Genomic DNA, 139,920 nt, shown 5'->3' with positions numbered 1-139,920 from the left:
GTCTGTCTTCGGTCCTCTCTCTCATACCAGGCTGCTGCGCTGGAACAAAGAGGCCTTTCACATTGACCTTGACACACGGCCACCCCCCCATCACCACAGGAACCAACGCAGAGGAATCCACTCCAGCTCTCTGATATCAATCTCTGTACCCCTGGCAGACAGTCCCAGCTCAAGGCTGAGGTGAATCTCAGAGAGGAGGCTAATGCACATCATACGAGTGTGGCTTTATTTTTTTAAACGGAGAATATGGAAATGTCAAAAATAGTAACAAGCACGCAGTCATCAGTTTCCCACAGCCTGGAGATGTCAAGCAAACAGTCCAAACCCCTCAAAAATAAGGTTACTATGATATAAAACAGAGAAAAGTATTTTTTTTAATTTTTTTGTCTAAATCAATTAACCGATGAACTTTTTTTCTGTTATTATAGAATTTACCCAATGCAGATTTTGTCAATTATTTATTTTACATGTAAACACCACAGACAGTAACATCCAGGGAATAAAAGGTTTTATTCTCAATGGCAAAAATACTTTTGCTTTTTTTTTTGGTCTGTTTTTCTACAATTGTACAGCCTGAAAAAACAAAACATGAATTCAGGCATTAAAATTGCGAATCGTTTTTTTAAAACAAAATAAAAATAACAGGCTTTCACTTTATACATTTCTTTCATAAGTAATAACTTCAAAACTGTACATCAAGCTGTTTTTACAAAGCACGCAGAGCTTCAAAATATACAATGTCCATTCACATTTTATACAAAAGAAAAACCAAATGGGGGTTTGCTACATTTAAAAACTGGGAGTTACTCGTCTGCGAGAAAAGCAGTCCGAACACATTCCACGTTGCATCACGTTCGACTTTGAGAGCCGAGACCATCCAGCATGCTGCTTGGCAACATTCAGGAGCTCCGGTCTTTGTCTCCAAAAGAGTCACGAGACAGCAGGAGAGGAGAGAGAATCTGCCACTGGAACAGTCTGTCAGCCTCTTTCTCTCCACAGCATGAACTCTATTTTCAGCTCTCCTCCCCACACAGTGAGGACTTGTCATTTGTCAAAGCGAGGGTAGGCAACGCACTCAGTCTGTGTCCATGTGACAGGGGTTGGTCCCCTGCTGCTGCGCCTCGCCGTACAGCCGCAGGAAGTCTTTGTAGCGCGGGGCGCAACCCATCCAGGCCTCTCCAAACCTCACCGTCCCGGTGAAGAGGAACTCACCCTCCCCTGACCTCACCCCACACTGCAGGGGCATCTTGATGTGGCCAGTCCACCTCCGTACCCTCACACCCCCAGATACAAAGACCTGGGTTTTCTGTCTGTAGAGGCGCTTGAGCTCCACGGTGACAGACGAGTGCTCCTCCTCCAACTCCACCTTCTTAATGCTGCCTCGTGCCACTGAAAAACACCAAGATGGAAGACAGGATTTAGGTTCTGGTCCTGGCCGTGTTTCATGCTACACAGAGTGGTGTGTTTATTGGACATTTATGTACATACAGCAGCCTATAATTCTCCCAAACAGCGTTTGGACTTACCAAAGTCATTGGTGCAGATGGCTAGAAGCATCTCGGCGTCGCTGCAGGGCTGACAGGGTGCTGAATGAAAACAGAGAGGAGGCGGATGAGTTTGGTAGAGCACTACAAACAGAAAACATCCACTATGTCTTTGGCACTCCCAGTCCTGCTGCATGATAAAAATCTTCATTGGGTCCACGACGTTCCAGTTAAGTACCACATTGACACAAACACAACCGTGGGCCAGCCATGTAGGAGTGTGTGTCTCACACACACACACACACACACACACACACACACACACACACACACACACACACACACACACACACACACACACACACACACACACACACACACACACACACACACACACACACACACACAGGGTGTAACCCTAACCCAAGGGGTGAGGAGAGTACAGACACGAGGAAAGGCTTCCTCTCTGACCTGAGCAATGTTAGCGCTTCAGCGGGCCTGCTGGGACTGAAACAGTGAGCATTGTCTCAACCATAACATCCAAGTAGAGATTTTTTTTAACAGCCTTAAAAAGTGAAATCACTTCAGAGAGGAGGCCAATAAGAAGGACAAAGCCTCCCACATTAACATATCTGGTTTTGAACAATAAAAAGGCAAGCCAAGAGAGGACATGCTCTCATGACTTCAGAGCAAATAATTGGGTCTTAAAAAAAAAAAAAAAAAAAAAAAAAAAAAAGTAGTAGGCAGTAGTTTAAAAGCCTGACCCCAGGCTACCTTTTACTGGAGGTTGTAGAGCAGCAACACAGACTGCCCGCCTCCAGAGTGTTTTATAGCAGGAGAAAGGGCCCTAAATGAGAGCAGTCAAGTCGATGATTAGTTGACTCAGGTGGTCCTGCGGCCGGCCTTACCAGAATGCCTTTATTAGCCCGAGATCTGCTGTGGTTTTACTTTGCAGCAGATTGGCACACAGGGGCAGGTGGGGAGGAGAGGTGGGGGCCGAGGGAAGGGTGTCGGGTCAGCAATGAGCTGAGGGTTGGGCAGCAGTAGGTGTCTATCAATTCAAATTGGAGAAAGAATTCTTAAAAACTGTAAACTCAGGTGGATTTGGTGGAATGGAGACCACCATAGATACATAGTCCTATGAATCCTGATATGAGGACCAATACCCTGAATTAAGTCCACATCTAACCAGAGATGTGCGCCCTCAGCTGGAGCTTACTTTTAGCTGAGAGTTTCGGGGTGAGCATGTCTCAGGTCAGCTTGTGAGGCAACACGAGGCACTGCTGCATCACCAGAAAGATCAAAAAGGTCAAACAGCCACAAGCTCGGACGGCTTAAGAACAGCTGGAGCGCCGGGAGACTTCAGAGCGGCCGACCTCGCCCAGAGCAGAGTGCAAAGGGCCCTTTGAAGTGAGCCTACGTGCTGCTATAGCATTAGGCAGAGCGGCCCAAAGCCGAGGCCTAAACCCAGGCATGTTTTTTCTTCCCTCCGAAAGCAGAGCCGAGCAAGGCTCACATGTCAGACATGAAACAGAACCACAGGAATGGACTGAGAGCAGAGTCAGCATCTCGCTCTCTCTCTCTCTGGCCCATGCACATGAAGCAGCACTCCGATCAGAACCACTTCACAGGAGCAGAGAGGGATGAGGGATGAGGAGAGTGGTAAAAGGAGGGGTGGCGGGGCACCATCCAGTGTCCATGCAACATCTGGGCCATGGTGCATTCCACTGTAATGGAGCACAACTTCGCTAATACCACTCAGCACCGACAAAAAAAAACAAAACACTTCAAAACAGCAGAGGGGAGATATATGAAGGGGAGAGGAACAAAAAAGGAAAATACTAGAATGATAAATAGACGTTAAGGAGGTAGGAAATAGTGAGACAGAGAGGAGGAAAACAAATAATTTAAGTGAGCTGAAAGGGAGGCCGAGGGAGTGACGAATAAGCCTATATGCTCCTTGAAGGTCCTCTCAACATCTGGTTGGAGACGCATTCCAGCTCGACACTGAGCAACTCAATCCCAGCACAGCGGGTCACGGAGAAGAGGAAAGATGGAAGAGACAGAAAAAAAAAAAAAAAAAAAGATGAGAAGAAGCGAAGCAGCAATCAATCCACCAGTCCAGGCTTCAGATGACACGAGACCGCTGTCTTTGTGAATCATCTCAGCGCTATCTCAGGCCACATCACACAACCAGATTATACTGCAGAGCGGAGCAGAGCACCCTAAATGTGGCCAGAACAAGTCCACGCTCACTGCTCTCCACAATTAACCCTCGCTGTGCCAGAGAATGACGCAGGATGTGGATATGTGAACCCAGAGAGCCCCTAAAAACAGATGTTGGCCTGTCTGATAGTGCTCATATTTTGGCTTTAGGTGGGAAAAAAAACACTGTTGCGCAGCTTGAAACTGTGCAGGTTTCGCAGGTACTCGGCGTGAAAATAAACGGTTATTTTTCCAACAGAGGCCCTCCTGTTTGGCTGTGCGCGCGCGCACACACACACACACACACACACACACACACACACACACACACACACACACACACACACACACACACACACACACACACCTTGATAATCACAGCACGAGTTGGATTTTGACAAGAAATATATTTCCCCCAAAAACCAAAATGTACAGACAATGCTAGCAGAGGAATGGACTTTGGCTTCAGTATTAGCAGTCTGCTGGAGCGAATGTTCAGTTTCCTACTGTTAGGGTCCAACTGAATAAAAGTTTCCACCAGTAGATGGCTGCATTTAGTGCTCAGCACACACCACAGAGACAAAGCATAAAGGAAGCCAGACCTTGAGAGGAATTAATCAAAGCTAGTTTGCAGACCTTTATAATGGTTAACTACAGGTTGACCACTAATATTGAGCTGTAAAAGCATCATAATGGAGGTATATCTTACCTTCCACTGAGTGTGCCTCTGGCCCCTGCCGGTCGCTGACCAGCTCGTACTGGAACGCCGTGATCCGGCGGCTGATGTCCGTGTGCGGGACGGCCTCGATGAAGAGAGCGCCCTCCTGGATGCTGAAGCACTGCACCTTGCCCCGAGCCTGGTCCCGATCGCGCAGCAGCAACCGCAGCTTGCCTTTGCGGTCCAGGTAGACGTTGGTGCCGCTGGATTCCGCCGAGGGCTTGATGCAGACGGAGAGGCGGGCGGCGGCGGGGGAGCCCGTGTTGGGTCGGAGGTTGACGATGATGGCCCCCGTGGGATACAGCCACTCCAGGGAGCCCTGGGAGCAACGCAGGTACACCTGCTCCACATCCCGGGTGTGGCCTTCGTGAGTCAGACCACTGGGAAGAAAAAGGTAAAAGGGAAAGAGGTCAGCAGACATCTACGACTCAGACCTCAAAGCGCCAGGCATTGTCACAGAAACTCAAGAATGTGAAAGCTTTCTTTGTGGAGTTTATCAAACTTCCCTAATTCAGCGTAAAAGGGAGGTTTTTTTACATCCTGAGTTATCTGACCACGGTGAAGACCTCTGGCAGACTCTAAGGACATTAGACCACATTCCTCCTGAAGCATTATGGCCGTCGTCTGTGCGCAAGACTGGCTGCGTGACCAGTCACGAGCCGGAGCAGCCACAGTGACCTCAGCTCCAACACCCCCCACCCTCTCCCATACCACATTGTTCTTCCCAGAGCTTTTGGCGAAACACACCACTGGCAGGCTGCCTTTGGGAAGAGCTTGGAAGCAGAAAAAGGATGAATGGAGGGACACAGGGGCTTCTGGGCAGACAACGGCAGCAACAGTAGCCGGGCCCGCTGCATGCAAGTGCAAATGCAGGTCACGCACCGAGCCCTCCCCTTTGCTTTCAAGCCACCAAAGAGACTGGAAGAGACTTGTCCGGGCAGCACTTCGGACTCTGGCGCCAGCGTGACCAAACGACTCCCTCCAGAACTTAATGCCTGGTCAGGGTTTGAAAAACTCCAGTCAGTCAGTCAGTCAGTCAGTCAGTCAGTGGCAAAGCCAAAGGCAGGAAGCCATCAGCAGTCCACCAGCATGCGCATGCCAAGCTAGCGGTCTGACTCTGGGGGGAGAAACGCCCAGCTTCCTGAAAATGAGATGCTGAAAATTCTAATTTGCCATAGATCTGAAGTAACCCACGGCACATGCTGAGCATATGCAGCCCAAGCCCCCATAACCAGGCTCTCTCCCCTCAGCACGCCTCTAATTAAGTACTTTCTAACTCCATCACTTCTGCATGCAATTAGAGGAGATTAGTCAAGAGTCTGACTAATGAGCAACAGATCACTGGTGAAGGGCTCAAAGTGCTGCACATCGCCTCCTGACTGGAGGATGAAAAACAAAACCACACTACATTTGAGGCACAGCCTCTCAAGTGCAAAGCAGAATTCAGCAGATGTTTGATGGGAGGTTAAAATTTTCCAGTATATGCTGCCTGAGGTTTTGGAAATTGGTTGAAACCCAAAATACTTAAAAGCTCTTGGGAGATCTGTGTAATCCAGAGACTATTTCAGTATTGTTTGTGGGGGATATTAACCCTTAGACAAAAGTATGAGTAGATATTTCAATGTAGAATTCAGCACCATTTTATACTCCCAAGTTCACAATAGAAAGCACCTTTTTTATTGGGAGTTATATCTTGTTCTGATTAAATAACGTCGTCACAGTCATTCATAAATTCAGCACCACCCAGACCAAAACTCACGTGTCTGTAAAACATCTATACAACTTTTAATTTCCTTTCACATCGTATAATTAATTGTTGAACATACAGTACACATGTGTTCTATATATCTATATACAGTACTTAACCTATGGCTCTTTTCTCGTTAAACTCAGCCGCCTGATTTCACATCACCGCGCTCTGAGTTTCGGTCGCAGTCATTTTTGTTTAGCTCGCTGCAGCTCACTTACTTTCAGACTTCGTTACATTTTTAAGCAACATTTTCACATTTAGTGAACGGGGGACGGTAAGCCTCACCTGCCCTTCCAGCTGCACTGGTCACTTGAATATTGGCAGAAAGAAATCCGACAGAGGAGGAGAAGAGGCAGCAGCAGGGAGGCCAGCATCGCGGTGAGCATGTTTTTATCTCACTGCGCCTCTTCGTGAGCGAAACCGTGAAGAAGTCCACCGCCGTATCTCCAGCTACATGGCGTGTCCATGTGTCCCCGGTCCGTCCGGCCGCTGGTCCCCCCCGGGGTAGTCTGCTCTGATTCCCGGGAGGTTCTGGTGAGTAAACGGCGCTTGTTTTCAGACTCGGTCCAGTGCGTCCCCAGTTGCTGACAGTAAAAAGTGCGGAGAGTGAAGCTCAACTTCGTCTCGAGTCCTGATTGCTCTTCTACGTCACAGTCCATCCACAGCGGTTTATCACGAATGCTGCCTTCAGGTGCTAGGCTGAGAGTCCGATCTCCGAGCTTCACAGTATAAAACTGTGAAGTGGGTTTAGTGTCTTAAAAAAATAGGTTAATGTTGTAGTTTTTTATTTTACAAACATTAAATGACACCGGGGAAATGTACAGGGTTATAGTAGCATACAATATAGTGCAAACAAGAGACATAGTACAATAAAAACAAGATCAAAACAATTATTATAAATAAGTAATTAAACAGTAAAGAATATTAAATAAGTAAAAAAGTAAATAATCCACAATAACTAAAAACATTATATATATATATATATATATATATATATATATATATATATATATATATATATATGTATATATATATATATATACAGACAGAATAATTGTTGTATATACTTAAATAAATATATTATATGTGACAAAAATTATAGTTGCAGATCAAACACAAAATATGCCAAATGATGATATGATTATTAACCTAATTATCAACAGAGTTTAGGGGAAAGAGTTGTTGTTTTTTGTTTGTAATCATCGCAGTTATTTACCAACTGCATCAACTGTTAACTGCTTATTTGAAATACAAACACCTTCTTTGTGAAGAATTACTTTTTTGTTGTGAACATTGAGTGTAGCCTATAATTATTTTGTGAGTACGAAAAATATACATATGAAGAAATGTGCATTATTACATGTGTTGCGTTACATCTAAGTAATTTGGTTATGATGGAAAATGTGGAAAGTTCCGACAGCACTTGAAATAAGCATACAAGTCAAGTATTTTGTTTGCAAAGGATTACAACAGCCCTGCGTGTTCGCCTTTTTATATTTCGACAAAACTAAATTATGCAGTTTTTCATTTTAAGCAGGCCAATCAGCACTATTTCTAAATGGATCGAGGCTATATGAAGTTGACACTGTACTTAAGTAAATCAGGGATTTTGCAGAATTGTCCTCAAAGAGCCTTTACACCCAATCATGTCTGCCCTGAAGTTAGTGAAGTCAGGCTAAATGGTTTGAGATGACAAGAGAGAAAAGTGAGGCCATCTGTTAAAAAATGCCTTCAGCAGAGAGGTGACTGAATACAATTTGACTAAACCAGTTCATTATTGGTACGTGGATTGGATTTAGTTACTATCATGATAACAGCTGGCTTCCTGTTAAATTAAGGATCTGATTAAAACTTTCATGAACTGTCGCAAGAATTAAGTCATATTATATTTAGCTGCAGCGTTACTGAAATCAAACTGCATTATTGCTCAGTTTTGCTGCAAGTTTTCAGCAATTGTATGTTGATATTTAAGAACTGAAAATTGTGTTTGTGTCTTAAAGAATACATTAGCAGCTACCCTAACAACCACCATATATTTGTTCAGTTATTAATTCAGATATTTATATGTAAGAAAACCACACCATGCATCCCAGACAGCTCCACGGTCAAAGAGTCATTTCAGAACATCAAATAAGAATAGTAATGCCTATTAATACTTTGACATTTGATCGATAATGTTATGACACAAAACTTGAAGACAAACACTCCCGAGCGTTACAGTTCAGCTCTGTTTCCAAGTGCAACAAGAGCTGCAGGGACTTGTAGAGTGGCGGGGTCCGTTAACCACTGAGTGCATCTGTAAACATAAATTACTCATTACTCAAGACCTTTTCTTTTCAAACAAGATGTTTTATGCTTGTAGGGAGTTTGGCATGGGAAAGAAACCTGTTTGACAAGGAAAACCAGAGCAGTTTCTAACTGCTACTTTTCCTCTCTGGTTTCTTAGTATTTGTTTGTGGCTGGTTGGTGATCGACGTCTCTATATGACCCGACATGCAGGGTACATGTCCCAGCCTGGGCCGCATGCCACCAAAGAGCCCCACAAACTTCAGGTGCATAGTGCAGAACGGTTTTTAATTTGACAATAGTCTCTCTCTCTTTGATAAAACTGTTCAAATTCTAAGCCATCATCCAGACTTAAAATTGAGCAATGTTGTCGTATCGCTTGTGTAATTTAGTCATTGTATCAGTTTGTCTGGTTTCTGTAGTCCTTGCATTGCACGCTGTCTGGCATAAGACCTCAGGATGATGTCAAAGAACCATGAGGCGTGTCTGAGCATGAAGTCTGAGGAGCCATCACAATGACACCTGCACTGTTACACCAAAGCTACCTGTAAGAGTTTCTCAATCATTTTATCATAATTAAATGATTAAAGGAGAACTCTGCCGATTATTAAAAAAAAGGTTGTATAAAGCGATTGTAACTTGAGTCAGCTGAAGACTACCAGTTTGAAAATGAAAAAGAATCTGGGGGTTTGGAGCAATCAGTTAGAGGCATAGCGGTGCAAGGTTACGTTAGCCGCTACTGGCATAACACACTTGAATATCTGATCGAACTGTTGGATGTTAAGTTGCATTGTAGGTAATGTAGGCTTTTTTTGTTTGAGTTTAACAGTGTTGAAGAAGTCCAAAAAGTATATATTAATATTGACAATGCATCATTTTAACAGACAGTTTACAATAAAACGACTTTACTTAACTGTATTGTACGACGTGTGCAACAAATATTTCACTTTTTACCATCTTTGAGTATTTAACACATTATTTTAGCACTTAGTAGGCACACTGACCTTTTTTGATGTGACTTCAATGTCACAGCTAAAGCATAAAGAATTAGTTGATTGACAAAAAAATAATCAACAACAGTTTTGACAATCATTTAAGTCAATGCCAAACATTGAGATTTGCTGTTTTTGAACATTGTAAATGGAATATTTGGGCTTTTGAAATGTCTGCCAGACAAAACAAGTCATTTGAAAACATCACCTTGGGCCCCTTGGAAATAGTGATGGGCATTTTCACAATTTTTTGACATTTTATAGACTAAACGATTAATCAAGAGATATAATTAAGAATGAGTCTGTCATGAAAATAATACGTTGTTGCAGCCCTATACTCAAATCCTGGTTAAATGACTATATATTATACACACACATACTTAATCTCTTCCAAGAAGAGGGTGTTTGCCCTTTTCTTGTTATTCCAGTTGCTTGATCACTTGCTCTTAGTGTTTGTTATTTTCTTAAAGGAAGCAGGTTTAGCTCTCTCACCCTCCACCTGTCAGAAGTTTCACTGGTGGTGGGAGCGGAAAGTGGGAAACGAAGGCGGGAAAAAACCCAAATCGATGACAGATAGCAGGAGACTGTGACAGTTAATCGTACAGTGTGCTCCCATTTTAGATTGAAACTTGGCAGCGAAACCATCACATTCAACAGATATAGAGTGAGGTGCAGATTTAATAAGAGGATTAGGTGGTAAATATGTGTTACGTAGCCTGGGATGGTGGAGTTTATTGGGAGTCAAGGAGGCTGTTGAACTTTGAGGGGGAGGGGCAGGATTGTTTTTTTTTGTCGAGCCTGTTGTCCCAAACTCTTGCTGAGTGTGACTCACTTTCATGCCCGGAGCTAGCCTCCAGGTGAAAAAGCAGTCATAAAGTAGATTAGGCTGCTGACAGGATGTGATGTTTATGTGTGTTTGCATGTGTGTGTGTCCTCACGGTCCCCTCTTTCTTTGACTCTGTTTTTTTCTTTAATCCTCTCACTGTGGGAAAACAAGAAACTAAGCTTGTCAATAATTAAACAAGAGAACTGTTTTTTCTTTTTTTTTTTTGTAAAACATCAGACCGTGAACAAACCCATTGTTTGCACTTTCTCCTCTGGGTTCTAAAAGGTCCAGTTTATTCATCTGTTTGGCCGCGATCTTTGGTGTTGATGGCTGAAAGCTTGTCTGGAGTTGATTTTTAACAACCTTTCCCTCTGAACCGGTGGGATGAACACCTAAACCACTGCTCTGTTACAGAGCCAGTCTCAACCTGTTTCTTTAAGTCTGCTATCTTGGACAGATAAACTGTAAAGTCACACAAGCATGTCCGATATCTTGTGGTATGCAAAGGCAGAGGCTGATATCATCGAGAGGCCGTCTGCCTGTCATCATCCCTCTCTGGCTGCTTTCCAGACTGTCAGACATGCAGCTGAGCTCAAACCTGCATGAACATTTCTCTTAGTAAACAGGAACTAGCCGTATCTGAAGAGAGACATGGCGTTTGTCTCTTCCAACACCTTGCATTACTTTTTCTTGCTTAAACAACATGGTACCACACATTCCAGCTGTCAATCAGCAGCGCTGGTTAGTGGTTTTATTGCCAATAGTGAAGTCCATACATCCATTGAGTGTGGAAAACATGTGGGAGGAAGTGACATATTTGAAGTATGCAGCAACTGGCCCATCTCACTCAAAATTCCCCGAAGTTTTTGCAAGCCAGGGAAGACAAAGCCTGTCTTTTGTTTCAGCCCTGTAATGGTGATGTATAGCTAACGTGCTTGTAGGGGGGAGAAAAAAAACCATGTTGAAATACGGAGAAAAGAGAGGCCAAAGACGAGAAAGACAGAAAATGTCACGGTGGTGTTCCTTGGTGTTACTATTGTAAGCAATGTGAGGGGTGGCAGAGGAGATTAGCTGTTGCCAAGGCCTCCACACAGCGACATGCTCAAGTCCATGCTGAATTAGCCCTTGATGCCTTCAAGCTGTTTCCAACACCATGCTATCAGCTCCTTCATATCCCTCACTCAGCAGAAGAAACCTGAGGAACTACAGCGCTGGGTGCTCATAAGAGGAATTTGGGTCAGAGCTCATTTTGTCAGGGCAGGTGGGCAACTCTTATGAAAGCAACATAATAACAGTGAACCCAACTGCGCTCTGCTTTCAAATTTCACAGAGATCAGATATGGATTAGGCCTGCAGGTCCAGGTGGCTCTGAGGCTCCAGGATTAGCCAATCAAACACAACTTTGCAGGGGAGGAGGAGGAAGACAGGGACCAGCACTGAAGGTAAAATTTGGCTCACTCAGGAAAAGCAGTTCTGTGTCTTTACAGCAGCCTTTCTCCAGGACGACTTCCGCTCGACAGATTAGCCTCGCTGATCTGATTCTCATGGCTTCTTGTGGAGAAAGAGCTCACGGCCCTCTTTTTTTTTCCATGGCCCTGTGACATGAGAGCTTCCTTGATGTGTACACTCATTCTTCGATTCACTCGATCAGTCCAGGATGCTGTACACAAAAAGCCTCAGCCATTAGGCTCCCTGATGCTGGGTGACAGCCATGATAGACCCAGAGACTGTGGGGGGAGAGAGAAGCAGGAGCGCCTTCTTTTGTTAATGCCCAAGTTCTCTGGCTCACACAGGGAGCTCCCTCTATCTACCCAAAGACTCTGGCATCATTCCTGTGCAACGCTTTGGCTCTCTCTTGAACACTGCAGGAGAACATTTAAACATCTGACTATCCAAATAATATTTATTTCACAAAGGCCGTGCCGATTTCTCTGTGTCTGAAACAAAGCAAAACAGATTTTTTTTATGGAGCTTCAACATTGCAGGAGATGTCGTCTGTCTTCAATCAGAGATGCAGTAATTTGCCAGTGAAGATGAGGCTTAGCCAGACTCCCTGCACATTTTCAACTGTTCATTAAAGTTGTGTTATTTGGTCTTCATACTTCTAGGATGAGATCTTTCAGGAGATATCTCCTAGCTTTCCCCCCGTGTGGTTTTGAGGGTTGAAAAGTGAACAAAGAACACTTACCTATACACACTTGAAGCCTTGAAGCCTTATTTTAAAAGCGTTGTTTACGAGATTGGAAGCATTTCTATTGCATCTCAACATGGTGATGGCTGAGGTGGCATCTCAAAGCTAACGGTGCATAGAGCTAACAGTGCTGACAGAACCCCGCTGGCCTGACTATGACAATAAAGTAAAGAAATGCTTGGATAACAAAACACACACACAAAGAGTGACTTCATTATTTTGTTAGCACTTACCCTGCAAATAGAAGACTTTTAGGACTCAATGACTAGTAGATAATTACTTAGCAAGATGGAGGGATTAAAATCAGCTTCACCAGCATTAACATGTTATTCCAATAGTGTGTTTTGTGTGTGTATAATGAGTTATTTTACTTTTGATACTTAAATCACATTTATCTTATACCCTTTCTACACTTACTTAAGTAAAGCTTGGATGCAGGACGTTTGCTAGTATTTTCCCACTGTGGTATTGATATTTCTACTTCAGCAAAGGACCTGAGTCTTTCTTCCAACAATGCACAGCTGACACAGCCAACAAGCACATTAATTTATATTACAAGCTCATGTGTTTACACAATGAGAGAACAAGAAAAGGAAACGCAGGAGAGGAGAACAGTTGGCCTATTGTGTCCATCCACACGCAATGTTGTATATTAGCACATGGTTTGCCTGGAGAAACAACCAACAAACTATTAAGAACATAACAATCATTAAACTAAGCACGATGGCTCTTTATGGAAATTCTGACCTAATGATCTGGTTCTTGGAGCGCTGATACAGAGGGGTCTTTAAGATCCTCTGGCACCCGTCTGAATGCATCTCATTCTGCCCGTAATGAGAGCTGGATTTCGGAGTTCTGTCGGTTGTGTGGTCTGCTCTGAAGGCGATACTCGCCTCATCTCCTGATTCACAAGCTGGTGATAGCCGTGGTCACAGGTGACAGGAGGTGGCAGGTTGATGGTAAAGGTAGGTTCAGGGAAAACCATATGAGGGTCAATGAGGAAGACAAAGAGTTCATGTTTGGGGTTACTCACAGATACAAACACTCACTCACTCCTGAGGTTTTCAGACCCTGAAATCAGGAGTTTTTACGGTTTATTGAGCTTGATCCCACTGCACAGCAAATCCTTGAAACTTGCATCTAATTGTTTTACATGTACCGCTCCAGTGCAATTAGGTTAGGTTTTTATGAGCCTATCAAGATTCTGCAAGTGACGAACCAACTGTTTAATAGCTCACTGTAAAGCAATAATGAAAAAGAAGCAAAGCTTAATAGATACATGTCTTATTTTGAATATTGAAGATAAGCCTGTTGCACAAATATAATTGTTATAATAATGCTTAATCTACTTCATCTCAAATGTGTATAATTGCAGTTAGACAAACTCCAAAAACATACCAGGATGTCAGAGTTGTTTCTTATTCCCATGCCTTATGTGAAGTATGTTCTCTGTTACCTAAAATCATCGTTTGTCAGCTTTGAGCCAACTTTATGTGTAGGATATTAAATTAGGTTCCAGTGCCTTATTGAATTTGTTCTTCCTGAATAGTGGCGCAGATGTTCCATCAGCTCACCACTGCAAAGCTGAAACTTTCAGACATGTTTTAAAGGAAGTGCCACTTACCAAACATATCAGAGTGAAATGGAAATACACACTCAGCAGATTTTCTGGGGAACATTTGTTCAAGCTTTTGTTTTTGAGACTTTACTACAGCTTTTCTGGCAGAGAGCATGCTGCCAGAACACATATAAAATGAACACATTTCATCATCATCTTGTCCCTCGGTACGCTGTAAAGTGCCCGTCTCACTGATGAGGAACAAAATATTTAGAGCTCAGTGCCAAGTCATTGCTAAATATTCAAATCCCTCCTTTGTTTTGTGGTCTCACATAAGAAAAAAACAATGCGGACATGCTGAGACACGAAGCATTAGTAAACAGCATAACACAACACACAAATAACCTGTTAGGTCTGTATCTTCCTGTATTCATTCTGAAGTTATGTCAGGCAGTCCGCCAACAGAGCCTGTGGTGAAATGAAGAGCCATTTTAGGTCGAACAGGTATCCAGTAAACAATGATGACAATGGCCTCCTGGTGACTAACTAACCTCTGACGTATATACCTAGTCACCATTCAGATTAATACTGTTAGTGAGCAATGAGCCTTTGGAGGGTTGGTAGAAACACCTTAGATGAAACCACCTGCATTATTACACTTCCACTGAGTGACTATATGCTGAAAGGCCACGTCCACATCAGGAGATTATTTCAGGGCTTAAGCAGGTGGCGCTGAATGCAGAGCTAGTCTTAATATTCAGTAACCTGGATGAGGTTGAAAGCGGCTGATGTGCTGACTGAGTGGAATATGGAGGCCAGATCAGCTGCGGGATCAGCTGAGGGATCATGCAAGCTGGGCATTGAGGCCGTGCTCTGTGATCTTATTATTGTGCTTTGTGTTGCTCGGCACTCTACTCCACTCTTCGCCTGCCCGGCTTAGCCAGGCTAAGTAGCTCAGCGTCTAACACACACACACACGCACGCACGCACGCACGCACACGCACACGCACACGCACACGCACACACACACACACCTTTAGCACTGTGGTGTTGAATCAGCAAGTTGTCTGGCCGGTTTGTGTATCTGACACACACACACACACACACACACATCTAGATCCTCCCATATACTCAAGGCTAGCACACTCCGCACGCACCCCCAGGGTCATATGTCCCCAGTACACAGACACGCTTCAGCGGGTCAAAAGTCGTGTGGAGCCACATGTGGAAACATATCAGATATGCTCACAGCAAAGCACAGAAAGTTCACAATGTGAGGACAAATGTATGATAGAAGTTACACTGATGGCATGTCACATTCTGGTGATGGATACAACCTCAACAACACATATTGTTGAATTAAATTAGATTCAATGTGTATAGATTTAGGAAAACAACTAAATCATACTATGTATTTTAGTTAGCGTGTACCTTAATTAAGAGAAAACTTTAGTTTAGCATATTTTTTTTAATACACACACACTTTTGTTTGTGTATCCCTTTGCTGAATATGCCCTCATGTGAAGGAGTTCATGTTATTGTGCCGCCTGACACCTGTTGAAACACAGGAGACTCTGTCATGATGAGACATGCAGGTGAAGAGCTGCAGCAGGTGACACAGCCACAAGCACACACACAAGCACACACTCTCACAAAGGAGGCACGAGCAGAGTGCTTAGTGCAGTGTACATGCAGCGTCCAATATAAAGCTACAACTCAATCAAAACCATGGCTGAAATCCGGCTAATCATGATCAGAAATCAAAAATAGCACACATTCACACAACCTACACAACTGTTTAACACTGTGTAACATTATTAAATGCATCATGTGTGCCTAAAACTAAACCCAGATGGATTTGGAAACTGATAAGATTTCCACAAAGCATGATTAAATGTGCCTTCACATGTGTCTGACAATGTGCAGCTCAGACAACAAGCAAAGCTAAGCAGCTTTGAGCCCCAGCCATTTCGACCGTATGATCAAAATCCTAGGATATGTCTGCAAACAAAGCCAGCGATTCAGCGGTGGGCTCGCGCTGCACCTCCACCCGGTCCCGCTCTCCTCTCGCCAAGCCTCAGATCCACCAGGAGCCTGGGGAGTTGTACGTCGCACAATGGGCCCATTGTACGTGCTGAGGTAACACCATAATTGTTACAATCTTCCCATTCAGGTGAAAACCACACCCACTTTTGACTCCCAGTGACATCTTGAGAGGTTTGTGGCTTTCAGCGATGTAGCATTAATCAGATATAATGGGGGGGGGGGAACGTGGGTGGCTCGCGCACCTGAGGTTGTGGCTTGAGCCCTAACTACAGTAAGCTCCTGTTTGTATCTTCATGTGTGTCTATGTGAGCCGAGGTCCAGACCACAAGCTCTGTAGAGCCGGAGTGACAGATTTAATAACAGGCTGATATTTCCACAAGGTGGATCGGTGATCTGTGACGAATGAACAGTCCACTGGAGAAGTTTAATAATCCCTCGCTGCCAATGTTAAACCCCAAATGAGAAATAATTTTTCCACAAGCAGGCCATTCTGACGAAACATAAACAGATGTGCTGAAAAGAGAACATCTATATTCTCCAAGATTGGGTTTCTCTTTTTGGTTTTATTTATTTATTCTATTAATTTCCCTGGACTGCCTCTTATCATGGAGCTTTGCATTTAACGATAGGGATGTCAGCCCCGGCCTCCTCCCCACGCGCCTTACACATCCTGGGGACATAAATCACAACTATGGGTCTGTGTCTGGGAGGGGCCAGTGAGGAGGAAACAGTATGGAGGCCTGGGTGGTTCCAGCTGGTCTGCTTCCAACTCTTAGTTGAGCCTAATGCAGCCTTGTGAGGAGCTTCCTTTCATCCGTTTAGGAAACATCTGGAATCATCTGACGGTTGAATGAAAGCATGCACGTGCATGTGTGTGTATTTCAGGAGGTTTGCCAGGAATGTTATCACTGTGTAAAAGATTAACCTCACTGTCCAGCAAATAAATTAAGGAAACTCACTGGTGAATTGCCAACAGATGTTTGGGCTTTGACATCATCTCCAGTGAGCAAATTCCTGCTGCGCATCAACAAGTAGTTTACAATCAGTCCCCTCCTCATTACTCATGGAAGGACGGCCCACCGTGTATAACTGTGCCATTATCTGCTGCACTGAGAGGAAAACTGAAATATCTACACGCTTTATGTTCAACCACCGCATAATTCTATGGCTTTTAACTTGTCAAAGACTTTCTTACAAGAGCTGAATAGTCAAAACCAGGTACAAGCGCATACTGTTGCTGTTCAGCAGAGTGGTTATTGTATCCAGGTGAGCAGACAAAGCTTGTGGTGGCGCAACGTGTCTCTCCACGCCCGAGCCCCGGCATCAGGCCTGTATGTGTTGACAGAGGTCAGAAGTCACACCTGTCGGCAAAACACCTCTTTCTCCGCGCACGAGGCGTCGTCACCTCAAACACTAGACACTCAGAGCTGCCTCTGCACGTGAAAACATCTTTTGTGAAGAATAACAAGTTAAAAAACATCATCAGTTCTTGCTGTGTCACTGTGTGGTGGAAAACCTCAAAAACGTCAGCTTTTAAGAAAATAAGAATAATGGCCCTGTTTTTCAGTTTTTGAGGACATTCACTTTGTACTTAAAGCTCATAGTATTCTCTGCATTTAAAGTTAAAACATGAAATATCCCAAAGCGGTTGAGATAAGTGGCTTTCACACCACCACCGCAACAACAACAAAAAATATCATGCAAACATCTCTTCCTCTTTTGCCCCCTCTATTTCATGTAAACACTGCGTAAACACCCTAAAAGATAACAGACGGCCCTCACAGACATCACAATCTGAACAGTTTTTACAGCTGAATTTCCCGTAGCAGACTAGGTGTGTAGGGAAGAGAGTTGCTGTGTTTGGACCGGGGAGAGGATGCTTAGGTCTGGCTGCAGCGACACCAGGGGATGTGATTTTTGAGAGTATTGCGGAGGATGTTTTGCCTCCTGTGTGGTGACTCCTGACCCCCACCATCCTCTCCCAACCTGCTTCACCTCTGTCCCATTGTAGCTCTTCTCAAAAAGCTGCATGTTGTGCATACATTCAGTCCACTGGCCCGTACAGGAGATAACACTGGCTCTGTCTGACATCAGAGCAGCCGCCTCTATTCTCATTATTGTTTTGTGAGTCATGTAACCCCCCATGTACAGTATCTATTCCATAAGCATAAATGTATATTTATATATATCGTGTCCTGTACAGATTTGTTGGCCAGCACTCCGCCTCATCTCAGCTCCTGTGCATGGGTGTTTTGTCAGTCCTGCGTGACTTTCTCGCCTGCTAAGACAACATGGTGTCGTCCTGAGGGTGCAACGTGGCCCCTGCTGATCACACTCCGCTGACCTGCGCTCGTACCGCTTCTCATCTTCTCTAACACGCACTGACATGGCCCTTTGAAGTCATGGGGAGCAGCGTGGACCTGGGACCGGTCCCAACAAAAGCAATCTGATCCTCGGCTGATGTGTCCAAGCATGCCTGTGGCCCCCCCGACAATGGACTAGGACAGCAGGGGCCCCTTTTGCAACTTCTGTGTGTACCTTGGAGTGGACCTGCATGTTGTTCATGGGGGAACTGGACATGTGAAAGATCTCATGAGAGAAGGTGCTGTTACACGCAACTCTTTATATATAGTAGTGATTAAATGTTATCTCCACTGATAGTCGATTCCTCCTTCACTTTAGTTCGTATCATAACAGAAAGTTTCAAAATAGTTAAATTCAAATTATTTACTCATTCAAGTAATTGGCAGGTGCATTTCAGCAACTACACAGCCTACTAATGGTTTTGATTTTCATTCTCACCTAGTTTCATTTCACAGATTAGAGCTTATTTTGTCTGCAGGCAGAGGCTTCAAGCATGACACTTTTTGTTTTTAGAACAATGTGTTTTTGTTTAGGAGACTCCGGTATGGTAACCACCACAGCGATCCACGTCTGACCTGTAAACCCAAACCTCTAAACACACATTTGGAAACGTTAAATATGCAAAGCTCACCTTAAACAGTATTTGCATACAGAGAAGGAGGAACCTTGAGTCGCAAGACAGACGTGCTTTTTGTTATCTTGACATTGCGGTCTTTGTTGTGTGTGCTTTGTGTTTACATGTGCAGATATATAAGCATCAGGCAAGTTAGAACAGCTCAAACCCAGCTGGAGGGCCTGTTCTGGACTCAAGGTCTCTCCTCCCTCCTGGAGAGTATGAGTGAATAAAACCTTGTCTCCTACCCACAGCAGGTCCTATCTATGTCTGGGACCATTATGGACACAAGGACATATAAGAACTTGTTTATCTAACAAGTGGAAAAACTTGTAATCTGGCCTTCGATGCCTCTAGAAAAAAATATTTGCCAAGAGAAGCTCCAAGTCAATTACTTGGTATTTGATAGGAATCCATATTCCAGAATGGTAAAAGACCAGTGGAAAAAACAGAACAAAATAGAAGGAAAAAAAACAGACATAGTTGAGGAAGAATTTCTCAACCATAATCAGCCAACACCAGAGTCTCACTCTGCAATCTATCATCATTGCCCAATAACCATTTTTTTGCGCACAAGTGACACTGCAGTCTTTATAAATAAGCTGTCTTTATTCACTTCACATTCAGTAAACCAAAGGCTCTGGCTGGAAGGACGGTATCTACTCTTACCATGAATTAATCCTCAGGATATGGAGCACAAACCTGCTCGACTCTGCCAAAAGAAGACTATATAGAGCAACCACGGCTGTGCTCAATTCAATCCCACTTTTCCGCTTTGGGATCACTCAACACGCTGACAGGAAGGGCAACACCTCATTCACACCCGCCCATAAACACTTCCTTGTTTGTCTTCAAAGTTAACACCAATACGAGCGTGCAAATTATGTACTATCGGCAAAACTGAGCCCAAGAGTGACCTCAGCGCAGAGCAACGCAGCAAATTCATCCACTACATCTGGTTCACTTTAGCTTCAGCATCAACAAGTGCTTCCACTTCCACAGTGCATGCATTTTTATCACTCTTGCAGAGCACATAGGAACCATGGAGGATGATGTGCTGTAAAGCTTGAGAGCGTAGCACCCAATGTATATTTCATGAGGCATTAGACGCCGTTTTATTCATGCTGGTCTGTTTTGTTTGGGAGACAGAGAGCAGAACAATAGATTCATGGCATAGTGATGGAGGATTAGAAAACCTACAGTCCACAAAAGCCCACAAGCACTCTTTATTCACTGGAGGGGCCCATTCATAATTGTATTAGGTGATTTTCTGTGGAGGAATTCTTGTAAATCACTCAGAGGAATTTCTTTACATAAAAAAATGAGTCATGTTATGGAGGCCGGATGAGAGAGGCGGCTAAAAACGGAGGGTTTAGTTGTGGACTAGAAGATACTGTATACTGTAGCATGATGAAATGTTGTATGGCGGGAAACCATGAGGATCAAACTTCCTCAAGAGACCGTAATGTGTCAGATAATCATCTTTCAACATCAAAACCATGTCTGGAACTGTGCATGTTCAGAAGAAAATTAAACATTCACTGAACCACCTTAACATTGACCTAACCCCATCTATAAAGCTGCTTCTATACGGTCTCTGCATCCCAAACAACGCTCCCTTTGTTCCCCCGGTGAGGAGTGGAAAATGAAGGAGACCATGGTCCTATGCTGTAAATCATTTGAAACAGACGGGTTCACAGGTTTTGGTTGTAGTTTATAACAGCTAAGCTTGCTGAGTATCAGTCCCATGAGCTCTTTTCTCTCCGCCAGCTGCTTTGTGCAGAGCTGACTGCAGGTAGCTCAGCAGAAAGCAGGCGCTCGCTCCTGTGGTATTTATTTGAACACATGAAATAGTTCTCTACGGAGGACTCAGAGCTGCCATACATCTCCTGATGCATTCCAGTGGATGAGTGGTCCATGACGAATAGTGCCTGGGGCAGATTATAGGGGGGGAATGTTTACACCTTCAAAAAACATTTCCTTTGGTTGCGTTCATATGCACATTTAAATGACACTGATTGTCCTTAAAGCAGCTTTTTATTATTGTATAAAGGATGTTTAAAGCACTTATGTTAATTAACATGCACTTGGTCATTTTAAGGCAATCGGTTTGCATGTTTTTTTTAAGTAAGGTTAACTAATTAGAATTTAAATAGAGTCTTTCATGTTATGGCCTGTAACTTTGCTTTGTCTCATCGCTGTCATAGCGTTGTATTCAATCACAGCAGGCAGCTGTTTTCAGTGAACGGCTTAAAAAAACATTTTTCAATACCTGCTGAGCAAACAGACAAAGTTAGGGACTGGCAGGTGAAAACTAGAGCTAAAGAACACTGAATAGTTATATTCGGAAACAGGAATCAAAATAAATGCTTATGTAGCTGGATGAGTAACTAGATAAAAAGTTAAATATCAACTTAAAAGGTGATACAATGTTAGATTTGGTTTAACAGCTTGTTTATGCTACTACCCCAGTCATATTCTTACTGGTTTCACAAATGTGTCATGTTTTAACAGTTGAGAGGAAATAATCGCAAAAAGTGTGTCTTTACTGCGGAGACGGCCAGAGAGCATTTACCTTTACACTAGTAAAGATATGCTCTCATAAATATATATAATATGTTGAAAAAAATATATAACATATTCATAAAAACATATGCACATCAACCATCTGCATGTACCTGATTATCACTTTACGTAGTAAAGCCATACAGATCTTGTTTTAAACAAAATACAGCCTCTGATTTTAATTTATTAGTTAATTAATTAATTTGTAGGCCTTACTTCTAAAGAAGAGTATTACACATAAGAGATGTTGAGGATCCACAGAAAACCATGTTTCTATACATCTCTTAATACATTCCAGTGAATCAGTGGTTGGTGACAAATAGTGCTTGGGGCAGATTTTTTCCACAGCGTTTACATCATCGTTTAAAAATACTTTCTTTGTTCCCTTCAAATTAATTATTTAAGTGTCACTTGTGTTTTTGTTAGATACAATACTTTATCACTATAACTTGTGTAACCCATTCATAATTTTTATAGGTACACACCAGAAAGGTTAGCATGTACTGGCAGTAGAGCAGAGAGGGGGGAAAAAAGCAACATTGAGAAGAGCAAGAGGCAGGGACACCGAGCAAAATAATAAAAAAGGAGCGGAGACGACAAAGTGAGCAAATCCAATTTAGCAATATGTGATCCTATCGCCACAGCAACTCTTTGTGTTTGGAGCGAGCAGTTTGTGAGCTTTGGCACCAATCAACTCTTCTCCCCGCTTTAGCCCCTTCCCTCCTAACTGTCATCCCTGAAAAGACGAGCAGGCAGATAGAAAAAGGCAAAATGTGATGTGGTACGACGTGGAGAAAGAGAGAGAGAGACTGAGGAAAAAGAGGAAAAATAAAGAGCGAGCGGGGGATAGGGATGTGATGAAGTGAGTGGAGACTTGAGAGGGGAGTCAAAAGGACATTCCTGAGCCAGCTGTGGGTTGGAGGGGGAATTCTCACTGAATGCCTGACAAATAAAACAAGACACAGGCTATTTCAGTATTCCAGGCAAAAGACCCACTGGCACATCGCAGCGGAATGAGGGGGAAAGAGAGATTTTGGAAGGAAAAAGAGGCAGCTAATGAGAGAACCAGTAGGCTGCGTGGTCCTGTAAGGCTGGCCTGAAACCGCAGCAGTCCAGCGGTTAACCTTTCGCTGCCTCTCCCTCTCCTGTCTCCTCCAAAATGGAGGCAGAAACTGGCAGCAGTGATTCTCCTGCACCCTGACAGCACACAACACATTCCTCTTGCACAGACAGGTGGTGGGGCTGTTTAATAAATACAGGATTTGATGGAGGGAGTCAGCATAAGAGGGAGGTGGGGAGTCAAAGGCCATCACAGACTGTAAACAGCAGAGTTGAGCAGCCATAATATGGCTACTGCTCTTCAGGGGATGCAAAACCCCGGACTCCACTCATAACTCCTTGTCAATGACTGACCCATTCAGAACGACTGACTACAGATGGCTCACTATATTAAGTGGTGCTCAACTATACAGCTATGAGGTTCAAGAGTGAGCAGTTTAAATAGTGAAGTATAATAATTCTGGTGGAGTGGCTCAAAGGCTGAAAATTATAATTTATTTCCTCTAAACCACTCGGACCACACAAGCTAGACCGGTGTTTCCCAACCTATTCTGTCTGTCTGTCGATCCAAGATGTTCAGTTTTCAATTGATTTTAAAGTGCACGTTATCTAACACACTATTACTTAAACGTGGATATGGTTACAAAACGTTTTTTCGTACAATTTATTATGTCTTTTTGGTTTGCATTTGTACAGGAAGTGGTATAACTGGACATTTTAACCATTTATCTGTTACTTTTAGCTAACTGTATCAATTTCTGTCCATTACTTTTAGCTATTAGGCTAACTGTTTGTACTTTTAGCTAATTATTTTAACTGCTTATTCATTAACTTTTTTAAGTTATCCGTTTGCTACTTTTAGCTGACAATTTCATGTTTGTTTTTTTACTTTTAGCTCAATAATGACAGCTTTAACAATTTTCTTTGTCCAATACTTTAACCAGACTATTTTAGCCTTTTTTTCAATGACTTTTAGTAACTGTAACTGTTTATCTAGTTTGACTTAGTTTCTAGTTTTACTAAGTTAGTTGTATACATTTGGTTCTTGATATCAACAGGCTATGAAATACTTATAGTTAAAATTGACCGTCATTATTTATCCAGTAGTTTAAGATAACAATTTCAAATTCTCTGCTCACTTGCTGTCTATACGATCTCAATGACAACAGGTAGTGTTTAGGTGTTACTGAGTCAAAGATGTGGGAGGGTAGGAAGCCACTTTTTTATGTGACTTCTTTTTTCAACAATTGTCCTTAAAAGCCTTTACTTGATTTATTAAGTAAACGTGTGCAATCTAATACAAATCCAACAGCCCTTCAATAAATAAATCCAATCTTAAAAAGTGTAGATGTTGCTGCACTTTATCAGAGAAATTGATTTGACTCCACTGTCTCTCTCACAGGTGTTTATAATTCAAACAAATGTTGCTTAGAGGCACAGATAACCTTCAGATAAAAGCAGTCATTTCCTATGAAAAGCCTCGTCATGGGTGGAATCACTTGTAACTGCCTAGAGCTCAGAATAGAAATAAAAATTCCCTCCTTTGTTTCAATGTATGTTTTTTTTCACACTTACTCACTTCATTTCACACTTTGTGATGTGAACGTCATTAGGTTCACCCACATTCATGAGACTAGTGAACTCATGGTGAACTTAAACTGCTGTCAGGATGTCAGTTGGCTCACCTGGATGTCAAGAGTTTCTTCAAGATGACTTAAAGTGATAAATAATACAAATTAAAAAGAAATAAAACAAATATCAGAAAGGACCACACAGTAGAAGAAAGGACCTTTTAGCAAGCCATAAAGGACTGATGGTTTATAGTGTTGCATTATGTTTATCTTCATGGATTTCTTGCCACCATGACAAACACTTACTATTGTTCCATCTGCATGCAGAGACTTGCCTTTTCACCAAAACCAAGTTAGGCGGGGTTGAGCTGACAGCCGGTAATAAGACATGACAGACTGATTCACTTGGACAAATGCCACAACAGCATGTAATGGGCCGACTGCACCACCTGCATGACAGCAACGACTAATATGTAAACTGGACTGTATTGCGTCACCAGTTGTCCCGTACCAGATTCAGGGCCCTGCAGGGAGAGGAAACACATCCACTGCTGTCTTTGAAGTACTTTTTGTATCATGCAGCAGAAGACTGGGGCTTTCCGATGAGCAGCACTCCACTGTTGCCACCCAGGGACAGAATTGGTGGCCATGTGTGTCAGCGGGCTGCCACATAACAGAAACCCTCCCGCCAAAGTCTTTGTGATCTTCCCTGCAGCGTGCGAGCTGGCCTGCGCCCCTGCACGCGCTTTTTCCTTCCTCTGCCTCCCCCTTAACCACATAGATGAGAGGGGAAGAGGGATACTCATTTCACAGGGGGAATCCCACATCCTGCAATTTTATCTTCTTGTCTGTCTGAGGAACCTCAGAAAAATATGATAAGGTTACTTAAGGGGCGAAGAAAAAAAAAAGGCATGGCATAAAGTAGACATCAGTGACAATACTGCTGCTACTTTGACACTGGGCACATTCATTTCAATGTGGAGAATAAGTACAGAACAGTTCAGTTTAGAGCAATGTGCGTACTTCCTTTACTCGAGACTGTATGTCAAAAGCCACTTCCTAGAGTTGAGTCAGTCATTTGGGATGACAGCTGCTGGTAGACCGCTGCAACCGCATCCAATGTCCTTTCTTTCTCCATATACTCATCCCCAAATCTCTTCTCTCTCTTTCTCCTCAGCACTAGAATTAGTATGCACACGCTGCACCACTCTTGCTGGGTCAAAGCATGAGATCCAAATCATGGATCGTTCCAAAGGCTCCTCAACAAATGGCAGTTGTGCGGTGATCTTCTCTAAACCGGTTGAGGACGTTAATGTGGATGGTGAACGTGCCTCATGGAAACAGTCCCGTAGCTGCAGAAGAGTTCAGTCCCTGCTCCGTATCCCACATCACTGATGGAAATGATTAAGTATATTGGAGTGTAATTCCACCCCCCTCGGTCTGGCTCTTAAAATAGAGAAATAGAGAGAGTAGGGCGGCTGGCCCAGGCGGATGTCTGAATTCCTCTGATTGGAGCAGAGCAGCAACTTGTTATTAGTCTGATGTCGACCCATGACCACGCCAGCAGGCCTGCCATGTGGGGGAGAGGGGCATGGCATCACTCACTCAGAAACCCCTCTCCCCTTGCCAAAACTCCCCCTGCCTCTTGCATTGCCAGCCCGTGGTTTTTTGTGTGTATTATTCATTTCCAGAGACATTCCTTACATTTGAATGGAAACACAAACATGTGCTCGCAGTGCACCCAGATCACGAGGAGATTCCAACCAAAGAGGACGGGCTTTGGGAGCCATGAGTTGGTTGGTTCATTATCTCTAAACATCTAATTTTTGCATGAAACATGTATTTGAGTACTTTATCAGAAGTGTGAGTGAATAGCAGCTCTGTAACTAGTGTGATATTTATCATGTTAATAACCCACACGCGTCTGGCACAGTGTAACCGCTCTGGTCATTGTGTTCACTGGAGGCTGGAGGGAAATGAGGCATGAACAGCTGAAAGATTTCAAAGGAAGCGGAGGTTATGCTGAGTATGTATACTCCAACCACCTGAAAGGCACAGCTTCCAGCCCTGTAATTTGGACCGCTGCTAAAAGACAAGGCGATAAAATAACAGCAGAAATAAAAAAAGAAGGAAAAAATAGTAAAGAACTGGCGCTCTGTCGTGCTAACAGAGACAGGCAGCTTTTGAACACAAGATGTTGATTCGTTCCGCTGAGGTTAACCAGACTAAACCACATTTCAGATGTTACAACTCTCGATACACAGACAAACAAATAGGATTATTGAACTGAGGGAAGGTGTCGAAAACGTACCAAAAATCTAATTTCAATCATTGCAACCTTGTCCTTCCCAAATATAGTTCACAATCCTGATTACTTGACTTGAACTCTTCTGAACTAAACAACCCTAAAGCCCTGAAAACAAATATATATATATATATAGATATAGATATAGATATATATATATATATATCTATATCTATATCTATATATATATATATCACACTACATAACACAGCACATATTCAACATTATGGCCCCGCAGAAATACGGTGGCAGCCTCTTGCATCACATGACAGGAGAACATAACTGTGAAGAAGCTGTCAACACAACAAGACAAAAAGACTTTAACAGCGACCGTATCATCTGATTTGAGAGTCCTGTGATGATCTTTGGGTCCCGCAGTCGTGAAGTATCCGTCTGTTTGCACGTCACAAGTTCAAGACCAGCCATGGTTAATACTCTGCCCTGGAGAGACCAACTTTGGCTCATCAGATACACTCTGATGCTGCAGCCTCATCACATGCTCCAACCACACACTAGTGACTGTCTATGACCCAGTTCACGCTGCTAATTGGTAGCCTTTAGATTTGCAAGGAAAAATTAGTGCAAACTCTGCGCAAACTGAAAATAATCATGGCTGAGACCTGCAGATCTGCACACAGATATGGAGGATGTGTGAGTGGGAAATGACTCATACAACTAGAACTGATGCTATCCAATAATCTAATAATAACTAATAAAAAGTCATCATCACTATTTTACTTTTGCTCAATACATATTATGTTTCGTCAGACAAAGTCCTCTCCACCACAACGTTTCCACTTCCACTTCATTTGACATTATTTATGAATTAATTTAACTGAATAAATGTATTTGGACAGAGTTTTTATGTTACTTCTGGCTGGCATCAGAGCCGTTGATTTTTATTCTCGTATAACATGGACATTGGAATAATGGGTAACATTTTTTTTTTTTTATCGAAATGGAAAGCATATACCCGTTTAAGCCAAGATCTAATAATAAAAAAAGTCAATGCTGTCAAACACAATTTCAGAGACGTGGGATGAACTCAACCTGACCACGTGCACTTCTGCTGGGATGGTTTTATGATATTGTAGCAATGAGCTGCAATCACAGTGTTTCTGACCTCTGCCAAACACTGCAAGGAGATCCAACTGGGTCCAAAGTTGACCCACGGATAGAACTACCCAGAACAGGACCTAAACTGAGCGACAGATGTTTTTGATAGATTTTTTTTTTAGCAAACCACAGCTCTGGCCTACTCCACGTTGTACCCCAGAAGAACATCTCTCCTCCAGCCCTCTCAAAGACCCTCCTTGAATCCTAAATCCTAGCAACTTAAGACAACTTGTCCAACTCATGGACTTGGCTCACCACCATAAGCCTACACCCCCCACCCCCACCCCAAGGCCCTTTTCTTCCAGCCCTGTAGTCTCCAGAGCACCCACCTTCCCACTGCATCAGCCCTCCCACGGGCCGATCCCAGGGAACGGCCGTTAATCTGAGGGAGAACGTTGGAGAACGTCTCCTTTTAATTATCAGAAAACTCAGAGCCGGGTTGGAATAATGGTTTCCAAATGGTGAGCTCGGGCAGGGGCGGGTGCAGGGTTGGAGGAGGTGGCCACGGAGAAGGCACAAGATCAGGAGGAGGAGCAAAAAGATATGACTCCGTCTCAGGTCCTGACCTTTGGCTGCCCCCACGCTCAGGCGCTTTGCCACAGATTGAGACCAGATTGACTGTGTTAGCCCAGGAGATGACTGAGTGACAGAATAATCTCACTACCAGTATCGCACACAGCCCAGTGGAGCTATCTTCCCCACAGGGGCTATCTTTGTGGGCTGTGGATACCTCATATGCTCCAGAGATCTTTAACTCAGGCTGATATTACATGATAGAGCTGCACCTCTCCACTCAGACTGTTAATGTTGCATGGGTTTCTGGGGCTGGCGACTCTCTCTGCCTTTTAACTAACACAACTCTTCCTCAGCACCAGAAGCCCATCAGCATTTATCTTCGCCGAAAAGTTGAATGAGTTAGAACCATAATCTTTTATGCGCTGTCCTCCTCCCTATTCCCAAGACACACAGGGGGGCTTGACAAAGACGGAGAGATCTTGCAGCCCGAAGGCTTAGCGCTGAAGCAAAAATAATAGAATCACACAAAAACAAAACACAAGCTAATCATTGTGGCTCCAAACACATCACACATGCACACACATTCGCACACACACAGACTACAAGACCACCCCTGAGAGCTGACCTGGCCATGCCCCCTGCCGCTCAGTGCTGGCGTGTGTCCAGAACAAACTGGGCCTCTCCGTAGGGAACAGCAGAGGCCTGAGGCCGTGCTGCTTAGCAGGCGCCGAGGGGGCGGCAGGCTGCCAGTGGTCAGTCGCTGCCGGAGCTTCTGGGAACGGTGTCACACTCGCTCTAACCCTCATCCTCACACCAGCCGGCTCCTGGGTTCAGGGCCGGGTGCAGAGGTCAAGAGAGAGAGAACCCCGCGCTCCTACGACCGAGCAGCTGGATTCGCTGACATGGATGAGCTCATTTTGGTCACCCTCCAAACTAGAGGCAATCCAGACCCCCTGACGTCTGAGCGGTCTCCATGAAGTCACTCTCCGACCATAGATCAAAACAGAGCAGCAGCACACGGTCTGAGCAGACAGGACCACAAAACATAGTCTTGAGACTTAGTTCAACCGAGGCCAGAGTGATGACAGAAAGAGGAGGTACATCTTAAAAAAAACATGCCTTCAAGGCTAAATTTAGTCTTATCACACCCATAACCAGGGTAATGTGAAATAATAACAACAAATCGTAACTGCAAGAAAGACCATGACAACTCCAAGTGTTGCCAAGTAAGCAGCCCCTAGCGCCTTTCATCAAACAGACGCAGCACAAAGGAAGACAACTCCCAGAAGTCTGCAAGATGCTCAACAGGCCTCTTGATATAATTTTAACCCCAACAGACCAGCTGGCCGATAGACAACCTCCTCTCCTGCTCTCTTACTCAGCGATAACGCAAGAGCATCTGTCCCTCACTGGTCAGACACACATAGTTCTCACACACACACACACACACACACACACACACACACACACACACACACACACACACACACACACACACACACACACACACACACACACACACACACACACACGTTACAAATATAGTAAACGTGAATGGTGAGTGTGGAATCTGTGAGGAGGTGGAGCTGATGATGGCTGTCTGACTCCTCCAGGACAGCAGCAGTAAGGAAGGAAGGCTCATTGGAAGCAACCTGCTCTCCGACAAAGCCAGCACGAGCCAAGGAAACTGTTTATCAGGTCTAAACCACATTTTATTTTGCAAAGACCACACAACTGCTGGGATAAGGTGGTCAGAGCATATACAGAGTGCCCATTGTTAAAAAAAACAAAAACGGAATGGAAGAAACCTTTAAGGCTATGAGACATTGTCATGCTTGCCCAATCCAGTTTGGTAAACTTTTAGCAGACAAGTGGCTTTCTGTCCCACATGGAATCAAGTGGAACAGCAAAGAAACAGAGGTCAGCAGCTGAATATGTCATTTCTATTCAATTAGCCAAAGTATTTATAAAACAATCTGTGTGTGCCGTTGGTATCAAAACACTCTGCCCATTAACCTGTGGTCCATAAAAGGACAGATTCTTAGCAATTAACCCACATTCCCAAACTTAGCCAGCTGCCTTCATTTCCAAATGACTATAATTCTAAACAACGTGGTAATTTATAAGGCAGAGAGCGCATGCCTGGCGCAGGCTGATTATGGCTTTTTGGAAACTTTTTAAGAGCGTGGTTTCCTGGAGGGAGACCGCATCAGCTGTCATATTCATAATTATAGCATTTCTGCTATTTCTAACAATCATGTCATTTTTGTATCTCTGCTATGTCATATAATTATCATATTCAGTCAGTTCTACTAGAAACTTTGTTTTCTGCTCTTTCCTGAGGTTGATGTCATTACATTCAGAACATTGTATGCAAATGTTCTTTTCCACCTCATTTTCAGCACAAGCTTTGCTTTGAGTGCTTGACTCCATATTTGTATGGCTAAGCCACTGCAGACTATGATCATATGATTGTAGACAAAGACATGCTGCAGTCTTTACACGGTATCACATACAGGTCTGACTTTTCTGTCGACAGCTCCCTTCACATACTTGGTATGAGTAAAATTTAAATGACTGTCTCTCAAAACTATGACAAGTCAACCCTAATATGTTTAAACTTCATTTGGAGGGCTGTAAAGAGTCCTGAACTCAAAGCCAATCTAGTTGTAACAGCTGCTCCACAGTACCCTCACTCCATAAATTTAGGGCAATTAAGGCCTGAGCTCCACTAATGAACCTGACCAACGCGCTGGAGGATGGTTGTTGCTCCTACACCAGGTGTTGAGGCCATACACAGGAAGTCTCAGCAGGAGTAACACCTGGGAGTAATAAACTCTCTCAGCAGACAACAGCTCCATCTCAGGGCTGTGCCACAACGGAAATACGATAAAAGCTTCAGTGTTTAGAACCTATAGTGAAGCTAAACACCATGACTAAAACAGTTTAACCATAATTAAGTGCACTTCAGAAGTACCTCTAAACTGTTATCAGGAACAACTTAAATAGGATTGGCATAATAGGCAATCCTATATATATATATATATATATATATATATATATATATATATATATATATATATATATATATATATATATATATATATATATATATATATATATATATATATATATATATATATATATATATATATATATATATGAGTTTCTAATTTCCCTCATGGTCCTCTGATTGGTATCAACATCACAGGAGCATGTATAATTTTTATCATTTCCCCTTTTAACAAACAATGACTCAACTTGTGGTCGACACACAGGCAAATGTTAGACTAATTGCTATCCAGATAACCTCTTTATTCATTCATTTTCTATATCCGAATATTTTTCTGGAACTACTAATACTACTTTACTTTTCTATTCATATATATATATATATATATATATATATATATATATATATATATATATATATATATACTGTATATATGAATAGAATATATATAATATATGTGTATTTTCTATTCATATATATATATATATATATATATATATATACTGTATATATGAATAGAATATATATAATATACTGTATATATATATATATATATATATATATATATATATATAGATATGAATAGAAAAGCAAAGTAGTATTAGTAGTTCCAGAAAAATATTCGGATATAGAAAATGAATGAATAAAGAGGTTATCTGGATAGCAATTAGTCTAACATTTGCCTGTGTGTCGACCACAAGTTGAGTCATTGTTTGTTAAAAGGGGAAATGATAAAAATTATACATGCTCCTGTGATGTTGATACCAATCAGAGGACCATGAGGGAAATTAGAAACACACAGTTTTTCTCTGAGCAATAACAGCAACATGTCTTTCAATTACTGTAAAATTTGCACAAGTACTCACATTGTCCACCGGCGCAAAAAAAACAAGGTTGAACCATAATAAAAAGCATGAGCTCTGAAGGTCTATAATCTGCTGTATTATTTATTTTCAGAAGGAATTCAGTATGGGGACATAAAAGTATAGATAAAATATGAATGCAGTGTCAATATTAACAATGCTGTAGACAGTTGGACCATGTTCTGTGTGGACAGATCTCAGAACATGACTGCCCTCTCCACTCCATGGTTGTTCACTATGGGTACCACTTAATCTCCTAATAACCAGAACAGTGGAAAGTAAAAAAAGAGGTCTTTCCTAATATCTCACCAAACTGAGTGAATGAGGGAGCGGTGCCCTCCCTTCCCCACTCCTCTAAAAGGCCACCATTGTATGTGAAGAATTGCCATGGCTACTGCCTGCGAACTGTAAGCCTTTTAGAATTATTAGCATTCCTCTCTACCCCAAGCACTGTAGCAAAAACTGCTCTCTTTACCATCAATCCGCCTCGAGAGCAACACACCATTTCTTTTATTAGAAACTACAGGAATTTCCATCTGGCTGGGAATTAATTAAAGTCGAATTATGGGCTGCAGCAATATTGAACTAGCCAGACAAATTCAACAACACCCATGGAGGCTAAGAGTGAATGTGGCCTTGTTAATGAGCACAGTAAGAGGCTAGCAAAGCCACTCGTCAGAGGCACTAGCTCAGCAGTTATGGGGCAAGAGAGCAATGAGACAGATAACAATGTGACCATTGATATATCCATGTTCCCCAAACAGAAATCCTTGAAATTATGTTTTTAACATAAGACCAAACTTGTTTTGCAGAAGTGTGCACATACATATATATATATATATATATATATATATATATATATATATATATATATGTGTATATGTATATGTATATATATATATATATATATATATACACATACATATATATATATATATATATATATATATATATATATATATATACATATATATATATAATTATATATACATACATACATACATATAAATATATATATATATATATATATATATATATATATATATATAAAAATAAGATTATGGGTAACAGCTAAAACATACAAAGTGTGGTTTTAAATTTGAATGACCTCAAAGTTAGTGCCATTTCCTGATTCTTTTAGTACAATTACATCATGTTAAGATATTATATTTATCACCACAAAAGTAAATTAGCAGTTATATTATGGTGCAGAGATACTAATCCAATAAAGTGATTATTATTATTTGGATTATTTGATTTGATTGGAAATGAGAAAGTAAATCCACATGTTAGTGAAGACACATTTTAACAGTGTTTGGAATCAAAGTCAACACACTAAAATCATGCACAGCTGAGCTGACTGTGTTAACAAGGCAAAGCGGCATCGTTCTCTGCTCCGGACGATATATCTTTACGTAGAATATAATTGTTGTGATGCTACATTAATGTTCTGAATGTCTTATAGAGAACCTTTAAAGAATAACCGGGATAATCACCAGATGTTACAAATGATTTGGCAGCACACGCACAATTACAAGAGCTGCTGAAATACAGAAAGTGAAAACGCATGGGAAAACCCCCCCCAAAAAATCATTTTTTCGTTTTATGAGACTCAAAATATACGTCAGCTTCCATGGGAATGGACAAACCTAGTTAAATTAATCATATTACAGAAAAATGTAATGCAATATAGTGATTACTCGGCCCGGGGAGTTTCTACGATGTAGCATAAACAACCAGAAACCACCTAATTCTAAAATAATGTAACATTTGTATCTTTTGTCAGTGTAAAACAATGTGGCCACTATTGGACTGTAATGGGAACGCCTGGACCAACGGTGACACAACAGGCTCTGTTCAACAGGCAACCAGGGAGGCTCCGCTATCAGGCCTGGTGCGCCTCCACCGATGCAGAAAAAGTAGGTCTGCGAGGGACCCAAAGGGAAGCAGCAACAGGGCCCCAGTGTCATTCCACGGCTTGTGCCAAAAACGGCTAAATAGCAACCATTTCCCTGGAGTGTACTCAAACTACAGTTTCGGTTTCACCTATCTGTGTTGTTCCAGGTACAGGTTACAAGTTAACAGCTCTATTGAAACCTTCTCCACACTGTCCTGAATGGTACATGTGAGAAAGGAGGCGTGCACAGAAAATGAGCAGTTTACAGATTTGAGTTTGGATTTTGTAATAACAAAAATCAAGAACACTGTTGATTATTTTCACTCACTTTAATAATAACAATAATAAGGGCCAAAGCATTGTTAACAACGTAAGTAAGTACAAGTGAATGTTACAGTGTGCTGGATTATATTAGTTGATCACAGTCAGAGTTTTAGATCTGTGCACATGCAAGAGCTTTGTAGTAATGATAGCGGATGTTTTCATCACATCTAGTGTTATGTAAACTGTGATTCATTCAACGTGTTGTATGTTGTCAGATGTACAGACCGATGATACAGGGCCGCTTTAGAAGAGATCCTTCTTAATTCTTACAGCATGTGGTCCACATACATGACTTACAGCCACAGGTGATCAGGAAACCTGGACGGAGCTCTGCTGATGAAAGAGAGGCGGGGTTAACGCAGTCCAACATGGTGATAAAAGATAAAACATGTGCTGTTTGCATCTGCCTACAGAGGTCCTGTATACCTTGGTAATTGCCTGTGGCCTGGGGACTCCCAACCAATCACAGAGCTGATTCCTCTGGGTCCGTACTGTGGAAAGGTCGCTCTCCCTGGAACAGACAACGTGTCACATATACATACACACCAAAAGCCTTTTACACTGAAACAATATTTAGAAACCACTAACCAATTAGTATCACTCAGCAGGGTCATGACGTCATCCAACACTTCCGGCTCTATGACGTCATCGTAGGTCAGAAGCATCTCGTACATCTGGCTGGCCGTGGTCTTTCTGATCTGGAGTTGTTAGAGAGGAACAGTTCATTGTGTTAATGCTGTAGCTGTTGTTACATAAAGCAACGACTAGAAGTCTGCAGCCATGCTGCTGGTTTTGGAATAATGACATCATCAGCATTTAGATTGGTTCCCTGTAATACTCGCTTTTACTCTGCAATTCTGTCTGCCACCGGGTACAATCTCCCAGGAAATGGAAGGCTCGATTTACGGCACTGAAGAAATTGCGTGTGCAACCAGAACAGGAAGAAAATGGCACTATTGATTTCCCCGTTTGCTATTGACAGTTGTTGGTAGCTATCCCCAGTTACCAAAGAGTTTCAATGTAAGTTCTTTGCAGAAATGGTGGACGGTGGAATAAGCAAAGTAACTGTGGAAAACAAAATGCAGTACGTCCTGTGTTGTTGGAAGTTGCTGCTCTGAGGAAATAGACAGTGATCCGGTTGTCTTTTCGACAGCTGTGCCAACTATAATACCGTTTGGAAACACAAGGGGGGGGGGGGGAGTTGCCCATGTTCGTATGCTAACATTTGCTAATTAGCATGCAACACAAAGTACAGTTACAGCTGATGGGAATATTATTAGTCTCGCATTTATTTGATCATAAACCAAAATACTTGACAATACCCCGTCATCCTGATGGGGGACATAAATGTCCAAACCGTATTTCATGTCAATCCATCCACTAGTTGTCGATTAATTTCACTCAAAATTTCTCTCAGTCTGGAACAAAGAGGCGGACCAACCGACCAACCAACTGACATTGCCACACCTAGAGCTAAAAAACAACAATGCAATAATATCACCGGCAATTTCAGCAGGATGAAGACAAGTTTCACTGGTATTGGGAGAGTGTGAATGTTGTACCATCAACCAGAGTGGCTACATTGTCTAATGGTGAAAGACAGTGTGTCAGTGGTTTTATAGATCTAGAAAGGAGATGTGAAGGTTCCTGTCTTGTGAACTTACCACAGGGAAGGAATGGCAGAGCAGCATCAGCAGCTGGGACAATACTTTCTTCCTCACGTCACCCTGGAACTGAATCAGCCCACACAAGCTGGGAAACACCAAACAGCACAGTCAGCATGGATGGTGTTTTCAGTCTATAACTGAATAAGTCAATAAGATGGAGACTTACACAGATATACAGGCGCGCAGCTTGGAAATATCTTTGGCCTTCCTGAACTCTTTGCAAAGATTCAAAAGGTCCAAACAGAACGGATGACTGAGAAGAAAAGGCAGAAAAATATAAGCTCTCACATATAGCATTCATATTTATTTCCTTGTTAAAAATAACTGTTGTAACACTCACTTCTCTTGTGTGGTGAAGATCTCAAAGCAGCTGTTAGCGAGGATCTGATTGAGCATCTTAAGAAAAGGAATAGACACCCTGTAAAAAACAAAACACAGAAAACACCTTCACTGAAGTCACCGAGAGAGAATATTATGTTAGGAGGATTTTAAACTGGTTGTTTGTAAGTGTATTTGTTAAGAAAGAATCCCTGAACATTGACAATAAACATGACAAAGACAAAATTGGAAGAACAATCTGCATATATATATATATATATATATATATATATATATATATATATATCACTTTTTAAACACATACAAGTGGGTAAAACAAAAGTGTTCCATCAAAAGTAAAAAAAAAATACATAATCTAATATAAGCAAAGCACAAAATAAAAGCAAAATGAAAACATTGCAACACAAAACCAAAGGTAAAGAAAGATTAATTAAAGTTAAAAGACAGGCTGACATCACTCTGAAGCAATACATCTCTGTCTTCCTTCCTTACTGCTGCTGTCCTGGAGGAGTCAGACAGCCATCATCAGCTCCAGCTCCTCACAGATTCCACACTCACCATTCACGTTTACTATATTTGTAACGTGTGTGCGTGCGTGCGTGTGCGTGTGCGTGCACCTGTCATTGCGGAGGTTGTCTCTGAAGATGCTCAGCAACGCGTCTCCAAACTGGGTCAGAGCAGCGCTGTCGTCCTGAATCCCTCTCAGATAGTCGAACAACGAAAGGGAAGAGAAATGCACCTGAATGGAAGCAGCGGAGAGCAACGGTTAATGTGGAGCAGTCTCATGATTAAAACGGTGGAGTGAAAAGTCCACTTATTGTGGTGAGGCTGGTTGTTAGCTAGGGCTGCAGAATATATAATTTTTTGTAATGACATCACAAATGTCAACTTATGCAATAAAACCCATTACTTTTTGAGTACGTTGAAAAAGAGTTTAGTAGAACACTGCACTTAATAATGTAACTCATTCTTTTTGTACGAGTACCCTTTTAATCATTATTGAATCATTTTTTATATTTTTCTAATCGTTTGGTATTTTAGCAGTATACTAACAGCATCAGAAAGACAGAACTGAGTACACTTTATGTTTATTCATTGCAAGTAATATTGTTATTTTGCAGTCATAGCGTTATCGCATATTATTTCTGTCTTTAAGATATAAATATAAATGACTGATAAAAACAGAAACCTTCACTGTAATAACTACATTTCTGTGTGTATATTAGTGATTGTGAACCTGAGTGGCCTAGGAAAGAAAAACAGTAAAAACGATGATATCACCAGGCTGCAGGAAATAAAGCGTCAAACGTTGACACTTGTAACATAGCAACAAAACATAGCAACACAATGTGCTACAGGAAAACAAAGTAAGACAGAAACAGTGTCTGATATCCTGATCTACACTTAAATCCATACAAAATCTGTTTTAGTTGCGTTTCAATGCTTAAATGTTACTTGAAGCATTTAGAATTCATATTACCATATATACTACATACAAATACTTGGTACAGAATAAGGTTTCTCTGTAAATGTTTCTGCTGTTTGGCTTTTGGCCTTATGATCTCTCTACATTGAGGCCTTCAAGGCAGTTGTTGGAGAGTGCGTGGATGCTCCGTCTCTCTCTGGCCTGTGTGAATGTGTGCCTGTGGTGTGAGAATGGTAATCTTGGCTCATGTATTGATGTAGCATTGGCTCAGTTTCCTGCATGCGATCCAGTACAAACATATCAGTCCTTGAGAATGCATCTGTGGCAAAGATATAGGAGGTAAAATCAAGACGAGAGCCAGATCGTCTCCAAAGGGAATATGTTCACAGCCTTCATTGGCAGAAGAGTTCAACTTCACTGCCGCTACTACAGCCTTTAAACTTACATCCACTAGCACTAAAAGTTAAAAATAACCCAAGCATCACAAATCTTTGTGAGCAGGACCTCTTTTCGAATGGTTGTAACGGGTTAGGTCATACTGTAACAGGAGGGAGAACCTGATCGGCCCCTGTTGGGGCCCCTGCTGAGCCTCCCGAGTGATTCTGTGTCAGACATGGTTTTCAGATGTTAGGTAGCGGTGGATAGCAAAGATTCAAATGATGGGAAATTCTTGCTTGCCAGTACCACGAGGTATCCGTCGGATCAATTTGTTCTGGATCAATGCTTCAAGCTCAGGTGGTTGCCACAGTATTAAGAGCAGGGACATGGTGTGATAAGTCACAGTAACACAGCCTGATGTCTGTGATTAAAATAATGAATTGAAAGTCAGGCATTCTAGAGTCTGGGATTACAGTGCAGAAGAGTGAGTAGACTTCATAAGACACATAGCTCCCTCTGTTGGCCTAAAAAGAGCTGACTTTGCCAACTCAATGCAGGCAGCAAGATTTACCACCAATACAAAAAAGGAACAACGAGCAGTCAGGTGTTACCGTGTGAATGAAATACGCCACGTAACAGCTTGTTGATGAGCAAAAGCACAACTATACGCCATTAAATGTCTCTATTATGTGTAATTTCTGAGACGTCCATATTTTATACCAGTAGTGAAATGTTGAAGCAGCATCCTTAAAAAGGAAATAAAATGCTAAAATCAGTTTTATTTCCAACTAAACACTATTTTCCATCATGTGAAGTTCTTGTTTATGACCGTGACATGTGAATACAATTATAGACACTTCTACTAAGCCAACTATAGGTTAAAGTGAAGTTTTATAAAAATACAGATGGGTGACATATTAAAGGAAATTAGAACATTTAGTGTCTTAACAAGGAGAGAGAAAGCATGAGATGGAGAAATTTTGTGACTGCAAAAGCCAAAGCATACGATAACATCCAGTGACCATCTCGTCTGCATTCGTTTTCTGTTTTATCTTTCAAAGTTATCACCCATCTATACGTCATAATGCTCTGATTGGACCATTTTCTCCTCCTCTCGTCACAGTTGACCTACTGTGGACTCGGTGATCCCTCCCACAGACACAGTGAGGCCCAGCAGGGTGTGGTACTGATACTGGGGGAGTCCAAGCAGCTGGGTGATGTACTTGAAAGCTTGGGATGGAGCATTCCAGTTCAGATTGGTTGTGGTCTCACTGAAAGACAAGTGGAGGGAAAGATCATCAAACATCAGTTTTAAAGTCTTCGCAAATACAATGGTTCCACATCAAACTTTCATATTTGAGCTGCAGGTTGGGTGACTCACACGGGGAAAATGCTCAGCAGCTCCTCTCGCTGGGGGATGTGAGGTACTGCAGGCTCTGTGCTGTGGAGGAGGCGCAGGAAGACGTTGCCAGCGTGGGCTCTGTAGCGGTCGATCTTTTCTGCTGCCTGCTGGGCCAGGCAGCACATCATAGACTTCACCCTGCAGACAGAATAGTGGGAAATAAAGTAAGGAAGTGCAATCATTTATCTGACTTCATCAGAAAAATGATTCTTCACTAAACTTCACAAAAAGGGGTATCAACAAATCAGGTATTGTGTTCTAACTTTTACCAACTTTTCTGGTTCTGGTGAATTAATTAATCAATATTACACGATAAATAAGCCCAAAGGCAACAGTGCGTGTGAATTTAACCATAATCAAACGTAAAAGTTGTGTAATTTTATTTATCATAAGTTGGGTTGGCTAAGGCTGAGGTATTGTGGCCACACCTTGAGACACTGAAACAACAGTGAAGACTACAGTCATGAACTGACTGGCATTACAACTTTTATGTCACCTGCTGGTGACATTTAACACAGTGCGGAGTTGTTCCGTTTGATACTCACAGATCTGGCTGAAGGATCTCTGGAGCGCTGCCGGCCACCAGCAAAGTCACCTCCATCAGACTGGTCATTGCTGCCTCTCTCACCCTGGACACAGAAAGAGCAAAGAGTTCATGATTGCAATGACATGGGCTTGAATCTAACACACACACACACACACACACACACACACACACACACACACACACACACACACACACACACACACACACACACACGTCACAAAAGATGATACGGTCATACATGTAAAACATAACGTAGCGTGAGGCCCTCACTGGAAGATCAGTATTATAGTCAAATTAGCTTCATGGCTGCAGGGCACACTTTGTTTATGCGAAATGTTAATCAAGACGATGACACACCCAGAAACAGGTGCACGGTGGAGAGAAACTCTCCCTGCGTGGGTGTGGGCTGGGAAAAAAAAAAGAAAAGTGTAGAATAGCAGGAGAGATAAGGACGTAAATAAAGAAATTCACAAGAAAGAAAGAAGGAAAGAAAAAGATTACTAGACAATGTGAGAGAAGAAGCCCATCCCATGTAGTGAGGACAAGTGACAAGCCCGGTGACATTCCTGGCGAGACGGCAAGCATGGCCTGGGGCTACTAGTGAGACAGGCATGTATGTCATGTCTTTGTGTCTCTAGGTGGAGGGACAGAAAAACACCAGAGGCCTCAGGCCAGGGAGCATTCCTAATCCCTCAGGCGAATTAAAAGTGAATGTGTGTGTAATGTGCAATCTGTGTGTGTTTTTACAATGAAGTGGAAGTTAACTTACCAAGCGCCTACGTCCCCTCTGCTGTCTGTCGTGTAGTCGTTCATGCGGTTGAGCAGAGCACCGTAAACCTCTGCTACATTCTCCGAGCACAGAGCGGAGTCCGGGGAGCCGTGGGCACAAACGTCCACCTTCACAACCACTCTGATGGAGGGTGAAAAAGACATACATATTTAAAAAAAGACTCCCAAAGGTTCACCAGAGGCGATTACAGAAGCTGATGACCTGGGGAAATGTGAAACAATTCGAATTTAAAGGAAAATGTAGAACAAAGAGAGAAACAAATTTGTTAGAGAAACAAATGGACGGACACGTCATTCAGGTCGTGCAGGTAGTCAGCCGGGTGTTGATTTTAGCATTACTGCCGACACAGCAATGCAAGACAAAGAACAGAGGAGAGACGGCGGGACCTTCACGACATAAGCCTGAAACATAACGACTAAATGAAGTAAGAAAATAGGAAAAAAGACAACAAAATGAATAAATGAAAGTGTATATGGAAACTCACTGAGCAATTGCTCTGACTGCATCTCTTCTCGACTCTGTAAAAGTTCCCTCCTTCTGGCTGACAGTGCACAACTGCGTGAGGCCTTCAAGGATCTAACAAACACACACAAACATCTGAATACTGAGGCAGTGAGTTGTAAAAAGGCTAGAAAACATAAACATCCTCCAAACATACCTGCTTCAGTTTTCTATGGATCATAAATCCTGGCAGACAGCCGAGGGCCAGTGCAGATCCACAACGAGTGAGCATCTGGTGACTCTTCAGCCCTTCAATGTACTGAGACACCAGGACATCTACACACACACACACACACACACACACACACACACACACACACACACACACACACACACACACACACACACACACACACACACACACACACACACACACACACACACACACACACACAATGCAGAGATTACCTTTAAACTCAGCCACAAGTGGAACTAGTGGAACAAGGAAATCATTTTCAACTTACCCTGCATTTGGGAGTCCGCCTTGCCGAGCTCGGACTGGTAGTACTCCTCACACAAAGCGGACAAGGCCGACACTATGGTAACCTGCAGACACAGGAGGACGAAGCAAATGAGTAGTAAACAAATATTCCTACTGAATGAGCAGCAGCATTGTATGAACAAATAGTGGTAGTCTCAAGTATCAAAATAAATCATATCTGTTCATTTTAATTTCTTAAGTGAAGCCACTTTTTATCTTCTGCCAAAGAGCTGCATGTCTTTGTGAATGTGTAACATTTAAATAGTATTTAATTGGCAAGTAAAAGGGAAAATGTGTATTCTCCTTGATCCATAATGTTGCTTAAAGCTCACCATATTGGCATCCTTCACACTACTCTTTATGGTGTCGTCAATAAGCCACTGCCAGCCAGCTGAAACAAAAGTGTCACAATATTACAGACGCTGAATGAAATACAAACATTTAAAAGCATAAAAGCAAGAGTTAACTTACAGATTACAGGGTCGTTCTTAAAAGGCATTTTGGACAGTGACAGCTTTTCGATAAGACAGCACACTGTAGGGAAAAAATAAAACTGATCACATCTACTGTATTATGAGAACTTTTTATCATGTTTGCGCAACAACTCATTAAAACCAATGAATTTGCTTTGTAGAAGCCACTTTTCTAATTGCCGTTACTTACTTGCTGGCCTCATTAGCTCTCCACCAAAACCCCTACAAACAAAAGCAAAATTGTTATCACAGCCAAAATATTTTTTGGGATTTTTCAAACATGCTGCTAATGAAAAATATATCCTTTCCACCTACCTGTACTGTTTTCTGTCATTAAGCTGAAAGTAAGCCAACAAATGAACATCAGCAACAGTTTATTCAAATTGGAACAACATTTTTAGTCCTTTAGGTACACGCACCATGTGGTGAATGTTCTTTAATGCATCCACACATTCTGAAGAAATGATGTCCACCACAGTCCTGTAGGACAAATTCATAGAACAGAGAAGGGAACCAAATGATTAAAAAACCTATAGTAGCTGAATCGCCTAGTGAAAGCTCATCTTCACCGTGTGCTACCACCGTTCAGGTAGAAGTTTTAAACATGTGTATAGACTAGGACATCTGGGTATTAAAGTCTACCTGTTGGTCTGAAGGCCCAGTGTGTACAGAGCATGTGTGATCTCTGCACATGCTAGGATGGCTCCATGGCGCCCATGGAGGTCAACACCCACTGCCACGGGCAACAGCTGTGGCAAAACTGACACAAACAAAGGGGGGAAAAGAGATTATAGGTTTCAGACCATTTTTAAAACGGCATGTCTCATTAGGAATTAGACTTTCTCCATAGCCTTTGGAACAGGTAAGGTGACATTGTTTACCTGTTGTTGCCATATAATCAGGAGCTTGAGGCGTCAGGTTGTGGAGTGCTTTAGTGGAGAGCTCTCGGATCACTCTGCCCATGTAAAGCATACAGGATTGTGGTCAGACCAACTATACACCCATATGTGGTGACATTTATGAAGACGGGCAAATACTTCAACTAATTTAACTTAAAGTGCACATCACCCAGAGAGTCTCTGTATACTTTACAAGTCAGTAAGAAAAAAAAAAAAACAACAGAAAACACAGGATATTACATGCAAATGAACGAACACACACACACACACACACACACACACACACACACACACACACACACACACACACACACACACACACACACACACACACACACACAAAATACATAAACACAAGTACATACCCATCCCAGTGGTTGATCTTCATGGCTATCAAATGATCTATCATGGCCTTGGTGTACTCTGGGAAACTCGCTATATAGACACTTTGAAAACAAAAAAAGACAGCTTTAGCTGCTAACGTCGACAGAAAATGAATAACAGCTTCAGACAATTCACTGTAACCATTCAAAATCCACCCCATCACTTTCTGCATCTGTATTCTGTTTCCTTTGTTGCGTGCAGATCTACAGTCAGTCATACCCTGAGGCTAGCATCTTTCTCCATTTGTTCTGCTTGAATGTTTGCTCTACTGGCGACACACTTCTGCCAAAGGTGACAATTCCTGAAAAGGGTTTTGGAACTTTTCTATGTTGATTTTGTTGCGAGCATTTCATATTTTAAATGCCAGATATGCGTGTACAAAAAGGTGGCAGACGTTCATCATTTTAATTGAAACAACATATTCTTCACGAGCAGTAAACTCTGTATAGACAGAGATTTAAAAAAAAAAAGGTGGTAAACAACAACAACAACAACAATTCCCTTTCCCATAAAAGTACTTTGGATTGAACGGGTCGGAAAAGCAACACATCAGCATCGTATCGTGATAGCAACATTAACAATGGCTTTGTTCTGGGAAGTATTTAGGAGCTTCAAGCTGCACATTTTGGTAACATAACACCAGATTTCGATAACTTTGCTTTAGTGCCACATTAACTTTGCTATATTTAAAAAAAAAGTTGCACATTGCTGGGTACTTTACTAACCAGAAATGACGTAATGTGATGTAACACAACTCTCCTTCGACCCGAGTGTATTTGTCTCTTTGGCCAATGGGAAAGGAAGACGATAAGAAAATCTTGTGGCCGCAAGTTCAGCCATGAAGTCGGACAGTTTTCTTTTTGTCACTTCCTTTGTCAATGAGGAAGGATGGGACACAACTTGTTCCCACCCATTTAACTGTTTAGGCTCTCGTAGCATTTGTAGCCCAAGTGCAGCTTCCCTTGATTACTGTGTGACTGAAATATGGCTGCCAATGTGCAGAATACACAGTTTCTTACCTGATGTTCAGATAGCAGTTGTTGAGATTCCCTACAGCGTAGTAGTCTGCTGCAGTCAAGATGTCAATACCGTGAGGAAATGTCCCCTGTTGATACACAAGCAAGCAACAAACAGCTGAGACGTGTTCAGTGCATTGTGTAGGAACGGCACACGCTGTTCAACACGGAGCAGATGAACCTGAGAAGGGATGTATAGTCAGGTCCATAAATATTTGGACATTGACACAATTTTCATCATTTTGGCTCTGTACACAACCACAATGGATTTGAAATGACACAATCAAGATGTGCTTTGAGTGCAGACGTTCAGCTTTAATTTGAGGGTATTTATCTCCAAATCAGGTAAACACTCTAGCAATTACAACAATTTATATAAATGGTCCCCCCTTTTGAAGGGACCAAAAGTAATTGGACAAAGTAACATAATCATAAATCAAATTGTCACTTGCATCCTTTGCAGTCAATGACAGCCTGAAGTCCGGAACCCATAGACATCACCAGACGCTGGGTTTCATCCCTGGTGATGCTCTGCTAGGCCTCTACTGCAACTGTCTTCAGTTCCTGCTTGTTCCTTGAGCAGTTTCCCTTCAGCTTTGTCTTCAGCAAGTGAAATGCATGCTGAATTGGATTCAGGTCAGGTGATTGACCATTGGCCATTGCAGAACATTCCACTTCTTTGCCTTGATAAACTCTTAGGTTGTTTTTGCAGTATGCTTCGGGTCATTGTCCATCTGCACTGTGAAGCACCGGCCAATGATTTTTGAAGCATTTGGCTGAATATGAGCAGATAATATTGCCCGAAACACTTCAGAATTCATCCCGCTGTTTTTGTCAGCAGTCACATCATCAATAAATACGAGGTTCACTGCTTCACTGATGATGTGGTATGCTTTGGATCATGAGCAGTTCCTTCCCTTCTCCATACTCTTCTCTTTCCATCATTCTGGTACAAGTTGATCTTTGTCTCATCTGTCCATAGGATGTTGTTCCAGAACTGTACAGGCGTAGTTTTGGCAAACTCTAATCTGGTCTTCCTGTTTTTGAGGCTCACCAAAGGTTTACATCTTGTGGTGAACCCTCTGTATGTACTCTGGTGAAGTTTTCTCTTGATTGTTGACTTTGACACACTACCACCTGGAGAGTGTTCTTGATCTGGCCAACTGTTGTGAAGGGGTTTTTCTTCACCTGGTAAAGAATTCTTTGGTCATCAACCACAGTTTTTTCCTTGGTCTTCCAGGTCTTTTGGTGTTGCTGAGCTCACCAGTGCTTTCTTTCTTTTTAAGAATGTACCAAACAGTTGATTTGGCCACACCTAATGTTTTTGCTATCTCTCTGATGGGTTTGTTTTGATTCTTCAGCCTAATGATGGCTTGCTTCACTGATAGTGACAGCTCTTTGGACTTCATATTGAGAGTTGACAGCAACAGATTCCAAATGCAAATCCCACACTTGAAATGAACTCTAGACCTTTTATCTGCTCCTTGTTAATGACATAATGAGGGAATAATACACACCTGGCCATGGAACAGCTGATCAGCCAATTGTCCAATTACTTTTGGTCCCTTCAAAAGGGAGGGACCACGTATAAAATGTCTTGTAATTCCTACACCGTTCACCTGATTTGGATGTAAATACCCTCAAATCAAAGCTGAAAGTCTGCACTCAAAGCACATCTTGTTTCATTTCAAATCCATTGTGGTTGTGTACAGAGCCAAAATGATGAAAATTGTGTCAATGTCCAAATATTCATGGACCTGACTGTAAGTGATTTGGTTCAAAATTAAAGTAATGACCTATGATATAAAGAGAGATTTATGGCTCATGGACTGTTTGCTAATCAAATGTGTGCTGGTGCCCTGTAGCTGCACTGGGAGGCTGTCGCTTTGCTTCAAAAGCTTTCACAAACAAGGCAAGTTTGAGCAAGACCCGAGTGATTGGCAGCAAATAAACATCAAATCATAGTAATTCAGTTACTCCTAATACACAAAGTAGTCACAAACCTGCCTGCCGACATTCTCCTGGAAGGCAGCCTGGAACAAAATGAGATATAACAAAAATTAACATCTGTCAATGTAACTGAAAATCTTTAATTAAGGATGTCGACCGGAGAACTTACGGAAGCAGCTCTGCGGCAGTTGACATTTCTGTCGTACACAGCTGTGATCACCAAAGAACTGCAGAGAGAAACACAAAGAGTATAAATGATCTGATACAAGAAGTGTACATAGAATTGAGTGTTTTCAGTCACAGAATGCTTAAAAATTTAAATATAAAAAGGTAGACAATTTATAGAAAATGCTCCTATGTGCATTGTTTTTTTGACAGTTAACCTTTTCAATATTTATTTATCCTCCTTATTCTGTAACTAACACTTTGGTCCCTTTTTTGCACTGTTTTTTTGCAGTGTTAAAAAAATATATAGATATGTTTAACTGAGATACTAAACTTCTATACCTCTGTCCTGTAAGAGTCTCTCAACACCTCAAAAATGTGTTAAGAGTCAATGACTCAGATTAAAAGTGATGTTTAAATCTAGATTACATCATCACCACCACGAAACTATGACTGAGGTGCACAGGTTCCTGGAAAGACATGTAGTGCAGATACAACATGATTAACCATGAGTCTGGAGCAATACTGGAAGTTGTGTCGGATTATGTTTTTCACCCCAATAATCGCTCGTCTGTACGCTGTCTCTACAAGTCTCAGGAGGGTGTGTGAATGTCAGTTATTGAAGGGGGGGCAATTTACTTTCACACCACACGCAGTGACAGCCTGAGACTAACTGCTGTTGGCCTTGTTTGCTCTCCTCCCATGTTCCCTGTTTCCTAACAGCAAGACTCAGGCCTGGAGCTTTACTAACTGCCCCAGCCCTGAGGGCTTGGAAACAAAAAAAAACAGTCCTGATTGCACTCTGGATAATACCCTACAGGATATTACTGAATTGTGTCTGTGGCTGATACAACTAATAAGTGAACAGCGACATAACTGTGTGCCTGTGTGCGTGTGTGTGGATCTAAGTCACTTAGTCACACATTTACAAAAGTAAGTTTTCTGTTATTGTCATCAAGTTGTGATGAATAGAGCAGGAACCAGCTTGTCGGAGCGTTGCTGCCAAACGGCGACCGAAACCTACAGCAACAGGCGAAACCTGGCAATCCTGTAGGCTAGGGAAAGGGAGGGTGTTGTCACGTCTGCTGGTGGTAATGTAGTAGTCGCAGGGGTTCAAACTGACACTGCAGAGCTGGTCTGCACAGTCAGAGGCCACAGGTTCATACACGCACACCGAGAGAAGAGAGACCGTGCAGGAGGCAAACCGTTACTATTGACAAAGACTGAGCGTACGTCACTGGATGACATTGCACCCTGGTTGCCGAATAGAAGCACATGTTTTAAGATGTTACTCATTACTGTTCAGGCTGGCTCCAGCTTCTGATCCTAGAAAGAGGAATTCTTAGTCATTTTGTATTTTAGCCTGCTGACCAAAAAAAAGACCATATCTTTTTGGTCCCTACAGCTGAGCAAACTGCAAATAAAACCGTTTTTTGACCCCTCCAAAAAATATTAGTCACACTCTGGCGATAAATCATAAGCCCCTTACGGACATGCACCACTTACGATAATCTGATGGTTATTTAAAAAGCGGTCACATGTCTGAATAAGCAACATGGCCACTTTTACACAAAAGTCTTGTAACATGCAGCAAAAAAGAAAAAAAACGAGTCCCAACTGCCATTCAATGCTTGTGTGCTGTGAGTTATTCGGTTACAACGAGCAGAATTCGCTCTCTTACAATGTTAAAGAATTTAAATAATGCAAATAAGTTCACCTGCCTCTCTCTCTCTGCCAAATATCACGTGAGCATGCAGCTCTTTACCTTTTAAACCAGAGGTTGTCATAAAAATTAATGTAAAAGTCGCCTATGTGTTACTGGCAAAAAGCCAGTAACACATAGGCGACATAAAGCCAGCAATGTTAAATATCGCATGTCTAAACAAGGGCTATGCAGGTTAGATTTTATTTCATATTTCACTGCATCTTTTTTCTTAGAATGGCATTGTGTAATTAAGACCGACTGCAGCCTACTTCAACATACACGTATCAGCTGGTTATGTGGGGACATGCAAGACTGATGTGGCACAGAAAAACTGGTTTGAGGCAGTGAATGGCTCATAAAAATCTCACTGGTTATTGAAACAGTTTATCCTGCTTTCACCTCTTGATTGTAGCTGCTACTTCTTTTTAAACAGTAGAGGAACTATTTAGAGTGTGTACATACTGGTGGGATGATATTATTGGCGGATATTGAACTCATCACAAATATAATAGTGTTGAGGGCGGCAATTATGGCATACTGGTGATGTTATGCTGTAAAACCGTAAAGTACATTCACAGGGAGGAAATGTGTTTGTATGATCAACAAACAGCAGCAAGAGATCAATTAAAATGGGAGCATATCAGAACATTATCACAAGCCTATTGAGGTTACCTGGCAATCTGAGTGACAAAAGGCTCGAGCTCTTTGGGTTCATAAGCTCTGGCGAAAGACCAGCACACGTAGCAGGCAGCGTCCCGCACGTTGGAACCGACGCTACACGCGCCCCGCTTCTCGTCGTAGGTCAGGGATTTCACGATGAGTGGCACAACTGAAAGTAGAGCAGACATGGATGAAGAACAAGAAATAAAACCAAGATCAAAGAACGATAGCCATGTCAATGAAAGATGTTTCATGTACTGTACACAATATTTGTGGTGAGCACACCAACCAGTAACAACTAGCTGAATTCAAGTTGTGTGTGTGCTAGATGTACTGTTTATTTTGAGATTAACATTTTGATGTTCCACACACTAAGCCTCCAAACTGTGGAAAGCATTTCAGATTGTAGTAACGGCAATTTAAAGCAACTCTTTTGCAGCATATTAATAATTTAAGAAAAAAAAAAGTGCCATATACTGTTGATGTGTGGTGGTCTTTTTGAACATTTGAAAGAACTTATGAAAAACAACACAAGACCAAGCAAATATCTAAATAATAGCGTGAACGTTATTTATCATCTATTAGAAGAACATGTCTTTTGTGTGATCAGCGCAGTGACGTTAGCTGATTAACCATGTTCCAGAGTGAGACCTAGTTAATTCCAACTAATTAAGTCAACATGCTATTTACAGTAATTGAAGCCCTGTGTGGTCATTTCCTCAAAAGACAGAGATGGAGCGGGTAAGAGGCAGAAGGTGCGAGAGCCCCCACCCCACCCCGTCATGTAAATCATCGCTTGAGGCTTGACTAATATCAGGTACATCAATGTTGCCTGAGGGCCCTGCTGTTTGGGCTGAAGCCCCACCCACTAGTTAGACAACACCTCAAGAGAGAGAGGAACTCACCACACAACTAACCAAATACAGCACACACACGCACCATCACACACACACACACTCTGAACTTTTCGCAAATATTGGAAGCGACCGTCCCGACTCGTGCTGGCTGAAGACGGCGGAGCGGCTCTCTGCAGGCGGAACACTGAGGAGAGGACACTGTTGCTACAACCGAAGCAGGTAATGTCCTCTTTCTTATCATCCCTTAAATTTACGTATTTACAGCACACCGTCAAAGCCTTTCTGTATTTTTGGAAAAGACTGTCTTTGTAAAGGTACCATTACCTAGTTTGTATAATTTAGAGTTGGTATAAGCTGCGTAGCCACCTGTTACTTATGGATTTTAATTAGCCCCTTCTTGCACCGTCATGACTGATTCACTGGTAAAGCTTAAAGTACCTGGACTCAGCAGAAGACTTTCTAAAAAAATGTTCAAGATACTTAGTTAGATAACTCTTCCAAACATTTTATAACATAAACGGACTGATCTGACAATTTAAAAAAAAGAATTGTTATAAAAGGGATTTTTCAAATGAATTTCAGTTCTTAAGGAGTGGCTTTGCCTTCTACAAAAACTGGACAGAAACTTGAGTGACAACTTCTTGCGACAGCGCACGACAAGCAGGTTCCTCCATGCGGCACCCAGCAGCACTTAACTCACGGCTTTAGGAGATGTTTCATTTCAAAAGGCTGAAACTGAAGCGGTTCAGACGTCTCCTACTTCACCGTTTTAAACAAAATGGCTTTATTTTAAACGACTGCCTCTCATGCTAACGGGTACATTACTATGCTATGCAATTATTAAAATAATTATTTATCATACTTTTGCATCTTGAGAGCCGGTGAGCTCATCAAACAATGATTGGGAGGCTGAATGCATCCTGCAGGTGTAGTCATGGGAAGCAGGTGGCTTGTGGTTCCCACGCCGACAGCACAGAGTTTAGTAAGGTTGATAGAGAGAGCAAGTCTCTGCATGCCCTCCGGGTCTGGAGAGACTGCGTTAGTCAGTGTGAAGTCTGCCCAACACCTGTCTGCCTAGCGCCTTAGCGGCTCTCTCGCTCTATAGGACAGACGAGTAGGGCGATATCAGGACGGATAGACAGCCGGACGGTCAGGTAGAGGCGTTTGTAGACTGCTGCCAATCAACCAGAACCACACAAAGACAGGAGTGCACCTATGTAAACATGTGGGTACGCTTTTGCATACAGTAGACAGGTTTTCCCCATTTAACTATTTCTCTGTTTCTATTTCTAGTCCAGTGTGCAGTAACAGTTGCAGAAATACATTAGCCTGAGGGTGCAGTGTTTTGTGCAGCTAAAGATTTTTTTTCCTGCGGAAGCAGCTTAAGGAACACCGAGAAAAACCTCCCAATGAGAGCCTCCCTCCACCTGAACCAGTCAAACAACTCTGTTAGCCTCTTTAGCTCAGTGGAAATTTGGGTACAAAAGCTGCAATGATTCATGAGTTTCTTTTATACACTTTAGCGTCACATTCCCAAAAGAAAGGAGCCTTAAAAAAAAAAAAAAAAACACCATCAATAGCTCAACTGTATTGTGATGTATTTTTCTTTCAGAAAACATCCATTGGAATCAAGATGGAAACCGCTCAGGAACGCAAGCCGAAAAGGCCCCACTACATTCCTCGACCGCCAGGCAAGCCTTACAAGTACCATTGTTTCCAGTGTCCTTTCACCTGCAATGAAAAGTCCCATCTCTTCAACCACATGAAATATAACTTGTGCAAGAACTCCATCTCCCTGATGTCACAGAAAAATGGACAAACGGCCAGACAAGTGAAGTCTGTAGTAAGGGAAGTCCCCGACAAGTCTAAGGACTGTCCGAGTCCCCCGCCAGCAGAGCAGAACAATAGTCCGAAGAACCAAGACGCTGAGAGCAGAGATGACACAGAAGACATAGACGTTGGGTGCGACAGTCCAGTCAATATGGACAGCCAGAGTGTGACAAACTCAAATACTGCGATAGAGGGAGAGAACAGCAATGAGAACAAGTCTCTGCTGCGCCCGTCTGCCTTTTCCCTCGTCACGCCCAAAAGTGACAGCGCAGAAGCCTTCAAGTCATCTGTGCAGCAGCCAGAGGACTCACAAGCTCCCGTTCCCACTTTCAACCACCCAGGCTTCCCATGGGGCACTTCTTCCATTTCCTTAAAACCATTCCCTCCTCCCATGGTTCCCGAATACGCTCCTTATCTCCTGCCTGAGCAGCCCCTGTATCAACCATACTACCTCCCGCCAAACCACCACGCGAATGAGCCAAATTCTCCTTCTTTCCGGCCACAGTTTATGGATCCCCAGAGGCCCGTGGTGCCACAGCCCATTGCCCCGCCTCACGCTTCCCTCTTCCCGCCATACCCATACAGATACTGCCAACCTCTTCACTCGGGCCCCCCTCTGCATTTCACCCTGTACAGACCTCATGAGCTCTCCATGCCAATCCCAGGACAGAGATATCTCCCTTTGGATTTGTACGGGCCGGCCCTCGGGCCAAAGGATTATGACTTGTACATGCATTCCCGGTCCAGTCTCGACAGCCTCCACACATCTACACAAGAGGAGAGCAGACACGGGCCAAGTGGAGACAAGGAAACCAGGCTGAGTCCTAAAGAGGGCTGTTCGGCGTTGGGGTCCCCTGACAGACCCAGTCATGCACACGTCATCCAGAGAGACACGGAAGCCCCACACTACACCAACGAGAGTGACCCACAGGCCACCTCCCAACCAGGTCACACAGCTACACCCATTCAACCCACCGACATGAGACTGGAGGAGTCTGCAAAAAGCTTGCTGCAGTTAAGAAATCTACATGTGGATGGAGGGTGAGTAAAAATGTCCAGATCTTTATTCTTGGCTTAGTTGAATTGCAGTGTGTTGTTTTTGTAATTAATGGAGGTCAGTCCTGTAACTGGTTATTTTCATCCTTTCAGATCGGCCGAGAGCAACAGGTATTCCTCTGAGCCCGTTTCTGAGCCGTGTCCTGAAACAACACCAGACCGAGAAGATGAGAGCAGCAGAGAAGATTTGACCCCCCTGAACCTCTCGACAAGGAAGCAGGACAAAGAAAAGAGTCCATTTGAGCACAGACCGAGGTGCTCAGACGCAGAGTTGCCTCTAAACCTCAGCCTGCGAGCTTCTTACAGCAGCCCCGTTCACAGCGCTGCCCTGAGCACTTCAGAAGACCTTCAGCCGAGGCCGGACACCGAGCTGGATGAAGAACCATGTGACCAGAGGCAGACTGCGGCACTGGCACTCTGTCAGCTGGCCATCGCAACCTCTGCCGCCTCTTTGTGTGACTTTAGTGCAGCAGACAGGCCCTCAGAGGATTCCACAGACACTAGAAGTTCTGGCTCTCCGAAGAAGACCAAACACACAGCTATGGCTAAGAAAACTGGTGTGAAACGAGCAAACAGTGGCCAGGCTGATAGCAAGTGCCATAAACCAAACAAGAGAGCAAAAGCACCAGGATGGGCTCTGAGGAGGAGGAGGAGGCCTCGCTGCTGCTAAACTGTTTTAATTACTTGGTATGAAGCACAGAGTATCTCTAACCTTCAACACTGCAAGCCTAAACTTGAAAAGATCAATTTAGTGAGCATAATTAATAATTCAAATGTCTACAGCACTGCCACAGGGTCAACTGTAAAAAAATAATTGTTAAATTCAAAGTCTTGATTTGCATATTTTGTCTCGTTTTCACAATTGGTTATAAAAGGCGAACAAAATGTTTTTATATGGGATGTTAATATTGAAATCTGTACATTTTAGGAAGATGTGGTTAATGTATTGTAAATGTAAATATGTTGAATAAATAAAATGACCAGAACTGACTTAATTACACTAGTCCCATTTGTTTTATGATAACCATTTGTGGTCACATACCATCTGTCAACCTGGAAGGCAGCAGCAGGCCTCTCCTACCCAGTTCTGCCAGAGCCAGGCAGCCTCCATGCCAAGCATTGTCCGTTTCCTGGAAGCTTGAAAAAGAACACACAAAACAACACGGGTGAAAACATGACACACGTTAGTGGAATATGCGGCTGCTTGAAACAAAACAAAAAAATAAATGATAAATGGCATAACGGAGCTGATGGAGAGAGCCAAAACGCCCCAAGCATGAACCTACCTGAAGCAGTCCAGCACTGATCCAACCACCTCATCTGCCAGCTCCTTGGGAAGCCTCCCAGTCACCCTTCCAATGCTGAAAGGTTAAATAAAACAGATGATTATTGTAACACATGGACTGATTTTGACATAAAGGATACAAAAGAGCAATGAGGATGACTTGTTAGGTGACACATGAACAGACTGTTACCCCTTTGCTGCAGACCAGCGCACAATTGTTTCCTTATCTTTCAGTCCTAACAGCAGATGCTCTGTAAAATAAAAGTGCACATTAAAGTTTGTGAGCAGAGGTAATGCAATGACAAGCAACTTAAACAGAGTAGCGGGTGAAACTGACCAATAACAGTCTCCACTTCCTCAGGAATGTCATAGTCCTCCTCCATGTCTTGTGTCTCCACTACAGGAGGCGCAGAGGCAGAGACTGTCATAGATTGGGACGCGGAAAGGTTTGCTGCTAGCGAGCGGTTGCCTCTCTGGTACCTAAAAAAACATGAATTTAAACTTTTTTAAAAAAGGCACTGTTGTTGTAGACCTAGTTTTTACAACATTAGCTATAATGAGCTGGCGTTAAGTCGGACCTCCAAGCGGCCAAACGTGGCTTCAGGAAGGTGAGGCCAAGTCTCTGGATTAGTTTGACAACAAGCTTCCTCAGCATGGACTGGCTGCTCTCTGAAAGACGTTTCTGCTCCAGACACTGCATAACCGCAGGAGCTGGGGACAATTAAAGACATCAGTATTATCTGTTGGAATACTGTTATAACGAATACATTGATAAATGTAGACAGGAATGTAGATATTCTGTAGGTATTTGTCTTGAGGATACGTGGAATACAAGTGCGTTTTTGTTGGGAAAAATTCTCACTATGTTGACAATTCAAAAAATGTAATATTTGCATAATGCGTTTGCATATCACAGGTAAACAAACAATAAATAATCCTAAATTGCTATTGACAAGATTCAACAAGACAAGATACAAGATATGTCAGCTGCGTCTGGAGAGTCTCTACAGAAAGGGCCACATAGTTAGAAATGTGTAGCGGATAACACGTCAAAGAAATCCTCCATCATATTCAAGAAGGCTTTGTTTTTAGACTTTATAATGGGAAAAATATCCCAATGTCTGCATTCAAATATCTAAAAGGGAACCAACCATACTGTAGGACGTCATCTCGTTTTCCATGTTTGAAAAGCGTTGCCTATGGGACAAAAACAAGATGACCAAAATCAGTTGGTGATACATAACAGCAGTAACATTTGGGAAGGCATCGCACCTTCTTATTGCACTAACAAACTAAAAAAAAAAAAAAACATGTTCCTCTCAAAAACTAAATTCATACTAGCTAATTTCTTGACAATTGATTTTGTCCTTCCATCTTGATTCTTTGCAGCACTTTAACATCAATGCACACACGAAAAAACATGCAAGTATGGGTCCTGTAGGCTTGTTGACTGAACACACAGAGACAGTTTTGAACGCCCTAAGCACTACATAGGCTGGAACCAGGTTACATGAATTACAAAGAAAAGCTTTCTAAACATGTTATGCAAGTTTATGTGCCAATAATATGAACACAATGTACTCGCTTGAGGGCTGCATTACACTTAGCCGACATTAAATGAAATCTTGATACAGATTTGTAGTGAGAACAGGTGTAACGTGAGAGGCATCAGGGTGATTTCATTGGGACTAAATACTCTCATCGCCATTCTCATTTGATGAAGAAGCGTTTGTCTTAAAGCAGTGGATTAAACTGACAGAAGTCACTTGAAAACAGCAGATCCCACACACGCAGCAGGTGCATTACACACCTGCCAAACCACATTAGGTATTGTGTGAGACATACCAGTCATGTCAGCTCTTGTAAATCACCATTGAATGCAGCAGTGCACACAGATTACACTGGCATCAGACACACGCAGACAGGTGTACATGACAACACCACAGGTTTGATGGGGATCAGTGAGCATGTATGTTTACCAGAGACTGCAGGGCACCGTCCAGCACCATAATGTCTCTCATTGACTGATCATTGGTCTGGGATATAGTGGTCAGGCTCCAGTCCAAGAACTCTCCGAGGCACTTCTGCTTCACATCAGGGCGTGTCATGAACCTGTACAGTCACGTACAATAAAGACACACAAGCAGTGAAAAGGTTTCATGTGGGGAAACAAACTCAGACGCCAGTAAAGAGAGTCAAAGAACAACATCGCCCTCTACTGGCTGAAAACATAATTACAGTTACAATAACATCTGGATTGTATTATATATTTACTGCGAGTTGCCATATTTTCATTGAACTTTTTGGAGATTGGCACGTGCTTTACATTCTAGACAGAGCAGACATCTGGCCTTGACATATGCAACAAGCTTTTTGTTATTATCCCAAATTCACTGAGAATAATCATGATTAGTTTGGTGTTTAGATAAGCTTTCAGTTCATGTACACTTCGTGACCATAGCATACATTCAGTACAACAAAACATAAAGGTGGATAATTGAAGATTATCATCATGCACAACAGAGTTATGTGCACTCTCTTTTAAATAAAATCTAATGCTTTTTAAGACCTCAATAAAGCAAATGCACTCTTTCCACGCAAGTACAAATGCACATTAGGGCGTGTCAATATGTGTCACAAAATAAATTTTTATCTTCAGGAAACAAAATTATGCAAAAATCACATAAAATATGTAAATGTTTAATATAATGAACTGCAAACACCTGAGACACAACTCCACGTAAATACTTTTGTTGGCTTTTAAATCAGTCAAATCTGTAATTTCAACAATAGATATTTATTCAAAACATTTTACAAAATAAATATTTAATTTAATGCTATTGGTAAGACTGAAAACAGACAAACTCAAGTCCTGACTCCAAAACAGGCCTGAGAGTGACCGAGCAAAGACCAAGTTTAATAAAGATACATTTTAAAAAGTAAAATATTATGAAAGTAATATAATAAAATGAAATGGTTAATCGCCATTTCGCCGGTGAATATCTTTCTTAGGGCACCGAGATCCCAAAAAACGTCCCTTCAGGTCCCTGCCTGTCCCTGCTGGTTAGGTAAAGTTGGAAAGATATTCCAAGATTCGGACTTCCGGTTCAATAAATCGTTAGCGAAACGTTGCTAAAATACAAACGATACCTCACTGTCGAACCGGGAATCTGAATCTTTGAATATCTTTCCAACTTTACCTAAGACACCCTGCTCCTCATCTCTTCTTTTGTCCGTCCCGTAATAGTGTAAGACATAAATAACGTCGGCCTCCGGTGTTTTCGACATGTTTGCGCTAACCTCTCGTCCATATTAATGCTTAGTCAAACTCGCTGAAGCGGTCCCTAGTTTAATTGACCGTCGTGGCCTCGCGCTAAAAACCGAAGACGGGCCGTAACGTCCAGATTCTAGCAAATATCAAAGAGATTGTGTCATATAACGTCACTTCTTCCTTAAATACCGCCGAGCTATCATTAGCCTAGCATCATCTGGAATTAGTTGTTTACTTCCTCAATCCTGTAACCTGCAGGAAGAAATCGCGAGAGCAGAGTACAATAAAATGAGGCAACATCTGGACTGTGTCACGGTCCAGGAACAACCGGTGTTATTCTCCTACATGTAGCATTAAATCAGGAGGGTAGATCTGATATCTCATTTAGTTTTAAAATTGAAATGTGAGGCCTTTAAAAAAAAGAAACAACATTTCCTCATTTCCAGGAGTAATGCATGAGTATTGCAGATGAGAAATTAGTTGCCACTGATTTTGCGATGGCACTGACTTCATCAAAAGAGTAACTAAATTTGTTTTCATTACAATACGTTCATACTAGTCTATCAACATCAGGAATGCCACTGCTCAGGGTAACACGTGGGGAATTTTGTGGTTGCAAAAATACATTCACGTTTTATTATGAATGGCATTTGAGTAAAATCAAGTCCAGTTGTAAGGGTTGAAAAACTTTAGAATAGCATTATTGTTTCAATGTTTCAAACTGTGAAACTGTGATGTTTTTGGATAAAACCACAATATTAAAATATGATTTATTTGGTTACTTATGTGGTGTTCATGCACTTACTTTGATACCAGTACAGATGCAGCATCCCGAGGACTATCACTGACGAGTAGATAAGACTGGAACAAAAATACACGCGTTACTCGTAGTGTATGATAACATGACTGTAGCTCATCATCCCATTATTAAATGTTGGAGTAACTACAAACAACATTAGCCAGGCTTAAAAAAATAAATAAAAAATCAGTTCAGATTTAAAGCATTTAGAAAGTTTATTCAGATATTTTTGAAGACTCTGTCTTGACTCTGACAACAGAGTCAAGACACTATAAGGAGCGAGACCTAGACATACAGTCCAATCTCTCTTACAAAAAAACAGCAAAATGGAATCAAAAGTCATCATATGTTTAACTTGCCTTTGCAATAGCGAGAATGCGGTCCATGGTGGGCTCTCTGACCGCGCCACCTTCTGACTCCAGATGACCATCCAGACGATAAAGGTCAAAGGGTATGAGGCAGGTCATGGACAGCCACAACAACAACATGTAGCGAGTTTCCCAAGTCTGGAACGAGTAGGTGGTAAAATGCACTATTGTTCAATGTTTGCTGAAGCAAACAACAACAACAACAACAACAAAATTATGCAAACCTGTCTGAGGAAAATTTAGAAGAGGTGTAATTGTGAAGGCCTGAATGATCATGTTTGCCCTCGATAAGTAAGGCCAGTCTCACCTCAGAGTCTTTGGGATCCTGCTTGGACAACAAGTCCAGAACTGGCTGGACATCTGCCACCTCATGGGGGAGAAGCTGCATGAAGATTTTGTAGCCTCTGACCTGACCAGGGGAAAAAAAAGATATAAATTCAAACACACAGGGGGGTCTGCCTTACATATCAGGATTACTGAATTAGCTGGATGACTTTCCTGTGTCAATGAAATAAGAGTTTCTAGGTTGTACTCTGTGTAGTACAGTCTGGTGAGTAGTAGTAGTAGTAGTACTACAACAACACAGGTGAGGTAAACCCTGTTTTTGACTGACCTTACAGATGATGTAGAGAAACTTGAAGGCCAAATGAACCAATGAAGGGGGAGATTTTTCACTCCTCACCAACTCCAGTATCATGTTCAGCATCCATTCTATAACAAAATTGAACAGCAGCAAAATATATATATATATATATATATATATATATATATATATATATATATATATATATATATATATATATATATATTATATACATGTTCTTCAAGTCAATCTACAGTACTAATACAGATTTAATGAAGATATATTGTACCTAAGTGTGGGTCCAGCAGATGAGGCTGCTCTTGATATCTGTTCATTATCACTGTGGGAGGAAATGGGCAGTGTGATGAATTGCGAGACTAAAAACAACCAAAGCACTGATTCATTTGTTTGTCTTTGTGGGTGATCATCTCACCTAAGAACCTCTGTGTGGCGGACTCGGTTGTCACAATGTCGCCGTGGACCTCCAGTAGGCTGGACAGGAGAGCTCTGGTCTCACTGCTCTCACTGAAGCCTCCCAACACACACGTTTGAACGATGGACTCTCCTCCCTCACCACCGGGACATCCATTCTCAGTCTCCGATAAGGTCATTGTGCCGGGCTTCTACCTGCAAACACTGTCGGTGTTGCAGAGGCTGACGCTGGCGTTTGTTGTTATAAGTTATGAACAAGTTGACGTTAGCTAACTAACATTAGCATTGCCTAGCAACAAGAACGAATGTGAATCAAACGATTAGTTTGGGAAAAAGCTAAATGTATTACATTCAAAGCTACGACACTGACTTGTTCTGGAGGGTATTGGCGTGAAAATGACTGCACGCAAACTAAAATGACTTTCACTAAACGATAGCGATGCAGGAGTCTCTCATGACATTTCTTGAAAACGTAGCGGTTTGTGCTCACGCCCTGCCTCCGTACGGCGAGCGAGAAGGTTCAGACGTTAACGCGTATCGTAGGTCACGTGATGCGCCAAGAGTTCAATGTTTGCTCTTTTTATTTTATGGTACTTTAAAGTTTTACTCTAATACCTTGCAGATGATAATACTGAACCTTTTTTTGACAGCTACCTATAACTAGCCTACAAGTTAGTTTTCAGATCAGTAGGCCTATATAAAATACGATACCATATTACAGATCCAACAAAGAGTATACAAGATTTAAAATTAACTCAACCTCAACCAACTATAACATTTAAATGATTTTACCTGTTAAAGAACCAATAATAATGGTCCAGTAATGTGGTAATATCATGCTGGTAGGGCCCATTCAGACAGACAAATGTGACTTTTATTTGTAATATTTCTAGTGTAGTACTTTTATCTTAAATCATTGAATACTTTTTCCATCAGTGTAATTTCCCAAGCATTTGTTACGATACATAGCAGAGCTGTGAATTACTGGTTCAATGGCACAGCCTGGACCTTTGTGATTTGTCATTTAAAGCCAAGTTCAGATTGTGAATGTATACCTGAGAAAGCATTGAAGGATAAAGACAAAAACAAAAAATATATAAAGTCTATGGGTGCATCAAAATCTGAGAGCAAGTTCTGAGTATGTCCAATATACTGCAAAGTGCAAATACTCTAGTATAAAACAAAAATATACATATCAACATAACGCCACACATATAAGCAAAGTAGCAACCAAAATTAAGATGGCTAGGTTAATATGTGTATGTTATGTTACTAAGTTGTATGTGAGTGCTTAGAGGAAAGGTGTACAACAGCCTGGGAAAGAAAGCTGTTGTTCATTTTGGTGGCAGGGATCAAACTAAGATATATTTATGACGATGGAGGTCTTATAGTCTGATTCCCTACCGTTCTCATACCAGATAGATAACAAATACAGCAGGTCAGGACAAATACTTTAGTTCATCCCAGGATGTACTGTTGACTAAGTGGTGCATATTAAATATTTCAAGGATTAATTAAAATACAGCGACATTTTGTAGGCGTACATGTAGTGACCTAAATAAAGTATAAAGTATCGCATTCACTGGGAAAATGTGATGTCCTTTGCACAGCAGTACAATCAGTCAGTGGCTGGTTCAATGCAGGCAATAAAATAAAATAAAAAATCATTACAAAAATTAAGAAAAGGTTTGCAGCACACCAAAGCATACTCAGCTGCAACTTCAAATGTCTTGGTATTTGTTCTTCTAACTGACAAACAAGCCAAAAATACCTGTAAGGCCTTGCTTGCTCTTCCACTCGTAGAGATTATTTAAATAAAAACCAAGAAGTTTTAAGTTGGTGCAGAGTTGAGGTCTTGGTGTGTGGTAAGCCTTTCCTTTTTCAACAGTTTTGCATATTAAGGATTTATGTTTGGTTGTCAGCAACCTACACACAAATCAGTGTAGGAATTACAGAATTTAAAAATACCTACAGAGTATATATATATATATATCCTTGTTCAAACATACAATTAAAGATTTCATATGAAGCAGGTTGGTACAGATGGAGCAGACAGGGCAAAACTCTTTAGCTATGTTGATTCTGTATTGTCTACACAATGTGACAGACATTACAATGTTAGAATGTTATCTTTAGTCTCAACAATTAGCCACATTTTTGGTCAAATTAGCAATACATACATAATACTTGGTTTGAGTTTAAGACTCTGAAGCTTTCTGCAAGTGAATGTGAGAGCAATTACTTCAGTAGGTTCTTCATAATACTTATTGAAGAGCCCCTGTAGCCCCCACCAAAGTGGTTCCAGTGATTCAGATAGTGGACAAGTTGGTAAAGCTGGTTTCTCTTTGCAAAGCCTGGTGCTTGAGGAATCTTTTCATGGTAAGCACAGTGAAAAGAGCTGTTGAAGCCACCAAACATCCCTGCAATACCCAGCTCATACTCTGAGTGGCCGTAGAAGGAGGCTGGGTCATAGATGACTGGGCCCTCTGCACACTGTGCCACGTTGCCTCCCCATAAGTCTCCATGGAGGAGAGCAGGGACAATCTCCACATCTGTGAAAAACTGAGGGATCTTCAGCTGTAAATAAAAGACACAATATGTAAGTTGTTCTGTCAAAGCATTGATATGATCATAGGAGCGTGTGTAAAGTACGTTTTGTTTCTGTGCACCTGTAGCTTGGCCCATAGTTCTCTGGCCTCCCTGTCTCCATACGATTTCTCCACCATGTTAAGCTGGTGCTGCAGCCTCTGCTGGGAGTAAAACATCACCCAGTCATCCTGCCACTCATTTTCCTGGAAGGTAAGGGACAAATACAGTAAGGACTACCGTCACATCTTAAAGGCATAGACACCACATACTTAGTACACAGCCCAGTATACAGAGACAATACGTTTCTTTTTACCTGAGGTAGATATCCACAGCATGTAGGTACACTGAAGCCAAATTTTTCAACAACCCCCACCTCTGATTGTCCAGCTCCCTTTCCTGTGTACAGTCAAATAAGTTATGTTTAATCAGCAATAAACTAATTTAAATTATAAGAGTTAACTGTTATTCACTGTATCAATGGCAAGAGGATGAAAGATGTTTTCATACATTTTGTCTACATGTACGAAAGTTAGGTTAAGGTGAATTACCCACTGTCTGCTGCTCTTTATTTAATTTTTCCAACTGTCTCTTGTTGTGAACATGCAGATCTGCCAGCTGCTCGCCTAAGTGCTTTGAGTACCTACATTGGATTTGGGGAAAAAAAGGAATTTGTATTTTTTTTTAAAAGGCACAAACTACACTTGCACATCTGTATTTTCATGTTGCCCTCTATTCTACCGATACAGTGCTGAACAAATTGAATGAGAGAGATCTTACTTGGTAAGACCTCTCATGTCCAGATGCTCCATCACAAGTACACATCCTCCTGTGTCGAGTTCAATCACCTTCACAGGCTTGGGGACTTTAACAGTTTCGGTCTTTAAAATGGCTTCCAAACTGGCCATCTCCCCATCAAACATCAATTTGGCCTGAATCAAACAAAAAAACGGATTTGGGCTGGTGAGCAGTGCAGTAGCACATATCTTCACTACTTTGCATGTGCATAATAAGTAACAGTACAGTACAGTGCCAGTCAAATACTATCTGGCTTTCAGAGGGTGTAGCTAGCGGGCACCAGCTAAACACACGTCACTATAATAACCTGAAACAATGATGATGAAATACCTCGCTCTTGTGGTTTATCTTCACAAACACTCTCCCAGTGTCAGTATCATAACTCTGGCCCTCGCTTATACATCCTCCTCCTGAGTGACCGGTGGACTTCAGCATGGCGGTGCCCAACTCCTTCTTTAACTTAGCTTCCATTATTATTTCCCACAACCAATTGTTAGTGGACTTATAGTAGCACAATCACGCAATGCAGTGCCAGAAGTTCAGTTTAGTTTAGTTCCGTGGATGTTGTTTTTCTTCCGTTATATTGACACGTGATTCCTACTTCGTCCTATCATAGGGACGTATCATGGTCATGTGATCGTCGCCATGGTGCCAAGTGAAGCTACATTGGTTACATGCTACCACACTTCAGTGTCCTGCCGCAAAACCGAAATGAGCAGCAATGACATTTGTCTGCTTCTTGGAGCGACTGGTGTCGGAAAAACGTTGTTGATGAAACGTTTACAAAATATCCTTTTGGCCAGCTGAATGTTTTGATCTAGAACTCGAAAAGAAACTGTTAATATAAAGTGTTGTGTAGCTTCACTAACGTTATAGTTAGCTAGCTAACCTAGCTAACGTTAGTTTAGCCTGATAAACTGCTATAACGTTAACTAGTAGCTAACGCAATACATAACCGTTAACTAAGTAACGTTACATTTAAACAACATACTAACCTAAATAGCTTCGTTTTATATAACTGACCAAATATATAATATAATATAAACAGTTTAAATTGCTATTTTTCTCATCTGAAGCTAATGCACTGGCTCCTGTGGATATTTTTCCTAACAGATTTAGTTTACAGCTCAGTTTGCATGGATTAGGTGAACTGGGGGAACCTCCTTCTACTCTGCCTACAGTAAGTACTATTGGAAGGTATTTTTAATCCTGGTTTTAATACATTTGCAGGCTCACTTTTGATGAGACGGGCCATCCCTAGTAACGTCTCCAATCTCTTTAAACCTCCACAGGTAGGAACCAACCTCACAGACCTGACACTGAAGAAGAAGAAGGTGACACTCAGAGAGCTGGGAGGCTGCATGGGCCCTATATGGCCGAGTTACTTCAAAGACTGCTCCTCTGTCATTGTATGTTGTTTTAAACAAGCTGCATCCATTTGTGATATTTGGTAGAGGTACACAAACCGACTGTCAGTATCATTTCCATGAATGTGTGTTTTGTTTTCTCACAGTTCATAGTGGACTCAGCCAACATTGCTCAGATATCCTCGTCCTGCATCCAGCTGCTGTCGGTACTCTCCGCTGAGCCTCTGCACAGTGTTTCTGTGCTTATTCTGTTCAACAAGAGGTAATACTCACATACACAATAATCTCTACTGTCACTTGCAATACCTGCAAGCTGTTCATGCCATTGTATATTTTCTCTTTTTCTTTCCACCCTTTTCCAGGGACATGCCGTGCACCATGAGCCTCGTAGAGATACAATCACTGTTTAGATTGGATGACATCATTGCATCTGCCACTCAGCCAATCACGATACTGGAACTCAGTGCCCGCACTGGACAGGGACTTCAGGAGGTGCTGAGCTGGTTGGAGTCCATCATAGTCAAGTGAACCATCATCGGTTTGGGATTCTACTCTCACATAAGTTTGGATGACTTCAAGCCTTTTTGGTAAAAGATGTCAGTATCCTCAGTGTGCAAAGACAGAGGAGTTAATGATGTGTTTAGTGTTGGATACACTGAAAAGCTGTTGCTGTATTTCTGGTACCATATAGTGACTGTTAATACGGGTGAATGGGGAAGGAGATGTATTGGTGATATCATGGCAGGAGTGAATGATTGTGTGGTTGACCATTTTGCCATTTGTCAATTTAACACTACTGTAGTTCTTACCTCATGTTAAGTATTAATTATACTGGTCACTTTTAATAATTCAATCCTGCACAGATAAACAGCGAACTGCTTGGATTCGTGACCGACTACAGTGTGATCCTCATGCTCTTCTAAGAAAGGACTATTTTTATTCTGAAACAAAATAAGCTCTTACACTTAAGTTTTAATGACTCGTTAAGTGTGAGCAACACATGAGAGTGATGACTGTAAGTGACACAGCATAGTGGTATTGAGTCACTACCAGCAGGGGGCATACAGTGCACAACAAATATTATAACTGGTACTGGGCGTGTGCCTGGGTTGTGATGATTTCAGAATGAAATGTGTTGATGTCACAGGAATTGAGGAAATACAAAACAAGAAAACCAACTGAAGAATGACGCAGTGTTCCAATTATACCCTTATATTTGATGAATCAGTGGTTCACAAGCAATCAATAAAACTCCTGATTCATACATTTTCTAATGTTGCCTTGCTTATAGTGAATTCTGAAGCACTTCCAGTCTTCCCAAACTACATTTCATTCAGTTAAACCCCAGAAATTAATTTCACAATAGTAAAATCAAGTACACACTGATGTTTCTCATCAGTTCTCATCAGTAACCGTATTGATGCGGCAAGATTTCAAGAACCGGACAGGTCTCTAGCGCTGGTCTCTTATAAGAAATCTATTTTTTTTACACTTGTCTATAACAGCAGCAGTAGCCAGGTAAGCCAATCACACAAACAGCTCAGTGAGCAAGAGACTTGTTGACGACTTGAAAAGCCCTAATACATTTGCCTGGTAATTGTGGCTAAGTGAAGCGACAACAAAATATTATCAAACTGTGCTTTTGTGTATGGTTTTTTTTTCTTCTGATTCCAGATTGCAATAGGTTATGGCCATGATAATGTTTACATGACACTAACGTTTTCTGATACAAAGGTGTTATTTTGTTTTATACTCTGTTACTGCATCATCAACAAGAGGAGCAGGACAGATTATTGCAGTAAGGAGCAGAACCAGCTTGCATCAATCTAAGGGTTACCGTATTATAATACAAAACTAAGAATAGGGTTTTCATACAAGTCCTCGGGGCTGAAGTTCAATCTGCAGTTAGAGTTATATTTGGAGAGCATAACCTAAAGGCATTCCCCTTTTTTCTTAGATATCTTCTCCAGTTTAGTCGATCCTCATAAGAAAGGGTTCTGTGCAGCCTGTGATCCGTCAGTGCTGGCTGAAGAGAAGGGCAACAAGGGCTCAGGGAGGGTCCCTGGCAGGCCCAGACCAGGCTGGGTGGGGTGAGTAAGTGACACAGGGAGGCTGGCAGGCTGGTGGCTCATAGGCAGGGGCAAGGAGGCACTGTATGAAAGAGAGGTGCCCTGGGGAGCTGAAGAGAGGGAGCTGGAGCCCATTTGATTCAGAGTTAGTTTGGGCTGCTCAGCTTGGAATGGATTGTTGGCTGACGGAGCACTGAGGCCTAAACAGAAAGACACAACAGAAAACTTTTAGATGTTCTTCAACAAGTTATTGAACTTAATCAACACAAAAGGGATTTAAATCTAAATTTGCAGCTATCAACCAGTCACAAAATGAGTGTTGCATCTACAGTCAATAATACAAGAAATACCTGATAGGAAGGGGTTCATAGTCTTGGCGGGAGGATTCACTGGGATCAATCTATCCAGGTCTACCAAGGATGCCGCTGTGGGACCCAGGAATGCCTCAGGTGTCCGGCATGTACGAGGGCTGGGGGCTGCCAGGCTTTCTCCGAGACGTGACAGGTCAAATATCTCAGGACTGTCCTCCCCTCGCCCATTTACATTCACCTGACCTCCATCCATGGCCTCATCAAACAGATCCCCATCTAACAGCAGAAAAAAAGCTAATTCTGACAAAGCAAGTTCTTGGGATGCACAGCATCACAATGAGTAGAGTAAAAGGAATGAATTGTTTACCTGACGGGCTTCCAGGTCGGGGAAAAGGTTCCCTGCTAGTTCCTTTGAGGGCTGAGAATGGATCAACCCCCGAGGCTACAAACATACCAAAACACAATTTACTTTTATTATTTAAATATGTCATTTAAAATAAAATGTGGCTTCTCCTATTTATTTTATATGGCTGAGGTGTATGACTGCATGCGTCACCTGTGTTGGCAGGGAAGGCCCATTCTTGGCCTGTGGCATGGAGGTTGCTCTGCGGGTCGTCCCAGGGGTTGACGGGGGGCTCCCATGGTGGAGGGGGGCTGTTGGATGTTGGCGGAGCCATCCAGGGAGGATCTACTCTCGAGGTGTTTTTGCTGCCTATTTTAGCAACAGAGAGGTGAATTAGAGAGAGAGGCTCCTGTTGTAGCATGTGAGCAGAACAAACTGTACCGTGAACATGAAGAATGAGGAGGTTTTAATTAAAACACAGTACTAATATGGTATATCTGTTTCTGAAAACACTTGAAATGAATCAGGCCGCAAATGTTAAAGAGTAAATATTTTATGACTATAATTTACAACATATTATTTACAACTTGGTGCTTTACAACTCCTGCTTTTGGTCATGGTTAGCTAACTCGAGGCTCACCCAGAGAGTCCCAGGGGTCTGTGCTCCCCGGACGAGCAGCTGCCTGGCGTGGGGCATTGTTCCATTGGGGGTCACTAGGAGGCTGATCTGAGGGCAATGCGAAAACATCTACCAGGTCCATGAAGGCGGTCTGACCACAAAAACAAGAACAAAATCTGTCAGTTCAGTATATTGCTTCAACACTCTTAGGTAGTTCTCTAATCCATAATGACAAAGTGATAGTTGAGTTTTAAAGAAAAACAGGTTTGAGATTTTCACAGTGTATTTTAGTGGTTAAGATGTAAAACCCGATTAGACCTAATAATCCTGCCCATCATTATTATGTATTAGAATTTAGATTTTGGTCCTTGTTCTATAGATGCATGTTCTCAAAACCCCAGTAAGCTACAGTGTATGGTTATATTTCATCACCCCCATTGAGATATTCCATACCCCAATAAATCATACCCCGCCTTTAGACTCCATCTCACGTTTGCTGTCCTCCAGAGCTTTCTTCAGCATCGACTCGTCCCCTTGGCGACTGAGTTGCTCCTGTCACCAGATACAGACACATGGACGCCGTTGGGCATGACAGCTTCCAGCAAAAATTCCCATATTGTTACATCATACTATATTTATGACTCTGCGACTGCTCACAAGCACAAAAGCCAGTTTTCCTAGGCAACGTACGGACGACCCAGATATAGTTGTGTGCAATGGGCACAAACCAGAAAATTGAGCAGTCAAAAGAGAGGAGAGAGCAGAGCATCACTGTGATCTCTAACAGAGCAGCTCTGTTGTGGCAGAGTGAGAGAGGAAAGAGACAAAGAAGAGTGAGGCAGGGAGAGAGAGGTGGAGTAAAAATGTTGTAAGAGATAACAGAGTGATAGGAAAAACATTTTTTATAGTGGGTGATTAACAGAGAGTCAGATAAAATAATTATAAGTGGAAAAAAAACAGGATGACTCCCTACTACATTTAAAAACTTAGGGAGACATTACTGTTTGAATCCCAGCAGCTCCAAAACAAAAAGTGTCTCTTTGCCCCCCGGTGACACCAAGAAACTCTACCTGCTGGTGCTCCTCCTTGCTCAGGCTCAGGGCCAACTGGAGCTGCGAGTCCTCATCCATTTCCAGTGCAGCAGGTGCAGGTTGGACTGGCTGTGAAAGGGGGGGGGGTTAACCGGGGAGGGAATTGCAATCAGTATTTGGTCAACAAAGTGTAAATAATGCTTGGGAGAAACTCACAGCACTTGCATGCAATTCTACAGGTGTCCCAGGTAGAGTAAAACGTGACATGAGTATCTCATACTACTGAACTAAGAGGAGAGATTTAATGGTTAGTGGGACAGAAGGATGAAGCCTTGTTTGATTAGTCGCTGGAGAAAATGACATGTCCTTTTGCTGTTCATGGGTTAAGGGAGGCCATGGAGAGTGAGAAGTACATGCAGGTGTTTCTCAGAGGGGCCCAGACTGGGCAGTAAGGTTGGTTTCAGTGTACAGGGCAACAGGAGATGTGCAGTAGAGCACAAGATGCAGAGTCATCCCTCCCTGGTCCCAGCATACTTGTACCTTCTGGGTCTCCTCCTTGCTGAGCGTCATAGCGATCTGGAGCTGGGTCTGCTCATCAATATCCACTGTAGGAGGTGGCTAAGGGTCAAGCAGGGAGGATAAGGAGGAAGACTAATCAAAGGGAAAGGTAAATGCTTGATTTTGCTTGAGTGATTCTTAAAGAAATCTAATGATTTAACAGACGAGTATCACAGAAACGGCAGTGCGCTATAATATAATTTCCTGTAGTAGCCAAACAGAAGTCACAGAGGGCAGCGGCTGCCCTTGCCATGGAGACTCCGCCAGGCTGTGGCTGCTTTAGGAGTGGATCAATGCACACATCCTGTCTGGCTTCTCACTCATTCTCTCGCAGCTTCCTCACTCTTCGGCATCGCTCTTCGTTATTGACCACATCAGACATGATGATATCACTTTCGGCTAAAGCTTCTGGGAAATGGTGGCCCTTCGTAGAGACAGGCAGTAGGAGCGCCTCACCCACCATGACAGACCATGTCCAAGCGTGTGTGTGTGTGTGTGTGTGTGTGTGTGTGTGTGTGTGTGTGTGTGTGTGAGACGTTTAATGTTTTACTGCAGCGTTACAACATGACATGGCGGCTGAGAAACCCCTTTCTGTCAGGCGCATGTGCTGTAGAGATTAAAGGTTTGTCTGTGCTCACTGTGTGCGCGTGTGTGTGTGTGTGTGTGTGTGTGTGTGTGTGTGTGTGTGTGTGTGTGTGTGTGTGTTATCTTAGTTAGAGGTACCTTTTCACTCTCTTCTCGGCTCATAGCCAGGGCCAGCTGCAGCTGCAGCTCCTCTTCTCCACTGGTCGCGGGCCGAGCTTGCTCCATGTCTGGAGCAACTCGAGGAGAGGAAGAGGAGGCTACAGAGGAAGAGCAGAGGGTGTTGAGTGAGGAACAGGGAGCAGAAACATAAACAGATAGATGGAAAACAAAGAAAGAAACACTAAGGGTGATTTTTAAAAGGCCAGAAAAGGAGCTGGCACTGTTTTTTGCATGTTAATTTTTTTTCTTCCACTACCCGTTGTTCAGGGCCTTTGTTGGCATTGCTTGCCACTGCCTGCACTGAGAACAATGGTGCTCCTGTGTGGAGAGTTGGGGTGGTGGAGGGGCGGAGGAGTGGACGATTGGAGTAGAGCCCACCTTATTACCCTGAATACTCTGGGTGGGTCCCAGGGCTCGGGTCCTGGTTTGAAGGAAGGGATGGGGATGAAGGGGGGGGGGGATTGCTGGCAGTGTTCCAGTCTGGGTGTCAGACTGTCGGTCACAAGGCTAAGAGAGGGAAGCAGGCCACACATTGGCAAAGTTAGGTCTCAGAAACCAATCATTTACACTGTGCTGCCCCTCAATATCCTGCGTCTGAGCTGGAATGCTTGCTGCCAATTAGCTGCTGCCAACCTCTTGAACCCCACCCACGCCATCAATCAGCATTCTGTCCAACACTCCAACCATCCCCATGCGCCAGTGTCCTGGAATCTCCAAGAGATCCACCCAGGGCAAAGCAAGTGTATATTGCAAAAATAAAATAAAAAAAGAATTACTGCATTTACACAGCCCAGCACACAAGTCTGTGGGTGTGAAATTGTTATGGTTGTCCAGCCTGAAAGCTGCCTTCTGCATTTTATTATCACATATAGTATATGATTTCCCTGCGTATTGCAAGCCCTGCTCCTATTGGACGTGGCAACTGTTCATGCCAGATGTTTCCACTGGCAAACGGTTTCGCCTAGAAAAGTATGCAAGGAACGTGTATCAAGTGGAAAATGTATTGGGGAAACGGGACCCTTTGATGGATTATTGGAAATAAAACAGTTAAAAGCTGTGGGCATGTCTCTGTTTAAACCATGTAACAGGCCTCAGACATCAAAGTAACTGATGCAATCATGAAGCTCACAGCTCTGCTACTGACAGACTAACACCTTTTAATCAACACCATTAACCACGCAGACCACAGAAGTATATGGTACACACCAGGCATACGTTCACGAATGCTACACACAGTTACTTGATGCTTTTCCACAATGTGTTTTCAGGTTTGAGCTGTTTGCTGTAGTTGATAAGTCAATGACATCAGATGTCCAAACCACTACACACTCACAGAGGGATCACTTGGGTCTTATATTATCTTGCCGCCTAACCAACATCTCTGCAGTAGCGTAACAGATCATACTTTAAAAGTAAACATGGTATCCAGTTGTGGTTTCACAGTAGACAACCACACACTGGGCCTCCTCTCTTTTGTAAATCCAGTTTAGCTGACGTGACTGCAAACAAGAGAATGACAGGAATGCGGCTGCCCAACCGTCAGAAGGGAGCAAAACCGAAAAAAAAGAACAAGCGATTCAATATATACTCATCAAGGCTTTGATATTGGAAGGCGCTGCTGGTATTAAAATAGCACGTACCTCGATGAGAAACCAGAGATATACACCTGAAAGTGTCGCCATAAATTGAAAAAGAAGATCTATAAGATCACATGGGAGAATTTATCTGATGAACTTGACAAATGATGGGTCACATGTCAAAGAAAGTATTCAGGCGTCTCTCACATGATTGTGTAGATGTTAAGATTTGCCTGCTACTCACAGTGAAAAGAGGACGGTGAGCCTCTGCACCTGCCATGCTCATCCCCATGGACCCCTGCCGCGCTGGGCTGGCTTGTGCGACGCCCCGGGTAAGGAGGAGGCAGGGATCCAGAGCCCAAGCCACTGGTGGAGCCCGCCATACGCGTCTTGGTCTTCAGTGCCTGGCTTCTCTCCTTCTTCAGCTTCTCCTCGTCCTTCAGCAGAGCCACCAGTTGCTTGGCCTTCTCCCGGACATTGACGCCTTGGTCGCGTCCATCCCGATCTATGTACTGAAAGTCTCTCAGCGTCTGGATGGTGTAAATGTTCTCCCGGCACTCCTGGGCCACACGCTCAGAGCCTGTTTTGATCAGGTAGTCCAGCAGGGTCAGTGCCTTATAAACATGGCGCCAGTTCTTACCGTGGTCGTTGAGCCGCTTCCAGATCATGCCCATAACCTCGGTGAAGGCCACTACATTGAAAGTCAGATCTGCGATTTCAGACATGAGCGAGCTGGGAGGACCCCAGGGATCGTTGGAGGTGGCCTCACGGACCTTGATCTCGGGCTCCGTGAAGTTGTTGACCATGTTTTTCATCTGGCGGCGGAGCGATGAGGTCTGCATGATGGCGGTCGTGTTTCCCAGGTGTCAAGAGATAGTCCAACAGCAGGCCAGCCCACTGTGTTGCCTCGGGCGAGGTTGGTTGTTTCAGTGGGAAAATGCAATGAAGTCGGCCTTCTATTGGGAACTTCAGTGATGTCTGCGAGTGGGTTTCTGCTGGAAAAGAAATATAAACATTCTTATCCTTGTGTCAAATATTCATGGAGAGAGCTTTTGAACAAATTATATATATATATATATACACACACACACACACACACACACACATCTAAACACCATCTTTAGTGTCGTTACTCCTTATGCATGAGGTTACTAACAACACTGGGGACTACAGCTAAACTCTCACACATTTTTTCACAATGTAATTGTGTTTGGAAGGAAAGAGAAACAACACAGCACCCCCCAGCGATGTGAAACACAACACCTGGGCTCAGTTTTCCCTGAAACAACTTGAATAGATCTGTGTGAGTGCATACAGTGCATTGTTCCTATAGTAAGCAATGATCAGCTTGAATGTTATATTCTCAATTCAATTTATCTAAATATTGTTTCCTTCCCTGAAAAGCAAATATTAGTTTAGACCAAGGGACTTCAACCCAACCTGCCAGTGTAGAAATGTGTTTTACCTTGGAGTGAAAGGGGGGGGGGTCCTGATTACATCACCACATCAGCAGTAGGGCTTCAAAGCATTCAAAGACTCACAAAACTGTAAGTAGTCCAACAGAATCACTAATAGTTTGTGTGTGTGTATACATACATACATACATGTATAGTGTATAGTGTATGCACTTTGCCCTGGACATTGGACTGCTTCTCTGTACACAGCTGAGGCAGTGAGTCAGTTGAACCGATATCTTTCCCCTCCCAGATCTGTCTCATCTATTCAGCTAAGAACTGAAATGCATGAACATTTTTGTCAAGTGCTGAGTCATGTGTAAGCAATTCCAAATGTTAGAAAAGGGGGGCATGAGATGAAAGAGATGGGCTTTAAAATGGCCAATATGTATGATGAAATATTAGAATAAGATCAATGTGCCATGTTGATACAGTAATAGAGAAAGTAAACTAAACAACGTTACAGTGTTAACTCTTTAAAGACCTCAGCAGGCTTTGGGGCATACTATGGATAAAAGGTGACTAAATTGTCCTGCAATATCAGTCACACTATGAGAGAGCGTTCTATGCTGTGAATAGATCATGAAGTGGTAGTAGGAGACAAGGTTTGTGATGACTAAGTCCCATTATCTCCCGATCCCCGGGGTCACTTGGCTGAAGGAATACCTAGATACTCAGTTCCTGTAACTGAACGTCGGTAGAGTGGTGGTTTTGATGCAGCTAATGACAGAGAGAGAGAGAGAGAGACAAGTGCTGTAACAGGAGAGATCAAAGAGTAGCAATTAAACCGTCCCTTTTGGCCGGTTTCTAATCCAGGATGCCTCCATTACTGTTGCACTCACACCCATAATGAAGATACATTTATGTTGCGACTTATCGTACAAACTACTATCACATAAGTCAAACTGATAGCAGCCAGGGAGGGAGGCAGTACACTCTACCCTCCACCTCACAAGTATTTATTCTGCACATAACACACACTCCTGAGAAAAGGAAGATATGTCACACAGGAGTATTGTAACTTGTGACCTTGACATGGTGACACACTGGACTCTCAAAGTATTTACTTTGTCTGCTTTCCATTTTAGGTTATTCAATTATTCCGTAAAAGCACATTTTCTTGTTGAGAAATCCAGCAAAGTGAAAAGTGAGCCCATCATTAGCGAACATTCTTTATCTATAGGGTATTTATAGGAAGCAAACTGATCCCGGGATCAGGCCTACATGCTCGTATGTTTCATTATGTCCTACAGATGTGTGGACAAACCACAGACTGTAAACAGCAAAAACCGCTGGATGAAAAACACAGGTTTCGATTCAACTTGCGCCCTTTTTGTCCCAAACTAGGACGACTGGAGCCATTGTCGTGCACGTTGCGTCAAACGGGAATGATCGCGTAGGTGAAGTATGTGACCGTGACTCAGCTGTGCTTCCGAGTTTAAAAGTTGAAACCTCGACAGAATAAAAAGAAAGCAGAAAAATCGCTACGAACCACGATCCACTTTCCCTCTTACCTTCATGTCATAGCGCGTCAGTGGGGTCCCAACTTGGGGAGGCTTTGGGTGGAGGAAGAAACGCCTCCGCCTCTCGGCATATCCCGTAGAGAAAGGAACTAGAGTAAAAAAAGGAAAAAGGTATTCAAAGCGCAGAGGAAAGCCGTGTGTGCTCAAAAATGTATCCACAACCACAGCGCGGCGGTGCTGTTTTGTTATCAAACTAAGTTGTGTGCGCGCATGTCACAATCCAGGCTTGCAGAGGACACAGCCCCCCCCCAGTTAAAATAAAACACACACACACACACACACACACACACACACACACAGTAAAAATGGATGGAGAGGGAGGGGAGGGAGGGAGGCCCACTCGGTGCATGCAGAGTCAGACTTAACCCTTTCACTGCCGGATGGAAAACAATCTGAGCTCACTGGAGCAGGTGATCAGAGCACGCGGAAGAATCCCACACAGGACTGTACCGCACAGCGATGCGCAAAGTCATCACAGACTGCGCGGCGTAAATGCAGACGCGCTGTTAGGACATATCTGCTAATACCCTATCTCTTTCGCCTATATAACAGTGAGCCTAAATTACATTTGTAGCACATCACTGTGCAAAAAAACATCAATCTGCAAGTAATTTGATATTTAAATATTACAGAGAGTACACAGACAGAAACATATTGGGATATTACAGTTCTGCAAATACCATAAGATGTGATAGAGTGGGTCTAAACCTATAATTGTTTACCACTGACCCTTTAATTTCCCATAGTTCAATGCTGGTGGCTCACCCTAGCAGAGTGAGTGAACATCCCAGAGGGATTCAACAACAGACTGCATTTCCTCTTCAGCAGCTTTATGGTTGCATCTCTGCTCTTTACTTATTTATCAACTAATGGGATGTTGTCTTAAGTCACATGCTTGTATCCATTATACAGGAGCCAAATCTTTTCTGTATTTACGTTGGCTTGGATTCTGTAAATGTGTGCAAAGCAATCTCTGCCATCTCCTAGCTGTCTATATGAAAGTACAGAGGGATCATATCATGACGCCGAGTGTGTAATGATTACCTAAGGCTGAGGGAGAAGCAGCAGGAGAGAGCAGTGGGCCTTGTGGCTGGTTGACTGAGCAGGATATACAGGAAATACCAGCTCCACCTTGAAACAACAAAGGCATGAGTCTTGGAGACAACACACAGGCAAAGTGTACAAAAATGGGAAGCTTATCAAGCAGCTGCCTCTCAAACCAGGTATTTCTAGTTCTCACAAAGGGTTCAAATCAGTTTGTAGAGTGGGAGGACACATTGACTTGTTGCTGCTCCCTGTTAAATTTTCATGTGACTCTCAAGGATCAGGTTGGTGGAGCCAAACTTCAGATACCACCTCCAGCCCTCCTCCTCCCTGCTTTGGCACCCCTCAGTCTTTATTTCTCCTGAAAACAGATGCCTGAACACTCTTTGTTTTGCAACAAAGGCCTGATGAGGTCAGTGCAGGAGGGACATGCAGGCAAGGTCTGGGAGACCAGAGGGGGAGGAGAGAGGACCTATACTGCACGGAGGTGACGTCATGTGGCAGAGGAAGTCTGACTTCTCTTGGGTTTGTGTGCATGAGCCAGAGAAAACAACAACATGAAATGTATGTGATCACTGATCTGTCCACTGGAGGATCCTGTTTCCTAAGCGTTGTTGTATGAATCTGTCTCTCTTTGCTGCCCTCTAGTGGTTTTGTGTTTGTTTTCTGGTGGGTAGTGTTGTGTTTTCATCCGCTTGCTTCTGAGATATTAAACTGTAGATAGATAAACTGGCCACATTCAGCAAATTGCATTATAATTCAACTGTGCAATACCCTGCCATCAATACTGCATTTATACTGTACATTTCAAGACATTTTTTCATTTGTATTTATACTATTCTTGCATTAACACACTTAATAGAGCCCATTTCTCAGCATTTTGTGTTCGCTTGTTTGCACTGTGGATGCATGTTGACTGTGTTTGATGCACATATGTCTTATATTTGTCATGCCTTATTTATTATTTACTTATATTCTCTACATACATATCCTTTGTTTCTATTTTTCTTGCTTGTGTGTAAGAGCAACTGTAATGTACCAATTCTACCCTGCGGATCAATAAAGAGTTTCTGATTGTGATTCAATATCTACTAGCCTTTTGACTCGGACTCATTTGATTTAAAGTCGTGTTTTATCAATTTGCTATCGATTTTTTCTGGCATACCAACCAATTTTAGTTACTTATTAAAGAAAAGTAACAAATATTCACATTTGTGAAGCTAAAATCTGTGAATTTGGGGGAACACCAAAAAAATATCCACTATCAAAATTTGGAGCTTTAGAGTGTTGGTTTGGTTTCCCTGCGCCTTGGGAAATAATCAGAAAAAATATTTGTCCTTCCACATTTGCGTGGTGTTGCAAAGCACCACAAAGAGACCAATAGTCTGTTCTATACATGCGTACTAAATACCACAGTAAAATAAAGTGAAATGACTTCAGATGATGTTATAGTACTTTTTGATGGGTTGATGATGGGGTCCAATAATTTCTATAAATACAAACCAAGCCGAATGTTGTGTGAAAGGGGTTATTATATTTACTCATGTAACCAGCGTGCGTCAGTGCATATACAACTAACAGCCATTAGCCTATGATAGTACTGTGACTAAGGGTAGTTTAGTAATAATAACGATACACGACTGAGCCCTTCAGAGGGAAATTAAAGGAGCGGTAGTAGCATTAACTCTTGTGTTTTGTTGACTTTTTAATATTTTTCTTTTCTTCTGACCTTATTAAAACCAAAATGTAAAGTCTAATTAGCCATCAACTTACATCAAATATTGAAATGGGTCTATACAGGGATTCATCAAACCTCTGTTGCTTTTCCCATCACCACATGGTTTTCAGTTTTCTCTGAAGTGCACTATGGCAATCAGCCTTGTCTGTATAGCTGCATAACCAACCCACTCTTCAGATTTCCAGAAAGAGACTGTTATGTGGGTTGTTCATTCAGAGTGGCCTTGGTTTGTGCACAGGGTGGTGTGATGGAGAAAAAGCTGCACGTATTCAATATGTTCTGGCTCCTTCAATCAACCAACAAAGTACTGTTCAAATGTACTTTTAAATCGGGTGTCCTTCAACTTTCTTGAGTTACCTGACTAAATCTTCACTCTCAAATAGAGCTATACCACATTTATTGATGTAAATTAATGTATCCATGTCCTTCACTATGAAGAAAAGGTATGATTTGTATAGAGCCCTTATAGTGACATCCTATTACTGCATCACCAGCCTTCATGAATCCTAGAGCAGCGAGTGAGCTGTTTCTCCATCTTCACCCTGAGAGTGTCGTGATCACTTCAGAAAACAATGAGGTTTGCAACTATAACATCCTCATGAATAAGTAACTCCCAGATGCACAGTTATGTTATGCTGTACAGGACCATATTTTATAAAGTAGCTATGTTGGGAGAAAACTGTGTGATGCTTATGATAACATAAAAATAGAATAAAAAAGCAGGAATAAATAGAACTGAAAACGTACCGATGATTATTGTCACCATGACAGCTAAGAATAAACATAGTTAATTAGTGGTCACACCTCCAGTGTCCATGACAACAGGGATTTGCAGCAGATATCTGGACACTCTGTCCATCAGTTAATTCATCTATGTATCCATATTTAATCAGGAACACCTGAACGTGAGGTGCTTAAATAGTACATTAATTATGTCAGAACAGATGAGAATGTTTTTGTTTTTTTACAAGGGTTTTGTAAAAAAACAAAATGTTTTTGGACAAAATGTTCAAAAGCATAATATAAACCTGATTTGGATTATTTTGAACACATTTGGAAAACTACTCTTTCTATATATTTCTAGACTATAGGAACACCGCAATCGTGTAAAGTGGAGATCTTGAGTGCTGTTTTTGTTTGTGGCTTATTTGTGCTTCTATATAAGGAGCGAGTTCTCTGGATGAGACGGTGACGCAGACACTGCGCTAAGTGCTGGTGTATAAGAGGGGCCACTCGGCTCTGTTACGGCGCACACATGGGGAAGCCACTGGGTTGATTTTGATTGCCTCGTCTCGGTGCCTGGAGACGCTCGAAAGAACATGGAGGTGAACGCAACTGAGAAGATTTACCTTCCCGTTGACGGCATCCTCGAAATGTTCAACTCTCTCACCGGGCATCACGAATCAGACATTACGCGCCCAGTTCTTCAGAGCGCAGCCCTCACCCCAGTACCGCAGCACCCCAAAGTCTCAAACATATCGAAGACGAGCATGGGCATCATCAAAACGGCTAAAGGGCGCTTGAAACATCAAGATAAAAGAGCGGTTTCCCCAAGTAGGTCTTCCAGTTCTGGCAATCGGCAGGTTTCGACCGATCGACTCCCAAAAAGGTCCGTGGATCTGCTGGAGCTGGGTCTGACCAAGCGCAAGAACTGTCTGAGAATAGTTGTGCTCGGCGCACCCAAAGTAGGCAAAACCAACATCCTTCAGCGGTTCTTGGGTAAAGACTTTGAAGAGCACTACGAACCCACAACCGAGGACTTCCACAGAAAACTGTTCCACATTGGAGGAGAGGCGTATCAGATCGATCTCCTGGACGCAGCTAGTGAGAGGGACTTCCCTGCAAAACGGAGGTTATCCATACTGACAGGTGAGATCGTTAAGAATCACTGCGGTAGTTTAAGTATCAATAAGATGCTTATAGCATTTTACAAGAGATAAGCTGTGCATGTGTGGTGTTTCAGGAATATGATTCAACATTCAAATGTCTTTATAACCTCAGTGTGAAATGTATCCCATTGTCATTAATTAACGTGATGCTCTCTCTCTCTCTCTCTCTCTCTCTCTCTCTCTCTCTCTCTCTCTCTCTCTCTCTCTCTCTCTCTCTCTCTCTCTCTCCAGGTGACACCTTCCTGCTTGTGTTCAGTTTGGATGACAGAGAGTCCTTCGACGAAGTCTGCCAGCGGCTCAACGAGATCAAGGCTGCAAAGGCAAAGCTGCTGAACTTAAAACATCCCGCGAGGGCGCCAGTCGTGATATGCGGAAATAAAGCGGACCTGGCGGCACCGAGGGCCGTCAGACGGTCGGAGGTGACGGAAGCGCTCGGGGAGGACGTCGCGTTCTTCGAGACCTCTGCCAAAGACGGCACCGGCATGGAAGGTGTGTTCCGGGCTCTCGCCACTCTGGGTGGACTGCCCGACGAGACGAGTCCGTCGCGCCATCAGACCATATCCATCCTCAGCTACCAGTCGATGTGCATCGGCCGGCGGGGCAGGAGAGGGAGCCGGGGGCTAGGCGCGCCCTGCGCCGCCGTGGAGCCTCTGGCGCGCCGCCCGAGCTTCACCAGCGACCTGCGGCTGGTGCTGAGATCCAGCACCAAACACAACAAACCCGAGAGGTGTCACATTCAATGAATCGTGCGCCTTCTCGATAAACCAATTGTAGTAGTATGCTGCAATGTCATATTATGTAAGGGGTTATACTCTGCAGCACCTGGCTGGTCCAGTGCGTTCATCTTTTGTGATTTTTTATTTGTATATGTAAACTGTATTTATATAATCCTATAATAAAACATTTCTAATTGTCACATGTGCCTCTGCTCTATCATTCAGTTTATTTCAGAGGATTTAGAAAACAGGTCAGTGAGACAGAGATACTGTTAGATTGTGCTCACGAACGTCAGCAATCAATTGTTTCAAGTGATGATGATGAAAATATGACCATAAGTGTGTGGGAGGGAGCTCCTCGGTGTGAGGAGATGACTCATACAGCGACCTTAAAGTCTTCTAGTATTTGTGACGAGAGATTGTTCACATCTTAAAATCCTCCGCTGTGAATGGCATCAAGAGCTGAAGTGTTACAATGCCTGATGAATCAGCACGAGTAGCCTACACACTCATGGGTCACTATAGTGTGAAACGCATCGTTTATGAAAGAGGGGGGGAAGGTGAGAGACGTATTGGACTCTGTGAAATCAGCACCATGGAGAGAGCCCTCATCAAACTCTGCTCTGCCACCGAGTAGAAAGTAAATGTATTAAAAACACTCAGCCTCCTCTTTCTTACATATCCAACCCACTCTTCTGGTTTACAAGACGAAACAATTGTGTGGGCTCTTCCTACAGAGCGTCCTTGTTTTGTGAAAAGGATGGTTTGACTGAGACAAAGCCAGTTATTGAGCAATAGACTGACTTGGAGCTGCTATGTTCAGTTCAGCACTTTAAAGTCCAGCAATGTACGACACATCTGCCACCGTTCCCTTTCTAAAGTTCCCATCAGTTTTTAAAAAATGTCTTTATACGGTGTAAACTAAAAGCAGTGTGACGCTGACAGAGGTGCTGCAGAGGACTCATCACTATACATAAGCCTCATGAATCATAGCAGAGCTGTTTCTCCAGTTTTTTACCCCCGAGTGCGTCGTGATCACTGCAGAAATCAAGTATACAGCTCATAGCAACGTCATGAACAACAATATCACAAATTGATTGTTACGTCAGGCTGCGCAGGCACGTATTCTCAAGTGGCAACAACATGGTTGAGTCAGATATGCACTTGTGCTCGAACTGACTGGATCAGTATGTGTTTATGAATCTCTCTGGCTGTAAGAACACTTGTTCTCAGCAGAAAGTGAGAGGACATACATTGGTGTTCATCACTTATGTTCTCTAAGTAGAAACACTTGGTAACTCTAGAGAAACTTTGGAGACCGTTATTTGACTTTTGTTAGTTTAGTTTGTTGAGTTTATAAGCAGTGAGTTTGTCAGAGGAATTTCCTTCAAAGATCTGCTCAGACTCAACAGAACATTGTCTCTATTTCTGTCTATTTCCTCTAATCAGTGACGCATTTCATACATTCTCCAGGAACATTCCAAGGAAATACATAGGAAAGTGTTTCAATTAACTATTATTTTTAGTGTTGCATTATCTGTCGATTACTTTCTCAATTAATCAAATAATTGTTTGGTCTATAAAATGTCAGAAAATGGTGGAAAAGGTTGTTCAGTGTTTCACAAAGCCCAAGATGACGTCCTCTAATTTACTTCCTCTCATTCTTAATTCAATAGTTGACACCTAATTGATTAATCGTTGCGGCTCGAAATTATGAAAACAAACCAGTGAAACAAAATAAAAAGAATTTTTCTCCCATTAAACTATTTATAAGGTGGATGAGTTAATAAATGAATGCTCCAAAAGCGAGTTGAAGTCTATTTAAAGAATGAGACACAATTTCCCGTGGACGGGGAGAGAAATAATCATGTTTAGATGACATTAAAATGACTTACTGAGAAATGTTCAGCACAAGCAATAATTGCATGATAGCACCTAGAGACTATAAAAAATATATTAACATCTAATGTTCTGAGTCTCCAAACCAGAGTAGCAGAGGCAATATAATATAAACGCCCGTGGAGCCTGTTTCATTCCTCCATTAACAAGGACAAATATGAGACTATTCCCAATGCAGCAGCAAAGTAACACTGAAGAGGAAAAACTTTAATACAATGTGAAAACGGGCAACGCCTTAAATAAGGAAATTCAATATTGAACATGAAACCAATGTAAATATCTGCCCGTTTTCAGGATTTTTCACCCTCCAGTCAGTCTAACGTCTGTGGAGTTATCTGCTGTATTGACATACTGTCATCGTGGGCTGGAGGTTTGGCTTTTTGTTTGTCCATCAGCATGGTGATCACTTTGTAGCCTCTGACTGATTTGTCTTTCCAGTTCCACCAGCAGAGCTGGCAGTATGCTGTCCAGTAAGACCAGTCCATCCCAGGAGCAGCGCAGACCTCTGATAATAAGGAAAGGAGATGATAGGAGATTCAGACACAAGTGCAACTATTAATCAAGTAATTGTTCTTTTTAAAGTAAAAATGACCAAACATTCCCCGATACAAGCTTCACAAATGTGATGTTTTTCTTTGTCTTATATTAGTTTAAGACTAAATGACCGGTATGTTTACGTCTACCTTGGCCTTTGGAGAATTCTAACAAGCATTTCCTAATCATTTTATGAATCGATGAATCAAGAAAATAACCAGCAGATCAAATAGATAATGAAAAGAATCATTGCAGCTTTACATAAGCGAGAAATATTTTTCTCACCAGTAAATAAAAATGAAAGTTTGAGTTCATGTATTGTAAAATGTCATAAGTCACCTGTCATCAAGAATGAGTTGTCCACTCTGGAGCAACTCTTGGACATCGCTGGACGTGCCAAAGACGTCACGGAGACCCAGTTGAGGGCTAAACATCTCCCAGTGCTGGTAAACATCAGACAGTGATCAACACTATCACATAGACCAAGATGTGCTGAATACTGAACTTCTGCTCCGACAGAAAAGATCACACAGAAACTGGAAATAGAATATTTTCAAATAGTGCATGTCATGCAGGTATAAACCTCACCTTGTGATTAATGCCATCTGTCATCCTCATTCCCATCACCAACACTTCCTCCAATCTGCAAAAGAAACATCTTTCATCAGAGAACTTCCCGGTGACTAGACTTTGACAATGACAGCACAGTGAGTAAATGGAGTCTGATAATAGTGTTTCACAGGGACAGAATGTCTGCAAGAACAAGCACATGTGCAGCGACCTCCGGCACCGTGTTTCTCACGCTGTGGATTGGCCGATACACAACTGTTATATTTCACATGGAAATGGCAGCTGCCAAATACACTCATTACAAGACACCACACTTTGGCCTGTAAGTGCAAACAGCTCACAGTTCAAGATGGCTGAGCTGAATCCGCCTACGTGTCCCATGTCCCCTCTGCTGGACTTCACGGATCCAGGCATCAGGCTCCAGAGTCTGGGTCCGCGCCTCCCGAAAGACCCCTCCCTCCCCCAGAGGAACAAACCGCCCGTGTGCTCCTGCCGAGGACAAAAATATGAAATGTAAATTTTAGCACTTCCTTTGATCAGTGCCTTCAATCTAGATAGTAGCTCACCTGGGCCGACGCCGATGTACTGTCTTCCCTTCCAGTAGCTTGTGTTGTGATGACTCACTGCCTTCTATGTGACACAAAGGGAAGCGTTATCGTGCTGTTGTGATTGTTCCTCTAAGACGCATTCATGAGGCAGTGTGGCTCAAAAAAAAAAAGTGACATCTGCCTTGTTGATGGTGTCGTCTCATCAAAAACAAAACAGAGAAGCAAAACTTTTTGTTTCAGAAGCAATGTCTCTTTTCTAAATCTTCCTAAAACTCATCATTAGATTTTTACTGATATTCTCCATTCTTTTATCTTCATTATGTTTTCTATTTGAAGTTATTTGTCTTATAAATGTTGTTGTGCCGCATTTACTCCTTATATATAAAGCACTTTGCATTAAGATTTCTCTGCTAATGAACTTTCCTGTAATCTTTATGAAAGAATCAATGCCTCCTAAGGTGTGGAGGACGATCAGTGGGCTTTCGTCCTGCGGAGGACTTACATGTCTTGCGAAGTTAGAGACCTCGTACTGCAGAAGGCCGTGCTGGTGGAGAGTCCTCCTCGCACACCGGTACATCTCTGCCGTCTCGTCTTCAGCGGGCACGGTCACCTCTCCTCCCAGCACCTGTTTGAACAGCTGGGTGCCTCGCTCCAAGGTCAACTGGTACAGAGACACGTGGTCATCGCACACCCTCAGCAGCTCAGACAACTCCTTCTCCCAGGATGCAACGCTCTGTTTGGGCCGACCGAACATGACGTCCACCGACACCCGCCCGGGGCACAGCCTCCTGGCCTCTTCGACAGTTTGCAAAGCCTGGTGAGAGCTGTGGTCTCTTCCCAGACTTCTCAAATCCTCATCCTGCAAAGACTGAAGGATTGGAAATGTGATACGTGCAACTACACAGTTCATAATCTAATCATCGGTCTTCTCTTCTGTAGATTATATATTCACCTGGACCCCGATGGAGAAACGGTTCACCCCCGCACGGCAAAAGTCCTCTAACTTTGACTTTCCTACAAGTGTAGGGTTGACCTCGAGCGTGACCTCGGCCTCATCCGAGAGATACGCCCGCTTCGAAACAGTTTGGAGGACTGCGGCAATGGTCGAGGGGTGAGCCAGGCTTGGAGTCCCACCACCGAAAAACACTGAGGTGATGCTGCAGGGAGGAATCAAAATTAAAGGGTGGTTGAAGGCACGCGTTGAAAGCCGATTTCACGTGGAAGATAGACGATCAGCATACCAGGAGACCTGACTGAGCTGCAGCAGTGTCTCACTCTCCCGCTGAAGGCACTCAGTCATTACGGGGTCATTGTTCTCTCTGGGTATGTACTTGTTAAAGTTGCAGTAGGAGCACCTTCTGAGGCAGTAAGGCCACTGGAGAAGAAGAGAGGAGGAAGGTCACTTTGACATGATGTGGGCACACTTTCTAGACTTTGCAATTAAAGAAAACTAGACCGATAAAATATATTTGGTTCAGTGCATGCATGGGTATGCATATTTCTCTGCATATGACTATTTGTATCAGTTAAATTGACCAATGCTAGCTCACGTGCACGTAGAGAGACGCCTGCTTTGTGAGACGTGGAGAGCCGGTCCGTTCGAGTCCGTCCTCAGTGACTCCTACGCCGGAAGTCTCAGAGAAGGAGCGCACAACGGGGGAGACGGCACGTCGGCCCGCGCACAGCGTGTGTTTAATCATTCTGTCTGTCTGACGGTACATTTAACTGTCTGTCTGACGGGTGTCCTTCACTTGGACACATGATCTCAGACAGCGGCGACACGAGTCAGGCTCCACCATAAAGATACAAATTGTATTACAATGTGTCCGAAGTTACTTCAATGTGGGGTAAATTCATTTTTTGTCTGTTTTCTTCCTGGTAGCTGTGACGTCGCTCCAAACAGGAAATACTTCCATGTGACTTCCTCTGTGTGTGTTACGCGGTTTAACCACACAGAGGCGCTGTTTTACTGGCGTTCAGTTAGCCCTAACCCTAACCCTATACGCCCCTAACCCTAAATAATGCACACTCAACCCACCAACTCTGTTATGTTGTTCATTCTGTACACATGACATCTATTGCACTTCTGTCCATCCTGGGAGAGGGATCCCTCCTCTGTTGCTCTCCCTAAGGTGTCTTCCTCTTTTCTCCCTGTTAAAGGGGTTTTTTGGGGGAGTTTTTCCTGTTCCGATGTGAGGGTTCCAGGTGATCTGTATGTGTACAGATTATAAAGCTCTCTGAGGCAAATTTGTAATTTGTGATTTTGGGTTATACAAAAATAAATTGAATTGAATTGAATTGAATGTGTGTGTTGGAATCAGATCTGGTATTGGATACCAATATTTAAATAAATAATTCAGTACATTTTTATCTATGTATTTATTTGTCTAATTTTGTTTTGCTTATTAACCTAACACTGGTATGAGATCGGTACTCGGTATCGGCCGATACTCAAAGCCCAGGTTTCATTATTGGTATAGGGACGGAAAAAGTCAGATCATTGTATCTTTATTTATTTATTTGTATATTTCATGTATTTATTTATTATTGTGTTTATTTATACATTTATGTGTTTACATACATACATTAAACAACTTAGGTATCATATATATACACACACACATCTACATATATATATGTATATATATACACACACATCTACATATATTTGTCATATTTGTTTTGATTGTAAAAGTACTTTACAGTGAAGAACCAGAGTAAACTCGTATATGGATCACATCGCTACGGAGATGTCAATACCAGCGGAAAGTTTCAAAAAGACTTCCCTAGATAAAGCTGTTCTCGGCGGGTACCGTGAGCCCTGACCCCCTCGTTGCTGCTTTACTGCCGGCCCCGCTAGCAACACCTCACATCACCGAAATCGTCGGAGCAGACTTTTAAATCGGCTGAATCTTGACAAACTGACCACAGATTTGATGCTTAAACAACTAACTTCACGCCTAAAAACACCCTAAAATTACTTTCAGTGACTCAACAACAGTAGTTATTTCGCAATTACAACTTCCAGTTGTGTGTTTTCTCCTCCGCCATTGTTCCCTATTGCTGGTGCAAAATGAATTCTGGGATATTTGGCTGTCCCAAGTCCACACAAGTCACCTCTGATGCATCCTCTGTAAAATGGGCGGAGCAAGTCACATCCGGGCATTTGGAGTCTGATGACGTTCCACAAGTCCACGAGAACACAAGTACCCACAAGAACGGGCCAATAGGTTATATGGGTTTTCATCATTCTAAACAGTACAATGCATCTTATCCATATTTACAATTTGCATTCCTCCAGTCCGCTGACTGAAACTGTTTATCGTTGCCACGGCAACAAGTGCAAACTGATGTTAGCCTATATTAGCTTAGTTTAATTAAAATGAGTAGCCATATTGTAACAATTCGGCATTTTTTTACTAAACCAATTACAACTACCAACAATCATACCCTTAAGGACTTTAATGCATTGTCACATATTGTCAAATAACAAAAAATAAAGGCTAGAAAATGGCAACTGCCACAGCACCTCTCCCAAACAGTGGCAACTACCAATGGAAGTTGTGGCAGCTGCCACAAACAGTGGTAACTGCCGCAAAACGTTGTGGCAGCCGCCACAACTTGCCACGGCAGCTGAGCTTGCAACAGGAAGTGCCTGTGCTAGCTGCCACTGCCACAATTTGAGCCAGCTCCTATTGCAAATTTCAGCTTAATGTGTAAAAGTACTTAGGTTTTACAAGGCTAGTTAGCAGTGCTCCTATGGCGTCCGTTTGTGTGCCAAACGTATCCAAAACCTCTCCAAAATGGCTTAAATGTGCTTTTAAATATTTCAAGATTTCTTTTCTTTTTTTGTTGGTGGCTTTTCTGTTTTTAAATGAATAATGGGGCATGTCCAGGTGCCTGATCCCTCTAATTAGGAACTTGTTAAGCTGCTTTTACAGTTTATAAGAAGACTCTGGGGATCCAAAAGCCTACAATAAGTACCATAGGCGATATGTATATACAGGTTTTTGTAAACACTGTCATTTGTGGTTGCAAAGATAACTAGTCACAACAAGACACTATATTTAGAATATAAATTTGTGCTCTACTCACACAGGATCAAACTAATTTAATGAGCTATTGATTTTTCTGATCCCAGGAAAAAAACGCTGTCTGGTGGACTGAGATAACCGTGTAGGGTCACATTTTAAATTTGCAGTGTTTTTTTGAATGCCATTTTAACAGAATAACAAAAACTCTGTTTAAATGTTTATGAATTTAATCACTAATCAGGGTCACAGTTAATTCAATGTTTTATATGTCTTAAACTCACCTCTGCAATCAGTTCTTGTCATCTTCAAATAATTACCTCTGATCGGCGCTTGTGGATGATGATGATGATGATGGTCAGAAATCACTTATATGATGTGTGGCTATATAAAATGTATAAATCCCCTCTTCCATATTCATAATTTCACTAACTGCAAAAGTATAAAACACAGTAGTGTATTATGTACTTAATCCAAGTATTTCATTAAGAATGCCAATAATTGCTCCCTGCCAGCATATAACCCTGAGGTAATTTTCCACTCAATAGTAAATCTGGTACCAATTACCTAATCAACAGAGAGAGAGAGAGAGAGAGAGAGAGAGAGAGAGAGAGAGAGAGAGAGAGAGAGAGAAAGTGAGGGAGAGAGAGCGAGAGAGAGAGAGAGAGAGAGAGAGAGAGAGAGAGAGGGGGGGGGATGTGTTTTCATTGAATATATGCAACCCTCATGGTGATGACTTCAGTCCAGGGAGAAGCTGGAGAACTTTGTGATAAACCAAATTAAAAGAGTGAATCTGCGCTATAGATCTGCCAAATGGATAAGAGGAAGAAAGGTAAGATCACTGATGTAACATATCCAGGGGGTTAACGAATATGTTTTTAAAAGGGTGGGGTCATTTCAGTTTGCATGCCATTTAGCAGCAATCAATAGCGTTGGTTTTTAGCCATGCTAGCGACATTGCAGTCGGTTTGTTTGTCAGTTCACAACCTCTTTGGTGCAGACTGAAACATCTAAAAAAAAATTGTAATTGATTGCCATGGAATTTGGTACAGACATTTGTGTTACCCAGAATATGAATCCTGATGATTTTGGTGATCCTCTGGCTTTTCTTCTAGTTGATATTTGTGTTTTTGAGTGAAATGTTATTGCCATGAAATTTTGTAAAGCATTCATAACCCCCTCAGGATGAACTTTAGTGACCCTCTGACTTTTCATCTAGCGCTTTCATCAGGTCAATATTAGAATTTTCCCGTCAGCTTTTAGCAGCACTTCTGCATTCTGTGTTGACTGGCAAAGGTTATCATGCTAAACAGTAAACATGGCACTACTACACATCAGTATGATAATATTGACATTGTGAGCATGTTGCCATGCCGAAGTAAGCATTTAGCTCATAGCACAGCCTCAAGATACAATGGCAAGATAATGAAACACAATAACAATGAGCAAATGCACAATACTTCTTACATTTACCTGGTGTTATTCTCAAAACAAACTTCACTTTGTCACAGGATCTCCTACAGAATTAAGGCTTATGGTGGTTGGCAGCAGTGGACCTTCGCAGTTCCTACTAACAAATCACATACTTGGGAGGAAAGAGTTTGCTAAGAATGTCTCCTGCATTTCTGGCAGCAGGAAGACTACCGGGGAGCTAGCTGGTAGACGGGTGGCTGTGATCAATGGACCAAACTTCTACGACAAGGGTATATCTCAAGTCAAGAGGAAAATGGAGTTGAGGAGGTCTAAGTGCTTGTGTATTCCTGGTCCCCACGCCTTTCTTGTCACCTTTGACATGGAGAAAATCTCCCTGAATGAATTGAGAACCCCCAAACTAATGAAGGAACGTTTTGGAAGACACTGTCTGAGGCACTGCATGGTGATCCTGGCCTATGAGGGAAACCTTGAGGGAGCTGCCCTGGAAGACCGGGTGCAGAAGACTGACTGGCCCCTGAGAGAACTGATCGAGCAGTACGGTGGACGCTTTCATGTTTTCAGCAAGAACCGGAGAGATCGCAGCCGAGACAGAGAGCTGCTGCAGAAGATAGAGAGAATGGTGGCCTCCTTAGGAGGGGTCTGCTTCTCCAGCAGAACCTTCCAGAAAGCAGAGGACTGTGTGGAAAAGGAGGTGAAGAAGCTCAAGAAGCAGAGGACGAGAGAGATAGAGAAGGCATGGACTGAGATGGAGAAAAAATACATCGCGGAGGATTTGTGTCACCAGAAGGATACCTACACCGCCAATGTTGGCGCAGAGATCCGAGCCAAGGCGGAGATGGACAACGGATGGCTCAGAACCTCCCTAGCAAGAGGAGTGGGTACGGGTTTTGTTGTGGGGGCTGTCATGGGTGCACTGTTTGGGTCCATAGAAGGGCCAGGAGGGATGGTTCTTTATGGGATCATAGGTGGTGCAGTAGGTGGATCAGCAGGGGGAACAGCCCAGGTAGCTATAGAGCATATGGAGGACAGAGTGGCCCCTCCTGCCAGACTCAACTTTAACTCAATCTTCATCAACCGCTTCTTTGCCACTCCTCGTCCATGACAGTGACTGATTATGGCCTGTTTTTCAGGAATAAACAGAAAAGAAAAGAATATATATCATGGCCTCTTTGTAATCCAACTGTTGCTTATGTAGCTTTCAGGCTGACTTGATACCAGAATATATAAGGAAATGTACAACTCCCTTCAGGCTGAGACTGAAACTTCACCTTTACTATGCAGCCTAAGAGGTTTAGTAATGGTCAACAGTAAATGTCATGGTTGATTTAAACTGTAAATGTGTAAATTGAATAAATTACGTTGTGTTTTGTGACACAGCATGTGAGAGTTTGTTCTTTGTCAACCACATAGCGTTTTATTTAACCTCCAACATTTCCTGGTGCCTCGCTGTAGGTGACGAGTAGCTCAGATAACATTCAGGGTGGAGTCTCAACTGAGAGTGCCATTGTCTAAAGCATTGCCCCACAACACACACTCACCTTAGTGCACCTGTTCAGTGTAAATCATTTGCAGTCTCTCCATACCTGAAACTGTGAGTAGAAGCAGTGCAGACTGAGTTATCTGGACAAGATTAACCTGGAGAGGTAAGATCACACTTTACTCAGTAAATATTTCACATTAGTTTCTGTTTCACTTTTGGAAAACTACTTTTTCTGTCAATTAATTCGGACCTTAAAGTCATTTATGAATTGCATCCGACATGAATGTCAAGACAAAATGTAACATTTTAGTAGTTAGCTTTGTGTTGATTTGTACCGTAGCTCCCCAGTGACGTATGAACAGTGTGGTTGCTACCTGTTTGACGACATACTTTTCATTATGTGTTTTAGCTGCTTCCGTTCTCTGTTAGTATATCGACTTGATCACAAAGAAATAGAAATTCCTTTTAACTGAAACGTCTGTGACAATGACATTAAAAAGAGAAAACAATTAGAGGGTTAGGCTTCACCATGGGAAGCTTTTAGCAGTGAAATGAATGTTACTTAAAAGAAGTAACGTATCCTGTACTGTGTGTATCATTACATAATGTGAGAGGAGTGACATTCTGCTCAAGAACATGTCCTACCATTTGTCCTGCGAGTGTCAATGCTGCATAGCTGAGTTAAAAAATATTTGTTCTTTCACATTTTAGAGAAAATGCTCCTTTTTTAAGCAGTCAGTGGGAAGTACGTATAGTTCAACATGGAATAGTTGATTTGATATTATGATGCATTTATCAAATTTGCAGTATGAAGCTTTGAAAGATAGCCCTGGAACAATATGTTCTCGAATACAGTGACGGAAAGTACATTAAGAACATTTTATGGGAATTTTAGAAAAATACATTCCTCTTCAAAAAAATCACTTAAAAGACAAGATATTGTAAAAGATTTAATCAGGGGTTTCCAATGTTTTTGGCTTTTAACCTTTAAAGTGTCCAGTTGTCTTCCTTACTGTATATATAGAAGTATTTACAACTAGCTCCACTTCAACCAGCTAAGAAAATACTACCTACAAACTGATGCACCAGTAATTACAATCTAATAATGTCATAAGGACTTTTTTACAGCAGAACCAGAATGAATGCCTTTATTGTCATTGCACACATTTCATACACACGTTACACTTGCCATAGTAATACAAACAAGATTTTTAAAAGTAGTAGAGGTAAAAAATACACTTAACTACTACTCTAAGTACATTGCTGATAATACTCTTGTGCTATTGCTTTGATAAATTAATAAATTCTTGACTTATTAGTATTTTTAATTGAATAAAAGGATCTGAGTTATTCTTCCGCCTCTTATAATAAATATACAAATACTCTGTTTTCAATTCATAACTTTAATATATAATGTTCAGGCTCTTTTCTATAACATTATTATTCCCTAAGAAATGTGAATCCACTTTAGATGTTTATTGCATAAAATACAAAGATGCCCTCCTTCCTTTTGTTCATCAAATGGGCACTTCTTAAGTCAAGTTACTGGTTATTTCTGTGTTGCCTTATCTACCATTTTTTACACAACATTCACTTAACTGCAAGCTTATTCACCAGATGTAAAAACAAAAAACAAACAAATATATTTTTTAACAGCTACCTCATACTTTGTTGACAATTTCATTTTCAGAGTATGGCCTCTACGATTAGCCTTCTCCCAGAGAAGCACTTCCTGTGCTCTCTGTGTAGAGACATCTTCACCAGCCCGGTGACCATACCATGTGGACACAGCTTCTGCTTGTCCTGCCTCAGCCACTACTGGACACGACACCAGTCCAAATACTGCCCGCGCTGCAGGAGACTGTTTAGTGACAGGCCTGACCTCAGCATCAACCGCATTCTGGCAGAAGTCTCAGATAACTACAGGAAGACTCGACCACAGAAACCACCCGATGAGGAAATGGTACTTCATTGCATTGTCAGGGATTCAATCACAAGTGATCTGATTATTAATACAACTAGTTTATATGTGTACGTCACTGTTACAGGTTATAGATGTTGAACAAATGATTCAGGAGAGGCAGCAGAAGGCAGAAAGATTGAAATATGCTCTGGAGCTACAAAAGGTGCGTTTAAAACCTCTACATCATAAAAAATCTCTGTTTAACAAAAATGTGCATAGTTGAATGCTGATACATGATGGTGTCCAATCAGAACTCCTACCTTAGAGAGGTGCGAGAGAGCCAGAAGGTCTTTTCTGCCCTCGTACACGCTATGGAGAAGAATCACAAAGCTGTGGTTGACGCAATTGAGGGGAGACAGAGAGAGGAGGAGAAGAAGGTAGAAACATTGGTGAAGGAGATCGAACAGGAGATCCAGGAGCTGAGGAAGGAGAACACCGAACCCGACCCCCATATTCCTGTAAACACTGATGAAGATGACGATACGGACCAAGTTATCGTGGTAATCGCCTTCACCTTCTGTAAATGATGCAATGGTATTGGTGACTCGCTTCCATCTGTGAAAACTTTGTTTATGTCATGCAGAACAGTGTTCCCACTGTGTGCCCCTCTGGGATGAAGGACTGGTCCAAAGTTACCATAGAAACTGATCCATGTGTTGGGGTCACCAGACGAGCACTGGCAGACATAATGGAGAAGATTAAGGTAGAAGTCAACAGGCTCTCCAAATCTGGTGAGTAATGCAACTTTTGTCTTGTGTATTAAATTATTAAATGAGCATTCTACAATAAATAAAAAATAATAATGTTTTTGTTTTTTGACAGAACTCAAGAGAATAGAGAAATACATAGGTGAGGCTTTGTCCACACAGAAACAAATATAAAGGAATGCACACACATTAAACATGGATGATTTGACCCATTCTTGACATTTTCTCCTCCCTCTTTCTTAGTGGATGTCAATCTGAGCGCAAAGACAGCCCACCCCTTCCTCTCTGTCTCAGATGACAGAAAACAGGTGAGACATACGGACAAGCTTCAAGAGGTACCAGATCACCCCAAGCGGTTCGACCGTGTGGCAAACGTGCTGGCCAAAGAAAGCTTCAGCGGCGGGAGGTGCTACTGGGAGGTGGAGGTTGGGGAGAAGATCGAGTGGAATCTGGGTGTTGTCAGACAGTCCGTGAACAGGAAGGGCAAGTTCTCTGTCTGCCCTGCAAATGGTTTCTGGACTTTAAGCCTGAAGGCTGGAGGCCAGTTCATTGCCAACACCTCTCCTGTCACGCCGTTGGCTCTGGAGCAGAGACCCAGGAAGGTGGGCGTGTTTCTGGACTACACTGAGGGCCACGTGTCCTTCTACTGCGCAGAATCTGGAGTCCACATTCACACCTTCACAGATGCATTCACCGACAGGCTTCATCCGTTCTTCAGTCCTGGTCGCCTGCATGGCGGCAAAAACAATGCTCCCCTAATCATCTCTTCTAGTTTCTGCAGCATCTAAGCATTAATGTTTTTATTTCTATATTTATAATTCTCCAGTGTAACTACAGTTGTTGTGCACGTGATTATCTTTTCAGTATCAACCCAGTGTGTCAAATATATCTATTTAATGACAAATCCATATGAAAAACTACAATGAACCACACTTTCCCTGTCAGAACAGTGAACAAAAGGTTGAATAAGGACTGACTCACTCGAAAAAGTTCAATGAAAGCTATAAACAGATTGAAAGGGAAAGAGGAGGGTAGAAGAAAAAGAGAAGACTCTCATAAATGAACAAGTGAGTCAAAAAGAAGAGAACATGGGTTGCAGAGTTGGATGGACGTGAGGGGCTGCGGGGTTGGGACAGAGGTTGACGAGGAGCAGGGAGGGAGGGCACAGCCAAACAGCAGGGCATTGTGCTCGTACGCCAGGCACTGGGAGACACACTCAAACACATTCACTCATTCACACACTGACACAGTCGTCCACACAAGCGCATGCTTCTGCCCACCGCCACACAGACTTGCGCTGGCATCTCGGAGGGCAGCCCCATCTCCAGTCCAGTCCTGGGTGTCCAAGCCGATCGACCCGCTCTACTTCAGTTCACCTGACCTCTGAGACAGAGCCTCCCCTTTTCTCCAGCCTTGCTGGGGACTGAACTGAATCCTCAGGGCCGTCGGTCATCCACAACTCCAGGCATTGCAACTGATCAACACAAGCAAAGGACCAGCAACACTAGCCTGTGGACCAAGGGGAGCAGCGAGAGTCCAATATACTTCTTTTGAGGTAAATATCCATACATTTCTCAAAATGTCAAAATAATTTAGACTGAAAACCGATACATTTATGAGAAATGTGATGAATTCGATGGAATATATTGACTGTTCCTAGTTGTTCTTGTATTATATGTTTGGCTGTATCACAATTTAATACAGTAACACGTATTTAAATAGTGTCAGTTTTAGAGGCAGGTGTATGGATCACTTGTGCCTCATTTGCGATAATTTCCTGAAAAGTATCCCAATAGACAGAGTCGTTAGTTGTATCAAAGATACGGCATAGTTTTTGAAAGTGGGGTCTTCAGGGGCCTTTGAGGGACTTCATGAATTTGTGCAGAATATTTTGTAACAGTGGGAGAATGTGGGACTGTCAGACTGATTATTCTGGTTTCAAGGATTCATATGATCCATTGTTATCTGCCCACTTACAAAACAGATTGTTCCACTTTATTCATATCAAATAAAATAAAAAATATCTCAGATTGGGATCTATTGGATACAGGTTTATCTAAAAGAGGGCTAAAGCTTATCCTTTTGACATGTCCCCATCCATCCATGTCATGAAGCCACCCCTGGACTGATTGTGCAGGGAGGGTTTGATTCACAGAATTGGTGAAATGTGGATACTGAGAGCAGAGATAAACAGATGACATAGGTCCTCCTGGCCCACTCTACAAGCCCTCATGAAAGATGCTTGTGTTCAGAGTCTCCTCATGTTTTTCTGAGATAATCCACTCACCAGGCAAGGCGTAGCTCGACACCCACAGCTGTGTCAAAGACGGCTATTCTCTGTGCTTTTCACTGGAATCCACTAAACATGGGCCTCGCAGCCTGTTTCCAAATATTTATGATAAATATATGCTCCATTATTCTTTTCATACTTTACTAATATAATGCTCGTTGTTCAAATATTTTTGTATCTGTGAGTTTTGTAGCACTATTGTGTGATGGATAAAAAAGTATCAAAAATGTATTAGACTTTTCTTTGTTATTTTCTGAATTTTAGGATACCTGTCCTTGTCTGACCCAAGCTGAACTCAACACCATCATCACCTGAGGACTGAGGATCCTGCAGTGGAGCACAATATTCCCAGTACTGTAGACTGTCACATTTCTTTGTGGGACTATAAGTTGTCCCTCTGCGACAAACAGAGACTGAAATAAAAAAACAAAGACAAAATCCATCTGATTCAAACAACACCTTTCAACATGGCAACCACGGGCATGCAGCTGTTGGGCCTAATCATGTCCCTTGTAGGGTGGGTGGGTGGGTTGGTAGTCTGCCTCATCCCCCTGTGGCGGGTCACTGCCTTCATCGGTAACAACATAGTGACAGCTCAGATCATTTGGGAAGGCCTTTGGATGAATTGCATTGTGCAGAGCACGGGTCAGATCCAGTGTAAGGTGTATGATAGCTTGTTGGCTCTGCCCAGTGACATGCAGGCAGCCCGAGGCCTCACCGTGTTCTCCATCCTGATGTGTGGTCTGGCCCTGGCTCTGGGGGTCCTAGGAGTCAAGTGCACTAAGTGCATTGGTGTAAACAGCGCCAAGGCCCGTATTGCTCGCATCTCCGGTGCCCTCTTTGCCATCGCAGGGTTCCTCTACCTTGTACCTGTCTGCTGGACTGCCCACTCTATCATCAGGGATTTCTATGATCCACATGTGGCGGCCCCACACAAGCGTGAGCTTGGCCCTGCCCTTTACATCGGCTGGGGGGCATCAGCCCTGCTCCTCATTGGGGGATCTCTGCTCTATGCCGGGTCAAGTCCCCCTGGCCTCCCAGGCTCTCCCACCTTCAGCAGTGGAGAAAGTAGTCCTCGCAGGGCCGCCTCACAAGTCAAAGGTTATGTTTAAGTTGTCTGAATGCCTTCAAGTCCCACAAATGCACCCCAAACGGTGACAAACCTGATTCCTGTCCTTTCGATTTTGCTCCTTGTAATTATTTTATATTTAATGTTATTCCAGTTAGTTTTTTTCTCTGATAAGCCACAGGAAGCTGTTTAGCACAAAATTGAACTCATTTTATTATTTCATACCCGATATTGTTCAATAACCTTGTTCTCTGTCTGTCAGTGTAAAACACAATAAAAGTTTTGGTCCTCCAAATTCTCTAGTGAGGCAAATGGTTTGTGTTCACATTTTTTATGATAACAGATATAAGATCTAACAACTGCGTGTGCTTGAGAAAAGTATTATAGTAGTTTTAATAAGAATATCTTATTATCTTATCTTGTTTTGCTCCTTTATGTAAACACTACTATGTGGTTCTACTGAGTGGAGAAGAACAATAGAACAATGGGGATGTGTGTATGTGTGCTTGTGGCGCCATATTGTTGAGAAGAGAGTGTGTGTGTGTGTGTGTGTGTGTGTGTGTCTGTGGGTGTGATCTTCCATCTCCTCTTCCTTGTACCAGGGGCAAAGAAAAACACATCTTTCTTTCATGACATAAAAATCCTGGGATTCCGTCAGTTAACAACAAGTACAGCCAACCAGACTCTCTTAGCAAAAGTGATCTCAAAGTGCCTCCTCTTTGTCAAATCACAACGAACCAGCCATCCCATCACCTACGGTATCTTGGACATCCAAACTGATATGATTTTAACTAACAAACAGATCAACACAGGATGTGCAAGTTTGTAACACGTGTGTTCCTATCTGTCAGTATTTCTGTCAGAATCTCTATACTTCTTTACTTTGAAGTAAATGATCATCAACAGAGAGTTTCAAAACCAATTTCAGTGAATTAAAACCATTACAGACCCTTTGGTTACTGTACTTGCTGACTCGATGCATGCAGATTCAGAATTTAATTTTCTAAGATACATATTTTTAAACTAGATTAACTGCATAGAAGGTTCACCCTGGTATTTGCTTTCTATTTGCTGTAAACAGTAAAATGATTTCTTTCTTATCAGCAGAGGACAGAGCAACACAATGACACTTTATAGAGCATTACAGCACCACAATAACAATGGGCACCAGTGTTCCAAGTGCCAGGTAGTGACTCATACATGACCTAAGTAGGCATATAGTATACCAATGCTGGGAGAGCAATGATGTGAATACAGTAAGGCAGACTGTGCTATTTAACACAACAACAGGGAAAATGTAGAGTAAGACAAGAGAGCGTTATATCAATATCTAAGCAGCGTATTAAAAAGAATCTTAAATATCAGGCCAGCCAAAGCAGTGCCTGGCTGGCCTCTCTTGTTGAAAGTTTTAAAGCCTATTTCACCCCTGAGAACACTGATTAGGTGAGGACAGAAATAAGTGTACTTTAAGCACCTGTAGCCATTCCCATCAGTGATGTCACAGAGTGCTGGAGTACAGCTGTGCATCACTGGAGGTCAGGAAAAAACAAGATTTTCAGAGCTAATTTTAACAAGCCTATTTATATAATGTTGGGTAGTTTAATCTACTGTTCAATAATTACATATTTCATATAATCACAGATTTCTAAAATTTTAATTTTGCATTTGAACTGGTATATATATAACTCACATACTGTAAAAGTATTAGAGTAAAAAGTAGGCAACAGTATTTTCTTTTGAAATATAACTAATAGTATCTTACTTCACAACTGTACACTGCTACTGTATGCTGTATAAATGTGCTTCCACATTATTATAACATTAATATTTATATGTAACGTTACACCTAGTTTTTCACTACTTGCGTACACAACAGTCCTGTATATTATCTACCTTTATCCGTCCTTGTCCCTGTGTTGTTATTTGTATTTCTGTGTCAGTACATTGAGAGAGATGCAAAATAAACTGTAGTCAAATTCCTTGTATGTGCACGCATACTTGGCCAATAATGCTGATTCTGTCAAATGTACTTGCCATTGTATTTGTCAGTCACTAGAGGGAGAAGAAACGCTCCATGTTATTGTTTCTACGCCGGAAGTGGGAAGTGGGAAGTGGGAAGCGCCGTACAGCTGTGCTCCGTGGCTAACAGAGAAGCTAACAGGCTAACCCTCAGCGGTGAAGATATCCGGGACGCGTTCACCAAACAAGACGCCTCGACAGCCACTTTGACACTTTGAATCTAAGATGGGAAAGGGTGGAGGTACATTTGAGAGGCTTCTGGGTGAGTTATCAGCACATTCGTTAAGTTAGTAGTTTATGAGCCAACTGTGAGTCGAAGTGCTTTTTTTTCTTCCAGCGTATTGTTTTGACAGACGCTGGGGCTGTGGCTCTCAGGCCAGCTAATTGTAGCCTGCTAACAATCTCGCTGCTATTGTTCTGAGGCCCAGACAGGCTCACTTAAATTCACCAGCCCGATTAAAAAACATTACAATCTTATTTGTCCGTTATTTTCCCTCAAAGTCGTATTAAAGTCGCGCTACCTAACCCGTGTGTTATCTTGTGCTATTAGCCAGGCTACACTGATGATGTCCTTTTATGTTCAATACCTCACACACGATACTATGATAACGTTAGCTCGTGATTTAGTCATAACGTTACTTCACAACATGACTCGGCTGTTTAAGGAAGTAAGCAGCACAACAATGACAATTGTGAGATAACCTACTTATGACTTCTGTTGTTGTCCTAAGTTGTTTTTTTAAACTCCACAACAGGTTGTTTAGCTCCTAAACTAGTCCTTGTTTAGATCCTTTCTATTAAAATACAGCTGGCAAAGGTAACGTAAGGTGGCTAATTAGCTTAGCTTTCACTAGCCTTACCCGGGAAAAAAACAACTTTGAACATCTATTAATAATTGGCAGACACAATTGCGTATTAACACACGTCTTCTTTGCATTTCCGTTGATATTGATGGGTTGATTGACCTTCTAGGGGGAACCAGGCTGATAAACAGCTCTCTGTGCATGTTGTACATCATCTTTGTTTGCTGCGTGGTGCTCTGTGCTGTGCTGTGTTCATTTGAAACACAGGAATTTAGAAATATCCACCATGTAGGCACTGTATCGACTTGTGCAATGAAGTTCCTAAAACTAGATGTTGCCACAGAGTCTCGAGATCAGGTACAAAACAAAACCCACCTCAAGGCCCTCATCGTGTCCGTGGGTAGTGTACGATAGATGTACATGTTTCCATTTTCCCAAAGATGCATTTGGTTGAATTATTTCCACAAACTAATTGCCAAACAGTCATGCTTTTTTTGGTCATATACTTGGTTGCTGTTTTTATTTTATACATATTAGGAACACTCGTCAGTATAACACAATGCAATTCAACATTGTCACAAATTACAGCCCCCAAAATGTCCATAAAGCTTATTGAACACCTCTCTAAAACAGTTTAAACAATAGACCCTTCATGGAGGAAGGATTTATAGCAGGACTGTTGTATTAGACGACATTACATTAATCTAGGTGTAGATAGGGACGTTTACCCTACTTTATATCTATATATAGACACAAAGATTAGTCGAACATGGTTTCCATGAAGCAAGTCTATAATAATAATAATAATAATAATAATAATAATACATATGTTATAAAGATTCAACCATCTGTACTAATTGCAGATAAAGCCACCAGTCAGCTGCTGCTGGAGACTGACTGGGAATCCATCTTGCAGATCTGTGATCTCATTCGACAAGGAGACGCACAGTGAGTGATTCTGCCCATTCCCCTCCACATTCATCATATCATTTTGCTTTTTTTCCCCTTGAGTTTTCTATTGAGCATTATTTGTGTTTGTCCCTGCAGAGCTAAGTATGCTATCGGGGCCATTAAGAAGAAGCTGAACGACAAAAATCCCCATGTGGCCCTCTATGCTCTTGAGGTAACGCATGTGTGTACAGTGGACAATGTACAGCTGTCTGTTGTTGTTTTTTTAACCGTTATTGTGCAGTTTTGTCAGAATTCTTTCACTTGTTTTTTGGAGAAAAGCTTCTTTGGTGAAATGGAGTGATTATGACACCTCACCCTTCAGGTCCTGGAGTCGGTGGTGAAGAACTGTGGCCAGACCGTCCACGACGAGGTGGCGAGTAAAACAACTATGGAGGAACTGAAGGATTTACTCAAGGTTACCCTTACTTCATCATCCTGTTCTATTTAACTTCAAATATACTTTCCTTTGCTATAATAGTGCAACTATGTGTTATGTAAACAAGCAGTGGGAAGTTTGGAAGCAGTGTTTTGTTACACAGACCGGGTGATTTGTCTTATCACGTCAGGCAGCTGGCTGCATAACAGCGTGAGCTAGCACTGCTTGATTGGCTCTTTGCTTCATCGTGTGACTTTAGCCCCTGCAGCCATGCTGGTTTCCACTTCCTGATGATGTCATAGCCTTGTGACAAGAGTTGATTTTTTTTCAGACCAGAACAAGGGACTTCCCACCTCCTGTTCTTGTTACCAAAAACAAACGTTGTTTGATTCAGTGTGTGTGTTTGAAAAAGCTCACTTGTACCAATGTTATTTGACAACAGAAATCTATATATAAACACAAGAGGGATTGTCAGGACTTTTTTTATTTCATTGTGTGGTTCTTCTACCACCAAAAACAGACGGAACCAAATGTCAGAAACAAGATCCTGTACCTGATCCAGGCCTGGGCTCACGCCTTCCGCAACGAACCCAAATACAAGGTGGTCCAAGACACTTATCAGATCATGAAAGTGGAAGGTAAGTGGACACATGCAGTGTTTTTACTTAATTTTCTTTCCACCAAGCTTTGCTGAAAGGAAGTTTGAGGATCTCTGATTTACCCAGATAAATGTTTCCCAGTCCTGTCGTGGCTACAATTACATTTAAGATAAACACATTAAGATTTGTGTATTTATGTAATCACAATTCCAGCAGTATTTTAATGACCAAAGCCCTATTTGCACTGGGCTAGTATAACCTGGGGACCTCTATTAATTTGTAATAATTGCTTAGCTCGTCTGTGATCTTAATCCTTTATGAAGCTGCCATGTTTGTAATTTTTCAAGTGAAAATTCCACCACAAAGGCTGCGTTGCAAGTTAAACGTTTCTAAATCCCATGAGGTCTTGTAATGCACTACTGGTATCATACCGTATGTTTAACAGGTCTGCTTTTCTTTTCTTCTCTCACAGGTCATGTGTTCCCCGAGTTTAAGGAGAGTGATGCGATGTTTGCAGCTGAGAGAGTGAGACATTTCGTTTTTCTTGTTTCGCTGACGTAGAGTGATATTTGTATAATTGGTGCTAGTTTGGTGCTGGTCATTGGCGCTGATCTGTTTAGAAGAGGAGGTGATTGTGCACAAAGCTGCAGTGACCACATCTGTAGTGATATGTGACGTCTGTGTGCTCGGTCCAGGCCCCTGACTGGGTTGATGCTGAGGAGTGCCACCGGTGCAGAGTCCAGTTTGGAGTCATGACAAGAAAGGTAGGCTGGGCTCTCCTCAAACTAGGGCGATGGAGATTTTATGGTTTTCCCTTTTTTCCATTTACAGCCGTGTGTGTGTGTGTGTGTGTGTGTGTGTGTGTGTGTGTGTGTGTGTGTGTGTGTGTGTGTGTGTGTGTGTGTGTGTGTTAGATGTTTATGGCGCATGTAGGGAAGTTGACCTCCATTTGTGTTCTTTGCTCCTCCAGCACCATTGTCGAGCCTGCGGCCAGATTTTCTGCGGCAAGTGTTCGTCTAAGTACTCCACCATTCCAAAGTTTGGCATAGAGAAGGAAGTGCGTGTGTGTGAGCCCTGCTTTGAGCTGCTTAACAAGTGAGTCGCCGAATCTCTCCGAGTGTGAAGTATGGACGGTGGCTCTGAACAGTGTCTCTGTACCTAAAGAGCTCTGCTTCATTAGCTGCAGTATGACACTGGCATTGTATATTATTTTGTTGCTCTAGTTATACTCTATATACTTTGGTTGCTGAGCTTAAGTATGCATTGGCTTTGGATTATATTTAGTTTCTGATCACTGTAAACCTCGATAGCTTCTTGGTTTATTGTAAAATATTTAAAAAGATTAAATTCTGATTCTTCTTTGCTCGCCCTTGTCCATGCGTTGAATTTCATTTTGTGTGAACTTTTTTCTATTTTCTTTCACAAGCTCCCCCAAGGAGTGGATTATTTTTAGCCCTATTTGTTTGTTAGCCATTTATAATGCAAATGCCTTAATTTAAAAACACATTGTGCAGTTTCAATGGTTTATCTATGGACCCACTTTAAGCAACGCTGCAAATATGATCTTTGGCATACAAATGGCTCTATATAACAACACAAACATTTTGGCTGGCCATAATTTTGGCCATTTTGTCAAATCTTCGGACTGTAGAGCTTAACATTCCTCAGCTCGGGTATGTGTGTTTGCAGCATTGACAGAGGAATGTGTTTTCTTCTATTCTGTCTTCGTAGTGTCTCAGGCAGAACGCTCTCCTCTAACTGATGTTTGTTGAAATGTTTTTATTCCTCCCCGATCCCTTTTTTTCGCCAGCCACCCCTCCCTCTCTCCTCCACTCAGGAAAGCTGAAGGGAAAGCTCCCACCCCAGGTCCCGCAGAGCTGCCTCCTGAGTACCTGACCAGCCCGCTGTCTCAACAATCCCAGGTAGAAGTAAAAAATGAGATGGCTTAGTCGATGGTGTAACCGGTTATAGTTGAAATGCAATTTTGTTGAGGATAGGAAGTCGATATCAAAGGACTCCCCCATAGGAAAACAGACCCCCCTTGGCTTCATCAGGCTCTGTATAAGAATATTTTTTTTCACTCATCCAAATATTGTATATTTTATATATATATATATATATATATATATATTATATATATATATATATATATAAATATATATATATATTAAAAAAAATAGTTTTTGGTCTGTTTCTGGATCCTACAATTGCTCTGCTCTCTCACTAGGTGCCTCCCAAGAGAGACGAGGCAGCCCTGCAGGAGGAAGAGGAGCTCCAGCTGGCCATTGCCCTTTCCCAAAGCGAGGCAGAGGAGAAGGAGCGCATGGTGGGTTGTTGCACAGCTGACATTTTTGCTTTGTATTTTGACCCTAAAGAGACAGTGATGCATGCCTGTGTGTATTCTTACAGAGGCATAAGAACTCCTACTCAATGTATCCCAAAGCTGATCCCACTCCAGTGACTTCCTCCGCTCCACCAGTCAACTCGCTCTACACCTCTCCTGTGGTGAGACCTCTTCTCAGGCTGCCTTTCTCTCTGGCAAAATGAATTATTTACTCTACATTTTTTGCGTCATTAATTGCTGATTATTGAGCAAGTTATGGAAATATGTTTTTGTCACTGACCAATGTGAACTATACGCTCTCTTCAGAACTCCTCTGCGCCATCAGCTGAAGATGTAGACCCTGAGGTACATGTTGCGTCCTTCTCTTCTTCAATACCTGCATTATAATACACTAGTGGTAATTTAAACATCATGCTTGTAGTACTGATGGTAATATGTCTCATTATTCCAGCTGGCTCGCTACCTGAACAGAACGTACTGGGAGAAGAAGCAGGAAGAGGCTCGCAAGAGTCCCACCCCCTCAGCTCCGGCCCCGGTGCCATTGGCTGAGCCGCTTCCACCAATCAGTCAGCCGGTAGAAAGTCATGTCCCTGTCCAGCCGGTCAGCATAGTGGAGGTATGTTGACACTCTGTGCTGAGAGCCGATGTTGGTTGTGTTTTATGTCTAGCTGAGCGGGAGTGGGCAAAACCACAAAATGACTTTCCGTGTTTTGCTTCCCTCTTGTCTCTGTCCTTCAGCAGCAGTACCAGAACGGCGAGTCGGAGGAGAACCACGAGCAGTTTCTGAAGGCTCTGCAGAACTCCGTCACCACCTTCCTCAACCGCATGAAGAGCAACCACATGCGTGGGCGCAGCATCACCAATGACAGCGCTGTGCTCTCGCTCTTCCAGTCCATTAACAATATGCACCCGCAGCTGTTGGACATCCTCAACCAGCTAGATGAGAAGCGACGTGAGTGTTAGCATGTGCATGAGTTTGTGTGTATACCGATGCATTTGCGAGTGTCCCAGTCCCTGAACTATCGCACCACGTATGCCGTCCGCAGTGTACTATGAGGGGCTGCAGGACAAGTTGGCTCAGGTGCGTGACGCTCGGGCCGCCCTCAACGCACTGCGGGACGAACACAGAGAGAAGCTGCGTCGTGCCACAGAGGAAGCAGAGCGACAGAGGCACATCCAGCTGGCGCAGAAGCTGGAGATCATGAGGCAGAAGAAACAGGTGAGGAAAGAAGGCTCGCCGTGGAAAAATGCACGTGTTGACACGCTATTCACAACCATGCTCACAAGTGTTTTTGTCTTTGAACTGCAGGAGTACCTGGAGATGCAGAGACAGTTGGCCATCCAGCGTCTCCAGGAGCAGGAGAAGGAGAGGCAGATGCGTCTGGAGCAGCAGAAGCACACGATCCAGATGAGAGCCCAAATGCCTGCTTTCTCTCTGCCCTATGCTCAGGTACACACTGCACACATCATTGGGATTAGCAACGGTGATCGAGAGGGTAGCTCCCAGTGCAACACGTCTGATAATATATGTATGTGCTGTTACGTAGATGCAATCTTTGCCCACCAATGTGGCGGGAGGGGTGGTGTACCAGCCTGGTGCTCCACCCAGCTACCCGGGTACCTTCAGCCCTGCTGGTTCTGTGGAGGGTTCACCTATGCACAACATCTACATGAACCAGCCTGGGCAGACTGCCCCACCACAGTACCAGGCCATGCCCAATGCTGCCCCAGGTTTGATAGCTTCACAACTAGAAGACCTACCATGTTTTTCAGTGTATTCCAGTGTGCTGCTGTGTGTGTGAGACTGATTGTCCTTTCTTCCTCCAGATCCCAACATGGTAAATGCATACATGTACCAGGCTGCAGGCACTAACGGGCAGCCTGCTCCTCCTCCTGGTCAGGCTCCGCCCACAACTAGTCCACCCTACTCCAACTATCAGCCCACACCCACACAGGGCTACCAGGTCTGATTGACTTTCTTTTCATGATGAAAAACTACAGCCAAAATATTCAAAGAGAAATAATTAGCCCACTCAATGTTGTCCTTGTTCTGTGCAGAATGTGGTCTCTCAGGCCCAGAGTATGCCCCCGATGCCCCAGCCTGCCCCCACCAACGGTATGGGTTACATGGGCTACCAGCCATACACCATGCAGAGCATGATTTCAGCGTTGCCAGGACAGGACCCCAATATGCCCCCACAACAGCAGTACATGCAAGGCCAGCCGCCCATGTACCAACAGGTCAGCCGCTTTTTTTACTTCTTCCTTCTATGTTAATGATTTATTCTTGATTTCTACATTTTAAGGTTAATTCCATCCTCACTAATTCTCTTATTTTTTACCTTAATCATTTTTCTTGCTAGGTGGCTCCTCCTGGTGGCCCACAACAGCAGCAGCAACAACAGCAGCAGCAGCAGCAACAGCAGCAGCAGCAGCAGCAGGTCCCTCAGGCTGTGCCCGGCAGTGCAGAGGCACAGCTCATCTCCTTCGATTGAAAGCCTGCATGCTGCAGAGTCTGACACACACTACACCCTCTCTCCTCCTTTGGTCTTTTCCCTTCACTCTCCGGACTCTCTGCCCTCTGGAAACACACACACACACACACACACACACACACACACACACACACACACACACACACACACCTCCCACCTTCCGCCTTGCTGTGATGTTGTGGCAATGTAAGATATTGTGATGATGTTGCAGAACCGTCGCTCTCCTTGCCTCTCTCCCACTAAAGTATGGGAATGCAGGGTGAAGCTGCAAGAGAGGGCACCAAAACCCTTTCACCCTCTTCCTCCCTCTTTCCAGCTGATATGTATGTAGTATTTCCTTAATAAATTAATAACTGAAGGTCAGAAATAGTCAGTGGTATTAAAGTAAAAAAGAATAAGAAAATATGATAATAATTGAGGACAAAAAAGACAAGACATAACCATCCTTTGTCTCATATTTTTCTAAAGCAAAATCTGCATGTTAAAGTTTCATTATTTTCTGAAATGGAAGTGAATTATTGCAACGTATCCTATCAGTTTGGGCAGTGATTGAGAGACATCTTTGTGTGCTGTTTAAGAGATTGTGGGTGTGAGGATGAAGGGCGATGTCTACGTAGAGAAAGGCCTGAAATAAATGGCACTAACTCAAATCTCCATCATGTTCACAGCTTGCCACTGCAGCTGTAGGTTCCATCATCTTGTTTAGGCATTAATTTGTTGTGCATTGCTTGGATTAACAACGGTCTTTATGTCGTTTCTTAAATAATGACGCCTATTTCAGGGATTGGACATTGTGGGAGGAGTGTTATAAAATGAGCTGGGTGGTTGTTTAATCCTCAATAAATACACTTTTATAATTTTAATAATTTAAACGACACAGCTAGTGACCATAAAATAAACTAAAGTTGTAGAGTAGCTCTAGCAGCGCGCATCTCTTTATTAAAATATTTTGTGTTGCAGATAAAACTGAAAAAAACACAGTACATTAACCTATTATTAACTGAAAATGACCTCCAGGCACCCCGTCCCGTCTGCATTTGGTTGTGACTGTCACAGGTGAGGACATCTACGTAGTGAGTAAAGGTGGGAGCTCGTTTCTAAAGTGTACTTGGCTCTCCAGAAATGTGGAAATGCTTGCAGAGCAAACATTATGTGCCGCATGTATGTATCACACACCCAATCAGTGATTTCTGTAACCCTTCAGTTGCCATCTGTGAACTTCTTTATTCCATCATACTGATCTGTCTGACTTTAAAAGTAATTTTAAAATTATATTTAATAAATATCTGGTTCTTATTGTCCACTTGCTTTCACTTGGATTTTTTTTTTTTTTGTATAATTTAAGGATTGGAAAAGAAAGATGTGACAACTTTTATTCATGTAATGTTCATGTTTCAATAAGAGGGGTAAAGGCCATAACACGACAGAGTGGTACGATGAAATGTACTTTAACATATAACTTAGTATTGTCCATAAGTATACAAAAAGAGAATTTGCTTTTTTTTGTTGTGCACTTTGGCTTCTTCAAAGTTTTCTGAAGATGAGGCATTTGTAGTATTCTTCCATCTCGATCTGGAAATGGAAAAACGATACGGGTGTGAAAGCCATCATGAAGTTATTCCCAGGTGTTGTTACCCGGTGCTGAAGTATGTGACTCACTATCCTCTCCATGCGCATCCCGTTCCCGAAGGCCAGCTGTCTCAGCACATCGATGTCTGGAAGACCCCACTCTGGATTCCTGTGTAAAAAGCATTAAACATGTCAGTCTGATGCGTACTGTTGCCATGTTGCATGAGGGGAAATAAACGGCTGCTCACATTTGTCGTAGCTCTGCATCCAGGTGTTCGTTACAACTCGGTGTGATGGTGCCATTGATGGCGTATACCTGGAACATGTTTAAGATTTGGAAATGTGTCAGCTTTTGCACTTCACACTCGCATCATGACATCATGGTATTTTGAGTCTGACTGCTGGTACGTACCGCATATGTTATCAAAAGGCCATTTTGTCTGAGGATCTGACCGGCTCCAGTGAAAACACCCTAGGGAAATTATTAAACAAATGTTTATGAAACAGGTTGTGGCACTTTTGTGACCCTTCACAAAATATTATCAATTATTTAGCTCATCATTTTTAAATAGATAAGCAAGCCTACCTGTGCTGTTTTAAATGAGCTGTATTGCAGTAAGTTAATGGCAGCAATAACGTCACAGGAGTTGTGAGACAGGCCGGCCCATTTCTCCCACGGTTCGCTGGCATCCAGGTGGACAGGCTGCAGCACATTCTTTGCATGGGTTGCAGCAATGTATTCCTTAATACTGTAAGTGAGTATGCAGACTTAATCTTACGTTTGTAGTTCAATATGAAATACATAAATCACTTGCTACTATTTCATATCTACATAACTGGAAAATGCAGAACCACAAAGCGTACTGTCACACACAAATAGCCAGCATAACTATCGAAAGCCTTTTTCTGTAAGACACAAACCTGTCCCGAGACTCTTCTTTGATGTCTGACGGCTGCCAGGTAACAAAGGGCATCTTCTGGGCAAAGCGTATGACATGCTGCCCAGTTCCAGAGCCCAGCTCTAAGGCAAACAGCTGCCTGTGGGACTGGTGCTCCAGCACCTCTTCAAGCACTAAACACAGATCCTCCCAGTTCCTCTCTGCCAGTGGGGACAGCAGCATGGTCTGGAGGAGAAAAGCAGAGGGACATGTTACCCTATCATCTTGTATGCCCGTCTATGCGTTGATTTTCTGTCTCAGAGGTTTCCTCTTACCTTAACTTGTGCTGGTTGACAGAAACTAGCTGGCAAATGGCATATTGGTGGAGTCTGAACGTGGTGGATGACTGTAACAGCAGATGGGTGCAGAGATTACCTGGTTAAGAGGATTCCCTCTGTGCTCCTCCCCAGTGTTCAGCACTGACTGGTACTGTACAGGTACGACACACAAACAAACAGAGTGACCGATATCAATTCATACAATAAGTTTGTCTCTGGATGCCAACCAACATGAAAACCATATAGTATTGACTGCCACCTCGTGGTCATAGTGAAGAACTGCAACAATATATATATATATATATATATATATATATATATATATATATATATATATATATATATATATATATATATATATATATATATAAACCAACATATATTATTATTATTATATATTTAATATAACAATGTAATATTATTATATATTATATGGCTGGTACAACAGTATGCAATGTATCAATGTAGGTACTGTTAACATTAGTTAGTAGTATTATCTATGAATACACGTATTGATATCACTTTTCTAATAATATAATCTGTACAACTATCAGTGGTATGCACGGATATTTATTATTACTTTTCCCCATGCTTTTTCCACGTCCCTTATGGGTTCCCGTAGATTTTCCTCCAGTTCACGCAATGTCTTGTGGGTAGGTCAGCAGCAGAGAGGACCGAGAGGACGCCATGTGCTTATGAGGCAGAGAGAGTAAAACGGGGACCTGGCTGTGACAAGACTTGGCTTGTTGTATTTTTAAGGGACACCGGGTGAAACGGCTCCAGTTAACATTAAGCATGTACTGCACCAGACGCTGCCTCCGGACCGCGCTGCGGGTTGCAGCGACCTCACACCGGTACGTAACGTCAGCCCAACAGGCATCGGTCAGTCACTGTCAATGGAGGCAACGGTTCCCGGTACATCACGATCTGGCTGCCTGCATCTTCAAGGGCAGACAGTCGGTGACTGCTGCCGGTTATTCTGGTTGTTAAAACATGACTCGTAGCTCGTGCGAGCACAGAAGTTGTATTTAGTCCGCAGTCACGTAACGTTTATGTGAAGTATGTTAGCTAACGTTAGCTTTAGCCGGCAGGGACGTTAGTTGAACTCTTGCAGGCTTTAACTGCGGAACCATGACATAAACTTCTGCATTTAATCACATGGAAAACACGTTGTGTTCTCCGTTAGTTTGGTGGTAAACATTTAAAACCACCATCTGTATGACATGTTCCTCCGTGAAGCGGCGAACATCACCAAGGTCACACTCGTGTGACTGGGAATTCATTCAACTAACTGCACGCTGCTTGCTCGTTGCGTTGGTCATTTACAATAACTACAGGTAATTTGTTCAGGAACCAACCGGGTTCAACTGTAGCCCCCAGATCTGACAGAAGTTACTGATGTTTGGTTCTTATCTTGGTCTATATGTAACCCCACAAAGAGTCATTGGGTATATCTGAGGGATCACATTGTGTTGAACAGGACAGGAGAACAAAAATAATGGCATTGTAGCAGACATAATTTCTCTTTTTTTTCTTTTGGACTTCACACTCAAAATTACAAGTTCTTAAACCAATCTAATTTCTTCAAACTACATGTTTTGACTGGCCATCGTTTATTAAATAAGGTTTGCTTCCATGGAAGTCACAGAAAAATCCTCACAACTGAGAAGCTACAATTAAGGACTGTTTGTTATTTTTGATTCAAATGATATAATCTGTTATCAAAATAGTGACTTGGTCGGTTAGTAATCAATGAATATTGTTTTAGTTGTTTTTCTAAATTCATGAATTATTTTACTTCAACCTTCTAAAATGATTCAAATCAGTCTAGAAAGAATAATCATTTCAACTGGTCTGTGAGGAGTGCACTCATGTAAACCCATTTTTGTTAAAAGGGGTCACAAGCATTCATAATGTGCACAAACCACACAATGTGTCAGCTGATCACAGGTAGACAGGTGTGAATGCAGCACCAAAGTGCATTATGGTCCAGTAACTTAAGCCAAATTGGGAACAACTGGTCAGTGGTACATTGTAGGAGTTGGAATCACCAGAGGTCCCGCGATATACGATATCATCGCAATACTACGATATGCTGAGTACTGCGATAACATATATTGTGATTTATTACCTTTTTTCCAAATGCAAATTATGTCCCTAAAGGAAAACTGTGTCAACAAGTTTTCAGTCTGTTCATCTCACTTCAATCATTTTTATTGCAGCAAAATGGGAGCAGACAGACTGACCAACAGTCATAAAAACTTGTCATAAATGTTGCACCTGACAAACTCAACTGTTTGTATTACAGTCTACATCGTCCAACTTAACTGAATGCAAACGTGTGTGGACTTAACGCCCGTTGTGAGGCCAGGTTGAGCGTGTGAGCGAAACACTTCACTTGTAGGTATCCCGCTAACTGAACGTTATTCACATGTTGGAAGCATTGTCGGTTTCAACCACCAGGTTTTTGTCGGCAATCGCCCAGTCTTGTGCTGCAGGAGGTCTGCAATGTTTGCCCCGGTGTGACTTATGTGTACTGCTCTAGTTTGGAGAACGTGAGACAGCAGTCGCCAGTGCTCTGTGAGATATTGTGCCGTTATAGTCACATAGGAATCCACTGCGCTTGACGTCCACGCATCGCAAGTTAATGCAACTCTTTCTGCTGTACTCAAAGATTCCTCAACTTTAAGCTTCACTTCTCTGTAGAGCTTGGGCACTGCTGTGTCTGTGAGAAAACGCTGCGGTGGAGTCATAAAATTGCACAAATCGCATTTGTCATTTCCATGCCCTTCTTTCCTGTTAAAAAAAATTAAATAAGTCCAGACGTTTGATTTAAACGCGGACGGCACATTTCTGATTTCTTTCTCCGATGTCTCCAGCTTTGTTTTGACCAACTTCCTACCACTCAAGCTGACCCGGACCTCTGCTGACCTCACCAGAAAACAACTCAGCACCATCTAGTGGACTGAAAATGCAATTGATTTTATTTTTCTAGTACCAAAAAGTTTATAGTTCATATAATGAAAGATCGATACTTGGTTCCGTGTATCGATACAATATCGGCATGCAAAATATCGCGATACTATGCTGTATCGATTTTTTTTTCCCCCACCCCTAGTACATTGTGAATGCATCCATTGAATACCTGTTGGAGTGCAGAATGAGAAGCACTGCCTAAACATTCAGTGTGCTTATGCCAGACAAGGACTGGAAGTCTGGACCATATGCTGACTCGTATCTTTTTGGAAGGACCTCCGTTAATTCATCTTCTCGTTTTCCAGGCAACACCTTCAGCGGCAAACACCAGCCTTGTGTGCGCCCCGACTTCTGAAGACCAGCCCAGCCAACCACTCAGACGCCATCGCCACCCCTCCTCTCGACGGAGCACCCAAACAGTATTCCGCCAAAATCCAACAGCTCGTTGGCGACATAGCCAGCCTCACTCTATTAGAGGTGTCAGACCTCAACGAGCTCCTCAAGGTTTGTGGAAACGTCACTGAATCTGAACCGCAATACATCTCGTCAAAATCGTTGTGACGCATCTTGAGTGATGATCTGTTTTTTTTTTTGTTGCAGAAAACTCTGAACATTCAGGATGTTGGAATGATGCCGATGGGGGCGATGGCATCAGCTGTACCTGCAGCTGTAAGTACAGAAAATAGACGATATAACTGAAACACTTTGCAATATTACTTCATCTGCTACAACACCACCATACACCACAACTTAAAAAAATATTTTTGATTTTAATCTACACATCTGTGACACATGTTTTATCACTGCAAGATTTACTCATTTCTTATCGTTCAAATTTAATTCAAATTTTTTTTCTCTGTGTGAAACTAGGCCGTAGAAGAGGACGACACACCAGTCAAGAAGGAGCAGACTCACTTCATAGTAAAGTTGACAGAATTAAAGGCAGCTGAAAAAGTAAAACTTATAAAGGAAGTGAAGAACTGCATCCAAGGCCTGAATCTGGTGCAGGTAGGTCTCACTGTTAGTGCTTAGTCCTTGATATTGAGTCTTCTAAAGGTATCCTATGGAGTTTTCGACCACTGCAAAGAATACTGTCTGCTGATTGACAGCAGGTGGCAGTAACGTGCCAATAAATGCACATTGTAGAGGATGGCTGCATGTTAGAGAACATGACTATCAACAATGCAGGATTTTAAATATTCTAGGAAGCTGAAGCGTTTAACACGTTTGTTTCACCTCAAGAGTACACACAATGTGTTACGTTGAGAAACTTTGTTTACAAGGAAACTCCACAGGGTTCCCTTAATATTCTTTTTTTCTTTTTCTTTATTTCTTATGGTGTTTGGTGTAATGTCTTTAATATCTATGGAAGTGTCATTGTTAATCTGATAAAGCAGGAATATTTCAGCAGCCTCTCTTTTAACACCACAATCAGGCTTTCTAATATTGGCCCCTTTTTAAAAATGTATATTATTGGTTTCTGCAATGTGTGCATATTGGCTCAGGACAGTATTGTAGTTCCTGTTTTCACAGATTGGGTAACACAGCACACTAACTCTTCTTTTCATCTGTCTTTCCTAAACCAGGCTAAGAAACTAGTGGAGTCTCTTCCTCAGGAAATCCGAGCCAATGTATCCAAAGAAGAGGCCGAGAAACTGAAAGCAGCCCTGGAGGCAGCGGGCGGCACCGTCGTGTTGGAGTAGATCTACGTCCCCACCTGTTCTCCACCGTTTTGCTGCTCATGCACTTCATCCTTCATTCTGTTATTTCCTTTTTTTAAAACATGACAAAGAGGAGCATCCTGGGAAACAAAGAAATGCCTTCTGACATTAATACTATCTCTTAACCGCATCAGATGGGGCAGTACAACACAGACTGAACTTTCCAGGCACACAGCCTGCACGAATGGCCGCCCAGCTGTTTGCTTTTCTTTTTGTCTGCTCATGTGTCATGCTGATACTTGTGAAGCAAACAAGCTACAGAAATACTGTATGTCAGTTGGTGATTTTTTTTTTGTGTGTATGTTTAACTTTTTACAGATGAAAATATTCTGCAGTAGGGACATGGTTACCATTCCCTATGTTGAAGAACACCAGATACTGTATCTAGTTCAGGATGGCAGGGCTGAGTCCTTATTACTCATAGAATTGTTAATAATGTGATTAAAGTTGAAATATCCATACATATTTGTAACTTCTCTTACATGCTTGTGTGATTTAATGCAAAATATTGGGTATAAAAACTTGATGAGACTGAAACTGTAAGATCAACTGAATGTGTGTTGTGTTGCCCTAAACGTATCATGATGCACATACTGAAAAGTGAATTGTGACTAAAGGTTAGAAGTGAACATTAGAGTGCATCCTGCCCTCTGCTTTCTGACCACTAGAGGCCATAATATATATTTTTAAATGATCTCAGACAGTTTGAAAAGCTCTGTCTTTTTCTCTTTTGTACCGTTTGCTTAACATGCACACATCTGTTCTTGTCAGGGAAGAGGGAAACCAGTTTCTAGTTATTACACACAGGTTTAAGTAGAACGAGCATCTGCATTTGTGTGGACATGTCATTGGCAGTGAGGTTTTTTAGGTACGGTGCTCGATGAGTGATCTCAAGGTGAATCAACCAGTCTGCACACTGTTTGTTACTCAAACTGGTTACAAAACAGTCGTTCCCTGACCGGGAATCGAACCCGGGCCGCGGCGGTGAGAGCGCCGAATCCTAACCACTAGACCACCAGGGACGGTAGGAAATCTGTTGACTCTGTACGTCTTCAAAGTTTAGCTATAAACCAACCATTGGGCAATAGCCCGAGCATTGTATATCCGAGCCTGGGACACCTTCCATCGTGGTGCAGTGCGGCCTTGCGGCCTCACTCCAATGTCCCTAAGGGTGTCTGCTCAGCCCCGTAAGTCTAACCATCCTGCTCCAGGGTTGGAAGGCAGGCACCACTGGCCTTCTTCCAATGTCCCTAACAGTGTCCCCCCTCCCCCACCCTCCCCTCGCAGATCCATCCATCACCTTCCAGCACCTTACTCTGCAGCCCTAACCCTAACCAGCCAGACCCTGACACCTCCCCCAGAGCTGGAGCACCCACGGACCCCGTCCACCAGCCGGACCTGCGTACGCACTCAACAGAAATTAAATAAATTATTTGTTTTTCTTTCCGTGTCTCCACCAGCATTACAAACACATGACTTCAGTTATATAACCTGTGATGAAATGTACAGCATACATGTACAATCTACATAAATCTCACACAAGGGTTGGGAAAAGAAGGTTTATTGAGGCCAGAGGTCTTTAAAGTTCATATATCAACTGATCCGTCCCATTGAGTCGAGCACCAGGCAAACACTTTTTAATACTAGGCTTTCTTTGCCCTCTGGGGGACAGTGTTACACTGTGTGCCTATGTTTACTGTGTATTTGTTGTTGTAATGATGCAGAATATTAGCGTACTTGTACAAGATCATTTTTGGTGACCATAAAAATTAATATTTTAAAGTTTGTGAAGGCAAGACGATGTTTCTTGAGATTGCACTTGAAATGCTGCAGTTGGTACTGAGAACAATACATGATGTATTCAATAAAACAATCTGCTTCTGGGCCACCAACTTTATTTGTATTTATTATTTGTTTCTTTACAGAACTTCTGTCAGTCTGAGCACTGTTGCGCTGCACATGTTCAGCTGCCTGTCAGGTCTCTCTCTTAAACAGAAATACTTCCTTAAACTGGCTTGTTCAGCATGTACAAGACTGAACAAAAGCTACCAATTAAGAGCACTTTTAGACAATAGAACTTTGCTTTTGTGAGGACAATCAGCAGCTTTTTGTTACACAATCTCCACGTAGAGATACAAATGTTTGACTCTTAAATTCTGAGAAAAGAGCTGTGAGTCTTGGTTCAGCTGCAGTGTGTGGGTTGGTGGCTTCTTTCATATTGTTCCAGGTGTTATTTTCCGAGTATTGCTCCGTACAATCCATCAAATTCAGCTTTAAAAGACACCTGATATTTTTCCATGCCCCACGGTTTACGCACTGTCTACTCTACACCGAGGCCGGTGTTTGAGGAATGAGAGTTGTGACAGCTTTACTTTTCATCCTTTGATGGGTAAAAGTAAAGAAGAATATGTTTAAAAGAATATATCCAAATCAGCTCTTCTGTTGCTTATAGTTAGTGGACAGGTTATATAACCCTGTTGAATCCGTGCAAAAACCTGATCTAGTGGTGAGACAGTTATCATCTGTGGTTGTCATGGAGCTCACTGAAGGAGCAGTGTGATGACATACTGGTAATGACACATAATGCAGAGCATTCGTCCTTTTTCAGTGTACGTCCTGCTTTTGTAGTGAAGTCGCAGATGCGGGCTTATGTTTGTAGTTTCCTCTTTATCAGGCACTCTATCGCTGATAGATTACAGACTGTCCACTGGGCTGGGAAGCATCCACTGGGGATGCAGTCAATGATGGTAATGACCCATACACACACACACACACACACACACACACACACACACAGATACCTTTTTTCTCTCTCAATCTTTGTTTCTGGAAAAACAGGGGAAAGAGACCTCAAACTGACTGAATTTGAGATCTCCAACTGGAATAAACGTTATTCCAGATGTTGCGGGTACATAACTAAACACGCAAGGAAAAATAATTTCTAGCTTTGATTTTAACCAGAAGATAAGATGCTCACTGCGTATGTGAACAAATATGCTTTCTAGCTTTTTTTTCCCCTTTTGAATCATTGAAAATTGTCTGAAAACGTTTTGGTCTCTGTGAGTCTTATCAGACAGAGCACATTTCTCTCTCACACAGAAACATGGCCAGTGCAAATACTAAACACTAAACACAGTGTAGACATCTGTTTGATGAAAAACGGGCAAAGGACAGGCATTCAATTTCATGGTGTTGCAACAGGAGCATTAACAAGGTTTCTGTTCCACTGATATAATGGTAAACACTGATGAGATATTTGCCTCTTAATGGAAAGTCAACACCAAGACGGAACACATGTTATGACTCATGTCTCTTACCAGCATGTGACAGGCTCACCTGAGAAAAAATGTAATCTGAAAAAGCCCATGAATTGAAAATGCTTATTTTAATGCTACTACCTGAATCAGGATATTGGTAATGATATTTCAAGACACATAAATGACTAATCCTGACTGAATGTGCTTCGACCAATACAAAAATTGTCAACCTCAAGATTTCTTTTGTTTTTGAAAGTCCAAGTTCAGTTTAAAGAATGGCCTCGGACCACAGAAAAAGTTATCCTCTTCAACTTTTCTGAAGCCTTTAAAGGAGAACATATGCTGTTTACTTAAACTGTGACTGTCCTCAACATTCCCCATCCATCAGTAGATGTTTGTAAACTAGACTGAGAGTAATTTGCATCCATGTTTAAAACGTTCTGGGTCACATAATCTGTTGTAAAATTAATGAGCATGTAAAAGCAGTGTTGTGTTTTTCCACTCAGCTCTGGTTTGATAAACCCGTATCCCGCAACATTGCTGTGCACCAATGTAGTGCAGCAAATGAACTGCACTACATTTTCACATGTGTTTGTGTGTGATGCGAGCCAGTGAGACAACAAACACCCCAGTGATTCATATGTTGCCTTAATTTAATTTACTGAAGTGAACATTTGCAAGGAGCAACACTGCTTAGCTGCAATACTCTAACAACTAAATTCACTGCAATCACATACTGACTGTGCACAGCTGCTACTTTCTGGTAGGTTGCTGTAAAGACAGCAGGGGGTCACTGCTGCTCTTACTTTTTGTGATTTATTAGGTCACAATGTAAACGAGGTGAAGAGTGGAAAAGCTGCTAATCTACCATTTGATGATTGTTTAATAAGAAACCATAACTAAGCATAGCAGCCCTGTCAAGTTTTGTATCGGATTTGATGGCGCAAGTAAGAACATTAAGAATATAAAGAGATAAAATGGTGGTTTCCTTAATTATACACTCCAAAATCAAAAATACAAGCGCAGAAGTGTAAAGTAAGCTGCAACGGCATATCCGGCAAATTAGTCCATGGTCAGATTTTTTCCGAAGGCCATGGGTATTTTATATGAGGCCTAAGTTATATTGTGAGGTTGAAGGTTATTCAAGCACTGCTTTGCATTTCTCCACATTGTGGAAGCGGGTCCTGGACACTACTGTAATAAAACAGTGTGTCTTTTAGATAGCGTTTGCCAAATACAGTAATTATGTCAAGTGAAAAAATTAAGCATCTAACAGACTCTAAGTTAAGCAGCTGAACAGTGTTATGAATGTATGAAACTACATTAAATTTGTTGTCCTATAATAACGGACCCTCCACTGGTGAGGATTTAGCACAACATCAAGTATGTAGCCATCAAGTACATATTTAGGTCCCTTTAACATGTTCTTGGATTTATAAGAAACATTTTCTAAAAATCAGCAAGAGATATCAATTTCAACCAACCAAGGCCCCAGAGCACCAGGCTTTTAAGCTAACTTTACATGGGGTTGGGAGGTAGGGGTTAAAGATAATGTCACCCTATGGATGTGGAGGATCCGGGTATTTTCATCTGAATTTCATACTCGGATGTCAAACTTTTTCTGCTTCATGCGCCACATGAGCGACTTTCACACAATTGAACGGGACCCCACCTCCAATGCGGTCTACAGTTCTCTTTATACATAAATGCAACCGACTCATGAAGCTAACGTTAACTTATTTAGCTTGCAAGCTACATTTGAAAAAATCTACTGGCAACAGTCGAGATTCCATTGACAGCCACCGGCTATAAATTAAAAACCTGCTTAACCTCTTAATACAAAGGACTTTTGAGTGGTAAATTGGTGCAGTCATGTTGGCGCGATAATGGAAAGTTTGACAGACATAGCAACAGTAACTTAGTCAATTGAGGTCCCTTCCCATTGTCACTGGAGAACAGGACTGGGCTAGTTTCCCTCCCATTGCCAACCCAATGTTCTTTGTGGCTGGAGAGGATCTTTGTTTGCCTTTTTAATATCCATGTCTGCAGTATCTCTACTTATGCAGGACTTATTCATGGAACCACCTGTACAGTCCATCTGCCACTTTTCCAAAGTCTTTTCAAAGTGCTTCAGAAGACCAAATGTGTGCAACAGAGGAGCCATACATCTGTGTAATTATATGGAAAATAACCAGATCTTAACTTGACAACAGTGATATTACTCTCTCTTGAGGTATTTTGTTGCCTGTTTCTCACTGGGTGGTAAGAGTGCTGATCTCCTTGGTTTGGAACAATGACAGAGTTGAAAGAATGAGCGATGGTTTCATGTTATGGAAACGTTTGTGGGATGGAAAGTGGGAGCTAAGCTTTTCTGTCGAAGTCCGACTGTTGATCCGAGCCCACGTGCCTCCCTTCTCTGCTCCGGCCTTTAGCCATTTGCAGCCAGCCAGAGCAGTGATCTTCACACAAACATGATGCTAAGCCAAACGGGGAAGATGCCAAAAAGACGTTACACAAGGATCATGGTGGGACCAGAGCATCAGGACCAGAGCATCAGTCTAATTTCAGCATTTGGTACGGAACACAAACAAAAAAATACATATTTTGCTGTCTTACACATCAGTGTTGAACAAATCTGAGCAAAGTGTTAAGAAGCTGTTGCATGTACAGTTGTGGTCAAAAGTTTACATACACTTGTAAAGAACATAATGTCATGGCTCTCTTGAGTTTCCCGTTATTTCTACAACTCTGATTTTTCTCTGATAGAGTGATTGGAACAGATACTTCTTTGTCACAAAAAACATTCATGAAGTTTGGTTCTTACATGACTTTATTATGGGTTAACAGAAAAAGTGACAAAATCTGCTGGGTCAAAAATATACATACAGCAACATGAATTAGCAATTTTGGTGACTTAGAAAGTTGTGTCAATGAAATGAGCTTCATAGCATGGCCTCTTAACTTCTTGTGAGTGATTATGAGTGACTACAACTGGTGACTTCTCTGAGGCCATTTAAATAGGGCTCATTGGATACAAACGCCCACAAACGCTACAATGGGAAAGTCAAAGGAGCTCAGCATGGATCTGAAAAAGCGAATCATTGACTTGAACAAGTCAGGAAAGTCACTTGGAGCCATTTCAAAGCAGCTGCAAGTCCAAAGAGCAACAGTGCAAACAATTGTTTGTAAGTATAAAGTGCATGGCACTGTTTTGTCACTGCCACGATCAGGAAGAAAACGCAAGCTATCACCTGCTGCTGAGAGAAAATTGGTCAGGAGGGTGAAGAGTCAACCGAGAACCACCAAAAAGCAGATCTGCCAAGAATTAGAAGCTGCTGGAACACAGGTGTCAGTGTCCACAGTCAAGCGTGTTTTGCATCTCCATGGACTGAGAGGCTGCCGTGCAAGAAGGAAGCCCTTGCTCCAAAAGCGGCACCTTAAGGCTCGACTGAAGTTTGCTGCTGATCACGTGGACAAAGATAAGACCTTCTGGAGGAAAGTTCTGTGGTCAGACGAAACAAAAATCGAGCTGTTTGGCCACAATGCCCAGCAATATGTTTGGAGGAGAAAAGGAGAGGCCTTTAACCCCAAGAACACCATGCCTACCGTCAAGCACGGTGGTGGTAGTATTATGCTGTGGGGCTGTTTTGCTGCCAATGGAACTGGTGCTTTACAGAGAGTAAATGGGATAATGAAGAAGGAGGATTACCTTCAAATTCTTCAAGATAACCTAAAATCATCAGCCCGAAGGTTGGGTCTTGGGCGCAGTTGGGTGTTCCAACAGGACAATGACCCCAAACACACATCAAAAGTGGTAATGGAATGGCTAAATCAGGCTAGAATTAGGGTTTTAGAATGGCCTTCCCAAAGTCCTGACTTAAATCCCATTGAGAACATGTGGACAATGCTGAAGAAACAAGTCCATGTCAGAAAGCCATCAAATTTAACTGAACTGCAGAAATAACGGGGAAACTCAAGAGAGCCATGACATTATGTTCTTTACAAGTGTATGTAAACTTTTGACCACAACTGTATATATTTGAATCCGGAATTAGTCCAAACCACAAACAAAAGATGCTTAATTGTGTTTATATCTGTGTGTTCTCTCACATTTTCTCTAATTGTGAAGCAGAGCTAACAAGCACTTTCAATCTGACAACATCATTATAGGAGAAGACAAAAACTAGAGGCTGCTGATTGCTGCTGCGACTGCTAATGATAATGATGAAGATTTTCAAAAAGCCAGCAGGTCCCGTTCTCAGTGAAAACTAAACAGATTATAGGAGAGCAGGCCATTAACCTGGACTCATGCTAACAAAGGATATTATCCCACCGTGGTTCTGTCATCCAGCCTCCTTAGAAATGTCAGACCCCTGCATCCAAAATAACAGCTGCAGTAATGGAGACATGTTGCATGATACATCCAAATGTCCTTTGGCCCATTTTCCCTGTCAGAGCAATTTAGTGTTTGCTTTAATTCCAGCCTATTTTGTGCAGCAGGAAGTGAAGTTACAAAACAAAACTGATGACTGAACTGTGGGGTTTGCATTTATCACAAGGCTTAATAACATCAGTGGACGTACATAAGCTATTAGTGCACCAACTTAATCATATTGCCTTTCATCCCAATATAGAAACCCAGTCCTTGACACTGAACCCTGGCTGTCCTATAATGAAGGCATGACTACAACAACGGAGAGCAAACGGTGGGAAATAAAAACAAAAAACTACCCTTAATTGTAATGATGTAATCCACTTGTTTTGCTCTAAATTTTACTTTAAATTATGTGGAAATAGAAAAGTTCACTCTTGCAGATCTGCAGTTCTTAGTATTTCCATTTTATGCTACTTTATATTTCTACTCCATTACATTTACTTGACAGCTTCAAATACTTGTTACTTTGCAGATTCTGATCGATAGAAAAAAATATATCAACAAAAAACACAGTACATAAAATAGCCCAACCTTTACCAGCTGCAACATTAGTGATGCTTACACATTGATGCATCAATAATCATAATCCAATAATATATATTATTCTGAAATATGCAATACGGCATAATGAGTACCTTTACTTTAAGTACGTTTTGGCGTAAATACTTTTGTTTATAACTTAAGTAAGATTTTGAATGCACTGCAGTATTTTTACATGTAACAGAGTACATGTACACTATGGTACTAAAGTGAAAGATCTGAGTACTTCTTCCACCACCGATGACTCTGAATCCTGGCTACTTGATTAGCCTCTGTTAAAAATCAGCCAGTGTTGCATCGGGAGCTATTTTGATAATCGATGGGCCATGATCTCATTACTTCAGGAGCTGAGGTTGAAGGATGTCAAGTTGGCTCCAGTAGTTGGTGGAGAGAGCGGAGGCATCCTCTCCTCCTGCAGGATACATTGTTTTCATCACCTACATAAATGACAAAGCATGTATGTATGTCGTCAAATCTGTGTGTGCTTACTAGTCACAGTCTGGCTCTGTGCCTTTCTTTGAAGAACAGTCAGAGGATTTTGTTTTCTGGGTTTTTTGTCTTCCCTTAGTATTACCTTATTTCTGATATAGATATATGTTTAGTGTTTCCTGTTACATTTTGATAATCTCTGACTCTTTTGTGGCAGACAACTTCACTTCCTGCCTTTCTTTTTTCCAGCTGTGTGATTGTCTGCTCCTCCCTAATTGTTTCACCTGTCCCTCGTTATCACCCTCCTTTCCATGTCACTTTAGTCTCTGTGCTCCCTTCTTCTTGTGCCAGTTCGTCATTGTTATTGGCACTCACTGTGCAGTGTTACAGCCTTTGTTTCTAGTTTAATGTGGTTTCCGACAGTTTGAGTGTGTCAATGATGAGAGGTCAGACCACTGAATTACCCATGTTTCCACAAATTAGAGCCAATTTACTACAAATGGCTTACTACTTTTCCAAAGCAAACTACAGATTTTTAGACTGATCTTTTTACTCCCTTTCAGGAAGCAGTTGTCTCACTTAATGCCAGTGCAGCACGATAATGAATATTTATTTAATTTATTTTTTGTTAAGTTTTAATTGGAAAAGTTTAATTATTGTGATTGGAGGGTTTTTTTTTTAATGAAAAACACTGGCGTCTTTGAGAACATCAACCTGAAATGAAAAAGGCTACACAATTTCATTATTTTCACAATCTTAATTTGCTTAATGCGTGTGTTATGAGTTTTGTTTTCTGGCTGCACAGTTCACGGATATCTATACATTCTTGCTTCATTTCTTCATTTCTATGCTACAATGATACGGACAAAAAGATTACCAATGTAAAGTACTGGCTTAAACTGACACATCTGCTATACTTTATAAAATCTCATACAGTTTGTAGACAATGGGCTCAAACATACAGAACATGTTCTTTTCAATGCTTGTATGAGTGAAACTGAGAGCCGCTTATCCAGCCTGCATGTCTCTCGAGGCTGTGCACTGCAGATAGTCACCATAATATGTCATGTTTACTGAGCTCCAACCGTATATTCAATATAAGATGAAACTTTACAAGATTAAACTAAAACATTCAGTCCAAATAATATTCCATATGCGCAGAGTTACAGTGTGAGGGGACAAAACAATCACGTAATATTTATTTTTCAATCACAAATTACAGTTTATATGATTATTGAAAAAGGTGAGGTGTGGCTAGAGATTGATTTATTTCCCTACATTCAAGTCATTAATCACATTTCTTTGGAACATATTTGTTGATGAGCAGCACTACATGTTAATCTACTCCGTATTGTATGTTATTAGTCAAAACACATCTGACATTTTCAGGAATCTTAGATGGATGAGATAGGTTCCATGTTTTTTTCTTATATTCAATTTGCAGCAACATTATGTCAGTTTTAATGGAGCATGAAACCAGACTACCAAAACAAGTTTCTGTAACATTTCAGATGGAGACAATACGTAATGAATTTGATCTGAATGGCTTTTATTTTTATGGTAAAATGTCTCTGGCTCTCTAAAGTGGCTATAAGTTAAATGAAAACAAATACAACAATGTTCCCCTTCACTACAGCCTTGTTTGTTTTAATGGTCTGACATTTAGTCCAAATAGATCTCTAAAATAGTCACTTTTCTGAGCCTCTACCTGCTTCTAACTCACTTTTGTATTTTGCACGAATGTGCCTCGGGATACTTCTTTTTCCATTAACACACGTGACAAGTCAAATACTGTTTTGTAGCCACAATATAAAACAATTGCTTTCATTTCCTGTCCTTGTCTGTTTTCCCCTTTGGCCAATTTGACTTGATTTGAAATAAACAGTATATTTACCTATTGATGCATATTTCAGATGATGGAAAAAACAGCTGACATTATAGCTGAAATGTTATTTTGGACGCTGCTTGTAGCGGATGTCTTTAAGCTTCTCATTACAAACCTAATATGCCTCTTCTATTAAACAGAGGAAGAACAGAGTTAGTGAGATATTGTTCTGCTCGCACCTTGGCCTCTGACATCGAAGCCATCCTGAGTGAGGCGGATGTGAGTCATTTGCAGAGCCGTGTTTCATTGACATTTTCTGCCTAAACTGTGGCAGGTCAATAGGTTTCAGCACAATGTATTCAGAGTGACACACTGAGCTGCAAAGGGCCAAAGACGGGGGGCTCATTTCAGTGTGGCATTATTCTGCATCCATTACAGAGTTTGACTTGTTTTCATACAGTGGTGACTCAATATTCAAAGTACATTTACTCAAGTATAATTTTGAGATACTTGTACTTCACTCAATAGTATTATTAAATAGTATAGTGTGTATTATTCATACTTTTTGCTCTACTACATCTGTCGGACAGCTATACTGTATTTATTAAAATACAATGCATGAAATATTAAACCGGTGTCTTTTTAGTTTTTGAGCTTTGACAAACAAAGAAATGTCTAGTTGGGGCTTCTTGACACATCTCAGATGCGTTTTTAGCAGTTCCACCTTTATCTCAAATGGTTGTAAATACATGTAAATAACCTTTGAAGAACCTAAGAGTTCACATTACAATATTTCACAAAAATAGCAAATATTAGAAAAAAAATTGTCAGATACAGGCACAATTTCTTCATGGCGAGCGCCTTTACTTTTGATTTTTACTTGTAATGGAGTAGTCTATTTGTCCATTGTGTAATTGGTTTATTTTATTTTATCTTATTCATTCATTCACTGAAGTGTACACTTCCAAAACAAGATTCCACAGAAAATATAAGCTACAATTTGCATATTTTGTTATATTGAAAAGGAGCAGGGGAGAGGAAAAATAAGACATATTTGTCTAGTCTACCAAACATAATAACAATAATAATAATGGTAATAATAAAATAGTCTACCATAGATGGGCTGACACTATGTTCAACCTTTCAATGAGCATGTGCATACATGAAAACGCACACATCCCAGTACAGAACAATAAGTCCAAATATGTTTACATTTTCAAAGTAGTTTTCTCATCCGATGTGCTTTTTTACATTTTTTTATTTCAAACAAATGTAATCTACCACCACTTGAGAGTATATCTCCAAGTAAAACAAATAAAAGATGTTTTATGCATGTTGTAATTGGGCTGACTTACTGCTATGTTTCGTTTACCTCATGTTTGATTTTGATAGTTCGACTAATGAGATCCACTTTGCTTTGCTTTGCACCCAAATGTGTCCAAAAATGGTGAAGGAATGTGTGCACATGTCTCCCACCGAGAGGGCTCTTGACGACAGTCATTCAGATACAGGAGTGGTTGGAATGGAGGTGATGATTGCCTCTGCAGCTGAACATCAGCCACTCTCATCGCTGGGGTTGTTTGTATTTTATGTCCTTCGGTTCTCGGTTGAAAATGTCTCTCGGGGGAAGAATGGAAGAGGTAAATGATCCAGAGAAATGACAGAGCGATACGACAGGGCCTGAATGGGAACACTGCTGGTGCTTATCAGCTGCAGCCAGTGGAACATGATTATAACCGACTCACAGACTAACAAGGTGGAGGTTTAAACACTGCAACCCGGATGCGATCTCGCCGTGGTCCTGTCTGCATGCAGCGTCTAACACAGCGACGGAGCACCCGGTAAAAACCATGTCATCACATAATGGGCCCATTAGACCCACTCAACAGAGGACAACGAGCCTCTTGAATCTCTATTTGATTAATTATCCCCGCTGAGATTCACTCTCGCAGAAGAGCTTCCAACAGAGATGAGTAAAAATGTCAGAAACATAAACAAGAGAGTTTGAGTGTGTATGTAAGTGTGTGAGTGTCTTTTATCTCTCAGTTGACTGCACAAGGTTGTGAGAGTGTGGGTGAAAAAAGGTAGCCGGATGTTAACTCTTGGCAGCCTCTGTTCAGCTTCCAGTGCTGGATAATGATTCCCAGCAGGCACCACAAGACTTCTACAGCTTGTGTGGTTGCAAGCAGAGTTACAGCTCTCACCTTTCGCTGCATGCAGCACACGTGCATGTGTGGGCAGTCAGGCAGCGGAAATGTTTCCTCAAACATCTGCTAATGTGCAGATGGATGAGGATCGTACAAACACACCGTTAACTGTGCTGCTGTTCATTCTGAATGACATTTTCCATCTCCACATCCTATTTGTAATTAAAGTGATTTCCTTCCAGAATTGTTTCATCTGATCGATCACATATTGGAGTTAATGTGAAGATCTTCACTCAGAATGACATCCCTGTATCTAGTTAGCAGCATGGCTCTACAACTACAGACATTTATGGTCCCCTCGGGATGAATTGTAATAACTTTGGTGATCCCTTCATTTTTTTATCCGGTGTAACAATCTGTCATGACAACTTTTGTTTCTTGTTCCCTGTCTCCGGTCCCTGCTCACTCCCCTCACTCCCCACACCTGCCATTCTGAAACCATGCACTAGATGCTCTCAGACTTTCTTGCCAGTCCAAGTCACCTGACATCCCCTCCCACCTACACACCTGTCCCTACTTCCCTAATCAGCTCTGCCAGGCCGTCACACCTTCCTCCTCACCTGCATCTAATTTACTCATCAGCCACTCTTCACATATACCAATACCGATACTAAAACCTGCGGAACCAATGACACACCCATCAGTATCACCTGTAATTTGTGTTCAGTGTTAATTAGCGAATGTTAGCATGCTAACACAATTGTAAACATTATAAGGTTAGTATTGTCATTTTGAGCATGTTGGCACACTGATGTTAGCATTTTGCTCCATTCACCAGTGTCTCACAGAGCGACTAAGGCTAATGTAAATTGTATTCTTTACAGTTCGCTATAGACTGCATGAAGGTTGGTCAAGTTATTAACTTTAGCTTTTTTCATTATGCACTCCCAAAGGCAGTAAAGTGTGCACTTCCATATGATAATCATCATGCAAATAACACATATTCATTAAACACTTTGGTGAAAACCACTTTTCAATTACACCGTTTGCATTTGGACGAACAAGAAAAGCCCATCAACTCTCTACTAATCACTCTGCTGCCCTGCTGGTGTTTTCAACAGTGTGTCTAACGTGCCAGTGTTTTTAATGGATGCCGGGCAGAGTGCTGTCGACCACAACGAGTCGAAAAAGATTAATTACATCTTAGCAGCGTCATCTTTTCCAGCACATTCCCCCAGAACCAGTTGGCATGCAGGCTGTTGAATGAAAACAAAGTGGAAGTGTGCATAATCAAACGGAGCCTTAAGCCGAGGGTAATCATCTCGTCGGGGAGGATGCCGGTGCCATGGCACGACCGGCACTGTTAACACTGGAGCACTGAGGGGAAAACAGCCCAAAGACAATCCTCCTTTTTTAACTCAGAAAGTAGGAAGAGTTTTTGAGGGTTTTTAGTGGCTGTAGGATAAGGACCGCAGAAATTTGACCGTTTACATAATGAAATGCAGATGAGGAGCTATCTTTTTAGATATTCGTGGAAAAACGAAAAGGTCACTTAACAATGCTGTTCTGAAGTCCCCAAACAACAAGTCTGTGGCATGTTGAAGATGGAAATTTACAATGTAGTCTAATTACTCTGTACATGAAGTAGAGGCTGCTTTTCTGCAAATGGTCCACGTGTGTGACAAATGAGAATCACAGATGTTTTTCATTTGTTAGGTGATGTTTTGCCATTTCTGCACTGACAAACATTTATTTCCAGTTCATCTTCAATGTGGTTTGATGACTTTTTGGTCGCATTCTGGATCCCTGGAGGGGACTCAACGCATGCAGGGTGTTCTGCTAATATGCTGATTGTGTTTCTTTAGCAACTTTATTTAATGAGTTGAGTGAAGTCACAGCAGTTTATATTTCAAGTCCTATTACTTTTGTCAGACCAACTCGTTTTTTTTTAGTTCTTTAAACTGAATGAGATAAATAAAACTTAATTTAAGTTAGAGAGGAGTTGATTACATTAACTTCCTGTATGGCCAAGTATATGGTGTGTGTTAACAGGGAACGGGCATTAGTCTCCTGTCGGTATTTTAATCTCAAAACCCCAGCAGCAATTTAAAAAAACACCTTCTCTGAACCCACTGATGATGTAATGAGACTTTACATTAGGAAGAGCTCTGTTACAACCGGCTCGAATTTAAACTGACTCAGTGCCGACCATGCAGGATCATACCTTAAGGTTAACGTGTTAGACCTGAATATGGGAGACATCCGCTCTGTGAATTTAACTCCGTGGTTCTGCATGCCAGGTGTGTGTTTATCTTAGTTCCTTACTGATGTGTTTGTACAGGGTTGTCTGTCCATCCATATCAAGCAACCTGTCGCTTAGATTTGTATTTATTTATTTATTTTCATGCAACTGCTGTGTTAATACGTTTTGGAGGAAACGTAATGCCTCCAAAATATTGTTTTCTTTTAATCAACATAATTAGGGATTTATGCCTTTAGGGAATTAGGGATTTTTAATTAGGGAAAGTTAAATAATGTGATCAGTAAGTAACAAAATGTTGATTCTGAATACAAAGCATTTTATTTGATTTCCCATAATACCGTAGCAACTTAACTATGATTAAACTTTTTTTTACTGGTTATGCACCCAATGGCTACTGTTGAAAAAGTAGGCTAGTTTTTGTGCCTAAACCTAACCAGAGCTTTGTCACATCTACAGTACAGCAGATTTTTTTTTTTTAAACAGTGATTTGTAACTATTTTAAGGAAAATTATGTCATCCTGCCGATAGGGCTTTCAGAGCAGTATGGCTGCCTCTAAATTTACATATTATGCACTACTCATCATCCTTGAGCGTCAAATAGAATATGCTCATTGCCCTGATGATGTTTTGATCAATGATATGGAGCCAAATTAATTGTGAATTATTAATGAGTAAAAGGAGAAATCTATACTTCTAGCTAGAGAGATAGATGTCCATGAACCCACTCAGAGGGGTTACTCAAATAAATCCCAGTTGTTATTTGTGGTCATGGTGACAGATGGCCAGTAGCCGACAGATGTTGAAGTAGTGGATTGGCAGTCAGACCCAACCATGACAGCAACTGTTTGCCATCCCGTCCTCTTCTCTTCTCACTGGACATGTTTGATCAGCTGCCTTATTATCCTGCTCTCCTTTTCCACTCCACACTTCCCGGACTGCTCACCTAATTCCACTCAGTCTGCAGTGAGGGGTGTGAACCACACACCGTTTCCTGGTGGCGCTGAATTATTGCAGCCTGCCTTCCAAAGATAACTCATTTCCGCCTTCTTCCTCCAATCTATTTCCAATCACCACAATACCTCCACGTGCCTCACAACCTCCAAGCTGGCGAGTCGAACTGTCATGGCTGTGAACTATTTTAACGGCAGTTTCATATTCAGCTTTCTGGGCAATATGAAGCCACGGAGTCTGAGGAAATGGCTGTTTTTGTGATGTTTTTGTTGATGAGGATTCCTGGGAACTGACACTGTGAAGCAGATTAAGAAGATGCAGAGACCTGCACAGAAAAGTAATTTGGATCTCATAGACGGAGCCACAATGTGATGTTCTTTCGATACATAAATTGTTTAAGGTTTAATTTGAACAAACTTTTAATAAAATTTGTAAAATGTTCTTGCCTTCATTGGAATTAACCCCATCTGTCAAGTCTCATCTACAAAACCATGACTGGTTGAAAACTACCGCTATACCCAGTGCGTCAATCTTCGATGCCAAGGGGCACTGACCAAGCGTCTGTATTTTGAATTTGTTTGCAGGATAACTCATACTCATTCAGTTTGCATGGTTCATTGCAAATGTTTGTTACCCCTTTTTTTTCAAATTGCAGATCAATTTTCTGATACTTCACATTCATGCTCCAGTTATTTTGCTGATCAAGGCAGACACAAAACAACAGTTGGGGCTTTTGAAAAGAAAAGAAATCACAAATCATTGTAGCAGAAGTGGCTGGCACTCTGAGCCCTGTTTTGAATGAAACTGAAAATTCACAGAGAGAACAACAGGAAGGGCTGATGTTGCAAAACTGACGATTAATCTCTTCAAAAAACAACTGCAGAGGTGTAAAGCAGTGTTTGGGGTAATATTGTGAGTCTCTCCTATGCAGAACATGTAACTCTTCTCGCACTGCAGGGTTTAATTCTGACACTTGAGCAGCGTAAATAGCCATTTAATTGTAGAAGGAACAAATAACCATATGTTTGCTGTGCTAGACGGTTCCATCCTTGAGGGGAAAAACAAGATGACGATGATAATGTGCAAACTGAGAATCTGACTAATTAACTTCCAGATTTTTTTTTACCTTTTTTTTTTTTTTGCCTTTTCCTTTTTTATATTAAGGCCTTCTTTTTTTTAGTCCCCTCTCAACCCAACTTGCTGTCACCCCCCCATTATTGTTCCATTTAATTTCATTGTATTGCAATCCAGCTTCCTGATGCGTTTTTCCTGCTATACGAAAAAGCAATAATGATTTTTTCAGAAAATGAGACAATGGTTTATTCTTAATATCTGCGAGCTCTGATGACAGCAGGCTATCTATACCACTGATAACTCTAATTAGGCTCACTACATTTGGTAAGTTTGGGATCATTGAGCACATTCAACAGCAGGACTCCCTGAAGCCATTTTAAAGAGTAATTGGCATCATGTTGTCAAACTTTAATACAGCTGAACTCTATAATTTGGATACACTGCATTTACTCTTCATGAATATTCCTCATCAGTCATGCTACTCCCCCTAGTTACTGTAGCTATGCCTGTTAAGCTTTAACGGCACAAGCAGTTTACAATGATTAGCCGAACCAAACAGACGAATGAGAGCGATGCAGACATGTTTGTGTTCATAAAGGTCACTTTTTTCATCATAAAAAAGTCCTATTTACTTCATTACCATTTCATGTTAAAGATATGTAAGTGCAAGTTGTGAGCAGAGCAAATGGCTGTTGGCTCTTTTTCAATCTTTCTTTTGCTTTTTTGCTTTTCTTTTGTTTTTAAATCACATTTCTAAGGAACTGGGCATCTGGAATGTGAAGCTCCTTCTATTATGTTTGAATTAAATCTGCAAGGCAAACTAGCTTTCATTCTCCTGAGGCGAACTAGCTGATACTCAAAGTGATAATGTGCTGCTTTATGTCTGTGAGGCTCTTGGGATGCTCCATCACCTCAAAACAGTGCAGATTGGAAACACTTAGCCTCGGGGCAGAACATTAATGCCATACAGGGATAGAGGTACCCAAAGATAAGCAAGTGGGGGGAAGGCATAAACAGTGGCCTAATTCTGTCTGCTATCAAGTGGTCGCACTGCATCATACTGCATCGGAGCGTTTCCATTACAGTGGCCCTGGTTCCCATGGCTCTTACACTGCCTGCTGATGAAAGCCTCTGTCACAGCAGGGACTTCTTTAGAGCAAACGGGACACTCCAGTTAGTGATGTTTAATCAAATTATACAGTATGCATTTATTTCAAGATCACTTTTAATGTGATTTGCACATTATTTGGCCTGTATGTCAGCTAGGTAACGGCTTCACGATGAAGGAACTAAAACTGAATCAGTGCAATGAATTCTAAAGAGAGTACTTTTTATTTTTAGCCACGAGTGGTGGGAGCAACTGTTTTTATTTTTAGCCCCATAACCGGAAATGCAAATAAATGTGACAATGAATAAATAAAATGTAGCTTGACATGTTCATACCAGTTGTCTGGGTGCGTGAAAGGGCACTGTGAATGTGAATGTGTGTGTGTGTGTGTGTGTGTGTGTGTGTGTGTGTGTGTGTGTGTGTGTGTGTGTGTGAATATGATGAATTTTGGCATGTAGTGGTCGGATGACCAGAAAGCTGCTTTGTGAATTCAAGTCTGTGCCTTCAAATGGCCAAAAAGCAATTAATACAGGTTTGGGTCAGTGGGTACACCAAAAGGGTGAGATTAACATCATATAACAAAGTACAAGTTCTCTAGAGTGGACTCTTTCAATATAATAAACAGTTCCCTTTTAGTTCTTAATAGGTCAACCTGAACCTTTTTTTTAAAATAATAAATACAGCCTCCGGGTGGCTGCTATAGTTTACTACACTCAACATGCTCAAGTCCAAAGCATTCGCTTACCTGGCTGCAACGTGTCTATGCTTGCCAGCACTGCTTCATGGTAAATTGGATTTTCTTGTATTGTGTCATTAGTGAGTCAGTATAAAGAAACAGTCTTGAGAATTTGTCAGTGGAGACGTAGTGTGATGTGCTTGTTCTATGGTGATCATGTTTTTTTTACTGCTGTTTTTGTACATGAACGTATACTGCATGTTCATGTACACGCTATTGCTATCTGGCTGTCTTGGTTTGAAAATCAAATTTATTATTATTTTAATTGTGGTGAAAATGTTTGTGTTTTACAAATATTTGTCAGGATCCGAAAGTCCGCTGGCACAGCAAATACATAGATGTGGATGACGTAATCAACAAGGAGACTACATGTACCGTTTAGGCAAAAAACACTACATCCCTTTCAAGAGACACACTCAGCTTTTTCCCCACTGTCAGACACATTCGCTTTCTGGCTGCAGGCACTCGGCTTTACTCCAGGATCCAGCTTATGTTGGATGAAAGGTCATTAACAAAAGATGTGGTACTCAGGATGTGCAGTAAGAGATGTGCTGCTGGAGGTTCACAGCTGTTTTCTCTTCGCTCATTATGCTGACTTCCTCACTTACTCTGTGCTCTTGGCATTAAAGGCTACACAGGGCATCTTTTAGCTTTCCGTACATACTCTTACATTAAGTACCCCCCCCCCCCCCAACTGGACAAAAACATGGACATGCCATTACCACAGTGATGACATACATCACTGTTGAGGAACAGCCCTTAGAACTCAAGTGTTCATTCTGTGTGATAACAGGCAGAGCAGTTAGAGTTGATGAGAGTGAAGTGCTGATGTATCCAGCTGAAGCTGCAGGTGGGATCGGGGATAAAACTGTGAATGTCTCAGATAAGCAGACACATTATTTTTCTTATTCCTTTGATTATAGAGGCTTGTAGGCGGACTGCAAATGGGACAGTACAGAGAGGCTGTACAGTGAAAGGGAAGTCTGTGGTCAGAGGATGTGGCTTTGTGGAGAGGGGGTAATGGCTTGTTTTGTTATAAGGGCTCTTGTGCTAAATAGATTACAACGAACTCCAAACATCAATTTCTCACAAAATTGCAAAGTGAATGGTGGATGCTGAAAAGATGACGCCAAATTGCTTGCTTGAATGTGTAGGAAGAAGGTAAAGTGGTAGGAATAGTTGTAAAATGTTTAATTTGTATGTCATTGAAAAGTTTAATAATACCAATTGTGTTTAAGAAATGTGAAAATTGGGACTGTCTGATGTCCATGAGAAGAGAATATAATAGGAAAAGGCCCTTTGCCTTAAAGTGTGTGTGTGTGTGTGTGTGTGTGTGTCAAACTGCACTAATTGGCTCATCTCAATCACCTGTGTCAGTCTAGCATACTGAAAAAAATGTTGTGTTGGATTTACTTTTATTTATGATTTATTTTTTTTAGGTAAGTGGTTGCACAAAATAAATTTATCTAAATCCAGATATATATTTTAAGTTGACTTTACTTCATTTATATTCATACTTTTACCTCAACTATTTTGAGTAAAGTTTACTCACTATGTTCATGTTCAGTATACTCAAATGTATTATGTAACCTCAATTACTATTTACCTATTTTGTTTTTGTAGATTCAGATCAATTTAATGGTGTAATTTCTACAAACTAAAATTAATTTTGATCTAATTAAACATTTTTAGCTATTACTAGTATCTTTACTTTCAATACATTCCATGTTTACACAAACGAAGCAAACAAAATACTCACTTTTTACAACTTTATTATCTTCATTATCAGCAATGTAAGTAAGTACATTTACCCAAGTATTGTACTTATGTAAAAATATAAGGTACTTGAACTTTACATGAGTATTTCTATGTTCTGCTACTTTCCACTTCTCCTCCCATACATCTCAGAGGTACAGCTTTAATTTAGTGGTCTGCAATTCACAAATAATTTATTCTTTTAGGAGTTGTAGAAGTCTTGCAGCAAGTTCAACTTTTTCCACTTTAAATAAAGAGTTTGCTCTGTGAATTTTGCCCCATTTCCTTTTTGCTTCTTCCCATCCTGAATTACCTCATCTGGGACTGCCACTCAAGAGAGCAGAACATAAGTCCTGTGTGACTGGACACTAATGAAACATCTGATTGTAGTACAAGACTTGCGAGTGACCTTTCTGTAGAGCGTCTCAGTAAGGCTATCACTGTCTGCAACACTCGTCTTACTCAGTGCAGCCACCGGCACTGAAGATTTAGTGTTCTTGTGGTACATCTGGCGAGGATTAATAAGCAGACATGAATTCAAAGAAGGTAAGTTTATGTATTTAGCTGAAATCCACCTGCTTTGTATGAGCAGAGAGTCCAACTCCCAACAGGTATCATTAACTTGTTAGTTTCTGTGTTTACATCTCCTACCAGGTGGGGTTTAGTGTTGCATCAGTATTCACTCACCGGGCTGCTGGGTAAATGAATGTGCAGACAGCCAAAGAGACGGCTTTAATCCCTTCTGTTCACTTTTCGGTGTGAAGCTGCATCATGAAGCAAAGCAGCGTGATGCTAATGTTGCCTCTCGCTCAACAGTCTCGATAAGTACTAAGGCCAGATGGAAATGACATGTATGTTCTCGCTAACTCTTCAGTAAGACCATCAAGGAGGCCATGAAACCGTGAGCAGGAAGTTACATTTGGTCCTTCAGGCGAGGCGGGGGGGGGGGGGGTTATCCACAGATGTGACACTGTAATAAGAAGGTCATAGTCCCATTAAGGGGGTCAAACGGATGTCAAACTGTCCACTCTTTGGTCACAAGGCTTATCGATCTCAGTAGGCTGGAAAATCCATTCGAGCCGGGCGTTGCTGCTCAATTTTGGGGGTTTTATCTTATAATGACGTGTACTTCACATCCAATTTAGAGCTTTTAATGATGTAATCTTTCATTATGATGAGTTATGATACAGCTGAAATTCAATACTTGACAATTAGGATGATGTCACTTTATTATGGTGTGAGCGTTTAAGTTGGCAGCGACTTGCAGGCTGACTGTAAGAGAGTATCTGTACTGTAGGCCCACTGTTCATTATTTACAAATACGACTTGGGCACAACAAGCTCAATTTTCAGCTGGAAATTGTCACAACTGTATTGTTAGCTGTACATAATGATAAAATGATACATATTTTATTTTTAACCGTAAGAAACAAATAGTGGCATGTAAGTTTATTAAGGGAAGATTATAACAGCACACAACCATGCTATTTCAATTTCAGGGACTCTGCCTCACCTGTCATCATGACAAGTAAAAAACAAATAATGCTAAAATAAAATAAATATTGATATTTCTCTACTGATCTGTGCTATAATCTGTAAATCTGACTTATGTAGTGTCAGTGCCGCACCAGCCACGAACCTCACCGCACGTCACTGTTCAATTTGGTTTACAATGAAATAAAAGACGGACAGTTTAATAGATCTGTGAAGAGTGAGTTAATTAAATAATCCATTTAATTACTATTAATTTCTTTTTCTCTCATTTCAATTACATCCTCACCCTTGTCTGCATTAAAATGACATGTTTGACAAGCTTTTATCCTCATATTTGTTCAGCCTCTCATAAAAGGAGGTTTTTCAAAGAAACTCTCAAAGTTTCTTTAAAAAACCACATAATGGCCCCTACTTTAATAGAGATTAATTTATCTTTTAAAAGGAGCTTCCAGCTTTGAAAAAAATTAGATGTCTTTCTATGACGCTTTTCAATAGGATAAGTGTTTTTGTGTGTTTAGTTCATCACTGAATTACAGCAAGTCAAAAGTTAAACTCCACAAACATTTCAAATGTTATATGTCTGCATGTGTAGGATAATGTGACAGATAGCGCAGGAGTAACAACCTAGCTGTATTCTAGTGACATGGATTATCATAATGTGATTTTTCTTTTTTTTTTCTCAGAACTTAACCTGTAGCCTTTGGGAGCTAAGTGGAAAACTTACCTCCTGTCAGCCAAAAATAAACCTTTTCACTTAACACCCCACACTCAAACTCATTTGGCTTCATCAAAATGAATAATCATACAGGCAGCCTTTGGGTCACTTCTACTAGAAAAGGTCAGGACAGATGAAATAAACTGCACACGTCTTATAGATACTGTTTAGTTTCACTGGCACTGCCTGCACTGAGGTGGTAAGTGTCTCTTAAGAAAACTCCAGGAGATTATGGCTGCTGTCATTTCTCCAGGGAAACCATGAAAACCCGTTGCATGAGTTTGGCTTCCCAAACTCTTTGGGATGTTTTCCATACACCATAATTTCTAATTTCTTTGCAGCAAGGTTTTGTATTTCCAAGTACAACATGTAATAATAATAACTAGCCACAAATCTGTCTAAGTTGAAATGTGATGAAAAGCTGGGTCATGTGTTTTTCTAAACCAGAGTTTTATAGAGTGTTTTGCTCCAATGAAATGCATAAAGTACCCACATGCATACTGTGGAATAAAATAAATGATGCATTGAATTTAGATCTGGTATCAGTCTTTTGGCTTCCAATCATCCAACCAGGTAGGAAAGTCAGATAGGGAAAATAAGTTGATATAACATGAGCTAATGTTGGTGAAGATTAAATCAGGAAGAAGGAAGACATGGACACTTTCCTCTTTTCTACCTGATCTCACCTTGCAACTACCTTTGAGACTCAGCATGGACAAATCTGACTCCTTGTTGCTGCTTTGACTCCAATTAAAGCACAGCAGATGTGAAGTTGTTTACTGAGAAAGAAACAAGGATGACATTAATTACTGTCAGACCATAGTGAAGGGTTCCCTCGCTGTATCAGGGTAAGCCTTATTGTCACTTGAAATTGTGCACACACTTTGTATCTTTAACCTAAAACACGTGTTGTCCTTGGGCAATTCAGGATTTCCTTACCTGTATCCACACATCTTCCATGTTGTCTTTTCATTGGTCAGAGAGTGTTTGGGTGTTTTCTTGTTTTGTTTAAAATCTCAGGCTGATACAAATCAAATCTCTGGTCCACCATATCTAAAACATATGCACTGATACTATATGCTACATTAAAAAACGTCTGACTGTATTGCATTAAAAACTGCTAAATGTCAGAATTGATACATTCAGAATCATTAACATATTTTTTTTGCCAATTTTTTATTGTTTTCTTCACTGTTTCGTAATTTCCATTATTATCTTGTCAATCAGAGTGAATGTCATATTAAGTGTATGGCTGTAAAATGTATAAATTAATTTATCAGTTAACAAATCGGATATTAGAACACATAATCGAAGAAAATTACAGAAATGTCTTTAAGTAATAGCAGGATGAAAGCAATTGAAGGAACCATTTATAGCATGTGTTAAATTGCTTTTCTGTTAAAGCAGAGTAGGGGTTTCTGATGATGTAATACCTTCATCTATAGGCTACCTCAAGTGTTGTTGGAGTTTTGACCGTTCTGTCACTGTCAATCTGATTTGAGTAAATTGTTAAGTGCGGCTTTTTGTAATTCAAATTTCCTCTGGAAACGATAATCGAGCAGAGTAGACAAAAGCGTTTCTTACTATTAAACTGACATGACTGCTTGAAATTATGATTGAAAGGTTGAGTGTTGAATCTGGACGTTTTTTGACGGCTGATACGTTTTGCTTTCAGTCAGAGCAAGTCAAGTCAAGTAGATATCCCAATGTATAATGGGCCCCATGTAAAATGATTGCGTCGGTATGTTAGAGCTGTTTCCCTTTGTCTCGAGACAAAGGGAAACAGCTCTAACATACCGACGCAATCATGGTATCTATCTTCTCATTCTCCGCCATTAAGCAAATTACCCCAAATGTCATGCTATATTCCTTTTTAAAATGAAATTTTAATTGCCATTTCTGCCGCGGGGTGTCAGCAACTGCTTTGTATTTCCTTGGCAATTTTATCCATACTGCTGAGCACGAATGGTACACAGAAAGCTGTTCTTTTAATCTTCCTCTGAGAGAAGTGCTTTGCTATCGGACTCCCATCCAGACCTGTGAATTTACCCCGAGCCACGTCAGTCACTCTGCCTCAGTGCCTCCGCTCCAAGCACCACGCTGTCTGAGATATTGAATTTATTGAACTTATTCCGTGTTTGTTGGCGATAATGTGATTGCACATTTAGTTGATTTAATTTGGCATGCTTGAGAACAGGCCATGCAGGGCTGTTGACAGACTATCAGGCCGTGGTGAGGGGGATCTCTCAGAGATGTGTGTGTGTGTGTGTGTGTGTGTGTGTGTGTGTGCGTAAGCTGAGAGGGTCTTCTTCATATTACATGCGGATGTAGTAGCTATGGTAGATTGAGTTGCTTCAACCCAGAGTGTGTGTACCCAGGGGACTCTGCTCTGCTTGAGAAGCATGATAACACGACCTCTCAAACACAGCTAATGAGCTCTAACAACCTGACTGATGACGCTCGGGCATTAACCAAATCAATGAATCTGGTCTCTCGCAGCTCGTCTCTCTTCTACATTAGTAAATTATGGTAATTTAGCTGAGGAAACGTTTGTATGTAAGTTTTCACATTAATTAGCCTACGCACTGTATATACGGTCTGCATTGAATTGTTTGTTTATTGGTCCAATTGGGATAAATTGATATCATCAATCTTCTTTTTAGGGAAACTTTACATACATTAACGTATCCAAGGACATGGTAACTCTAAGGTTTATTTATATATATATATATATATATATATATATATATATATATATATATATATATACAATATATGTATGTATACAAATACAAATTTGGGATCCTTGGTTCTATTTACTGATTTTCCTACTGTTTTCATGTGAGTTTACAATAGGTCAAGAGGTTAAGTAAATGCTATAATGTGCACACTGGCTACCCTTAGAAACGATGTTTGCATGAGCTGCTCCAGACACTGACAGTACCCATGCTCGCTCTCTGAGTGGGTCATAAATGGGCGCTGCTTGGTGAGGTTGATTTATACAAAAGTAAAAGAGGCTGCATGGAGTTAAAAGGGATCAATAGTTAAACCGAGTAAGCAAAAATAAGCACCTAAAGTATTTGATAGTTTTCTATGATTGTTTCCAAACAGCCAGTAGAAAATAAATTTTGACTTGAAGAAATTGTATTCACTTTGTGCTCTCTTTGACAAACAGATGGAGAAATACGTTTTACCAACTTAGACACCAGAAAGAAGGTGGGAGCCCTAATATTACCTGCATGAATATAGCTTATAATATACTGTATGTAAATTAGTTGAACTGTAATATTCGCGTGCACTGCATTAAGACATATAGAATTTAAGTAGCTTCATGACATGAAGAGATATATGGATGTTAAATATTTATCCACAAAGCCTCTGCGCCTCCAGCGGTGCCACGCTGAGATCCTGCTAAAGTGATGATCGCACGGGAGCCAAGTGGTCGCCCTGAAAGCCTGTCAGGGAGAATTTGTTTGTCTACATCTACACACAAGCCCAGTTCACAGGCCTCGGGGAGAAAACATAAACACGACATTCTTTGACCCTTGTACATTATGTAGTGCAGAGAAAAGATGCCATTTTCACCACTGGAACTTCTCACTCCCCAAGGACATTAAGATGCTGCTAAACAACATCCTGTATTCAATGTATCCCGTGGTTTGCAGAAATGTAGAATGCCTAAATTGTTTTTCTTCTTCTGGCGAC

At 41.9% G+C, this 139,920-nt stretch overlaps 14 protein-coding genes and 1 non-coding gene across 23 annotated transcripts; 8 read left to right on the top strand and 7 right to left on the bottom strand.

Annotated features, from left to right (window-relative positions):
- Positions 1-445: 445 nt before the first annotated feature.
- Positions 446-6,785, bottom strand: metrnla (meteorin like, glial cell differentiation regulator a). Its single transcript, XM_068718986.1, has 4 exons — positions 6,443-6,785; positions 4,399-4,787; positions 1,527-1,586; positions 446-1,389 (listed from the first exon to the last, which is right to left on the bottom strand). The coding sequence occupies exons 1-4, from the start codon at positions 6,541-6,543 to the stop codon at positions 1,076-1,078; spliced, it is 864 nt and encodes a 287-aa protein (XP_068575087.1). The 5' UTR covers positions 6,544-6,785; the 3' UTR covers positions 446-1,075.
- A 27,463-nt stretch (positions 6,786-34,248) lies between these two features.
- tbcd (tubulin folding cofactor D) lies at positions 34,249-60,013 on the bottom strand. Of its 3 annotated transcripts, none has more exons than XM_068718495.1 (39): positions 59,528-60,013; positions 59,384-59,434; positions 59,125-59,222; positions 58,819-58,920; positions 58,503-58,649; positions 58,150-58,205; positions 56,053-56,185; positions 55,225-55,270; positions 54,652-54,784; positions 54,411-54,553; positions 54,264-54,324; positions 54,075-54,149; positions 53,831-53,925; positions 49,058-49,214; positions 46,685-46,742; positions 46,569-46,598; positions 44,569-44,654; positions 43,531-43,611; positions 43,148-43,221; positions 42,909-43,026; positions 42,686-42,746; positions 42,582-42,604; positions 42,457-42,488; positions 42,265-42,327; positions 42,126-42,184; positions 41,777-41,858; positions 41,470-41,588; positions 41,296-41,387; positions 40,791-40,931; positions 40,020-40,103; positions 39,454-39,612; positions 39,205-39,343; positions 36,886-37,007; positions 36,270-36,347; positions 36,096-36,182; positions 35,927-36,014; positions 34,851-34,960; positions 34,689-34,773; positions 34,249-34,595 (listed from the first exon to the last, which is right to left on the bottom strand). In XM_068718495.1, the coding sequence occupies exons 1-39, from the start codon at positions 59,703-59,705 to the stop codon at positions 34,572-34,574; spliced, it is 3,570 nt and encodes a 1,189-aa protein (XP_068574596.1). In that variant the 5' UTR covers positions 59,706-60,013; the 3' UTR covers positions 34,249-34,571. The 3 variants fall into 3 exon arrangements, with proteins under 3 accessions (XP_068574596.1, XP_068574597.1, XP_068574599.1); XM_068718496.1 differs by having other exon boundaries at positions 34,249-34,592; XM_068718498.1 differs by lacking the exons at positions 58,150-58,205; positions 58,503-58,649; positions 58,819-58,920; ... (1 more) ...; positions 59,384-59,434; positions 59,528-60,013 and adding an exon at positions 57,374-57,551.
- On the top strand, positions 49,978-53,813 carry znf750 (zinc finger protein 750). The gene is made up of 3 exons (XM_068718499.1): positions 49,978-50,121; positions 51,515-52,773; positions 52,882-53,813. Exons 2-3 carry the CDS (start codon positions 51,536-51,538, stop codon positions 53,456-53,458), a joined length of 1,815 nt encoding a protein of 604 aa, XP_068574600.1. The 5' UTR covers positions 49,978-50,121; positions 51,515-51,535; the 3' UTR covers positions 53,459-53,813.
- Positions 60,014-60,378: 365 nt separating the features above from the next.
- fn3krp (fructosamine 3 kinase related protein) lies at positions 60,379-63,482 on the bottom strand. The gene is made up of 6 exons (XM_068718284.1): positions 63,241-63,482; positions 62,893-63,044; positions 62,664-62,755; positions 62,429-62,511; positions 62,196-62,318; positions 60,379-62,103 (listed from the first exon to the last, which is right to left on the bottom strand). Exons 1-6 carry the CDS (start codon positions 63,379-63,381, stop codon positions 61,765-61,767), a joined length of 930 nt encoding a protein of 309 aa, XP_068574385.1. The 5' UTR covers positions 63,382-63,482; the 3' UTR covers positions 60,379-61,764.
- arl16 (ADP-ribosylation factor-like 16) lies at positions 62,252-65,385 on the top strand. Its single transcript, XM_068718285.1, has 6 exons — positions 62,252-62,325; positions 63,527-63,698; positions 64,036-64,090; positions 64,203-64,319; positions 64,424-64,539; positions 64,640-65,385. The coding sequence occupies exons 2-6, from the start codon at positions 63,556-63,558 to the stop codon at positions 64,803-64,805; spliced, it is 597 nt and encodes a 198-aa protein (XP_068574386.1). The 5' UTR covers positions 62,252-62,325; positions 63,527-63,555; the 3' UTR covers positions 64,806-65,385.
- An 88-nt stretch (positions 65,386-65,473) lies between these two features.
- epn3a (epsin 3a) lies at positions 65,474-75,615 on the bottom strand. 4 transcript variants are annotated; one of them, XM_068718280.1, is made up of 12 exons: positions 75,551-75,615; positions 74,498-74,595; positions 71,774-72,524; positions 69,932-70,050; positions 69,191-69,268; positions 68,690-68,779; positions 68,088-68,171; positions 67,641-67,770; positions 67,214-67,369; positions 67,025-67,099; positions 66,697-66,933; positions 65,474-66,546 (listed from the first exon to the last, which is right to left on the bottom strand). In XM_068718280.1, the coding sequence occupies exons 3-12, from the start codon at positions 72,369-72,371 to the stop codon at positions 66,260-66,262; spliced, it is 1,854 nt and encodes a 617-aa protein (XP_068574381.1). In that variant the 5' UTR covers positions 72,372-72,524; positions 74,498-74,595; positions 75,551-75,615; the 3' UTR covers positions 65,474-66,259. The 4 variants fall into 4 exon arrangements, with proteins under 4 accessions (XP_068574381.1, XP_068574380.1, XP_068574382.1 ...); XM_068718279.1 differs by lacking the exon at positions 75,551-75,615 and having other exon boundaries at positions 74,498-74,767; XM_068718281.1 differs by lacking the exon at positions 75,551-75,615 and having other exon boundaries at positions 71,774-72,521; positions 74,498-74,767.
- Positions 75,616-78,557: 2,942 nt separating this feature from the next.
- On the top strand, positions 78,558-80,093 carry rasd2a (RASD family member 2a). Its single transcript, XM_068718283.1, has 2 exons — positions 78,558-79,157; positions 79,409-80,093. The coding sequence occupies exons 1-2, from the start codon at positions 78,608-78,610 to the stop codon at positions 79,918-79,920; spliced, it is 1,062 nt and encodes a 353-aa protein (XP_068574384.1). The 5' UTR covers positions 78,558-78,607; the 3' UTR covers positions 79,921-80,093.
- A 1,885-nt stretch (positions 80,094-81,978) lies between these two features.
- rsad1 (radical S-adenosyl methionine domain containing 1) lies at positions 81,979-85,346 on the bottom strand. Its single transcript, XM_068718596.1, has 9 exons — positions 84,995-85,346; positions 84,686-84,819; positions 84,397-84,601; positions 83,947-84,312; positions 83,463-83,526; positions 83,238-83,385; positions 82,915-82,969; positions 82,666-82,769; positions 81,979-82,297 (listed from the first exon to the last, which is right to left on the bottom strand). Exons 1-9 carry the CDS (start codon positions 85,163-85,165, stop codon positions 82,147-82,149), a joined length of 1,398 nt encoding a protein of 465 aa, XP_068574697.1. The 5' UTR covers positions 85,166-85,346; the 3' UTR covers positions 81,979-82,146.
- A 2,942-nt stretch (positions 85,347-88,288) lies between these two features.
- On the top strand, positions 88,289-90,011 carry LOC137878694 (GTPase IMAP family member 9). Its single transcript, XM_068719075.1, has 2 exons — positions 88,289-88,307; positions 88,987-90,011. Exons 1-2 carry the CDS (start codon positions 88,289-88,291, stop codon positions 90,009-90,011), a joined length of 1,044 nt encoding a protein of 347 aa, XP_068575176.1.
- A 439-nt stretch (positions 90,012-90,450) lies between these two features.
- On the top strand, positions 90,451-93,850 carry btr02 (bloodthirsty-related gene family, member 2). The gene is made up of 7 exons (XM_068718504.1): positions 90,451-90,552; positions 92,080-92,352; positions 92,438-92,515; positions 92,604-92,852; positions 92,936-93,083; positions 93,175-93,201; positions 93,303-93,850. Exons 2-7 carry the CDS (start codon positions 92,083-92,085, stop codon positions 93,845-93,847), a joined length of 1,317 nt encoding a protein of 438 aa, XP_068574605.1. The 5' UTR covers positions 90,451-90,552; positions 92,080-92,082; the 3' UTR covers positions 93,848-93,850.
- A 1,965-nt stretch (positions 93,851-95,815) lies between these two features.
- Positions 95,816-96,713, top strand: cldnk (claudin k). The gene has a single exon (XM_068718505.1). It carries the CDS (start codon positions 95,817-95,819, stop codon positions 96,459-96,461), a length of 645 nt encoding a protein of 214 aa, XP_068574606.1. The 5' UTR covers position 95,816; the 3' UTR covers positions 96,462-96,713.
- A 1,830-nt stretch (positions 96,714-98,543) lies between these two features.
- Positions 98,544-107,306, top strand: hgs (hepatocyte growth factor-regulated tyrosine kinase substrate). 4 transcript variants are annotated; one of them, XM_068718433.1, is made up of 20 exons: positions 98,544-98,699; positions 100,104-100,188; positions 100,288-100,363; positions 100,514-100,606; positions 101,088-101,205; positions 101,639-101,691; positions 101,862-101,930; positions 102,137-102,261; positions 102,977-103,088; positions 103,394-103,492; positions 103,576-103,671; positions 103,817-103,855; positions 103,962-104,126; positions 104,252-104,462; positions 104,557-104,729; positions 104,820-104,960; positions 105,058-105,241; positions 105,338-105,474; positions 105,569-105,751; positions 105,874-107,306. In XM_068718433.1, exons 1-20 carry the CDS (start codon positions 98,663-98,665, stop codon positions 106,003-106,005), a joined length of 2,328 nt encoding a protein of 775 aa, XP_068574534.1. In that variant the 5' UTR covers positions 98,544-98,662; the 3' UTR covers positions 106,006-107,306. The 4 variants fall into 4 exon arrangements, with proteins under 4 accessions (XP_068574534.1, XP_068574533.1, XP_068574532.1 ...); XM_068718432.1 differs by having other exon boundaries at positions 104,249-104,462; XM_068718431.1 differs by having other exon boundaries at positions 102,977-103,094.
- A 94-nt stretch (positions 107,307-107,400) lies between these two features.
- zgc:103625 (methyltransferase-like 26 B) lies at positions 107,401-108,936 on the bottom strand. Its single transcript, XM_068718434.1, has 7 exons — positions 108,788-108,936; positions 108,496-108,698; positions 108,161-108,323; positions 107,987-108,046; positions 107,823-107,890; positions 107,665-107,743; positions 107,401-107,577 (listed from the first exon to the last, which is right to left on the bottom strand). The coding sequence occupies exons 2-7, from the start codon at positions 108,693-108,695 to the stop codon at positions 107,530-107,532; spliced, it is 618 nt and encodes a 205-aa protein (XP_068574535.1). The 5' UTR covers positions 108,696-108,698; positions 108,788-108,936; the 3' UTR covers positions 107,401-107,529.
- Positions 108,937-109,447: 511 nt separating this feature from the next.
- On the top strand, positions 109,448-113,948 carry mrpl12 (mitochondrial ribosomal protein L12). The gene is made up of 5 exons (XM_068718571.1): positions 109,448-109,644; positions 112,072-112,270; positions 112,367-112,435; positions 112,637-112,774; positions 113,353-113,948. The coding sequence occupies exons 1-5, from the start codon at positions 109,586-109,588 to the stop codon at positions 113,467-113,469; spliced, it is 582 nt and encodes a 193-aa protein (XP_068574672.1). The 5' UTR covers positions 109,448-109,585; the 3' UTR covers positions 113,470-113,948.
- A 489-nt stretch (positions 113,949-114,437) lies between these two features.
- trnae-cuc (transfer RNA glutamic acid (anticodon CUC)) lies at positions 114,438-114,509 on the bottom strand. The gene has a single exon. It is a non-coding gene; the product is annotated as a tRNA-Glu (tRNA).
- Between the last annotated feature and the right edge of the window lie 25,411 nt (positions 114,510-139,920).

Source organism: Cebidichthys violaceus, unplaced genomic scaffold, assembly GCF_023349555.1.
Source record: "Cebidichthys violaceus isolate CVI_PGR_0920_01 unplaced genomic scaffold, fCebVio1.0.p SCAF_23, whole genome shotgun sequence".
In the NCBI taxonomy this organism is placed as follows: domain Eukaryota; kingdom Metazoa; phylum Chordata; class Actinopteri; order Perciformes; family Stichaeidae; genus Cebidichthys; species Cebidichthys violaceus.
Note: the sequence above shows the minus strand (reverse complement) of the source record. Positions and strands in the feature narration are given on the sequence as shown.

Excerpts from the sequence above, each read along its gene's own strand:
- metrnla (XM_068718986.1), bottom strand. The coding sequence starts at position 6,543 with ATGCTCACCGCGATGCTGGCCTCCCTGCTGCTGCCTCTTCTCCTCCTC. Across the intron at positions 1,587-4,398 it reads AGAGGCACACTCAGTGGAAG|CACCCTGTCAGCCCTGCAGC; the intron begins GTAAGATATACC and ends GTTTTCATTCAG. Across the intron at positions 1,390-1,526 it reads CATCTGCACCAATGACTTTG|TGGCACGAGGCAGCATTAAG; the intron begins GTAAGTCCAAAC and ends GGTGTTTTTCAG.
- znf750 (XM_068718499.1), top strand. The coding sequence starts at position 51,536 with ATGGAAACCGCTCAGGAACGCAAGCCGAAAAGGCCCCACTACATTCCT. Across the intron at positions 52,774-52,881 it reads AATCTACATGTGGATGGAGG|ATCGGCCGAGAGCAACAGGT; the intron begins GTGAGTAAAAAT and ends TCATCCTTTCAG.
- tbcd (XM_068718495.1), bottom strand. The coding sequence starts at position 59,705 with ATGACCTTATCGGAGACTGAGAATGGATGTCCCGGTGGTGAGGGAGGA. Across the intron at positions 54,785-55,224 it reads AGATGACGTCCTACAGTATG|CTCCTGCGGTTATGCAGTGT; the intron begins GTTGGTTCCCTT and ends AATTGTCCCCAG. Across the intron at positions 39,344-39,453 it reads CTGCTGAGCATTTTCCCCGT|TGAGACCACAACCAATCTGA; the intron begins GTGAGTCACCCA and ends CTTGTCTTTCAG.
- fn3krp (XM_068718284.1), bottom strand. The coding sequence starts at position 63,381 with ATGGAAGCTAAGTTAAAGAAGGAGTTGGGCACCGCCATGCTGAAGTCC. Across the intron at positions 62,319-62,428 it reads GCTGTGGATATCTACCTCAG|GAAAATGAGTGGCAGGATGA; the intron begins GTAAAAAGAAAC and ends CTTACCTTCCAG. Across the intron at positions 62,104-62,195 it reads AACTATGGGCCAAGCTACAG|CTGAAGATCCCTCAGTTTTT; the intron begins GTGCACAGAAAC and ends TTTTATTTACAG.
- arl16 (XM_068718285.1), top strand. The coding sequence starts at position 63,556 with ATGGTGCCAAGTGAAGCTACATTGGTTACATGCTACCACACTTCAGTG. Across the intron at positions 64,320-64,423 it reads AAGACTGCTCCTCTGTCATT|TTCATAGTGGACTCAGCCAA; the intron begins GTATGTTGTTTT and ends GTTTTCTCACAG. Across the intron at positions 64,540-64,639 it reads CTTATTCTGTTCAACAAGAG|GGACATGCCGTGCACCATGA; the intron begins GTAATACTCACA and ends ACCCTTTTCCAG.
- epn3a (XM_068718280.1), bottom strand. The coding sequence starts at position 72,371 with ATGCAGACCTCATCGCTCCGCCGCCAGATGAAAAACATGGTCAACAAC. Across the intron at positions 68,172-68,689 it reads GCAAGGAGGAGCACCAGCAG|GAGCAACTCAGTCGCCAAGG; the intron begins GTAGAGTTTCTT and ends ATCTGGTGACAG. Across the intron at positions 67,100-67,213 it reads GGCCTTCCCTGCCAACACAG|CCTCGGGGGTTGATCCATTC; the intron begins GTGACGCATGCA and ends GTATGTTTGTAG.
- rasd2a (XM_068718283.1), top strand. The coding sequence starts at position 78,608 with ATGGAGGTGAACGCAACTGAGAAGATTTACCTTCCCGTTGACGGCATC. Across the intron at positions 79,158-79,408 it reads GAGGTTATCCATACTGACAG|GTGACACCTTCCTGCTTGTG; the intron begins GTGAGATCGTTA and ends CTCTCTCTCCAG.
- rsad1 (XM_068718596.1), bottom strand. The coding sequence starts at position 85,165 with ATGTACCGTCAGACAGACAGAATGATTAAACACACGCTGTGCGCGGGC. Across the intron at positions 83,527-83,946 it reads TCTCTAACTTCGCAAGACAT|AAGGCAGTGAGTCATCACAA; the intron begins GTAAGTCCTCCG and ends TGTGTCACATAG. Across the intron at positions 82,970-83,237 it reads CAGCTCAGCCATCTTGAACT|ATTGGAGGAAGTGTTGGTGA; the intron begins GTGAGCTGTTTG and ends TTTCTTTTGCAG.
- btr02 (XM_068718504.1), top strand. The coding sequence starts at position 92,083 with ATGGCCTCTACGATTAGCCTTCTCCCAGAGAAGCACTTCCTGTGCTCT. Across the intron at positions 92,353-92,437 it reads AACCACCCGATGAGGAAATG|GTTATAGATGTTGAACAAAT; the intron begins GTACTTCATTGC and ends TCACTGTTACAG. Across the intron at positions 93,084-93,174 it reads CAACAGGCTCTCCAAATCTG|AACTCAAGAGAATAGAGAAA; the intron begins GTGAGTAATGCA and ends GTTTTTTGACAG.
- cldnk (XM_068718505.1), top strand. The coding sequence starts at position 95,817 with ATGGCAACCACGGGCATGCAGCTGTTGGGCCTAATCATGTCCCTTGTA.
- hgs (XM_068718430.1), top strand. The coding sequence starts at position 98,663 with ATGGGAAAGGGTGGAGGTACATTTGAGAGGCTTCTGG. Across the intron at positions 103,856-103,961 it reads CTGAAGATGTAGACCCTGAG|CTGGCTCGCTACCTGAACAG; the intron begins GTACATGTTGCG and ends TCATTATTCCAG. Across the intron at positions 105,475-105,568 it reads CACCCACACAGGGCTACCAG|AATGTGGTCTCTCAGGCCCA; the intron begins GTCTGATTGACT and ends TGTTCTGTGCAG.
- zgc:103625 (XM_068718434.1), bottom strand. The coding sequence starts at position 108,695 with ATGCTGCTGTCCCCACTGGCAGAGAGGAACTGGGAGGATCTGTGTTTA. Across the intron at positions 108,047-108,160 it reads GCTCATTTAAAACAGCACAG|GGTGTTTTCACTGGAGCCGG; the intron begins GTAGGCTTGCTT and ends TAATTTCCCTAG. Across the intron at positions 107,578-107,664 it reads GGATGCGCATGGAGAGGATA|ATCGAGATGGAAGAATACTA; the intron begins GTGAGTCACATA and ends TTCCATTTCCAG.
- mrpl12 (XM_068718571.1), top strand. The coding sequence starts at position 109,586 with ATGTACTGCACCAGACGCTGCCTCCGGACCGCGCTGCGGGTTGCAGCG. Across the intron at positions 109,645-112,071 it reads GTTGCAGCGACCTCACACCG|GCAACACCTTCAGCGGCAAA; the intron begins GTACGTAACGTC and ends CTCGTTTTCCAG. Across the intron at positions 112,271-112,366 it reads ACCTCAACGAGCTCCTCAAG|AAAACTCTGAACATTCAGGA; the intron begins GTTTGTGGAAAC and ends TTTTTGTTGCAG.